General features: G+C 44.1%; 3 protein-coding genes and 26 non-coding genes across 32 annotated transcripts; 4 read left to right on the top strand and 25 right to left on the bottom strand.

The window, feature by feature from the left end:
- The first annotated feature begins 17929 nt into the window (after positions 1-17929).
- Positions 17930-53961, top strand: DNAJC5B (DnaJ heat shock protein family (Hsp40) member C5 beta). Its single transcript, XM_048939508.1, has 4 exons — positions 17930-18036; positions 44017-44230; positions 48184-48358; positions 53732-53961. The coding sequence occupies exons 1-4, from the start codon at positions 17930-17932 to the stop codon at positions 53824-53826; spliced, it is 591 nt and encodes a 196-aa protein (XP_048795465.1). The 3' UTR covers positions 53827-53961.
- Positions 22909-22981, bottom strand: TRNAA-AGC (transfer RNA alanine (anticodon AGC)). The gene has a single exon. It is a non-coding gene; the product is annotated as a tRNA-Ala (tRNA).
- On the bottom strand, positions 23319-23407 carry TRNAY-GUA (transfer RNA tyrosine (anticodon GUA)). The gene is given in 2 exon segments: positions 23319-23354; positions 23371-23407. It is a non-coding gene; the product is annotated as a tRNA-Tyr (tRNA).
- On the bottom strand, positions 24499-24571 carry TRNAA-AGC (transfer RNA alanine (anticodon AGC)). The gene has a single exon. It is a non-coding gene; the product is annotated as a tRNA-Ala (tRNA).
- On the bottom strand, positions 24909-24997 carry TRNAY-GUA (transfer RNA tyrosine (anticodon GUA)). Its single transcript is given in 2 exon segments — positions 24909-24944; positions 24961-24997. It is a non-coding gene; the product is annotated as a tRNA-Tyr (tRNA).
- Positions 26060-26132, bottom strand: TRNAA-AGC (transfer RNA alanine (anticodon AGC)). Its single transcript has one exon. It is a non-coding gene; the product is annotated as a tRNA-Ala (tRNA).
- TRNAY-GUA (transfer RNA tyrosine (anticodon GUA)) lies at positions 26470-26558 on the bottom strand. The gene is given in 2 exon segments: positions 26470-26505; positions 26522-26558. It is a non-coding gene; the product is annotated as a tRNA-Tyr (tRNA).
- Positions 27621-27693, bottom strand: TRNAA-AGC (transfer RNA alanine (anticodon AGC)). Its single transcript has one exon. It is a non-coding gene; the product is annotated as a tRNA-Ala (tRNA).
- TRNAA-AGC (transfer RNA alanine (anticodon AGC)) lies at positions 29136-29208 on the bottom strand. The gene has a single exon. It is a non-coding gene; the product is annotated as a tRNA-Ala (tRNA).
- On the bottom strand, positions 29542-29630 carry TRNAY-GUA (transfer RNA tyrosine (anticodon GUA)). Its single transcript is given in 2 exon segments — positions 29542-29577; positions 29594-29630. It is a non-coding gene; the product is annotated as a tRNA-Tyr (tRNA).
- TRNAA-AGC (transfer RNA alanine (anticodon AGC)) lies at positions 30725-30797 on the bottom strand. Its single transcript has one exon. It is a non-coding gene; the product is annotated as a tRNA-Ala (tRNA).
- On the bottom strand, positions 31664-31736 carry TRNAA-AGC (transfer RNA alanine (anticodon AGC)). The gene has a single exon. It is a non-coding gene; the product is annotated as a tRNA-Ala (tRNA).
- Positions 32075-32163, bottom strand: TRNAY-GUA (transfer RNA tyrosine (anticodon GUA)). Its single transcript is given in 2 exon segments — positions 32075-32110; positions 32127-32163. It is a non-coding gene; the product is annotated as a tRNA-Tyr (tRNA).
- TRNAA-AGC (transfer RNA alanine (anticodon AGC)) lies at positions 33230-33302 on the bottom strand. Its single transcript has one exon. It is a non-coding gene; the product is annotated as a tRNA-Ala (tRNA).
- Positions 33642-33730, bottom strand: TRNAY-GUA (transfer RNA tyrosine (anticodon GUA)). The gene is given in 2 exon segments: positions 33642-33677; positions 33694-33730. It is a non-coding gene; the product is annotated as a tRNA-Tyr (tRNA).
- On the bottom strand, positions 34826-34898 carry TRNAA-AGC (transfer RNA alanine (anticodon AGC)). Its single transcript has one exon. It is a non-coding gene; the product is annotated as a tRNA-Ala (tRNA).
- Positions 35765-35837, bottom strand: TRNAA-AGC (transfer RNA alanine (anticodon AGC)). The gene has a single exon. It is a non-coding gene; the product is annotated as a tRNA-Ala (tRNA).
- On the bottom strand, positions 36175-36263 carry TRNAY-GUA (transfer RNA tyrosine (anticodon GUA)). The gene is given in 2 exon segments: positions 36175-36210; positions 36227-36263. It is a non-coding gene; the product is annotated as a tRNA-Tyr (tRNA).
- On the bottom strand, positions 37330-37402 carry TRNAA-AGC (transfer RNA alanine (anticodon AGC)). Its single transcript has one exon. It is a non-coding gene; the product is annotated as a tRNA-Ala (tRNA).
- On the bottom strand, positions 37742-37830 carry TRNAY-GUA (transfer RNA tyrosine (anticodon GUA)). Its single transcript is given in 2 exon segments — positions 37742-37777; positions 37794-37830. It is a non-coding gene; the product is annotated as a tRNA-Tyr (tRNA).
- Positions 38926-38998, bottom strand: TRNAA-AGC (transfer RNA alanine (anticodon AGC)). The gene has a single exon. It is a non-coding gene; the product is annotated as a tRNA-Ala (tRNA).
- TRNAY-GUA (transfer RNA tyrosine (anticodon GUA)) lies at positions 40275-40363 on the bottom strand. Its single transcript is given in 2 exon segments — positions 40275-40310; positions 40327-40363. It is a non-coding gene; the product is annotated as a tRNA-Tyr (tRNA).
- A 4355-nt stretch (positions 53962-58316) lies between the features above and the next one.
- Positions 58317-58406, bottom strand: TRNAY-GUA (transfer RNA tyrosine (anticodon GUA)). The gene is given in 2 exon segments: positions 58317-58352; positions 58370-58406. It is a non-coding gene; the product is annotated as a tRNA-Tyr (tRNA).
- Positions 58407-58670: 264 nt separating this feature from the next.
- TRNAR-ACG (transfer RNA arginine (anticodon ACG)) lies at positions 58671-58743 on the top strand. The gene has a single exon. It is a non-coding gene; the product is annotated as a tRNA-Arg (tRNA).
- A 359-nt stretch (positions 58744-59102) lies between these two features.
- TRNAR-ACG (transfer RNA arginine (anticodon ACG)) lies at positions 59103-59175 on the bottom strand. The gene has a single exon. It is a non-coding gene; the product is annotated as a tRNA-Arg (tRNA).
- A 308-nt stretch (positions 59176-59483) lies between these two features.
- Positions 59484-59573, top strand: TRNAY-GUA (transfer RNA tyrosine (anticodon GUA)). The gene is given in 2 exon segments: positions 59484-59520; positions 59538-59573. It is a non-coding gene; the product is annotated as a tRNA-Tyr (tRNA).
- Positions 59574-61418: 1845 nt separating this feature from the next.
- Positions 61419-61491, bottom strand: TRNAR-ACG (transfer RNA arginine (anticodon ACG)). The gene has a single exon. It is a non-coding gene; the product is annotated as a tRNA-Arg (tRNA).
- Positions 61492-71072: 9581 nt separating this feature from the next.
- TRIM55 (tripartite motif containing 55) lies at positions 71073-107257 on the top strand. Of its 4 annotated transcripts, XM_048939359.1 has the most exons (11): positions 71074-71418; positions 71835-72007; positions 79207-79372; positions 81186-81281; positions 85186-85419; positions 86322-86344; positions 86445-86569; positions 88578-88804; positions 90821-91096; positions 93269-93356; positions 106887-107004. In XM_048939359.1, exons 1-11 carry the CDS (start codon positions 71230-71232, stop codon positions 106895-106897), a joined length of 1608 nt encoding a protein of 535 aa, XP_048795316.1. In that variant the 5' UTR covers positions 71074-71229; the 3' UTR covers positions 106898-107004. The 4 variants fall into 4 exon arrangements, with proteins under 4 accessions (XP_048795314.1, XP_048795316.1, XP_048795315.1 ...); XM_048939357.1 differs by lacking the exon at positions 106887-107004 and having other exon boundaries at positions 71073-71418; positions 93269-101259; XM_048939358.1 differs by lacking the exon at positions 93269-93356 and having other exon boundaries at positions 71076-71418; positions 106887-107257.
- Positions 107258-107560: 303 nt separating this feature from the next.
- Positions 107561-109388, bottom strand: CRH (corticotropin releasing hormone). Its single transcript, XM_048939489.1, has 2 exons — positions 109237-109388; positions 107561-109026 (listed from the first exon to the last, which is right to left on the bottom strand). The coding sequence occupies exon 2, from the start codon at positions 109010-109012 to the stop codon at positions 108509-108511; it is 504 nt and encodes a 167-aa protein (XP_048795446.1). The 5' UTR covers positions 109013-109026; positions 109237-109388; the 3' UTR covers positions 107561-108508.
- Between the last annotated feature and the right edge of the window lie 19630 nt (positions 109389-129018).

Below are 129018 nucleotides of genomic sequence, written 5' to 3'. Positions count from 1 at the left end.
TTGAAGCGCCTGTACCCACTTAAAAATCAAATTTTGTGAAATGATTCATATGACTTCATTTTACATAACACATTGTTCTCCCGAGCGCTCGCTTACTGGCAAAAAGGTTCAGATTTCACACGATAACAGTTATTTATAGGCAGTGACATGGCTTTGGAGGAGCCCATTTAGAAAGAATGCCTGGTTTGCTGGGGGGATTTTTGTCTGTTTGGTTGTAAGAACAAGAAGTTTCATAGGTGTGGGCTGATGACTTTTTCTCCGAGTTACAAATTTAACAAGTGCACCTCAATCTTTTGCAGAACTGCAATTCAGTGTTGTATCATGGGTAGCAACAAGGACATGGACACCAGAGATGACAGTGCATTGGCTGCTTCAATTTAAAAGCTTTTTTTCAGCTGTTCTCATCCTGTTTCTTCAAATAAAGGTGTAACAAACTTTTACACTGTATGATATTGTAATGTATGCAATTGTTCACAATTTATAATAAGCATACAATTTAAGGTAAAATATGTGCTTGGCTTTCTTAATTGAATTAAGGTACGGCAGGTTTTCCTCTGCATTCCTTGATTTTTTTGTTGTTATGTTTGCTTAGCTTGCATTAAATCATGGTTGCATTTAAAGTGATGGCAGAACTTAATTTTCACCCAAGTCAGTACTGCCCACCTCCACTCATTTTTCAGAATTACTTCTGGTTCTCTCCTACTAATAACAAATCTGTACTCAGGTAAGTTAGATTTTTACTCTAGCTCATCTAAAATTCATTTATCAGCAGTATGTGTTGCAGAAAAATGAAAGCACACTTTTACTGAACGTACAGAGTAGGTTTCAATCAAGGTCAAGCTGTAATTGATAGTGTGTTTTTATGGTTCCTAACAGTGGTGTGTTCTTTCCATCAGACGAGTTGAAACTCGTTCTTTAAGGTCATACACTAGTACATCTTTAAACAACATAATCAGCATTTTCTTTTATTCTCCCCCACTCGTAATCAAATTATCTTTGATCTCTAATTAACATTATATAAACACCTTTAAGGAATCTGAAATGTGTTCTTGTGAAGCAAGCATAGATTTTCCAGACAGTGGATGATTCCCTATGTATTTTGTTTTCAGGACACAAAGTACTATTTTTATATGTGCAGAAGTTACATTATCAGGACTATGGTTTCCTGTACAAATTTACTGAGAAGAATTTCACCTTGAATAAAAGAGGAAACCTTGGAATTATGGCTTAAGTATTTGCAGCCTAAATACATTACAAAGAATGCACATGCCATGTTTTGTACTTCACCTATTCTGCCTACTGTCTTGTGTAAGTCAAGAGTTTGCAGCACAAGACAGAGGTTTTTATTCATTTTCTTCGTTATACAGGTATGGCAACAACAAAGTGTTGATTCAGAGCATTTTGTTTGAGCTAAGTTGTGTTCTCTGTGCACAGCGCAGTTCCTGAAGCACCGCAGTGCTGCACTTCTTAACAGCAACATGTGATGTTATCAGGTGCTGTAGCTCATCTGCACAAGCCTTTCGTATGGACATCTGAATGTATTCAAATTCAGGATGCATTAATAAAGATTCAGTGATTCTCTTCAGATTCAGTTTTACACCTTATTACCATGTTGGGGTGCTGTCTAGTGGGGAAGATGCATTGCTGAGGGCCAGTTTTGTCACAAAGTGAGGAACCCTTACAGAGCCAGCAAAATGGAAGGTCACAGAAACATCATTAGTTCAGTTTCGCTGTTCCTGTGGGAAGAAGCTCAAATCACACAGGTACTTCAGGAAAACGTTGTGCCGGACCTGCTGTGCTGCAAAGAGCGCTGCTTTGGGGCACAGTCAGCTCACACTGGCAGAGCTGAACAGTCTGCATAGAAGAGGAGGCTTCAGTCAATTTTTTGTACGAAACAGAAAATAAGGATCCGCAAAAGCATACTGTGGTTGTGCTTGGGAAATACCTGACGAGCACTAAAAAGCTCTTTACAGATAAACAGTCAACATGCGTGACAGTTTGTAGCTTTTCTTCTGAGCTGAAGAAGTTACTTGGTACACACTGCATGGTTTATTTCTGTAGGCAGGGAAAAATGTCTTTTCAGTTGTGTTCTCAGTAGCTGTATTGTTATGTTTTGGTTTTGGCATGTGCCACTTCTCTGGCGTATACTCAGATACACCTTTTTTTTTTTCCTACTCAGAGTTATTTTCTGAATACTGTACGTTTCCATAGGACTTCCAAACACCATCAGCCCAGCTGCAGCACGCCTGTCCCTCCCTGTGTCCCTTTTCTGCTGTCATTTTTTTCCAGCTTTGCCCTGGATCTGTGTCACTCTTCTCTGAATTCTGTGGGGACAGGATATCCCAGGCTCCTGTTTGCTATCCATTGCACCCCCAGATCAGCCGCTGCACAACTGTTGCCCAGCCTGCCAGTGTGATGGTCCTTCCACAGTGCAGTCGTTTGTCCCAGCCTTCACTGGACAAATCATCAGTGGGGCTGGTCACAATCACTTTAATAACAGCCCTGTCATTCCTTGCTTTTACCTGCAGATTTACGGAACATGCTCTTAAAAACAGGGTAGCAGTGAAATTACCATGGATGATTAAATCCAAGATGTGGAAGAGGCGCCCTGAAGAATGTTGTCTAATCTAATCTATCAACCATTGCTAGCTACTGTGAGGATGATTTCCAATCATTTTGGCACTCACATTATAGCAGCTTTGTGTACTCTGTGGCCAAGGTTCATCTTTCCTAACTTGAGACACTTAACCCAGAGAGTAATTGCCTAAGGCTACTTTCGAAGTCAATAATTAAGAGAAAGCAGGTTGTGTCTGAAATGCCTTTTTCTTGGGAGGGAGGGAAAAAGGGAGAGAGGGAGGGATGAAAGAAGGGGAAGGAAGGAAAGGGAAGGAAAGAGAAGGAAGGGAGGGAGGAAAGAGGGAAGAAAAGAAGCAGGGAGGGAGGGAGGAAAGGAGGGAAGGGAGGGCCTCAATTTATTCAGTAACTGAAGTTGGCTAATGGACACGTACCCTTCCGCACCACACCAGCAGCTGAGGCAGAAATTGAAAAAGCCTGATCCCAGCAGATTTCCATTTCTCTTTGCTCATAGCACTAAGAACCACGCCCTCATCATCAGTTTAAGAATGGAGTTTTACTGACCAGTTACAGCCTCCAGAAACAGGGACTGACTGTGGAAACTGGTTAAGAAAAGTCAGTTATGAGCACAGCTGCAGTGTGACAAAAATGTAATTATAATTTCAAAGAAATCCTGTTGTAAATCCAGTGATGATATTATTGGCAATAGCAGTGTGGAAAGGTCTTCTTTTCTACAGTAACTAGTTCTTAAATGTATTTGTAGAAAATTTGCAGGAGTTGACACAGCACAAATGGTCTCAACCACTGAAGTCGTGATTTTCTCAGTGTTTATTGCTGTCCAGACTAAAATCCTTATGCTACAATAGCGTTAAAATGACCATGAGCATTTGTGTCAACAAAAGCCTCTGGAGAAAGTGTCATTTGTAGACATGTAACAGCTGATATGAAGAACATTTTTAATATCATCAGAGTGGGAGGTTATGAGAAGCCCAGGTGCAGCTTCAGAGGTGCAGCTTACAAGTTTGCCAGTGTGATCGACCAGAAGCTGAAAATTCATCGCTTTTGGTGTTGGTAATGGAAGGAAAATTGGAACCCTACAAATAGGTGTTGTGAATGTGCTGCACATTCAACAAGCCAAACAACCGAAGCATTTCTGAGGACACCCGTCATCATGCAGAATGTTAGCCTGTTAGCCTAACAAGCTGTAATGCACCAATCGCCCATTTTGTCTGCAGAACATGTAGTTGTTTATTTGGATTTGGTTTTGTGGCTTTAAAAAAAAATGCTTTATATGTTGTCCCAATACTTCATTAAAGTTGCCCATCCTTTCTGGGTTTCTGTACACAAAGGTGGAATGACTTTTTTAGCATGGTCTCAGCAAGGATTATTTAAAAGCAATTTTGACTCGTAAAAAAAAAATGTAAGCAGCTCCACAATTAGGGACTGCTAATTAGTTTGGTATTTGGATGTTGTATTTAGGTTCAAAAGATTCCTGGTGTCTCATCTGATTCTTTACTGGCCTATTGGCTGGTGTTAAAATGTCTTGCAATATTAAAACTGAGAATATCAAGTACTGCTAGAAGTGAAATAACGAGCTGAAGTTCCTGCATACCAACCTGACTAAAGGAACAGTGTCTTATTAATCTCACTATTTGGCACTGATGAAAACCAAAGGCAAGCAGCTCGTTTGTCATTTAAAGCTGAAAAGTGAGGTATTGCTTAGTAACACTGGATTTTTTCAAAGAACAGTTTAAGTCATATCATTTCTGATCATTTTGAAGATGAGTGCACTCCCTTATTGCAGAATCTAATTTGTATGAGAATTTGGAATGGTTGCTTTGTTATATGTGCTAAAGTTACTGGATAATTTCTGCCAAGAAAAACAATAGATTATGACATTATCCCTCTGGTGTATGAAGCAAATCAGAAAAGAGAGTTAAAACAATTTGCACCATTTGCACATCTGATAACTTGGATGACTGCACGCAGGAACATAGTAGTCTTCTTACACTCACCTTCCTCCAGCAGTTTGACTTTTTTACCATTCATTCTTATTTTCACATGCCATTTTGTGCTCTTAGTTCCTCATGAAAAGCGTTAGGTTGAGATAAATGTGATTAGAATTAACAAATACATTCAGAGGATCACATTATATGTAAAAAAAAGATTTATATTAATTAGTATTCTGATTAGTCGTCTTTCTATCTCAAGTAATTATTATTTTCTCTTTCTTCTCAAAAGATGGCCAAATGTACTGCTTTGGTTTCTCCATTAGTTTTGAGATTGCATTAAAAATTCATCAGGCATTCCATCTCATTATGCTTCCATTTCAGCTCTTTGATGGGACAGCGCTACCAAAACCCACAGAAGCAGAAGGTAACTCGATTCAGACGAGCAGAAGTCAGAGGATTCAGTATTTTCAGATTTTCCACTCGCAGCGTCCTGACATTGCCCTGAGAAGTAAAGAATGTGTCAGAGTTGGCTTCAGCCTGACTTCCCCTTGAAAGCCTGGAAAAACAGCTGTCATTCTTCTCGTCCCCCCATGGACTGCCTGAGTAAATGCAGCGAGCACATTTCATTACTTTCAGGAGACTAGTTCTGGTTTTATTTAGTTTTATTCTTTATTAGACCTTTTGTATTTAACAATAGCAGAAAGGTACCTGGAATCCTGTCTGATTTTCAACTCACTAAATTCCTATGTGCTTAATCCAATTTAAACTGGAAGGAATGTTGCCAATATGTCAACAAAATGCAACAAAGAGAGGGGAGGGTTAGTTTACAGAAACTCCTGAATTCCTTTGTCTTGACCAAATGAAAGAAAATTGTTCTGGTAAGACAAGTGCATACTAAAAGGATTAACTCCGATAAACTGACTTTTATGTTCAGATAAAAGCTACTCCAAGTGCTAGGAGTGCATTTTTCAATCAATTTCTTAAAAGCAGCTTTGCATTTAATTAGAATGTCTTGTTTAAAAGTGGGGGGGAGGGGTTTGGAACACTGAAACACAGAGGCTGGGCTTCCTGGTGGTGCAGAGTGTACTGAAGTGTGGGTTTAACATAAGGTGTGCAGTGCTCGGTGCTGATGTGAGGGCCAAAGTGCTGCATCCCACCTCTCCCATGCTGCTACATCACACACCTCCAGCTGTGTGCTCCTGCTGCTGCAGTGCAGAGTGCTATGCTGGCAGAAAGTGAACCTTCCCCCCTTAAATACATAAATAAACAAAGAGAGAGTGGGACCAGATGAGCAGCACAGTTGGAAAAGGTGCAGGTATGTAGCTAGGGACAGAGTGCACCTTTTGGTGTCAGCCCTCAGCTCCACCACATCTTCTGTGTCAGGGAAACCCACACAGACACTCTCAGCCAGGATTCCATAAGGGATTTCTCAGCTACTCAAAGAAGTAATTCATTTTAGAGAACCTAGCTTAAAACCCCACATACTCCTTGGGATGTGTGTATGATGTGTAATGGTAAAAAAAAGGCATAGCAGAATTTGCAGTGAAAATCTGAGTTGACTGGGATGAAGTACTAGTGGTAGAAAGTATATGCCTAATGCTATGCATGTTCTTACATGCTTTGCTGAGTTGGAATTATGGAGAACACCCTCTAGTCATGTGTCAGAACATGGGTTGAATCTACATAAATCAATACCACGTCAGCATTTTTCTAGGTTAAATTACACAACTAGAAGTCTGCACACTACTAAAGTACAGGCCTAAGAGAATAAGTGACTTTTATAATATTTAATCTCACCTCAGACTCTAAATATTTAATATAATTTTATTAAGCAATTTAATTCTAAAATATATTAACTGAGTAATTATACTAATCCAAGTGTAGCAGAGGAGTATGTTTCACAGAATAACCAAAAACAGGGAAAGCCATGGTGTCTGCTCAGGCATATGCAGGTTTTACTTAGATGAAGAATTCACGATTACACAAAATTAGTAGAAAAAAACATACTCTGAAATACCTGTAATTGTTCTAAAAGGAAAAATAGTGTCTCTAAAGAAAGATCCCAATGCTTCATTACAAAGCACAAAGACTTAAGAACCAATAGATCCGAATAGCTTTATTTGCTAAAGCACTGGTTGTGTTGGTGCTGACCTTGAACTGGATGATCTGTGGGCAAGCTGTATATCACTGCATCTGTAGCTGAGATAATCAATTCTCAGACAGTGAGAGAATTGTCTTTAAAGAAGTCATAAGCAATACTAATACACTGCAAGTCAATATTATTTGCATTAGAAGGGAATTGTTTATTGCAAGGTATGAGAACAATCCATGGAGCGTGAAGTGCTGCTCCTAAATGTGACTTGCTTTGTAAGTCAGTTTTCAGATATATTTTTATTTTCTTGTCACTTCATCATGTCCACATGCGTGAATGTCCATCTGAGGAAGTATTTTATGAAATACATCATTCTAAACACAACCAGGAAAAAAACCACGTTTGTCATGCAAACTTATTGATAATCGCCACTTATCAAATGTGGAAATAAGCATTGTCTTGTGTGCAGTGTGTAATGATACATTAATTTAAATTGCTTGTTACTTTAAAATACTGTGCAGATAGGAAAAGGAAGAGTTAGTGTAATCCATTATTGAAAGTTGTATGTTTTGAATTGTGAAGCAATTTATGAAGGAAAGCAACAAAGTTGGGTGTCTGGCACCAGCAGAGGAGATTGTGGCATGAAAAATCATGAAAAACAAAGACTGAGTATTATGACTATTAGCAATACTCTTTTCATACACCATACATACTCTGCTCATACTCTTTCCATGAAGTCCTGGGCACTTTTTGACATAATAAATGTCTTGTAATTACTTTGCCTGAACTAAGTAATATGAGTTACGCTAAGGCCTGTGAATATTTACTGCCCAGGTTTGTTTTCTGGTAAAGCGTAATACTTCATTTATGGATAGCAATTACCATGGAGTTCTGCAGCCTGAATTGTCTATTGCCATCCATAGCCAAGTCGTGACATTGCAAAGAGCAGGATGTTCTTGAGCAGGGAACAAATGCCAGCATTCTGTACCTGCCTGGTTATGCTGACATTATGACAAGTAAGCCACCAGGCTGGGAAAGAAGTAACTGTGGTTCTGGCACTATTTTCTTGTCCCATGGGAGAGATGGGGGTGCCATGTGACCTCGCTGCATGGCCCATAGTATGGTCCAGCAGTAGGATCCAGCAGTGAGACCCAGGTGTGCAACCTTACAGTAAGATCCAGCTGATTGATCCAATGGTGTGACCCAGCTGTGGGACACCAGCATCGCCTAGCTGTGCGACATGGTGGTGGGATTCAGCTTTGGGACCCAGCTGTGTGATCCAGTGGTGTAGACCATCAGTGGGATCTGTGCTCTTGTCCAGCTGTGGGGACCCAGCTTTGGGACCCAGCTGCGTGATGCACTGGTGTATCAGTGATGTGACACAGCTGTGGTCCTGCCAGCCCTATGCTCACAACTGCCCTGCAGCCGCAGCTGCTCGCCCCACTACACTCATCTTTTGTTTCTCAATCATAACCCAATTAAAACCAGCAGCTGCAAAATAATCGATGGGTTAATTTCATTAGCTTTTCTCTCTGTGAAATAAACAGGCAAATGAAACTCTCCTTGGTCTTAATTAGTTCGTATAAATGTTGGCAGGAAAACAAAGACACTTGTACACTCCTTTATTTTTATAGAGACTTGCCTGAAAGAAAAACCTCATAATTTCCATTTTTTTTTTTTTCCCTTGCCTGGCACTGTCAGTTGGAGGCCAACCCTGAACCTCCGAGGGCACAAAGGAAGGCGGTTTGGCAGCGCTGGGCACAGTGCTGCCCCACAGATCAGGGCACATCCCAGAGAGGCTCCGCAGAGCAATAGGCTGCAGCCAGCATACACCTCCCTCCTGTGCAAGGAATTCACCTGCCCCAGCAGCCCCAGCTGAACACTGCGGTTCCGCAATCATTACCGCTGGAGCTGTGCCATGCCACATCACCCAGCAGTACAAATTTGATCTGGATCAGGCGTGGGCACATGATTATGCTTTTGTCAAATTAGCAGAGCGCTCCGTGAAGGTTTCGAGCTGCCTGCGTGCTCTGCTGGCTGCAGAGGAAGCGGCAGTGCCTGCGCCATGACGGGTTAGAGCCACACGGGCAGAGGCATGTCCTCACAGCCATCCCTGTGCAGCCAAGGCACACAGCTGAAGCTTCTTCTGGGCCAACTGAACCGATAGAAGGTGGTGGCAACCTAAACTTGGCAGCCCTGAAAATATCTCATACACAGTCAAACTCTGTCTTACACTACAGCCACAAACACTGTCAAACATCTGCTATGGCCACAGGCTATAGTCAAATACTGACATATTTATAGCCACAAGAGTGTCCATCCTCTCAGCTTTTGCATGGCATCTACTTGTGCTTCATTCTTGTAAGGCATCCTGGCCTGTGTATAAGTTTTATGGTGGAGTTTTGGGGTGAGCTGGAGACAACATAAAGCTCGACTGCTTCCAAAAGGAGTGAAGTCACCCCTTTTGTTGCATCAGCTCTAGCAGTGATGCCAGCCACGGAATAAGCCAGATTAGAAAGAGAAGAAAATAATAATAATTTTAAAAAAAATCAGTGCAATTTTGGAACATTCCTTTGTTGGCAGCTCAGGTGCTGCCAGCTATAAGCCCACAGCGTCAAACTCTTGAGTTTTGGGTCAGACTATTTTCCAGCTGAAAGGTGTCATAATGAGGACAAAAACTGGAAGAACAGTTATGATAAACTATTGACAATTATATTCCTGATTTACTGAAATGTGAGTTTGTGGGCATATTGCTTTTATTCTTTGATTTTTTAACTCAACCACTGAAAAATCATTCTTTTCAGGATGCAGATAGCAGGATTTTAAGATAGTTACTCATCAGCACTTAAAAAAAATTTTTTTTTTTCCTCAGCCATGAGTTAAGTATTTCCATGACAGTGTAATAAATCCTCTGTGTGGATTATTGGAGCTTCAGAATGATGACTACTGATTGCCATCTCCCCCACTGGATCCCCTCCTCCTGGGAACTATTTAGATGAGGAGCTGGCGTGGGGAAACTTGGGAGAGAGCAGAGAGCAGAGGCAGGGACAGAGCCAAGAACTATGCTAGGGATTTCAGGAAAGAATTTGTGTAAACATACTACAGAAGGTGTCAAAAGATGGTTCATTAAGAGAATTGTGTTAAGGATTAAGAAGTGGAGAGAACATAATTTGCAGCTTGGAAGGCTGATGGTATCCTGAGCTCCATCAGAAGAGGGGTGGCTAGCAGGGACAGGGAGGTGATTGTCTCTCTCTGCCCTCATGAGGCCCCACGTGGAATACTGCATCCAAGCCTGGGGTCTGCAATACAGGAAAGATGTGGAGCTATTAGAGAGAATCTAGAGGAGAGCCATGAGGATGATCAGAGAGCTGGAGCCTACGAAGACAGGCTGAGGGAACTGGGCTTGTTCAGGCTGGAGAAGGCTGCGAGAAGACCTCATTGCAGCCTTCCAGTATAATTATATAAGGGAGGGGAGTCAACTTTTTACTCAGGTCGATAATGATAGGACAAAGGGGAATGGTTTTAAGCTCAAGGAAGGAATGTTTAGATTGGACGTCAGGGGGAAGTTCTTCACAGAAAGAATGTTGAGATGCTGGAACAGGCCGCCTAGAGAGGTTGTGAATGCCCCATCACTGGAGGTGTTTAAGGCCAGGTTGGATGGGGGCCTGGGCAGCCTGGTCTAGTACCATATCTGGAGATTGGTGGCCCTGCCTGTGGCAAGGAGTTGGGTATCAGTACAGAAAGGGTTGTTAAACACTGGAATAACATGCAATTATAACCACCCCAGGGAAGTGATTGAGTCACCATCCTTGGATGTGATGCTCAGGGACGTGATTTAGTGGAGGATTGTTAGAGTTAGGGTAGTATGGTTAGGTTGTGGTTGGACTCGATGATCTTTAAGGTCTTTTCCAATCTGAGTGATTCTATGATTCTGTTGGAGGTCCCTTCCAACACAGGCCATTCTATGATTCTATGATTGGGTACTGGAGAAAGGTTGTGCTTAGTGGAGAGGACTGAGTGCAGCTGTGGATTCTTAAGGAACAGGTACTGAGTTGTGTTCCTCGAGCTTCCTAATCAGTTCCTGGTAAAATAAGCTCAAAAGTAGGTCAAAGCACTCACTCACGCTGCTCAAGTTAATCTTCCTGATTCCTAGCTGTAGCTAATTAGGCTGTGCTAAAATGCATTCGTTTTCCTTGTTACCAAACTGTGGGGTTGTAAATTTACAGTACATAGTGATAGAATAATGCCTTGAATTGCTACAGTGAAGAAAAATAAATAAATTACTGAGACTCTGCCTAAAGACAGCAGTAGAAGACTCGTTTCACTTTTGCTTCAAGTCACAGATAAATCACCTCTGAGTTACCAAAGTTGTATAAACTAGGAACTTCCTGTCTTTGTTTTTGAGAAAGAAATTTAACTTCATGTTACACGGGTTTATATGACTTATATCTTATTTACTCATTTTTTTAGCAAAAAACGATAATGACTTTGATGGTTATGGCTACCAAGCTTTAAATGGGTTCAAATTTAGTCTCCCAAACTGCAGATAAAAATACAATTTCTGGTGCTCCACTGAATATCTTATTGAAAAACTTAAATGTATTATCATTACTTAAAGCTTAATTGCCTATAATTTTATAAAAGAAGTGTTTATATATATGTCACTTAGGTAGTCCACCAAGCCTTCAAACTGGTTTTATTTGCATGAGCTAGGAAGTTACGGTTCTGGATTACTTCTCTGGGTCAAACTGACCAGGTAAAGGCATGAGCAATTTGCATATGCAACAGACTGTTCATTTGAGGTTTGTATTTCTTCGGTTTGCTACTTTTTCAAATAGTACAGTTGTTGAGAGATATTAAAAACCCAAAATACATTTAAATTGAGATACTCTATGTGAATAGTAACAGAAGGTCACAATATGTTCAGAGAATTCAAATATATGGTTGTTCTCTTATGAATACTCCTTGAATAGATGGAGTTACAGATGGCTAACCAGATGGAATACCTTACTTCCAATATAGCTATATGTATTTAAAAATGGGTGCAATGCAATCATATTATTTAAATCTGTTCTGTATTTCTTTTGAAACCATAATGACAGTGACTATTCAGTAACACAGGAATGTGACAAGAATGTAATTTATTGCCACAGAATTGTTGGGCTTGTCTGAGATCTTACAAGACTCACTCCTAAGAAAGGCACTTTAAACAATTCTCTCTTTTTTAGAAGATTTTTTGAATACCTATCAGGTAGAGCATGTGATTCAGAACTAACTGAGAAGAAACGATAAGAAGAACATTGGAGGAGGTAGCTGCCTCAGAAGCACTCTTTTCTTGCTAACAAAAATCAATCCTTAGTCCTGAACCAGAGACCCAGCACATCTTGGCAGAAGCATCCTCTTCCACTTGCTCAATCTGTTGCCCTTTGATTTGGTTGTTCAGTTGGGTACTATAAAAATTGATATCAACACAGCAAAATATTCAAATACAGAATGAAAGATAGATCATGCTCAACAACTGAAAAAATGGTACACATTAGCACTGTAAATGCCCATTATTGGGATACATACTCTCCCTCATCTTATTAACATATCATACTTCACTCACATCTTCATGCTTTACTTGTTCAGGGTCGTTTTTTCTAGTTTCCATTCATTTACCTGAGAAAAGTCATCAGCTAGCAAGAGTTCTTGTTTCAGACTCCTCATCTTCCTTCTTTATCTTCTCACTTCTTGTCAGTTTCCAATATAAATGCCAGTATCATGTTAGTGTTCTTACCATTCTTTTGGCAGAGTAAGTCAGAGAAATGAGTTATAAAAGTAATCAGATTAGGAAAGTTTTGGGGAAAGGAAGCATTTACATGCTTGCATCAGGGCTGGAAACTAAGTAAGTGAAATCATTCTAGAAATTACTGATGACATAAAACAGGACTTTTATTGAATGCAATAAAACACCCAAATTAACATAATGGTTGAGAAAGGGTGGGAACTCTGTGTCCATCTGGTCCAAACCCTTGGACCCAAGTGGTCCAAGTAGGGACACCAGAGCAGAGTATCCAGGTCTTTGTCCAGATGGCTTCTGAAGAACTTGGAGGAGACTCCACAGCCTCTGGGCAGCCTGTGCCAGTGGCTCCATCACCCACACAGCACAGAACTGCTTCCTGGTGTTCAGAGTGAACCACCATAGGGAATCATAGACTCATAGAAAGGCGTGGATTGAAAAGGTCCTTAAAGATCATTTAGTTTCAATCCCCCTGCTGTGGGCAGGGTTGCCAACCACTAAACCAGGGAAACTCCAGTTTGTGCCTGCTGCCTCTTGTCCTGGCACTGGTCACCACTGAACAGAGCCTGGCTCCATTCTCTTTTCACTCTCCTTTTATACATGCTGATGAGATCCCCACTGAACCTCCCATCTTCTAGGCTCAGTGCTCCCAACTCTCTCATCTTTTCTTCATAGGAATGGTGCTTCATTTTCTTGGCCCTCTCATCAGTATTCCAAGGTGTCTCTTGTTCCATGCAGCCCAGAACTGGACACAACACTCCAGGTGTGGCTTCACCAGTGCTCAGCAGGTAGGAAGGAGCACCTTCTTTAACCCACTGACTATACTAAAGCAGATCAATAAGATAATATATTTCGCTTTCCAAATTTCTCTGAGTAAAATCAGAGGTTTTCTTTCCTTGCTCACATTAGAATCAAGAATCAGTAGGTTCTTCTAAGAGGTTGGGAGTGACCTATCTAATCACTTATATCTCTTACATGCTTTGGTGATGTCAATATTAACAACACCTGATTCAACAAACTAAAAAAAAAAAAAAAAAAAAAAAAATCAGCTTTCAAAAATCATCTTTCCTTATCTTGGAAGCTGAAAATTCACACCATTGTTGAGCAATGATGCCAGTCCTTTCATGCAGGTGTGTGTACCTACTTGTCTTTCAGCTCCAGGCTCTTAGCTTCTGAACTTACTGTGAGCCAGGAAAAGGAGGGAACGGTGGGGGGAAGGACTGGAGTGACTCAGAGTTCTTCAACCCCTACCTCTGTGCAGCTGCAAGCTTCTGAAGAAACTCTGGACCTCCTTCTCATTCTGGGCCAACTTTCAAACTTTTATAGGCTGATACACAGCTCCGTGTTTCCAGACATGTTGAGATTTGTTTGTTTTGAAATGCTTGTAGCATGCAAGTGGAACGTAAAACGTAAGTAAGACTTACTTAGGTATGAGGTCCTTTGGGATAAGGAATGTCTTGGTTTTGCATTGACTGCTAAGGTGGGGTCATGGTTTACTATTAGGTAACTACGTGTTATGATACAAAAAGCAAAAGTGAAAAAAGAGTGGATAAATATTAAACAATATGTTTTGTTCTTCTAATCATATAGATGATTTGAAGAAAGAGTTAGGACAACTCACGAAAGTTTGAATCCTTTAAAGATTCATTGGAATGTACCTAGACTATATGATTCCCAATGGAAAAAAAAAAACACCTAGGTGTGCAGATACAGCGTTCATTTTCTTCAAACAAACCAAGAATTCTTATGAAAAAACATTATAGGGTACAAAGCAATGTTAACACACCAGAGGGAGCTGTATTCACACAGAACGGCCCATGAGACAAGAATGCAGAATGCTAGTTTCTTTTTGCTAATAGGATGTACGTAAGTACAGAGAATTTGGGTAAAAGGTCATTTTATTTTCTTCCTTTTTTTTTTTTTTTTTTTTTTCCTTTTTTAATAATGATGAAGTTATCTCAAAGTTTGAGGTCAGGCATGATGACTGAACAATCTGTTTTACAGTGTTCATTCAACATAATAAAATTAGCTGAACTTACTCCATTTTTGATGTCCTGGAAACAAGCCCATCAACTATGCTGGTGGTACTGTGGGAAAAATGTTAAAGAAATAGTAAAACACTGTAAGTCAACGAGGAGTGGGAGGGGAAAAAAAGTGAAAAACAGCCCTACAAACTCAGACTTCAGACAAAGCAGAGCAAGAGCCAGAGCAGGTGTTTTCCTGCAACCCATGGTGGACACCACAGTAGAAAAGAGATTCTCTCTCCTGCAGTACCCTTTGAGTATCACAGTGAAGAAGGCTTTTCCATTCAGCCTGTGGAGGGGACTGCACACAAGCAAATATCCACACTGTGGCCCATGGAAAGTCCCATTCCTGAGAAGGTGTATATTTCCTGAAGGAACTATGCCTTATGGAAAGGAACCTACAAAGAAGTATGTTCTTCTGATAGAAACTGTGCACTAAGGAGGACTTACAATGCAGCCCACAGGAAGAATCCATGCTGGAGCAGGGGAGAAGTGTGAGGAGGAAGCAGAGAGGAGCTGTTACGAACTCATAACGTCCTTCCCCATCCCTTCTGCACTACTTAGGAGTAAATGAACTGGTTTAGTTTCAAGGATGAACTTGTTTGGTTGCAGAGATGTCATCCCAAGAGCTATCCTGTTAAGTCTCTGGCATTAACAGTCTTCTCAATTTCAAATGGAAAGAAATGGCTCTCTAGACTTTTCAGTGATATGTCAGAGGAAAAGCTATATTAGAATAAAAGAAGGCACCCCATAACTGCTTTGATATAAATATTACAAGAATTTAGGAGTCTAAAGGATCTTCTTCACTTAGTCTTACTCCTGAAGAGACTGCGTAGTAAACTGAAGCCATTGCTGGTCTCAAAGAAGTGAAATTTAGAGCTGTCGTATCATTAAAAAAACACATTCACACTAAAAAAGAAAAAAAAAAAATGATAAATTCAAGATTCCATCAAGAGTAAAGCACAAATAAAGAACAGCTACCTAAATATATGTATGTGCTATACTTTTTTGTGTCAATAACTCTAAGATATACCAGCCTCTAGGTTCATGAATGTTTTATTCATTCTTTTATAGGTCTTCCTGAGAGATAACCAATCGGATACTGGACAAACGAACAAAAAGAGTAATCAGACTCCACTGACCTGTTTAACCTTGAATGTGAAGGATGAAAAGCAGCAGCTGTTTTCAGTGGAACGGGGCTTCTGCTGGCACTTACTTCTTTCCCTTTGGATTATATTTGCCTAGAGACACAAAGATAGCAAATTGATGATGTTGTGACTTTATACACCCCAGACTGTTCCATCACTATTTGAAGCAGGTATGTTATTTGAATCACCTTGCCTTATTTTTCATTGCAAATCCAGACGAGTTAGGGTTGTGGTTAAAAAAAGAAAAGGGTTGTTATTAGAACCCTCATGTAAGATACTTAATCCTGGATAGTATAAGATTTGCACAGAAAAAGTTTATGTTAGCTAATGTTACCATTCTCCCAGGGGATGTGGGATTGTTATTGGAATTTTATTTATTGTCAGTCAAGGAAGTAAACAGTATCTTCTTGTCACTTTTCTATTGGAACAAAAATACATAGCCTGAAGATAGGATTCCAACATAATTTTAGCTATCAGGAATCCAGTACTAAAATTGTAACCATTTTATCTTCCTTAATTTACAGAGCATAACTTTTTCTAGAAAACTGTCATCTCCTCGTTCTTTTAGTATTTTATAGCACTGCTTTAAATAAGTAAGCAATAACTTTGAGTAGCTAGACCTTCAAGGCTATTAATCAGTAGAAGCCTGATTAAGCTAGTGAGTTTAAATTTCCATAGCTGACTGGCCATTAAAATTATTTTATGAGAAAGTACAAATTACAGTGTTCTTCAGAATAAAATCCATCATGACTTCAATTTTGTTTTATGTTCTGGGATTGCCATATAGATAATCATAATTATGTAATGGAATTTTTAAATAATCTTGTATAGCTGCGACTTTACATGGTTGCCAAGCATTGCCTTTTGCATTATCAGGTTCAGTGTGCTTTGCAAGATTCCTGTGTGATCAGGGTAGATCCCAAGTTTATGTCAAATATGTTACGGACATACTATCAACAAGTAGCATTGTAACTACTGCAGTTGATCAAGCAGTGTTTATAAGCTTGAACATAATTTCATAATTAATTTAAAAATTTTAAAATTAAAATTTTGTCTATTCAGTTGGTAGCTTACGTATGACACTTGAACATGGGAAGGGTTTTTTCTCAGCTGCTCACAAGACCCTGAGTTGTATTAGATTAGTAGTAAAAGAAAACTTCCTTCAAAGTGAATACTACTTAGTGTAAGTTGCTTAGTAAATCATATGCTGTGTACCAGTATTACTGGCTATATTATACATCTCTGTGTATTTACATGGTATTTGCTTTTCTTTTTAGTACTGAACAAAGCTGAGGAGCTTAAAAGTGTTACATGACTGATTCTGAACCAAAATGTGGACTAGTAAATAATATATGAATAACAGCAAGATAGTATTTCTAGCTCAGCAGTGAGAGGGGTGAAAGATCAGAGTGGGTAGTCTTACTGAACAGAGCAGGTTCTTAGAAGTTCTTCTTATATCTGGAGTTATAGCTCACCTTTAGACTTTTTCTGTCATCACTTGTCAACGTTTAGAGAAAGGTGCAACATCCAAAGAAATGAAGAGGTCGCAGTGAGAGTTTTGCTGTAGCAAGTCTGCCAACAGAGAGTTGTAGCTTTCTCTTTATGAACCATAGTTTTCTACATCTGGTGTTTTAAATTATGTTATACATAATTTACATACATATTCAAGTTTCTTCATGTCATTACCTAGCATTAGCTGGGTTTGCTTTAAGAAATTTGGTTCCTCAAATCCAGAAGGATAAATTATGAACGGCAAGCAGGTAGCAGAGCCTATTTGGTGCAGAATCATTTGTTTGTCTGCTTTACCTCTGAGACACCTGAAGAAAGAAATGATAGATCTGAAGAGGACTAAATCTGTTGGCTTGTGCTAAACTTTCACTTGCAATGTACGTTAAGGTTACCATGGTAGATATATAAGCAGCTCATGAATTCTGACCAAATTCTTGTATTGTAAACCATGCTTCAAATAGGATTGGATTCTAGTTGACTTCAGTATTTCCCATACGTAAGATTGCAATAAATAAAACAATATACTCGGTAAAACTGAGATCACTCTCCTATGTGTCTAAATCCAGATTCATTTCACCTATCCTCAGGCACATAAGTTGGCACTGCAGTTATTCTGAGCATCCTGTAGAGGTATTCCCACCTGGGGAGGTATTCCCCATATGGGGAATACTTTGAAATCTCTTAAGGAATGGAGAGCAATTTAAAGGGAGTTTCGTTTTAGTTTTACTATCCTGTAAATTGTATAAGTGATTTTAACTTTTTCTAAAAAATATTATCCACATATACTTGCAGTCCCTGCTATTTTAAATTCTGTTCCTTGTTAGCAGCTTTGGTAATGCACTGCTAATATGGCTGAACGAAGGCAACGTGCTTTGTCAACATCAGGGGAAGCATTATATGGAATCCTGGCCCTAGAGAAGGGAGCAACACATGATGAGATTAAGAAGTCCTACAGGTATGCAAGATGTGTTTTGAAATGTGTCTAAAACACAAGCAACTTTTTTTGTTATGGCAATTGAGGCAGTGTTCTGCACACACTGGGACTATCCTCCCATAGAAATTACAGAGCTAAAACACTGAATGTTTTTGCTAACATTTTTATATTTAGCATCTTGTAGTGGAAAACAAAATTATTCTTAAGATGATGCTTTATTTCTTTTCTTACTGCTTATTTTACTTTGGATGTATACGTGTGTGTGCTCATGCTTCTTCCTGAAATTTTTCCTTTTTGAACTTAGCTTCTGCTTTTGTGGGATTTAATGCTTGCCATCCTTCAAAATGCTGAAATTATCAGCAGTTGAAAAGCTAATGTTGATTTTAATATGTCATCATTAAGTTGAGACTGAAGTTGCCAACCAATTAAAGCAATGGCAAACAGAAGTGCTTGCTTCTGAGTCATTGTCTAAAACTGCAAAATAAGAAATTATCCACACTCAGCAAAGTTCCTTCTTAAATTAATCCAGCATACTCTTCAACACTGTATTGTTATACAAGTTATTACCATGGAGTAGTTCATTTTTACGAAGGAAGAAAAAAAAATACTGATGGTAGGAACCAGTATAACAATTTACATTTATTTGCCACAACGCTTGGCAAAGAAAGTTTATGCATCTGACACAGGTATAATTGTAAACCCTTTTGAGTAACTTGCACTTCAGAATTTGTTGTTACAAGTTCCTTCTCCTCTGTGAGATTGAAAAGATTCAGAGCTGATTCTCTTTAAAGCCACCGATTTCATCCCAAAATCAACCTGTGCACTTTATCTTAATTGCTTGAATCCAGACAAATGAGAGGTCAGACTGTTACTGTTGAAGAAAGCAAACCATATTTGTAAAGCACAACCCTAGAATAGCACATCCAGTTCTTGTGTTAACACCTTTTCCCGAAGTATGTTGAAAACTGAAGCCTATGTGTGTGATGATTCAAGGACAACACTAAGAGACAGAACAAGTACAATCAGTTTATCTCATCAGTAAGCAACAAATAAAAAAAAAAGCTGGTAACATATTTGATTACAGTAAAGACTTTGAAAAGGAATAATGTTAGGTGCAAGGGGCTTCTTTAGTTTAGAAGAGAGACATAACCAAAACCAGCTGGATGGACTCTAAAACCAATTAAGCAATAAACCAAAATGAGGTATTTGATTAAGTGAGCGTAACCAGCAGCCGAAAGAAACTGGCAAAAGAATTTCTCTTTTGAAAAAGAAGGGAGGACTTTAAATAAGTTTCACTCAAGCAGAAGTTATTGATATGATGAAATGTATTTTATTGCTGAAATTTAACAAGGCTTAGAAGTAAGTCCAGAAGATTTTATGGGTCTTTTTGCTCTTAAATCTGCCCTGCTGCTACTAAAAGAGAAAGAACATTGTCATCAGTGAAATAGATGTTCTTGACATCAAAATATGCCAGACCTGTATTTAGAGGCTTAATAAATATAGTAAAATGTCTATTATACCATTGTAAAGGACATTATTCGTTGCAGTGTATTAGTGACCCAGCTTCAACACACTGTCAAATGTAAGAATACATTTGAACTGAAAAAGAGGTTATGATATAGATCTTTTTGCTTTATTGTTTAGCTTGAATTTTGCTAGGACTCTTTTTGAACAAATTGTATCTCTGTGTTTCCTAAAAAGCACGTGTTCAACAGAAGCAGGAACAGTAATGAACAGCCAAACTATGTGTACAGCGGAAACAAAACTATATCATGGTTCTGTTGTCTTGCTTAACTATACCACTAGGGGATAAACTTACTACAGTATCAAATTCACTCATGACTTGCACCTCCTGTGTCCCAGTAGTACAGCCTAGCTGCAGAAACCATCTTCTGTATCAAGCTTTGTGCTTTCTCGTTGCTTTTCTCATTTAATATTCTGGAAAGGAGGCCTTCTTTAGTCCCCAAAGAAGAGAGTTGTCATGGAAGAATGTAGAATGAAATTAACTTTGTTTCATGCTGAACATGAATACGAATGATTTACACAACAATGTGTGGTAAAACTGACAGTAGTGCTTTATCCATCTTTATTAGTAATTATAGCAAAAAAAGGACTGCTTCTCACTAAAGTGGAAATGTCAAAGGGATTCACTTTTAATGAAGTAGCTGTAAATATTTGCAAGATAAAATGATGAGTCAGTCTCACAGATTTGCTTTAATTATAGATTAATTTATGCTAATCCAAAAATCTGCTGCTGAACTGGTATTCTTTAGTATAAGGTATGAAACCAGCAATACCTGATTTTGAGTTTCTTGCCATTATTAATTAAGTCAGTATTAATCATACTACCACAGCCCAGGGCAAAATTTACTTTTTAATAAACATGACAGAATTACCTCTCTGTGCTTTTATTTGGAGTTTGGCACAATCTAATTTCTCAAGCAGATAATGCTAACGGGCTTTTAATCAGCAGAATTTTAAAGGAGATCTGTTTAACTTCAGTTCTCTACCAAAAAAAAATTAAAAAAAAACTCTAGAAAAAAAAAGGCATAATAACTTAAACTGTCCATTGACTTCTGCTTTCCAGTCTGACAGTGAAGCAGTATGCAGAAAGATGGTATTTCCTGTTTTCTTCAGAAGCTTGAAAAGACTCAGTTTTGAAAAGTGAAAGCATAAACTGATCACAAGTTCCACTCAAACAATAGGCACAGTACATATTGTTGAAGTAAAACTTTAGATATCACAGGTTTTTCTATTTTTAATAATCTTCAGGCAGTTTCCAAAGTGACAAAAATTCTGCATTTGCAGGGAAGAAATGCAGAAATCCTAGACCTTTCTTACATAGCCAGAGTATTGAGAAAAATACATTCTCTGATACTAAAGCACTCAAGATTTTTGTAGTGTATGAAAAATTATAAAGTAATTTTTTTCCTACAAGATTAATATATCCATGTATAATACTATTAGAATAAATTAAAAAGGGAAGGATAAAATGAACACAATGCAAACTGAACTGCACTGAATATCACAAGAGCTTTAAGACATAAAAAACTAAGCCTACAGAGTAGCTTAAAGATAGAAATATTCAAAATGTTGACAAAGAAAAATAAAATATATACTATTAGTAAACAAAGCAAAAACTATTCAGAAATTAAATTAATTTCAATATTTCCAAGATAAGGACTTCTTGGATGAAGTAGTAATAGGAAAGAAAAAGGCCAAAAAAAAAATAAAATAGTGTGATTCACGTGCTATGACCACATAGCAAAAGGTTTTATTATTTTTGCTGCTACTAAACTCCAAAATAAAAACCACATAAAAAGCTCCTTCTACTGTTAAACCACAAAAAATAGAATAACTATATCCCTTCAGTAATAATCATGCCTCATTCTATTTCATCTTCCTGCCAATCAGAACTGAATAGACTTGGAAATATCCTTTCTATAACCACCGTAAAATTAGAAGGGACCAGCACAAGGTAAGTCCTCAGACAACCGTCTCTTCAGACTGGACACGCCCCTGATGAGATAAGAAGTACAAATTCATCTTTCAAGCAAATATTATTACAAATTAATTATCTCTCACAAATAGATTCCATCATCAGGAAAGGTCAAGTCAAAGACTAGTATCACAGAACGCATACAATACAAAATCAAGAAAAAAGGGAGGTGCTTTTGGGAGCACCTCCCCTACATCACTGAGGTGTACCACTCTTCCTACAACTAACAGACTAACAGTAATTTCATAACGGATAGAGAATGTTCCAATAAGTGGACTCAGGCAGGGATTCTCCTTTGCTTCACGCAAAGCCTTTATATCCCCACATTCAGAAAATCTCTGCAGCCATTGAGGTTGTCTCTCAGGGGAAGGGCTACTACCCGCATAAACATCATTCTGGCATGCTCCTCATCTTACTGCCCATCCTCATTGTCACTGTACAATAATGCCAGAAAGTAGGCATAGTTGTCTTCCCACCATTGCACAAGTGATGAGGAATTGCAGCGAAACAATTGCTTTGTTCCAGACCCCATTAGGAACTTCAACAAGATCCTTCCTCCATCTCTCTTGTTCTTCTGTAATCTAGACACGAAGAAGTCTCCCAGAAGAAAACCAGAGGCCAGCACGTCCCATTATTATATGAGTACAGGCATATAGCTGAACAACTGGAAACACCCTGCACAGTATCCCCATCCCCTTTTTTTCAGGCTCCGTGCTACAGGCTGTGCTGAGATCATTCTAAGGCAGCCTCCTCTTGTAAGAAGACTTGGCTATTACTTAGTGGTTTTCCAGGGCTTTTTCTGCTAAAGCTCAAGTCAGCCTGCAGACAGCCCTTCTAGACACAATTGCACTGGTCTATTCTCCTGAAACAAGGAAGCCAGTTTCTCCACAGATTTTTAGCAGCTCACTGCTTTAGTGAGGTTCATTGTTCCTTATTCTTCTCAGAAATTCAAGGGGAAAATGCAGAATCCTATTGGTCAGGAACAATTCCAGTCTGTGCTCGCAATAAGAGGATGATTTACTCCAGAGAAAAATCTCATGTTGCCATGCTGTGGATAAGCCCATACTGATGGATCCTTTCTTGCATGTGAGTGCTATTACCTGATAAAAATCCTGCTAGCATGCTAGCGTTCTCCATTTTCAGAGCTACCAAGTTGGTTTTGAACACAAAGGCTCCAAATGGGCATGGTATTCCTGCCACCATTGCAGAAGCGATGAGGAACTGCAGGGAAACAATTGCTTTGCTCCAGACCCCACTACATCCTTCAACAAGTTGCTTTCCGGAGCTCTATCCATCCATCCTCTGTAGCCCAGCACAGAGAGGTCTCCCGATACAGCTCCAGAGGCCAGCGTGTGCCCTCATGATAAGAGCGCAGGCAAGGGGATGAAAAGCATTGGAGAATGCGGGCATCGATCCCGCTGCCTCTCACATGCTAAGCGAGCGCTCTACCACTTGAGCTAATTCCCCAGCACACAGCCTGCACATCACCTCCCCTCAGCTCTCAGGTAGCAACCTCGCAGCCACATGGCCCTGCACAAAACTCTTGACCACCCAGCGCCCTTCTTCACAAACACAACCACCATTCCCAATTTCCAGGTGCTGGTGCAGCTCCCTCCAAACACACAGGTGCTCAAGGCCAACACCACCTGCCCTGTCTTCTACAGAATCCACCACAGAGCAACGTCCTCTTCCCCACGGCCTGCCGGAGCTCCAGCTTCCGATCCCATCAAAAGCAAGATGCGTGGCCAGCGTTCCAAATGCACCAGTGCTGCAGACTCAGTCGGGGCAAGAGCCAAAAGAGCACTCCTTCGAGCCGGAGTTGAACCAGCGACCTAAGGATGGCCGTGCAAGGGAGCCTACAGTCCTCCGCTCTACCAGCTGAGCTATCGAAGGAATCACAGGGACCTGCCCTGCAACACACCCTTCATGCTCCCATCCGCATTATTCCTATGGCCATAACGCAGCACAACCACGCCTCTGCTCTCACTCCACACCCAGACACACTCACCTCCGACAGCACTGCACCTTCAACGGGACTTCATGTACTCACTTCTCTAGTAGCACCACCCAAAAAACAGCACAGCCTTCCATTTCACTCTTCCTGTTGCCAGAACCTAAGGAAACTCAGCCCCAAGAAACTATTCTCCACCCAATCACACTCCAATCACTTTTGACCTCTGCTCAGCCACCTCATCATCATTCATCCACTCACCTGCCTCCTCTGCGGTCGCAGAACAACTGGAACAATCCTGCACAAAATCCCCTCTTTTGCACGCTCCACACTCCATGCTGTGCTGCGATCCTTCTATAGACAAACTCCACCTGTAAGAAGGTTTGGGTATCCAGGAGAGGGCTTCAGCTGCATTTGTAGCCAAAGTTGAAGCCAGCCAGAAAACAGAGCCTGCTCAGCCCCCTTGGACACATTTCTCCCACTTTGTTCTCTCAGTGATAGAATCTTAATATCACCATTGCTTGTTAACAGCTCTACGCTTCAGCGAGGTTTGCAGTGCTTTCTTCCTCACACAAATTCCAGAGTAAAATCCAAAATACTGTTTGCAGGAAACAGTCCAGTCTGTCCGCACAATAACGAGTTCTGGTTCTTTCTCAAAAAAAAAAAACAAAAGAAAACAACTCATATTTCCATGTCGTGGATAAGCCCACAGTGATAGATCTGTCCTTGCACGTAAGTGCTACTGCCCCAAAAACACCCTGCTGTCATGCTTCCTCAACTTTCAAATCTAACAAGTCGTCTTTGTAAATGGAAGCCCCAAAGCGGGCATGGTGCTCTTGCTGACATTGCTCAAGTGATGAGATCATGCTGAGAAGCACTTTCTCTGCTCCAGACCCCATTCTGTACTTCCACAAGTTGCATTCAGGAGCTCTATCGATCCTCTGTAGCCCAGCACAGAGAGGTCTCCCGATACAGCTCCGGAGGCCAGCGTGTCCCCTCATGATAAGAGCGCAGGCAAGAGGATGAAAAGCATTGGAGAATGCGGGCATCGATCCCGCTGCCTCTCACATGCTAAGCGAGCGCTCTACCACTTGAGCTAATTCCCCAGCACACAGCCTGCACATCACCTCCCCTCAGCTCTCAGGTAGCAACCTCGCAGCCACATGGCCCTGCACACAACTCTTGACCACCCAGCACCCTTCTTCACAAACACAACAACCACTCCCAATTTCCAGGTGCTGGTGCAGCTCCCTCCAAACACACAGGTGCTCAAGGCCAACACCACCTGCCCTGTCTTCTACAGAATCCACCACAGAGCAACGTCCTCTTCTCCACGGCCTGCCAGAGCTCCAGCTTCCGATCCCATCAAAAGCAAGATGCGTGGCCAGCGTTCCAAATGCACCAGTGCTGCAGACTCAGTCGGGGCAAGAGCCAAAAGAGCACTCCTTCGAGCCGGAGTTGAACCAGCGACCTAAGGATGGCCGTGCAAGGGAGCCTACAGTCCTCCGCTCTACCAGCTGAGCTATCGAAGGAATCACAGGGACCTGCCCTGCACCACACCCTTCATGCTCCCATCCGCATTATTCCTATGGCCATAACACAGCACAACGCCTCTGCTTCTTTTGCACACCCAGACACGCTCACCTCCGACAGCGCTGCACCTTTCTGAGTACTTCATGCACTCCCCTCACTAGCAGCACTTCCTGAAAATCAACACAGCTTTCCATTTCACTCTCCTCGTTGCCAGAAACACAGGACGCACATCCCTGAGATACCTCGCCCTGTTACACTCCACTCACTTTTGTCATCAGCTCAGGCACCTCATCATCATTCATCCACTCATCCGACTCCTCTACACTCTCAGAACAACTGGAAACACCCTGCACAGTATCCCCATCCCCTTTTTTTCAGGCTCCGTGCTACAGGCTGTGCTGAGATCATTCTAAGGTAGCCTCCTCTTGTAAGAAGACTTGGCTATTACTTAGTGGTTTTCCAGGGCTTTTTCTGCTAAAGCTCAAGTCAGCCTGCAGACAGCCCTTCTAGACACAATTGCACTGGTCTATTCTCCTGAAAGAAGGAAGCCAGTTTCTCCACAAAGTTTTAGCAGCTCACTGCTTTAGTGAGGTCCACTGTTCCTTATTCTTCTCAGAAATTCAAGGGAAAATGCAGAATCCTATTGGTCAGGAACAATTCCAGTCTGTGCTCGCAATAAGAGGCTGCTTTACTCCAGAGAAAAATCTCATGTTGCCATGCTGTGGATAAGCCCATACTGATGGATCCTTTCTTGCATGTGAGTGCTATTACCTGATAAAAATCCTGCTAGCATGCTAGCGTTCTCCATTTTCAGAGCTACCAAGTTGGTTTTGAACACAAAGGCTCCAAATGGGCATGGTATTCCTGCCACCATTGCAGAAGCGATGAGGAACTGCAGGGAGACAATTGCTTTGCTCCAGACCCCACTACGTCCTTCAACAAGTTGCTTTCAGGAGCTCTATCAATCCTCTGTAGCCCAGCACACAGAGGTCTCCCAATACAGCTCCAGAGGCCAGTGTGTCCCCTCATGATAAGAGCGTGGGCAAGAGGATGAAAAGCGTTGGAGAATGCGGGCATCGATCCCGCTGCCTCTCACATGCTAAGCGAGCGCTCTACCACTTGAGCTAATTCCCCAGCACACAGCCTGCACATCACCTCCCCTCAGCTCTCAGGTAGCAACCTCGCAGCCACATGGCCCTGCACACAACTCTTGACCACCCAGCACCCTTCTTCACAAACACAACAACCACTCCCAATTTCCAGGTGCTGGTGCAGCTCCCTCCAAACACACAGGTGCTCAAGGCCAACACCACCTGCCCTGTCTTCTACAGAATCCACCACAGAGCAACGTCCTCTTCTCCACGGCCTGCCAGAGCTCCAGCTTCCGATCCCATCAAAAGCAAGATGCGTGGCCAGCGTTCCAAATGCACCAGTGCTGCAGACTCAGTCGGGGCAAGAGCCAAAAGAGCACTCCTTCGAGCCGGAGTTGAACCAGCGACCTAAGGATGGCCGTGCAAGGGAGCCTACAGTCCTCCGCTCTACCAGCTGAGCTATCGAAGGAATCACAGGGACCTGCCCTGCACCACACCCTTCATGCTCCCATCCGCATTATTCCTATGGCCATAACACAGCACAACGCCTCTGCTTCTTTTGCACACCCAGACACGCTCACCTCCGACAGCGCTGCACCTTTCTGAGTACTTCATGCACTCCCCTCACTAGCAGCACTTCCTGAAAATCAACACAGCTTTCCATTTCACTCTCCTCGTTGCCAGAAACACAGGACGCACATCCCTGAGATACCTCGCCCTGTTACACTCCACTCACTTTTGTCATCAGCTCAGGCACCTCATCATCATTCATCCACTCATCCGACTCCTCTACACTCTCAGAACAACTGGAAACACCCTGCACAGTATCCCCATCCCCTTTTTTTCAGGCTCCGTGCTACAGGCTGTGCTGAGATCATTCTAAGGTAGCCTCCTCTTGTAAGAAGACTTGGCTATTACTTAGTGGTTTTCCAGGGCTTTTTCTGCTAAAGCTCAAGTCAGCCTGCAGACAGCCCTTCTAGACACAATTGCACTGGTCTATTCTCCTGAAAGAAGGAAGCCAGTTTCTCCACAAAGTTTTAGCAGCTCACTGCTTTAGTGAGGTCCACTGTTCCTTATTCTTCTCAGAAATTCAAGGGAAAATGCAGAATCCTATTGGTCAGGAACAATTCCAGTCTGTGCTCGCAATAAGAGGCTGCTTTACTCCAGAGAAAAATCTCATGTTGCCATGCTGTGGATAAGCCCATACTGATGGATCCTTTCTTGCATGTGAGTGCTATTACCTGATAAAAATCCTGCTAGCATGCTAGCGTTCTCCATTTTCAGAGCTACCAAGTTGGTTTTGAACACAAAGGCTCCAAATGGGCATGGTATTCCTGCCACCATTGCAGAAGCGATGAGGAACTGCAGGGAGACAATTGCTTTGCTCCAGACCCCACTACGTCCTTCAACAAGTTGCTTTCAGGAGCTCTATCAATCCTCTGTAGCCCAGCACACAGAGGTCTCCCAATACAGCTCCAGAGGCCAGTGTGTCCCCTCATGATAAGAGCGTGGGCAAGAGGATGAAAAGCGTTGGAGAATGCGGGCATCGATCCCGCTGCCTCTCACATGCTAAGCGAGCGCTCTACCACTTGAGCTAATTCCCCAGCACACAGCCTGCACATCACCTCCCCTCAGCTCTCAGGTAGCAACCTCGCAGCCACATGGCCCTGCACACAACTCTTGACCACCCAGCACCCTTCTTCACAAACACAACCACCATTCCCAATTTCCAGGTGCTGGTGCAGCTCCCTCCACAAACACACAGGTGCTCAAGGCCAACACCACCTGCCCTGTCTTCTACAGAATCCACCACAGAGCAACGTCCTCTTCTCCACGGCCTGCCAGAGCTCCAGCTTCCGATCCCATCAAAAGCAAGATGCGTGGCCAGCGTTCCAAATGCACCAGTGCTGCAGACACAGTCGGGGCAAGAGCCAAAAGAGCACTCCTTCGAGCCGGAGTTGAACCACCGACCTGACCTGCCCTGCACCACACCCTTCACGCTCCCATCCGCATTATTCCTATGGCCATAACACAGCACAACCACGCCTCTGCTCCCACTCCACTCCCAGACACACTCACCTCCGACAGCACTGCACCTTCAACGGGACTTCATGTACTCACTTCTCTAGTAGCACCACCCGAAAAACAGCACAGCCTTCCATTTCACTCTTCCTGTTGCCAGAACCTCAGGAAATTCAGCCCCAAGAAACTGTTCTCCACCCAATCACACTCCAATCACTTTTGACCTCTGCTCAGCCACCTCATCATCATTCATCCACTCACCTGCCTCCTCTGCGGTCGCAGAACAACTGGAACAATCCTGCACAAAATCCCCTTTTTTGCACGCTCCGCACTCCATGCTGTGCTGCGATCCTTGTATAGACAAACTCCACCTGTAAGAAGGTTTGGGTATCCAGGAGAGGGCTTTTGCTGCATTTGTAGCCAAAGTTGAAGCCAGCCAGCAGACAGAGCCTGCTCAGCCCCCATGGACACATTTCTCCCACTTTGTTCTCTCAATGATAGAATCTTAATATCACCATTGGTTGTTAACAGCTCTACGCTCCAGCGAGGTTCGCAGTGCTTTCTTCCTCACACAAATTCCAGAGTAAAATCCAAAATACTGTTTGCAGGAAACATTCCAGTCTGTGCTCACAATAAGGAGTTCTGGTTCTTTCTCAAAAAAAAAAAAAAAAGAAAACAACTGATATTTCCATGTCGTGGATAAGCCCATATTGATAGATCTGTCCTTGCACGTAAGTGCTACTGCCCCAAAAACACCCTGCTGTCATGCTTCCTCAACTTTCAAATCTAACAAGTCGTCTTTGCAAACGGAAGCCCCAAAGCGGGCATGGTGCTCTCGCTGACATTGCTCAAGTGATGAGATCATGCTGAGAAGCACTTTCTCTGCTCCAGACCCCATTCTGTACTTCCACAAGTTGCCTCCTGGACCTCTCTTCGTCTTCTGTAATCCAGGCACACAGGACAGAACCGCAGAGGCCAGCGTGTCCCCTCATGATAAGAGAGCAGGCACGAGGATGAAAAGCATTGGAGAATGCGGGCATCGATCCCGCTGCCTCTCACATGCTAAGCGAGCGCTCTACCACTTGAGCTAATTCCCCAGCACACAGCCTGCACATCACCTCCCCTCAGCTCTCAGGTAGCAACCTCGCAGCCACATGGCCCTGCACAAAACTCTTGACCACCCAGCACCCTTCTTCACAAACCCACCACTCCCAATTTCCAGGTGCTGGTGCAGCTCCCTCTAAACACACAGGTGCTCAAGGCCAACACCACCTGCCCTGTCTTCTACAGAATCCACCACAGAGCAACGTCCTCTTCTCCACGGCCTGCCAGAGCTCCAGCTTCCGATCCCATCAAAAGCAAGATGCGTGGCCAGCGTTCCAAATGCACCAGTGCTGCAGACTCAGTCGGGGCAAGAGCCAAAAGAGCACTCCTTCGAGCCGGAGTTGAACCAGCGACCTAAGGATGGCCGTGCAAGGGAGCCTACAGTCCTCCGCTCTACCAGCTGAGCTATCGAAGGAATCACAGGGACCTGCCCTGCACCACACCCTTCACGCTCCCATCCGCATTATTCCTATGGCCATAACACAGCACAACCACGCCTCTGCTCCCACTCCACACCCAGACACACTCACCTCCGACAGCACTGCACCTTCAACGGGACTTCATGTACTCACTTCTCTAGTAGCACCACCCGAAAAACAGCACAGCCTTCCATTTCACTCGTCCTGTTGCCAGAACCTCAGGAAATTCAGCCCCAAGAAACTGTTCTCCACCCAATCACACTCCAATCACTTTTGACCTCTGCTCAGCCACCTCATCATCATTCATCCACTCACCTGCCTCCTCGGCGGTCACAGAACAACTGGAACAATCCTGCACAAAATCCCCTTTTTTGCACGCTCCGCACTCCATGCTGTGCTGCGATCCTTCTATAGACAAACTCCACCTGTAAGAAGGTTTGGGTATCCAGGAGAGGGCTTCAGCTGCATTTGTAGCCAAAGTTGAAGCCAGCCAGAAAACAGAGCCTGCTCAGCCCCCTTGGACACATTTCTCCCACTTTGTTCTCTCAGTGATAGAATCTTAATATCACCATTGCTTGTTAACAGCTCTACGCTTCAGCGAGGTTTGCAGTGCTTTCTTCCTCACACAAATCCCAGAGTAAAATCCAAAATACTGTTTGCAGGAAACAGTCCAGTCTGTCCGCACAATAACGAGTTCTGGTTCTTTCTCAAAAAAAAAAACAAAAGAAAACAACTCATATTTCCATGTCGTGGATAAGCCCACAGTGATAGATCTGTCCTTGCACGTAAGTGCTACTGCCCCAAAAACATCCTGCTGGCATGCTTCCTCAACTTTCAAATCTAACAAGTCGTCTTTGTAAACGGAAGCCCCAAAGCGGGCATGGTGTTCTTGCTGACATTGCTCAAGTGATGAGATCATGCTGAGAAGCACTTTCTCTACTCCAGACCCCATTCTGTACTTCAACAAGTTGCTTTCAGGAGCTTTATCCATCCATCCTCTGTAGCCCAGCACACAGAGGTCTCCCGATACAGCTCCAGAGGCCAGCGTGTCCTCTTATGATAAGAGCACAGGCAAGAGGATGAAAAGCATTGGAGAATGCGGGCATCGATCCCGCTGCCTCTCACATGCTAAGCGAGCGCTCTACCACTTGAGCTAATTCCCCAGCACACAGCCTGCACATCACCTCCCCTCAGCTCTCAGGTAGCAACCTCGCAGCCACATGGCCCTGCACACAACTCTTGACCACCCAGCACCCTTCTTCACAAACACAACAACCACTCCCAATTTCCAGGTGCTGGTGCAGCTCCCTCCAAACACACAGGTGCTCAAGGCCAACACCACCTGCCCTGTCTTCTACAGAATCCACCACAGAGCAACGTCCTCTTCTCCACGGCCTGCCAGAGCTCCAGCCTCCGATCCCATCACATACAAGATGGTGGTTCAAGCCAGCCAGTAAATACAGAGGACACAGCACCTGTGCACACAATTCCACTGCTTTGTTACCCTAATGAGACAAAGTCAGTTTCTGCATATCTTTTTAACAGCTCAACGATTTGGTGACATCCACCATTCTTTCTTCTTCTCACAAATTCCAGAGTAAAGTGCAGACTCCTGTTTGCCAGGAAACATGCTAGTGTGTCTTCGCAATAAGGGATTCTGCTTCTCCCCAGAAAAAAAGAACCCCTTTTGCCATGTCGTGAATAGTCCAATATTGAATGATATTTCTTCCAGGGAAAGTGCGAGAGCCCCATAAACAGCCTGCTGGCCAGTTACACTTCTCAGCTGTCTGACCTAACTAATTTTAATTGCACACTATGGCTCCAAATGGGCATGGTACCCTGGACAACACTGCCCAAGTAATGAGATGATGCTGAGAAGCAATTTCTTTGCTAAAAATCCCATTCTATACTTTGTCAAGTTGCTTTCAGGAGCTCTTCCCTGCAGCGCAGCAGACAGGTCTCCCGATACAGCTCCAGAGGCCAGCGTGTCCCCTCATGATAAGAGCACGGGCAAGGGGATGAAAAGCATTGGAGAATGCGGGCATCGATCCCGCTGCCTCTCACATGCTAAGCGAGCGCTCTACCACTTGAGCTAATTCCCCAGCACACAGCCTGCACATCACCTCCCCTCAGCTCTCAGGTAGCAACCTCGCAGCCACATGGCCCTGCACACAACTCTTGACCACCCAGCACCCTTCTTCACAAACACAACAACCATTCATAAATTTCCAGGTGCTGGTGCAGCTCCCTCCAAACACACAGGAGCTCAAGGCCAACACCACCTGCCCTGTCTTCTACAGAATCCACCACAGAGCAACGTCCTCTTCCCCACGGCCTGCCAGAGCTCCAGCTTCCGATCCCATCAAATACAAGATGCGTGGCCAGCGTTCCAAATGTACCAGTGCTGCAGACTCAGTCGGGGCAAGAGCCAAAAGAGCACTCCTTCGAGCCGGAGTTGAACCAGCGACCTAAGGATGGCCGTGCAAGGGAGCCTACAGTCCTCCGCTCTACCAGCTGAGCTATCGAAGGAATCACAGGGACCTGTCCTGCAACACACCCTTCACGCTCCTATCCGCATTATTCCTATGGCCATTACACAGCACAACAACGCCTCTGCTTCTTTTGCACACCCAGACACGCTCACCTCTGACAGCACTGCACCTTTCTGAGTACTTCATGCATTCCCCTCACTAGCAGCACTTCCTGAAAATCAACACAGCCTTCCATTTCACTCTCCTCGTTGCCAGAAACACAGGACGCACATCCCTGAAATACTCCGCCCTGTTACACTCCACTCACTTTTGTCATCTGCTCAGCCACCTCATCATCATTCATCCACTCATCCGACTCCTCTACACTCTCAGAACAACTGGAAACACCCTGCACAGTATCCCCATCCCCTTTTTTTCAGGCTCCTTGCTACAGGCTGTGCTGAGATCATTCTAAGGTAGCCTCCTCTTGTAAGAAGACTTGGCTATTACTTAGTGGTTTTCCAGGGCTTTTTCTGCTAAAGCTCAAGTCAGCCTGCAGACAGCCCTTCTAGACACAATTGCACTGGTCTATTCTCCTGAAAGAAGGAAGCCAGTTTCTCCACAAATTTTTAGCAGCTCACTGCTTTAGTGAGGTCCACTGTTCCTTATTCTTCTCAGAAATTCAAGGGGAAAATGCAGAATCCTATTGGTCAGGAACAATTCCAGTCTGTGCTCGCAATAAGAGGCTGCTTTACTCCAGAGAAAAATCTCATGTTGCCGTGCTGTGGATAAGCCCATACTGATGGATCCTTTCTTGCATGTGAGTGCTATTACCTGATAAAAATCCTGCTAGCATGCTAGCATTCTCCATTTTCAGAGCTACCAAGTTGGTTTTGAACACAAAGGCTCCAAATGGGCATGGTGTTCCTGCCACCATTGCAGAAAAGATGAGGAACTGCAGGGAAACAATTGCTTTGCTCCAGACCCCACTACGTCCTTCAACAAGTTGCTTTCTGGAGCTCTATCGATCCTCTGTAGCCCAGCACACAGAGGTCTCGCGATACAGCTCCGGAGGCCAGTGTGTCCCCTCATGATAAGAGCGTGGGCAAGAGGATGAAAAGCATTGGAGAATGCGGGCATCGATCCCGCTGCCTCTCACATGCTAAGCGAGCGCTCTACCACTTGAGCTAATTCCCCAGCACACAGCCTGCACATCACCTCCCCTCAGCTCTCAGGTAGCAACCTCGCAGCCACATGGCCCTGCACACAACTCTTGACCACCCAGCACCCTTCTTCACAAACACAACCACCATTCCCAATTTCCAGGTGCTGGTGCAGCTCCCTCCACAAACACACAGGTGCTCAAGGCCAACACCACCTGCCCTGTCTTCTACAGAATCCACCACAGAGCAACGTCCTCTTCCCCACGGCCTGCCGGAGCTCCAGCTTCCGATCCCATCAAAAGCAAGATGCGTGGCCAGCGTTCCAAATGCACCAGTGCTGCAGACTCAGTCGGGGCAAGAGCCAAAAGAGCACTCCTTCGAGCCGGAGTTGAACCAGCGACCTAAGGATGGCCGTGCAAGGGAGCCTACAGTCCTCCGCTCTACCAGCTGAGCTATCGAAGGAATCACAGGGACCTGCCCTGCACCACACCCTTCACGCTCCCATCCGCATTATTCCTATGGCCATAACACAGCACAACCACGCTTCTGCTCCCACTCCACACCCAGACACACTCACCTCCAACAGCACTGCACCTTCAACGGGACTTCATGTACTCACTTCTCTAGTAGCACCACCCGAAAAACAGCACAGCCTTCCATTTCACTCTTCCTGTTGCCAGAACATCAGGAAATTCAGCCCCAAGAAACTATTCTCCACCCAATCACACTCCAATCACTTTTGACTTCTGCTCAGCCACCTCATCATCATTCATCCACTCACCTGCCTCCTCTGCGGTCGCAGAACAACTGGAACAATCCTGCACAAAATCCCCTCTTTTGCACGCTCCACACTCCATGCTGTGCTGCGATCCTTCTATAGACAAACTCCACCTGTAAGAAGGTTTGGGTATCCAGGAGAGGGCTTCAGCTGCATTTGTAGCCAAAGTTGAAGCCAGCCAGCAGACAGAGCCTGCTCAGCCCCCATGGACACATTTCTCCCACTTTGTTCTCTCAGTGATAGAATCTTAATATCACCATTGCTTGTTAACAGCTCTACGCTCCAGCGAGGTTTGCAGTGCTTTCTTCCTCACACAAATCCCAGAGTAAAATCCAAAATACTGTTTGCAGGAAACATTCCACTCTATGCTCACAATAACGAGTTCTGGTTCTTTCTCAAAAAAAAAAGAAAACAGAAGAAAACAACTGATATTTCCATGTTGTGGATAAGCCCACAGTGATAGATCTGTCCTTGCACGTAAGTGCTACTGCCCCAAAAACATCCTGCTGGCATGCTTCCTCAACTTTCAAATCTAACAAGTCGTCTTTGTAAACGGAAGCCCCAAAGCGGGCATGGTGCTCTTGCTGACATTGCTCAAGTGATGAGATCATGCTGAGAAGCACTTTTTCTGCTCCAGACCCCATTCTGTACTTCCACAAGTTGCCTCCTGGACCTCTCTTCGTCTTCTGAAGAACGGGCACACAGATGTCTCAGGACAGAACCGCAGAGGCCAGCGTGTCCCCTCATGATAAGAGCGCGGGCAAGAGGATGAAAAGCATTGGAGAATGCGGGCATCGATCCCGCTGCCTCTCACATGCTAAGCGAGCGCTCTACCACTTGAGCTAATTCCCCAGCACACAGCCTGCACATCACCTCCCCTCAGCTCTCAGGTAGCAACCTCGCAGCCACATGGCCCTGCACACAACTCTTGACCACCCAGCACCCTTCTTCACAAACACAACAACCACTCCCAATTTCCAGGTGCTGGTGCAGCTCCCTCCAAACACACAGGTGCTCAAGGCCAACACCACCTGCCCTGTCTTCTACAGAATCCACCACAGAGCAACGTCCTCTTCCCCACGGCCTGCCAGAGCTCCAGCCTCCGATCCCATCACATACAAGATGCCGGTTCAAGCCAGCCAGTAAATACAGAAGACACAGCACCCGTGCACACAATTCCACTGCTTTGTTACCCTAATGAGACAAAGTCCGTTTCTGCATATCTTTTTAACAGCTCAACGATTCGGTGACATCCACCATTCTTTCTTCTTCTCACAAATTCCAGAGTAAAGTGCAGACTCCTGTTTGCCAGGAAACATGCTAGTGTGTCTTCGCAATAAGGGATTCTGCTTCTCCCCAGAAAAAAAGAACCCCTTTTGCCATGTCGTGAATAGTCCAATATTGAATGATATTTCTTCCAGGGAAAGTGCGAGAGCCCCATAAACAGCCTGCTGGCCAGTTACACTTCTCAGCTGTCTGACCTAACTAATTTTAATTGCACACTATGGCTCCAAATGGGCATGGTACCCTGGACAACACTGCCCAAGTAATGAGATGATGCTGAGAAGCACTTTCTTTGCTAAAGATCCCATTCTATACTTTGTCAAGTTGCTTTCAGGAGCTCTTCTCTGCAGCGCAGCAGACAGGTCTCCCGATACAGCTCCAGAGGCCAGCGTGTCCCCTCATGATAAGAGCACGGGCAAGAGGATGAAAAGCATTGGAGAATGCGGGCATCGATCCCGCTGCCTCTCACATGCTAAGCGAGCGCTCTACCACTTGAGCTAATTCCCCAGCACACAGCCTGCACATCACCTCCCCTCAGCTCTCAGGTAGCAACCTCGCAGCCACATGGCCCTGCACACAACTCTTGACCACCCAGCACCCTTCTTCACAAACACAACAACCACTCCCAATTTCCAGGTGCTGGTGCAGCTCCCTCCAAACACACAGGAGCTCAAGGCCAACACCACCTGCCCTGTCTTCTACAGAATCCACCACAGAGCAACGTCCTCTTCCCCACGGCCTGCCAGAGCTCCAGCTTCCGATCCCATCAAATACAAGATGCGTGGCCAGCGTTCCAAATGTACCAGTGCTGCAGACTCAGTCGGGGCAAGAGCCAAAAGAGCACTCCTTCGAGCCGGAGTTGAACCAGCGACCTAAGGATGGCCGTGCAAGGGAGCCTACAGTCCTCCGCTCTACCAGCTGAGCTATCGAAGGAATCACAGGGACCTGTCCTGCACCACACCCTTCACGCTCCTATCCGCATTATTCCTATGGCCATTACACAGCACAACAACGCCTCTGCTTCTTTTGCACACCCAGACACGCTCACCTCTGACAGCACTGCACCTTTCTGAGTACTTCATGCATTCCCCTCACTAGCAGCACTTCCTGAAAATCAACACAGCCTTCCATTTCACTCTCCTCGTTGCCAGAAACACAGGACGCACATCCCTGAAATACTCCGCCCTGTTACACTCCACTCACTTTTGTCATCTGCTCAGCCACCTCATCATCATTCATCCACTCATCCGACTCCTCTACACTCTCAGAACAACTGGAAACACCCTGCACAGTATCCCCATCCCCTTTTTTTCAGGCTCCGTGCTACAGGCTGTGCTGAGATCATTCTAAGGTAGCCTCCTCTTGTAAGAAGACTTGGCTATTACTTAGTGGTTTTCCAGGGCTTTTTCTGCTAAAGCTCAAGTCAGCCTGCAGACAGCCCTTCTAGACACAATTGCACTGGTCTATTCTCCTGAAAGAAGGAAGCCAGTTTCTCCACAAAGTTTTAGCAGCTCACTGCTTTAGTGAGGTCCACTGTTCCTTATTCTTCTCAGAAATTCAAGGGGAAAATGCAGAATCCTATTGGTCAGGAACAATTCCAGTCTGTGCTCGCAATAAGAGGCTGCTTTACTCCAGAGAAAAATCTCATGTTGCCGTGCTGTGGATAAGCCCATACTGATGGATCCTTTCTTGCATGTGAGTGCTATTACCTGATAAAAATCCTGCTAGCATGCTAGCATTCTCCATTTTCAGAGCTACCAAGTTGGTTTTGAACACAAAGGCTCCAAATGGGCATGGTATTCCTGCCACCATTGCAGAAAAGATGAGGAACTGCGGGGAAACAATTGCTTTGCTCCAGACCCCACTACGTCCTTCAACAAGTTGCTTTCTGGAGCTCTATCGATCCTCTGTAGCCCAGCACACAGAGGTCTCGCGATACAGCTCCGGAGGCCAGTGTGTCCCCTCATGATAAGAGCGTGGGCAAGAGGATGAAAAGCATTGGAGAATGCGGGCATCGATCCCGCTGCCTCTCACATGCTAAGCGAGCGCTCTACCACTTGAGCTAATTCCCCAGCACACAGCCTGCACATCACCTCCCCTCAGCTCTCAGGTAGCAACCTCGCAGCCACATGGCCCTGCACACAACTCTTGACCACCCAGCACCCTTCTTCACAAACACAACCACCATTCCCAATTTCCAGGTGCTGGTGCAGCTCCCTCCACAAACACACAGGTGCTCAAGGCCAACACCACCTGCCCTGTCTTCTACAGAATCCACCACAGAGCAACGTCCTCTTCCCCACGGCCTGCCGGAGCTCCAGCTTCCGATCCCATCAAAAGCAAGATGCGTGGCCAGCGTTCCAAATGCACCAGTGCTGCAGACTCAGTCGGGGCAAGAGCCAAAAGAGCACTCCTTCGAGCCGGAGTTGAACCAGCGACCTAAGGATGGCCGTGCAAGGGAGCCTACAGTCCTCCGCTCTACCAGCTGAGCTATCGAAGGAATCACAGGGACCTGCCCTGCACCACACCCTTCACGCTCCCATCCGCATTATTCCTATGGCCATAACACAGCACAACCACGCTTCTGCTCCCACTCCACACCCAGACACACTCACCTCCAACAGCACTGCACCTTCAACGGGACTTCATGTACTCACTTCTCTAGTAGCACCACCCGAAAAACAGCACAGCCTTCCATTTCACTCTTCCTGTTGCCAGAACATCAGGAAATTCAGCCCCAAGAAACTATTCTCCACCCAATCACACTCCAATCACTTTTGACTTCTGCTCAGCCACCTCATCATCATTCATCCACTCACCTGCCTCCTCTGCGGTCGCAGAACAACTGGAACAATCCTGCACAAAATCCCCTCTTTTGCACGCTCCACACTCCATGCTGTGCTGCGATCCTTCTATAGACAAACTCCACCTGTAAGAAGGTTTGGGTATCCAGGAGAGGGCTTCAGCTGCATTTGTAGCCAAAGTTGAAGCCAGCCAGCAGACAGAGCCTGCTCAGCCCCCATGGACACATTTCTCCCACTTTGTTCTCTCAGTGATAGAATCTTAATATCACCATTGCTTGTTAACAGCTCTACGCTCCAGCGAGGTTGGCAGTGCTTTCTTCCTCACACAAATCCCAGAGTAAAATCCAAAATACTGTTTGCAGGAAACATTCCACTCTATGCTCACAATAACGAGTTCTGGTTCTTTCTCAAAAAAAAAAGAAAACAGAAGAAAACAACTGATATTTCCATGTTGTGGATAAGCCCACAGTGATAGATCTGTCCTTGCACGTAAGTGCTACTGCCCCAAAAACATCCTGCTGGCATGCTTCCTCAACTTTCAAATCTAACAAGTCGTCTTTGTAAACGGAAGCCCCAAAGCGGGCATGGTGCTCTTGCTGACATTGCTCAAGTGATGAGATCATGCTGAGAAGCACTTTTTCTGCTCCAGACCCCATTCTGTACTTCCACAAGTTGCCTCCTGGACCTCTCTTCGTCTTCTGAAGAACGGGCACACAGATGTCTCAGGACAGAACCGCAGAGGCCAGCGTGTCCCCTCATGATAAGAGCGCGGGCAAGAGGATGAAAAGCATTGGAGAATGCGGGCATCGATCCCGCTGCCTCTCACATGCTAAGCGAGCGCTCTACCACTTGAGCTAATTCCCCAGCACACAGCCTGCACATCACCTCCCCTCAGCTCTCAGGTAGCAACCTCGCAGCCACATGGCCCTGCACACAACTCTTGACCACCCAGCACCCTTCTTCACAAACACAACAACCACTCCCAATTTCCAGGTGCTGGTGCAGCTCCCTCCAAACACACAGGTGCTCAAGGCCAACACCACCTGCCCTGTCTTCTACAGAATCCACCACAGAGCAACGTCCTCTTCCCCACGGCCTGCCAGAGCTCCAGCCTCCGATCCCATCACATACAAGATGCCGGTTCAAGCCAGCCAGTAAATACAGAAGACACAGCACCCGTGCACACAATTCCACTGCTTTGTTACCCTAATGAGACAAAGTCCGTTTCTGCATATCTTTTTAACAGCTCAACGATTCGGTGACATCCACCATTCTTTCTTCTTCTCACAAATTCCAGAGTAAAGTGCAGACTCCTGTTTGCCAGGAAACATGCTAGTGTGTCTTCGCAATAAGGGATTCTGCTTCTCCCCAGAAAAAAAGAACCCCTTTTGCCATGTCGTGAATAGTCCAATATTGAATGATATTTCTTCCAGGGAAAGTGCGAGAGCCCCATAAACAGCCTGCTGGCCAGTTACACTTCTCAGCTGTCTGACCTAACTAATTTTAATTGCACACTATGGCTCCAAATGGGCATGGTACCCTGGACAACACTGCCCAAGTAATGAGATGATGCTGAGAAGCACTTTCTTTGCTAAAGATCCCATTCTATACTTTGTCAAGTTGCTTTCAGGAGCTCTTCTCTGCAGCGCAGCAGACAGGTCTCCCGATACAGCTCCAGAGGCCAGCGTGTCCCCTCATGATAAGAGCACGGGCAAGAGGATGAAAAGCATTGGAGAATGCGGGCATCGATCCCGCTGCCTCTCACATGCTAAGCGAGCGCTCTACCACTTGAGCTAATTCCCCAGCACACAGCCTGCACATCACCTCCCCTCAGCTCTCAGATTGCAACCTCGCAGCCACATGGCCCTGCACACAACTCTTGACCACCCAGCACCCTTCTTCACAAACACAACAACCACTCCCAATTTCCAGGTGCTGGTGCAGCTCCCTCCAAACACACAGGTGCTCAAGGCCAACACCACCTGCCCTGTCTTCTACAGAATCCACCACAGAGCAACGTCCTCTTCCCCACGGCCTGCCAGAGCTCCAGCTTCCGATCCCATCAAAAGCAAGATGCGTGGCCAGCGTTCCAAATGCACCAGTGCTGCAGACTCAGTCGGGGCAAGAGCCAAAAGAGCACTCCTTCGAGCCGGAGTTGAACCAGCGACCTAAGGATGGCCGTGCAAGGGAGCCTACAGTCCTCCGCTCTACCAGCTGAGCTATCGAAGGAATCACAGGGACCTGTCCTGCAACAAACCCTTCATGCTCCCATCCGCCTTATTCCCATGGCCATAACACAGCACAATGCCTCTGCTCTCACTCCACACCCAGACACGCTCACCTCCGACAGCACTGCACCTTTCTGAGTACTTCATGCACTCCCCTCACTAGCAGCACTTCCTGAAAACCAACACAGCTTTCCATTTCACTCTCCTCATTGCCAGAAACACAGGACGCACATCCCTGAAATACTCCGCCCTGTTACACTCCACTCACTTTTGTCATCTGCTCAGCCACCTCATCATCATTCATCCACTCACCTGACTCCTCTACAGTCTCAGAACAACAGGAAACACCCTGCACAGTATCCCCATCCCCTTTTTTTCAGGCTCCTTGCTACAGGCTGTGCTGAGATCATTCTAAGGCAGCCTCCTCTTGTAAGAAGACTTGGCTATTACTTAGTGGTTTTCCAGGGCTTTTGCTGCTAAAGCTCAAGTCAGCCTGCAGACAGCCCTTCTAGACACAATTGCACTGGTCTATTCTCCTGAAAGAAGGGAGCCAGTTTCTCCACAAAGTTTTAGCAGCTCACTGCTTTAGTGAGGTTCATTGTTCCTTATTCTTCTCAGAAATTCAAGGGGAAAATGCAGAATCCTATTGGTCAGGAACAATTCCAGTCTGTGCTCGCAATAAGAGGCTGCTTTACTCCAGAGAAAAATCTCATGTTGCCGTGCTGTGGATAAGCCCATACTGATGGATCCTTTCTTGCATGTGAGTGCTATTACCGGATAAAAATCCTGCTAGCATGCTAGCATTCTCCATTTTCAGAGCTACCAAGTTGGTTTTGAACACAAAGGCTCCAAATGGGCATGGTATTCCTTCCACCATTGCAGAAGCAATGAGATGATGCTGAGAAGCACTTTCTTTGCTAAAGATCCCATTCAATACTTCATCAAATTGCTTTCAGGAGTTCTCTCCATTCTCTGTAGCCAGAGTTGTAGCTCACGCAACATCACTTTTTTTTTCCAAGCTCTACACTCCTTGCTGTACTGTGATCATTTTAAGAGAACCTCCACCTGTATGAAGACCTGAGTATTACTTAGAAATTTTCCATGGCTTTTGCAGCTATTGTTCAAGTCCGCCTGCACACAGGCCCTGTGGACACAATTCCACTTCTTTGTTCTCTTGAGAGAAAGTGAGGCTCTCCATATTCTATGCTTTTCTGACAATCACTATTCTTTCTTCTTCTCACAAATTCCCGTGTAAGATGCAGAATTCCATTTGTCGGGAAACATTCCATTGTGTTCGCAATAAGGGATTCTGCTTCTCTCCAGTAAAAAATAACTCATTTTGCCATTCCATGGACAGTCTCATTTTGATCAGTCTTTGATCCTTGCTGTCCAACCAATTCCTTTTCCAGAAAATGGTCTTTCCATCAAATTTTGTTTCTCTGATTTGGAGGCTTAGATGTGGTGTGGGACACTGTCAGATGTTTTTCACAAGTCCAAGTAGATGATGTGAGTTTCTCCTCCCACATCCATCAGCACTGTAACCCTGTCATAGAAGACAATTCTGTCTTGTAGTTCTTGTCCTCACTCTTTTTGTTTTTTTGGGCTGAACTTAATGGAGTTCTTTCTCTCATTCATAAGAATTAACACGTGCAGCATATAGATCTCTGTCCCACTACTAAATTATCACTGATTATTTTATGTTATCTTCATGTGTGGAGAGTTGTTTCATTATTGTAATATTTTTAGTGAGTTTTCCCAAAACTGAAGAATATGTCTCCTGTTTTATTAACAGTACTTTGTTGAATGCTGTTAACATTATAAAGCAGTCCTAAGCTATAGCAGCATGCAACTAGCATATTTTTCACTCTTTGAAATTACATAGAGTTCAAATTATTATTTTTATGAGATCTGAGGGGATATGAAGAGGGCAGAAGAGGTCTTTGGGTCTGTTAGTTTTTTGGAGAATGGCCAGAGATTGATTGTCTGATCCTTCTAGCCAATCATGAGTTTTGAGAGCAATGCCTCTCCTATTTTTCATTATAATTGCTAGGTTTTGTTTTCAGCTAAGAAAAGGAATAGATTGCATAAGCTACTCAAATACTTGGATGGCACAATTATGTCATTAGTCATGCAAGAATTAACTTGTTTCTCCAGTTTTCCTATTTCATTTTTTATTACGTTTAAGGTACTGTATGCACAGTATATTAAATCTGGCTGAACATGAACTTATTTATTTTATTAGAGATATGTTTAAGGCGTTGTTATGATCTATGAGAAGATTATTTGAGTTCAGTGTACAGAACTGGAGAGACTGTTGGCAGAGGCTAATCCCAGGTTTATATCAGTCCTGATATCGCCAAAATGTCTCCAAGACATGAACTGGCATCAAGAGCAAAGCAGTAGCATTTTACCAGGTGAATAATGTGTACTGAGACTTCAGTAGAAAGTCAAGCAGTACCCCTCTCAGAGGATAGATTTATTAAAGTAAATGTGGGCACACAGCCTTCATATCACAATTTATGTACTTATTTACTTTCTCATTAATTCGTTGATTTGTTTGTTTGTTTTGGCATAATGGGCAGGAAGCACTCAGAAAGGACGTTCACAAAATATCCCGTAACTGGGCTTAGGGGAGGATGGCGGAAGGGAACACACTACTCAATCGCTTTTAATGCCACTAGAGGTCAGCACTAGTCATTAAATAAAGGTCCTGGGAAAATCTTATTGCCACTGCTTCAAAGGGAGCGGAGATTTTCGACGAGATACACGTCTGTGCTTGTTCTGCAGGTACATGTGAGCTCACACTGCTCCAGCGTGCTTGGAAGCCAACCTTCCTTTCTCCAAAGCTGCATGTCCCCAGTGTTATTTGTGAACCTATGGTCCTGTGCTGCTGCTTACAAGTTGAAGCTGTACTTAGATGCCATAGCAATGAGAGCAGTCAGAGAAAAGTGACAGCACTGAGCTCTGTCCCAGCAAAGACCTAAGCAGCACAGACAGCCCAAAGCAGTCAGCAATCAGCTTCTGCTGTACTAAGACTGTTTCTGAAATGGGGCACTGGCAAATTAGGCCCAAAGGCAGGCATCAGAAATTGGGGCTAATTCACTATGCCTTTCCATCATGTACTTCAGAAAGATGCTCTTTCAATTCCTTCATTTGTTCTTCCTCATCACTGTCTAAGCTCCTGCAAACACAGATGTTGTTTACAAAATTTTAATATAGTTACTGTTGATAAACTTTTACAAAATATTTACCTTTTTGAAACCTGCTAATGGATGCAAATCACCTGATAAATGTAGTGCAATGTAGCACAACAAATGGTTGTGATTTATTATTATGCTAAAATCTATGCTTTCAGCATCTCTTCCTCAATGACCTTGGGAGCTGACTAAGTATCAAGGCACAACTGTCATGCTTAGTGTAACCAGAACAACTCTTAAACAAATAAACAAAAAAACACCTTTCATTTGCAGTGGTGCTTTCCTTTCACTGAATGCTCTGCATGCATTAGATCTGGAAATAAGAAGGCCCAGTGTGAACACCGTGTTCAAAATAATTGAGTCTATTTGCAATGCTTTATTTGTATCTTTGTAAATAAACATATATGTACACACTACAGATTTTTTTTCCTTGTGTTTTTTTTTTCCCCTGTTTAAGAAAATTGGCCCTGAAATATCATCCTGACAAGAACCCTGACAATCCAGAGGCTGCCGAAAAATTTAAAGAGATTAACAATGCTCATGCAACACTGACTGATCTCTCCAAGAGAAACATATATGACAAGTATGGATCCTTGGGGCTCTACGTGGCAGAACAGTTCGGGGAGGAAAATGTTAACACGTATTTCATGCTCTCTAGCTGGTGGGCAAAGGTAAGCTGCTATTTTCTGTTGAAAAGTACTGCTATGTACACAGGTGCTTACATGTACAAGGAACCCTTTGAAAAACATGGTATTTGATAGAGTAGGATCAGGATTTAAAATGCTAATAAATGTGTAATTAAGCAATAATAAATATTGGAAAATAAAGAGTGGCAGATATACCATCAGCTCAGAAGAGAGCTAATATAAAATATCTTTTTCTTTCTAACTTGGTAAATAGTTGAATGCACATTTTGTAACACTTTCAGACATTAATTAGATTTGAATCTGGTGCTTCAGGTTAACTTTGACTTTCTTTTCTGTAATGACTAAATGAAAGTGACTCATTGTTCAAAAATGAGAAGGCCCACTTATGTGACAACCAGTTAATAAGTTATTACAGTACAAATATAGCTGTGTTCTTTGCTATATATAGCAGTCGGCATAAGTAAGCAATAATAATACATAACACTGTGGGATTATGGTGCCATATATGTGCCCTGTCAGTCTGTGGTGAGGGGGTGAGAGAAGGGATGTGGAAGAAGTGAGAACTGGGGAGTGGAGTAAGATATCAGGAAAAGAAGAGCATGATGCATCAAATGCTGATATATTGTTCAAGGGAAAACACATCACGGAGTGCTCTAGTGATAAGAGTTGCATTTGTGTGCTCTACTATGTCACTGTTGTCCCCCAGTGTTTCTGTATGTCAAATTCTGGTGTTTCAGCAGAAATGAGATGTTACAGAAATGTAACAAACCAGCATGCAAAATTCATGCTCTCCCTACCAGTTCCCAGAAACAAAATGACCAGAAAGCAAGGGCTCTGCTGGAACAAATGAAAAATGGTCTGAACTGCACGAAGCAAGCATGCTATGACAGCTCTGATCTGAGATCGGTGGAACACGCATTGTGTTCATGATGGATCAGGCCAGTGCTTCACCACTCTTTGCAACAGGGAGATCACTTTGCACAGTTCTGTGGGTCTGGGAAGCCATAATTTGTACGTTGGATCATATGGAAATGCTTCAAATGCAGAAAATTCCCAACGTTGAAATGACAGCCATACAGCTGGAGTGGCCTCCTCAGAAGCTGCCTGGAGGCTGCCTACCTGCAGTTGCTGCAGCTAAATCCTTCTGCAGGCTGGACTCCCTCACTGCTGCTTTCTGTCACTGATGGATCCTTCCCTCTTCCCTTTGCTGTCCTTTCATACTCTTCTTCAACCTCTTTGTCACGGCTCTGGTGCCAGGAAGCATTCCCTCAGAGCTGAGAGAACAGCTGTATTGACTCCTCAAGCAGTCTTGATAAACAAGTTTTTCTTCACATCTAGATTTTATTTCCTCTTCTGCTTGCTGACTGTTAACAGATTTTATGAAGTGCAAGATCCTCTGTGGTTACCATATCAGGAACAGAAATGACTGCTTTGGCTTTGATTCATAAGAAGAGCAACAGAAACTGGAGAGAAACTAGTAAATCTCTAAGAGCTAAAGGAGTGTGTGGATAGATTGAAGGGAGCTATATCCTACAGATGAGAAGAAATACACTGAATATTCCAGAAAAATTTGTCACTGCTTCCTGGGTTTTAAGAATTCTGTGCAGAATACCCAGGAGAAATCCAAAATATGCAACACCTGAGAATTGTTACCAGCAGTCTCTCTGTCCCTCCTCCATCCCAAAAACTTGCCACCTCTAAAGCACAGACAGGTCACCAAATGTTTTTTTTTCTTTTTTTTCCAAACGGAGGTCACTATTCCTCATCCCTTTTTTCTCATGTACAAATGCTGGGTCAGTTTCAGATTTTTGTAAGATCTATCAGAATATTATTGAAATCTGACTGTAGATGATTTCTGTACTTCTAATTTCTTCCATTCTGGTCTGAAGAAGGTAGAGGCAACATCTTTTGCTCCTTATCTTCTTCAACTACTAAAATTCCTGGTAAATCCTCTTCCCTATCACACTCACACTCAGAAAATCAGACAGTCACAAGGAGGTGCATCATTAGAAGTAAAAAAAAATCAAATGAAAAGAGAAATGCAAAGTGAAAATTACTTTTTTGGAAGTGTCAGTCTTCTTAGCAGTCATATTAATCTTGGAACATACTAACATGAATAATGGGTACTTGAACTGCTCATCCACTGGCAGGCAAAGGAGTTGTTCATTCAACTATTATAGCAAAAAGCAATTTTCCCTCTTCTGTGAAGACAGCTTATTGATCACATTAGAGTTCCTGATTTACCAACTATGATATTTTAAATTAAAAAAAAAAAAAAATTAAACATTTAAAATACTGTTAATAAATTCAAGTATATATTTGGCTTTATACACATTCATTCTTTTTTTCATTCTGTCAGTTGTGCTGATTTTTTTCTCCGTTATGCCATAAATGATAAACAGGTGTTTAACTTCTGTCAGGGATTTTGAGATTTCTAACAGTTTCAGATGTCAGATGGAAGGAAAACATTTTAAAACAGTATGTCTGAGTCCTTCTTGTCTTTTAAAGACATCTTGACCACTCTTCATATATCTGTGAATGGAATGGATTATCATTGGCCTTGAGCCTGCAAACATATTAATAGTAAATATTATGCATGTAATGATCTTATTACCTTCAAAGCCCAAGTTAACGCTGCCTGAGACATAACTGTTATTTACACAGCTTCATTGTCAAAGTTTGACAATACTCTGGAATCTGGGCTTTATTTTTTCTTCACCGGCATATTTATTTATGAACATAACTGCAAGAGCATGTAAGTCAAACTGTATGTAGTAAAGGACAGCCTGGATACCTGTAACACTAAAGCTCGGATATATCTTCAAGCTAACTCATGCATATCTGGTGTCCACAAAGGTGTTCTGTCTTGATACGAGCATATTCCACGTATCAGCTGTAATTCCCCTTTCAGGAATGTCACTGGCTCTGCTTTTCTCTTATAATATTATGTCCATGAAGACATGTGGAGGCTTCCTCTTAACCACAAACACCTTGCTTAGGTCTGGGCACATGCCTCGGAAAACCAGAAGTCAGTGCCATCCTACAGACTCCCCTCCTGCAGCCCCTGTCCCACCATGTGGCACTCAGTGGAGTTGTGGAGCACAAGTATTTGTGGAATTGTGCTGGAAACCCAGACAGTGACCTGATCTGCAGGAAGAAAACTGGCTGAGAGATCTGGCTGAGATCACTGCTCTCGGCTCTAGGAGCCATGCTGGCTCTGCTAAAGCCTTCACACTTCACACTTCACACTTCACACCAGTGACGACAGTGATCCAGTCGATGCTGGTGAGAGCTTCTTGTTACCAAAGTTCCCAGATCAAGAACCCACAGCCCAAAAAGTCTAATTTAGGAGCTGTCACCTCTGCTCCTGCGCAGGCTAAATAGAAGAAAGAAATACCTCCAATGGGCAACTCAAGTCCTTCCAGGGCTGAATCACCCTCTGGAAGAGCTTTTAACTTTCCATCACCTAGGTGGGAAGCTCATGGAGACTACAGTCCTAATTTAGATGCCTTAGTTTAGTGCCTAAAGTTATGTGGGATGCATCTGGGTCTTTGCTTCTTTTTCTCTTGGCTTTGTTATTGACAAGAACCTGCCAGTAAATAAGCATTTGAGAAAAAGAGCTTGGGCAAATGAGTCATTTCTAAGATGGAAATGAGTCATTTTAAGGTGGGTGCGGTTTTGCATACTGCCTGGAGGTGTTTTCCGAGGGCCGCCAGCTGAAGACAGACTTTGAGGAGTTGGGCGTGCAGGGACCTGTTGGTTGGTGGCAGATGTGATCCTGAGCATCATATAGGAGCTGGTGGGTGAGGAGGGCTCTGGAAGGTCTGGTCCTTACTTAGGCCCCTGTCCAGCTTGGACTCCTAGAAGTGCCAAGCATGTGGGAGCCTGAGTTCCTTCGATGAGCCTCTTTGCAGAGGCTGCCACAAGTTTCAGGAAGGTCATTGCTCATGGAGTTTTCCTCTCTGTCCTTAACCCAGGGTCTGTTTGCAGTCTGTGGCCTCCTGACGGGCTGCTACCTCTGCTGCTGCCTCTGCTGCTGCTTCAACTGCTGCTGTGGAAAGTGCAAACCCAAAGCACCCGAAGGGGAAGAACAGGAGTTCTTCGTGTCTCCAGAAGACTTGGAAGAGCAAATTAAGAACGACATGGAAAGAGGTGTGTGGCTTACTGTGCAGCAAAGCTGTTCAGAACCTGTAGGCCAGATGTTCTGCTTGTGATGTTCAGGCTGGCTCCAGACCTGGATGGAGATATATGCCAGTTCTCTCCAGCTAACACCATGACCAGATGAACTTCTCAAGTTGCGCGTTAATGGAAACCTAAATGTGGCACCAATAACTAAATATCTCCTCTAACTCCCATTAGACACAAACATTAGAAGTCTCAGGGCTCATCTGAAGAGTTGTTCACCCTCTAACCCACATACCCCTGTTGTTTCATATCCTAGATCCTGCATGTATGCATCAGGCTCTGCCTGGGCGAGTGCTTGCCACATCTCACCTGCCTGAATTAGCACATCCACTTTTCATTCAGGTAAAATCCACTGCTTACTGACATGGGCCAACCCATTCAAGAAAAGGCTAAAGAAAAGAAGCAGAGCTTCCAACAGTGAGGTTGTGCAGCAACCTAAGAATGGCTGAATGGGAACTGCCCCCTCTACCCCAAGCTGCTCTCTGTTTTCTGCACTGGTAGTAGCAATTATGCTGTCATTCACCAAGAGCCAAATCTTGGATACAATCCAGATAAAAACTAATCCTCTCTAAGAAGTGTGTTGCTCTCACCAATTTAACTCCCTGCTATGCCTTACACTAACAAAAACTCAAAGCACGGGCTTGAGGCAGCAGGACCCCTTCACCGCTTGTTGCTCTCTTTGCTTGGCTTCGATGCACACCCCAATCTACACCTGCAGGTTTTGGCTTTACCAAAAAATGCTGATGGTGATTTCCTATTTGGATGGATATCATGGAGTCATGGATTTTGATCCAAGAGCCCTATTCTCATCTGTTGAAACAAGACAGAGTTTTGTCTGGCCAGTTTTGCCTTTGCTCAGTTGCAAATTTATATTAAGTATGATTAATGTTTTGTTTTGTTTTGTTTTGTTTTGTTTTGTTTTGTTTTGTTTTGTTTTGTTTTGTTTTGTTTTGTTTTGTTTTGTTTTGTTTTGTGGAAAGACCTAAGCAGTCAGCTCATCCTTGTTTGCTTCCATTGTTGTGGAAGGCCTTATGCTGTTATATCCTTACGTTTATTATGCTTAAATTAGCACAGTGCAACTGCAAATGTCGCATTTCCTTAACAGGAAGAGTTTTTTCCTCCCTTTTCACACTAATTTAGCCTTCTATAAATATGTCACAAAACCCTTATTGAAACAAATGCTATTTATATAGCCAATATGACAGTGAATATTGTTTTTAGATTGGTTTTGCCTACAGGCATATCACAATAAATATAGTCAGCTCAAAAATTGATCATACTTGGCCACTCACTGCAAAGGCCCCCTAAAAAATGAGTGGAACATTTATAAACACAATGCATTACTTTAAATAAATGTAATGTACTGTAAGACATTAAGAGAGACACATTCAAAGCCAGGCTGGATGGGGCTCTGAGCAACCTTATTTAGCTGTAGATGCCCCTGTTCATTGCATGGAAGTTGGTCTAGATGACCATTAAAGATCTCTTCTAACCCAAACAATTCTATGATTTTGTGATCTCACCTGAGAACTGCAAACATAAACTTAGTCTTGATATTTGTGAATCTGTTATGAATCTATGACACCATAATCAAGTCTGAAATAAGAAGGTAAAACTTGTAAGGATAACATTTTTTAGTTCTGCATGCCTCTCTCTTTTTTATTTTTATTTTTTTTTAAATTTGCAGGCATTTTGATGGCCCCCAAAAATCCAAAAATCCAGGACCAATTTCCCCAGAGTCAGGAAAAAATGTTGTCTCTCCTTTTGGTACTGGTGATGTCGATTGACACAAGTTCTGCCATCTTAGGCCATCATCCTATCCCTTTACTCCCACCAAGTCTCATCAAAATAGCCATTTTAAAAAAAAAAAGAGTGTATGTTTAGCAAAGTGCCAGTATGTATTAAGTACTTTGAAGACAGTATTAAGTGTATAGGTGGGGCCTGAAGAAATTGAGTTATTTCTGTCTTTCCTAGACTTCTCTTCAGTCTTGCTGTATTTTCTTGCCCATCAAAACCAGCTTGCTTAATTAGAGTAGAATTCTACACATTTTAGAGTTAGATAAAAAATAAAACAACAAATCAAGAATAAAAGTTAAAACTTCATGACAGAGGATGATGTGAGCATCTTTTCTGCAACCGATAGGAAAATAGATGGGGAGAACTCATTGTGGCCTTCTAATATTTGAAAGGAGCATATAAACAGCAGGGGGTACATCTGTTTACTAGTGTGTATAGTGATAGGACAAGGGGGAGTGGTTTTAAAACTGAGACAGGGGAGGTTTAGGTTAGATATTAGAAGGAAGTTTTTCACTCAGAGGGTGATGACACACTGGAACAGGTTGCCCAAGGAGGTTGTGATGCCCCATCCCTGGAGGCATTCAAGGCCAGGCTGGATGTGGCTCTGGGCAGCCTGGTCTGGTGGTTGGTGACCCTGCACATAGCAGGGGGTTGAAACTTGATGATCATTGTGGTCCTTTTCAACTCAGGCCAATCTATGATAATATGATTCTATGATCTAGAAAGATGAAGGATCATCAGTTTTAACTGGCTTTAACTGCACTTCCTTTCTCTCTTCCCCCAGTCAGAACTTAGGGATTCTGGTCAAAAGGATTCAGGTGACTTAGAATGGTGCACATTGGGCTTTTTCAGTAGACATCTTCAAATTTAGAGCCAGAGAAATGAATACATCTTTTATGTAATGATTAGAAATGTTCCCATAGGTAATTGAGAAGCAAATGTAATCAGTCCTGCAGCAGATTTTATTTTGGAGGAGGAAATGATACAAGAATCCAAATTCTTCACATGCCCTCTGCCCACAGACTGAACACTCTGGCTAGTGATTAATTTGCTTCCTGCTGTACCCAGTGTATATATTATCACTAGCCAGAACTTTTCTTACTGAGGTCAAAATGCGGATTCTGAAACTAAGGCTGTACTTTGTTACATCCAAATATTTGATAGTCATTCTTTGCTTTTCTGAGGAAGGCAACAGAAGTAAGACATCACAATTCCTGATTCTAAAATCCTCTGAGAGCAACTCCACCAGTTCTTGTTGTGCTCAGTGGGAGCTGCTTGGAGCTGGCTATTCTGCTCAGAAAAAGCAGTATGCATGTTCTGGGAGTGGAGGTTTAGACATGACATTAAAAAAGCATTAAATGCAGTAATCTGTATCACACCACAGTTTTACAGATGACCCGAGACCCTCTGACACTGGCACGGGGAAGCATCATGCACATGTCTGCAGTGTGGGTGTGTGATGTTTATTTATTTTCAGATGCACGCACGCACTGCAGGTTGCCAGATTTTGCTCCTGTTGAAAGCAACCCTTTTGCTGATTTTTGTGGCCCCAGGTGAGAGGATGTTTGAATTTGGATTGCCTTGATGCTTCAATGATGCACTCAAACAGTTTGTCAGCTTTGCCATCTTCTCTTGTTTTGTTATCACCACACAACATTTCTAGACCAACTTTCACTTTACAGAAAATGAAATCCAAGAGAAAAGAAGAAAAAAGGAAAAAGAACTTGAGCAACAAAATAATTTCACAACTCAGAAGCAATCAGTTTTTAGCACTTCATTGTCTCCTCCGCACTCCATATGATACCAATGTAGGCGAACAGTGAGCAAGAGCTATCTATAGAAAGCAGTTTAAACTGTGAATTCTGTTGCACCTCCACTCTGCAGCTCTCCATTAACAAGCTATATTTGTTCAGTTTATTATGCCAGAGGTCCCTGCTCTGATAAAAAGCACCATACATCTTAGAAAGGTACTGGCAGCAAAATATTTATGGAAGGTGTCAGCTCAGAACTGTCCATGGAGCAGCTGGAAGCAACACAACATATTTGCAGAGGGTTCTGTTCCCTTGTTGCACATCTGGGTATTACAGCAACATTAACTGCTGGTCCCAGCCCTCCATAAATGATCTTCCAAGAAATGAACAACTTGGAGGCAGCGGAGGGTGGGAGTGAATGCTGCTCAGAAGACTGGAAAATACATAGCAACTTAAAAATGGATTGGAACTGCCAAACTAACGATAACCCGCACTGAGCTCTAAGAATTAATTACTCATGTACTTTTAGAAGTTATGAAACATGTCTGTCTTTGTCCTTGTGTCTAAATTAGGAATTGCCCATACAGAGAAGCTGCTCAGCATTTAATCATCCTTGCCTTTCACATTGTAGGAGTCAAAGCAGTTCTGCCCGCACTGAGGGGAAGCCGTATGGCATGCCATTAGGTTCCTGCTCGGGGTTAAGTTACTTCTGTACGTTACATCTTCTGCCCATGATTCATCCCATCAACTGCCATGTAAACAAGAGGAAATGTCAGATTACGATTTTTTTCCTAAGCACTCCATCATATGGGGAAAAAAGGTCATAATGTGTATTCAATTACTCTAAATGCTGTGTTAATTTCAAGAGAGAGATAGCTCAAAGATTTTCATATGAAAGCACCGTCATCAAAATTGCTGAATCCTTAAGAGGCACTCTCTGAGACCCAAGCACCCTCCGTCCCACAAAAAAGGTGGCTTGGAAAGAAGCCCAACAGAAAGGCATATAAATCTTATTCATCATCAGAGTGAACAAACAGCCATTGGGGAACTTTGCAAGGGTTGAGCTTCTCTCCACTCTGCAACAAATGTATTTTTTTACAGATATATTGGGAAACCAAGTGCATAACTGAATAGAATGAGAAAGCAAAATACTAAGTCATATAGTGATCATATGAGTTTTTGGCAGTTCCAGACTCATCAAAACAATAGTTCTCAAAATCTTATTGAAAATATATTACATAGGACTTCAGAATGCAATTTAACATTTTTATATAGCTTGATGGCTTTCAGGATGTCTGATTTCTTCACTCTCAAGCACATTACTGCTCACACTTTTTTTTCCTTTTAACTCTCTTTTTACTTCACTTTTAACTTGGTCTTCCTCCAGACTCATTCCTGGCCCACTCCTGCACACGCTGCCAAGGTCAGTGCTTGCTGAGTCACAGCAGCACTGTGTGTTCCGACATTTGCAGGAACAAGCACTTGTGACTGGAACAGGCAGAGACCCTTACCTGCCAACCTCCATAAAGCACCACGTAAAACATTGCCCAGTTTAATAACAATAGCAATAGCCACTCTGAAATCTGCTGTTATGCCTGGACAAGGTGTAAGAGCATCTGTGGACACGGTGTGAACATCACTGTCTCTTCAGCAGGCACACAGCAGTCTCTGAAGCCAAGATTAAGCCGTAAACCAGGACAGCAGATGAAATGTTGTGGTGCCAAACAGAAGTCTGACTTTGACAGCAAGTGAAGGATTCTTCAAGTAATTTTTGTCTCCTTCCTCTGTTTAGATGGAGAAACTCCTATTGTGCTTCAGCCGACAAATGCAACTGAAAAGACGCAGCTCATAGGGGACAGCCATCGGAGCTACCGCACAGACTCCTAGAGCCGGCACACACAGCCTGGTGGTGCTTCCCAGAGAGTGTCACAGCAAGGAAAAACGTGTGACAAGCTCTGCAGCCTGTTCCTGTAACTAACCAAGAGTAACCTCAGAGTAATTTCCTGTCAAGGCAGAATCTCCCTCTAGGCCACTGCAAGTAGTTTCTGGTCTGCTCTCTGCAAAGAGATGCCTACAGCCAGTGCAGAGATCTCACTGGTTCAGACTGCCCTTTTGGCACCATCTTCCCTCTGCAATGCTCACTACGGTGCAACTGCTTTTCTCCCCAGCCCTCAGCTGGTGTTTCACCTCCCAGACATGGTCTGGAGCCCTCTCCAGACACACCAGTCCCATCTCTCTATGCCCTGGGGAAGATTTCCCTCAAAGGAAAATCAGTGGCAAGGCTGGTGGGGCTTCTGCAAAGTGGAAGCACTCTCTGGAAAGCAGGCAACACCTTAGTGATATCAGCCCAATTCTGGCAACTGGAAATCTGAGCCAAGGTGATGTGCTCCAGGGTCATTTAGGTGGTGGTAACACAGCAGATGATTCCAAACCCAGAAGCATCAACCAGAATGATACACATGTAGGCTCCGTGTTCTCCTGCACACGTGCAGACCATGCCTGTACAAGCTGCAAACACCCCAGGGAGAGAGTTGCTGGCCCTGGGCTCTCATATCCCCACCACCATCACAAAGCTTTCCCATTCCTGCATGGATAGGTCTGCTGCTCATGCCATGCAGCCTCAGCTTTTCCATTTGCAGCTGCAGTGTGCTGGAAGTTGATACTCAGCCAAGAGCTTTTTGCGGCCTTGCTCACTGCACGGTGCCCTGGCCACTGTCCACACCACCCTGCTGGCATTGGGATGGCATCCATGCCACGTGTGCTGCCTTGTGGGACAGTGAGGACTTGGAAGGGCAGAGGAGCAAGCACCCTCCTCGCAGTGCTTGTCCTTAGGTGAGCCTGGGTCCTCCTCTCCGCCCCAGCACAGGGGATTTAAGAACATATTGCATGGCTTTAAATAAAGAAGTAGGGATGAGAAGCACACTGACAGTGATATCCTTGAGTACACAAAACACTCATTTTTGAGCAAAAATGTGATGCCTGTGCTTTTCTGAAGAATGAATCAGGTGTATACCACTATGCAAATCAGTGGAGTTACATGTGGGTACAGCTAAAGCAAGCATAGAGAAATGAGACCCCTAATTTGTAAGAGATAAAGAAGAAACTCTGAGATCTTAAACTTAGAACTTCACTCATTTAACACAGTAGTTTAAGGCTTAGACAGATGAATTTCATTTTATTGATCATGTTACATCAATCACTGTCAGTTCTCTACATTTGCTATTTTTGTTCCTCTAATCACAGTGCTGTGGCCCAAAGGGGGAAGTAATGTACCACTAAATATAGAGACCAGTCAACGTACAGCTAGTCAAAAATCTTATTCTCTTCTTTAAAATTGGATTCTGTGCTTGTGAAACATTATTGTCTTCCTTCTATTCTCACCTTTCACATCAAATGTCATTTAGTGGCAGCTAAATTTATGAGAAAAGAGCGTGTTTCATAGCACTAGCAATCACTCCAAGTCAAGAAGCACTACTTTCAACATTTCTTTAAAATTCCCACAATGCATGGATATTTAAAAATCCATCAACTCTAGTTCAGAGTACATGTCTGTTCTCCAGGCACGGGCACTGGGGCCACCTGATGCTCACATTGTCCTCAAGGAAATCTTCTACCTGTGAAGTCCCTCGTCCTGCTCCCATGGAAGCAGCCTTGGTTTCACCAACAGCCACAGATCAGGCCTGAAGCCAAGAAAAGAGGGGTAAATCCCAGATTAGTAAAAGCATTTTGACAATTTTATTCACACACAACACCCTTGATGACCCTCAGGACCCCAGTGTATGTGCCAGATCCCAAGTTTACTGAAATCAAGGAAATGATTTCCATGGGCTGGAGAAGTACCGTAAGTCATGTGATTCTCATTCACTCTTTCTATGTAAGAGATTTTGCTTGGGAAAGATTTATGACTCTAACTTGCAGAGTGATGCAAATACAAGCGAGCTGCTGCATGTTTGCAAAGCCCTTTTACTGACATGAGGATCTGAACAGAAGAACCACAAAATGTATTTTCTAAGACAGCCAAAAACCCCAAACAAACTATTGGCTGAGCCTCTGAGTTGGTTCCTCTGGATTTATAGCTGGAAAACCTGAACCCACTGTTTGACTTCAAAAAGACAAGGTGGATTTCAGGGTAGCAGAGCGTTTGCCACTCTCCCTGCTGTCAGGATCGGCCGTTTTGAGGACATGTGGAGAAAGGATGAATAAGGATTTCAGGATTCAGCTGTTCCATGTGGATTCACTTGTTTTGCTTTTCAAAAAAGCTGCTAAAGGGAACACAGCTGTGCTTACATGACCTGTTTCTATGTAAAATTCAGTCACACACCTGTTAATTTTCTCAAAATGTACAGTTCCTCAATTTTTTTGTTCTATTGTGCTGCTTTGCTTTGGATGTAAAGTGCAATGTATTCCAACCTACCTTTCCTGTCAAAGCCTCTGACTAATAAAGCTTGCACATACAAATTGCAGCACTCCTTTACTTTTCCAAACCATCAACCGCTTCACTGCAGTAACTGATGAAGCAACCTTTGAGTCTGCTGTCCGAAAGGAAGGCCTTGCAACCTGACAAGCTGCAGCTCAGGATTTCCCTGAAAAGGAACAGGGTCTTGAGTCTTGGATTGCAGCAAATCTATGTAAAGCAGCCAGGGGTGTAGCCACACACTGCAAAAGCATCCTTTACACAATGCAGGATGCTTGTCTAAAAGTTCAGCAGGGGGTTGAAGTGATGCAATGCAACAGCTGTGCTGGCATAAGGGCCCATCTGGAAAGATTACCACCAGCACAGGGTCCATGCTGCTGCTTGAGACTGTGGCAGAGCTCCTGTAGCTCCCTGGGGCTGGGAGCTCAACTGGGGATTCTGCATCTGTCCAAGAACCAGCACAGAGTGACAGATAACCTGGGCCTGGAACAGGACAGGAGCGCTTCCCACTAATATGGTATACAGCCTCTGTGACCACAGAAGCTCAAGCATTTGAAAAATAGATGAGGAGCAGCAGCTTTGTTTGGAGGTATTCTATAAGATCTCATCCTTTTGAGTGCTTGAGTATTAACGCATACCCAGATTCACTCAAAATGCAGAATGGAAGAAATCTTAGCAGGTTTAGGACTAACATCAACAAAATGTAATAGAATAATGGCAGGAAGGTTAAACTTCTACTGCCTGAACACAAACATCCGCCTCTAATGTTGTGGGCCATTTCTTTCAGAGCAGTCCTTGTGCAGTAAACCCCTCTGCTTAATCCAAGACACATCAAACATAAGTGCATTCCATTTCATTTCATCGCTTTCGTTGCTTTTTTTTTTCCTTCCCTAAGGATTAATACCTACAATATGGGGATGATTTCAGGTTTTTTTTTTTTTTTTAATTGCATTTTTGCTTTTTTTTTTTTAATAAATAAAATCATTTTTAAAAATATATGGAGATGTGCAGAACTTAGGAAATGCTGTCCCTGGTCAGGCACCATGTGCAGCCACACCAGTGGCTGTTTGGAGGACATGTCCAGAGAGGGGCACTGAAGGTATCTGCAGCACAAGTTTTATGGGGAACAGTTAAGGGAGCTGGGATTGTTCATTCTGGAGCAGGGGAGGCTTAGAGGAGACCTCATTGCTCTCTACAAGTGCCTGAAAGGAGACTGGGGAGATGGCAGTTCAGCCTCTTCTTCCAAATAACAGCATTAGGATGAGAGGTAACGGCCTTCAGTTGCATCTGGGGAGGTTCAGGTTGGATATTAGTAACAAATCATTCTCAGAAAATGGCAGTGCATTGGCACAGGCTGCCCATGGGACTCGTGGCATCACTGTCCCTGGAGGTGCTCAAGAGACACATAGACGTGGCACTGAGGGACATGCTTAGAGGGTATGGTGGGGATGGGCTGATGGTTGGACTAGATGATCTTAAGGTCTTTTCCAACTTTAACGGTTCTGAGAGGTGGGTAGGGTGTCACCATGCACTGGGGGGCACCTGACTGAATATGGAACCAATGTCTTATTGCATGGAAACACCAAGGTTCTACACAGTCAGAATGTTTGGGGCAGAGGAGGTTCTGAGAAAACTTCCACTTCAGCGTCCACTTCAACATCCTGATTAACTGGGACAATGCCAACAGGTGTTCTCAGAGCAAGCCATTACTTGCCTTGGGAGTGTTTGTGGTCAACTGGAGCAAGCACACCTCTTGTTTCCCACTGCTGCCAGAGCGTCACAGCAAGCCTTTGGGAGGCTGGGTTTACAGTGCAGGAGGGTCTGTCAGAGAAAAACAAAGAACCGGCAGTAGCTTAAAGAGTAATTAGTTAGAAGCACTTTTTCGGGTGAGCCGACAACCGTGGTGTAGGAGGAACAGCGCCCGGCCTCACATATTGTGAAGGAAGAAAAAAATTTCACCGTCTCCTTCGAGCCGGAATCGAACCAGCGACCTAAGGATTTCCGCAGGGAACGCCACTACAGTCCTCCGCTCTACCAGCTGAGCTATCGAAGGGACTTGGTGCCTGGCGCTCCAGCACAATGTATCAACGTACTTAGCAGCGGCCCAGTGGCGCATGCGTAGTGTCCCAAGATTCTGTTGAGGGAACTAGCTGCACCCTGCGCTCGTGGTGCGGTGGGGCAGGAGCTGGCGGGAGCGCGAGGAGATGCGGCGCGTGCCGAGGCTACACAGAAAAGATCGTGAAGAAGGAAGGTGGCGGCCCAAGCGTCCGGGGTTGGTAGGCTCTAGGATGCGGTGGGGAAGCTCTGTAAACATGCCGGGCCAGTGGCGCAATGGATAACGCGTCTGACTACGGATCAGAAGATTGTAGGTTCGACTCCTGCCTGGCTCGTTGTTTTTTTTTTTCCCCTCCCTGACTTGTGCACATAGTGGAGCTGGTTTCTTTTATCACGAACTCTTTTCTTAGTACCGGTGCGCGCCCAGCGGAGAACTGTCTCCCGGACCCTCTAGCGCAGCCACCGGCAGCCGCGTTCTGGTACTTCCCAATTTGGGAGTTGTGTCTTTAAGTGGAAAAAAATAGGTTCTTTTTTCTGTCTTGTTTATTGTGTCAAACGGCGCTGTGCTCCAACACCACACAAGCAAGGAAGGTTTTGCTGCCAATTCGGAGGAGACTGCCGAAGGCTCAGCATCTGTTCCGCGGACACCTGGTCACAAAGCAGCTGCAAGGCAAGACGCAGCGGCAAAACGAAGCGAGCCAGGCAGGAGTCGAACCTACAATCTTCTGATCCGTAGTCAGACGCGTTATCCATTGCGCCACTGGCCCCGCACAAGAGACCGTGTCGAGCCGCCACACCCTCAGCGAGCTGTTGGGTTAGCCCCAGCATTACGGCGGTACGCAGCGGCACCAGGTCGTACTCTGCGCCCCGCGCAGTGCCGCGGAACGACAACAGAGGCGTGAGAACCGCGTGGCACCGTCAACCCGCCCCTCTGGCACGCGCACATCTGCCAGCAATGAGAGGCACCCCCGCCGTGCGCATGCGCCGGCCCGCTGCCTGCAGAATGCGCATGGTCAGCACGACGCGCAGGGAGGGGCGGGACCTTGGGCGGCCGCAGGGCAGCGTTACGTAGGTCCCTTCGATAGCTCAGCTGGTAGAGCGGAGGACTGTAGTGGCTCTCCCTGCGGGAATCCTTAGGTCGCTGGTTCGATTCCGGCTCGAAGGAGACGATAATGTTTTTTCTCCTACTTTTTGGGGAGAGTTTGAGAGTTTTGTGATTCTTGCATTCCCACAGCTGTTACCCGCCAGAAGCTGACTGCAGTTTAAAAGGGCCTTGCTCCAGGCCAGCCGAGTGCTTGCTCCCTGCCAGGGATCAATCATACACGTGGTAGTGTGCTTGCTTGGCATGTGCTGAATAATAAAGCATTCATATTCTGCTTTTTTTTTTCTTCCTGTCTTATGTTCTATTATATTGCTGTCCTTTACCCTCTTTTCCTTCATGTCTTCTCATTACAGGTGTTACAAGTGTGCAGAAGAATACACTTGACAAGCCACTTCCTGGCTGAGAAAGCGGACGTCTGTCTCGAGGCAACCGAGTGTCTGCATTGTAGGGGAAGAAAGGCAGTTTTCTCCTTCAAAAGAACCTGGAATGAATGTTCTCCACGTGAGAGAGTGCTTTTCAGATACAAGTGCAAAGAAGGCCTGCTACCTGTGGAAATAAGAAAGGCAGGAAAATTGTCAGTCAGCAGACAAACAGATCAAGCTCAGCCAGAGTCAAACCTCCAGGCTTGTAGTATGAAGTTAAACACTGTATGCGTTGAACCACTGGCCCGAGATGAGGACTCTGTTAATTAGTACATTTTTAGGTACTCATATTTTTAGGTGTACTTTTTTATGTACACACATCTCCTTTTCCTTACAGCATGATGCAAGTACACACCTCTTAAGAAGAACCTAGGAGGAAAGTAGAGCAATAGGGGCATCTGGAAAGCAGAGAATGAGGGGAGACATCCATTTCCTTCAGTGTCCATCATCTTACACACCAGCACACACCAACAGTCAAATCTGAATTTACAATCCAAAACATTCCTTTGCTACTCTCCAGTGTGTGACAGGGCACCAGTTCCACCTTGGCCCACAAGAGCAGGTTTTCATGATTAAGATTCACCTTTTTTTGTACATAAATATCTTTGCCCCTTATTTCCTTCAGAAGTTCATACAAACTCTTGCATTCCTTTTTACTCATTTGGCACTTCCTCTTGTTCCTGTTTCTAAGGTGTAGTGCACAAAATAAAAGCACACTCAGAATCTCATCTCTTCTACATCTTGCAAGCTGGCCAGTTTGAGGCCAGACGCTTTTTCTCTCCTACCCAAGAAGTATAGATACAAATGCTTTTCTGTGTAACTGTATGTTACCTGTAATGAAGTGCAAGATGGGGGAAGATAAATAAATAAATGTTCATTGGTATGAAAGCCAGGACAGAAAAACAAAGAGGAAATGAGCACCCCCACACCTCAAAAAAAAAAAAAAAAACAAAAACAAAAAACCAGAAAAGAAGTATGCATTGAATGTATTGACCTCAGGACTTGCAAAAGAAAGAGGTTGAGGAACTGGCACAGGCTGTCCAGGGTGGTGGTGGAGTCACTGTCGCTGGAGGTGCTAAGAAACATGTAGATGTGGCGTTCACAAACATGGTTAGTGGGCACGGTGGGGATGGGTTGATGGTTGGACTCAATGCTTTAAGAGGCCTTTTCCAACCTTAAGGATTCTGTGATGATTTTAGCCTCTCGAGCTATGTCCCTATTAAATTAATGTATTAATATAACTGTTTGGCTCAGCTTTCCAGATGTCTAGGATGTGCTTGTGTTTAAATAACTGCATATCTAGTGTTGGGATAGTAGAGAAGTTTGGTAAGCATGTCATTTAGGTATCTGAGTGGGAAAGGACCAGTGGCAGAAGGCAGCTTGCAGGACCAGCCAGTACTGGGCTGGATGCTCCTCTTGGTCTGGCAGAGAAAAAATAATAATAATAAATAAAATATATTAAAAAAAAAAAAATAAAAAATTCCAACGAGCCAGGCAGGAGTCGAACCTACAATCTTCTGATCCGTAGTCAGACGCGTTATCCATTGCGCCACTGGCCCCGGGCGCCGGCGGCGGCACGGGCGGTGTTGGGTCGCAGGGCGGGGCGAGGCGCTGCAATAACTGGTCCCGGGGTCTCCGTGTCCCCATCACTAAGGGGAAAGTGATGTTCGCCAGTTCGGGGTGGAGAGAGCCCAGGGAGAGAGATAGGGATCCCCTCGGAGTTTAATAACATTTTGGACTTCTAGGAGCTAGAAGAACTGAAAGACTTCTAGAACTTCTAGGGGACACTTTCTGCCTGCAGCAGTAGCAGACTGGGTGTGGGTGAGCTGCTGGCAGCCCTCCTGTGACAGCTTCTGGGTGCTCTTTGGTTACTTTCTCTACAGCTGTCCAAGGCTGACATAAACAGGCCTGTTCTGGAGAGAGCCCAGCTGCTGAAAGCAGGCTCTGTGTGGTGTTTAGCTTTAGCTTAATTAGGCAAAGAGTTAGCAAGCACTGGACATTTTGGAACATGGTAAGACATGAATGGCTCTTCTTTCCATTCCGTAGGAGAAGGGTGAGATTCACACCATCTACTGCCAGGGAAAGTGCCAGTAGCTGCTGGAGACAGACATTAGTCAGCACAGCCCTCTGTGAACACACATGGCTGCTGTCCCTCCCTCAGCAGTGGTGGTTTTGTCAGGTTGCTGCCATGAGCAGAGAGCCCTGAGCATTGTGTTGCTGTGCTTTGCATGGTGCCACAGCAAAGTTAGAGCTGTCCCTAGCCTAGCTGATAAGAACAAGCTGGTTTAGTTTCATCCTTCACTTTGGATAGTTCCTGAACAGGCTCCGGTGTAGGGACGTGGTTTTGGGTGCAAACATTGCTCTGGACTGTGAGTGAACATGGATGTAGGCCCTCTGCTCAGCCACAAGTCCTGTCGTTATGTTGGACACACAAACAGATGGTGAGAAGATCTAGTTTCTCTGAAGAAAAGGCTTGACTTGCTTATGAATGCTCCTTCAAGTTATGGACCATCTTGTGTGATACCAAACATACTATGTTCTGGCTAGCAAAGAGGGCAGGCCACTCTAGCACTTTCTTGATTCAGAGTAGAAGATATTGCTTCACCTCCACTGCACAAAGCCTCACAACTCAGCTTGTCCCCGCTCTAGTTGTCTGTGGACACTTCCAGCATCTGAGTCAATTTGATAATTTAGCAAAGTGCATAATTTCCCACAGGCAAGAGAGGTGAATCAGCTCATTTGGTGCAAACAGGAGGACCACACCTTGCAGCCAGTGGTGGTGCAAAGAAGGAGAGAGAGGCAGGGGCTCCCCAATCCCAGTGACTAGAGCAGCTCAGCTGCTTGCAGTTGCTTGTGAAACAGGAGGTCATGCTGAGATGACAAAGCAGAAGACAGATACTGGGAGGAGGGTAGCTGGGCAGCCCGGGGAATAAAGCACAAAAAGTGGAGAAGGTATCCAGTAGGTGAGCCACTGTGTGCCTCCACAGACACCTTACTTTCAATCTGTTATCTCTGTCTTCTTTCTGTTTTCCTTCTTGCTCTCCTTATGTTTTGCAGGTGTTAGTAAGGTGGGCGGAGAAGATGAGGACAGATTCCTCATAATTTGCCTCAGGCCATTGCAGGGAGGTGGGTGCTGAGTAGCCCCTTCATAAGCAGAGACTTGCAAATAGCTCTTCTTCTGCAGATGGGTTTAACTTTTATTCCCCTGGGTTAATCATGGAAAACCACAAAGTGAATGAAAGGGTGTGAACATGTCTAAATTGCTGCTAGGCATTTAATAACAGGAAAAATGTAATTGCAAACAGAAGTTTGTAAAGGTAGGAGTAGCGCCTTTTCCCAGCTGGGTAGCTTGGACTCACAGTTATTCTCCCACTTGGCAGTCAGACATGTCCTCCACCACCCGCCTAGGCCAGGCAGAATGTCTGGATCCCACCTATTTGCTCAGAGCCCAGACAGGGCTACAGCCAAAAATAATGGCCTCAGGCAAAATCTTGGTCATGCCTGGAGAAAGCTGGAGTCAGAAAAAGGAACACAGGCTAGTGGCCAGGGGAAGGAATTAAGAAATGAAAAGGGGGGTGCAGGCAGGGAAGGACATGTGCCTGACAGCATACTGCTAAACACTTTGGTGGCTGCTCCTAAACTTCCTATTGTAGCTTCTTTTCTCACTGAAGGGAGTTTTCATCTTTCTTCTTGCTCAGCCCATAAAGCAAGAACCACGCTCTCTCACCGCCCCATAAATCCTCCAGCAGCTCCCTAGAAGCTCCCGAGTTTTGCATCTGAACCCATTCTCATTGACAGCCTTTCTTTCTCCCATCTCTAGAAGAGACCTTCTGGCTATTGCTTGAGCCTGGGGGTCTTGCAGCTGAAAGAGGGCACATGCAGTAATACTTTGGATGTTGTGGAGAACAAACTGGCAACTGAGAGACTTGTAAGGTGCCCCAAACTCTATGTGGAGATTTACCACATCCTTTGGCAAGGAACAAGTCATTTGTATCCAATTACACTGAAATCATGCTTAATTCAAGACAGGTTAAGACAAAATGCAAATAAAAACATTTGCTTACAGCTGTCAAGACAGATAAACCTTTTAAAAAGGTAGGTGGAGAAATGAGAGAAAACCAGACTTCAGTTACTTGCTTTGAAGATTAAATCAGCAAGGCCATTCCCTCCTATCCTGGCATTTTGCTGCAGGCTGTCTTGACACGCTGAGCAGAGAGCAGGGAGCCTATTTTCCTCCCATTTTCCTCCACACCTTATACTTCAGGCTATGTTGACCAAGAAGTGTTTCTTCATAGGGGAATGAAGTGCCTCTCATATCTAATTTCCTTGTAAAAAAAAAAATAAAATTCATTCCAGGGAGGTCCCCTGATTTAACATGGAGCTCATCCTATTTGGACAGGACACGCTGACCCTTTTTCTCAGCAAAAATATGAATGACTTCATTCCTTTAGCATTACCTGGCCAGCCAACAATACCTTGACTGAAAGGCTAAGGGAGAGTGCTGTGATGGGAAAGACACTGGCTTGAAGCTGAAAAGCCACAATTTTCCTTTTTCCTTCCGTTCCCTTTCCATTGTTGTTCTGTAAAAAATGTAACAATCTCTCCTTTCCTCTGCCTGCTGTCACTACTCCTACGGGCCTGTGGCAAAATGTGTGTGCCTCACAAGCCTTGTTCTGAAGGGAATGTCTTGATTCAAGTTAGTTCTGGGGTCAGGATAGAGCAGAGCTGTTTCTGCCTGAGCAGCAGACTGCTCTTTTGTTCACAGGACGTGTATTTTCAATCTATTATGTTAGTGGAAGTGGATAAAGGAGCTGTAAGTGTGGAAGCAAGTTGCTGTGACGCTGCAAAGTGGAAGAGGTAGGAGAGTTATGCAGGGCTTTGGGGTATCAGTAGTGTAAGAGCTTATTCAGTGTATAAGAGCAGTGCTGACTCAGTGTATAAGACATCCTGGGGCTTATAGCTGTGCCTACATGCATTCTTGTTCCTCACCATGTTGCTTTTCATATCTTCATATCTATGTTTTCCTCTGCCAGCTTTCTCTCTCCAGTTTTACAGAGACATCTGTAGGGACCATGCATCACAGGGACCATGCAGAGATACCCATCCGTCAGCTTGTGGCAGTTTCCTTGCTAAGCTGAAAGTAAATGCACCCCTGCAGCATGTGAGGCTTGGGAAGGAATGGAGATAACAGCAGCCCAAGCTGGAGAACAGAAACAGACATATTTCCCCCAGAAATGATTCCCAGCTATAAAGTAAGGAAAAGGATTAAAGCAGGATCACTAGAAGAAGGTGTTCCCTGCTCTGTATTTTGGCCCATTCAATTGCTTTATTTCTCCATTTCCAGTCTGGTGTAACCTGTGAGGGTCAGTGTAAAGAAAATTTCATGAGTCACCAGAGGGAGTGTGGGAGAATTGTCACCTTCTTCAAGATTAGTTGATAATTGAGTGGGTGACACCTGACTTGATAAAGGGACATTTGTACTTCCCTGGAGTGATTGAAAGGTCAGCGATAGCCATGCCTCTTGCAGCCATGTTGGCTGCAGGAGCAAGGTGAGTACCTGGAGAATAAGAGTGGCTGAGGTATGATGACAGAGGTAACTGGGAATGCTCTTTGGCATGGAATAGGACTTCAGCCCCTGGGCTTGATTCCTGACATTCCTCAAAAAGTTGGTCTGGAGGGTCTGATAAAAAACCCAGTGATGGGCAAGATATCCACCCAAAACTCTCTCTCTTGTGAGCTGGAATTGAGCCAATGACTGAGGATTATTCCAAAAGCACCATGGCTCTCCTTTGATAGCAAGGTCAAAGCCTTTGAAGAGGTACCAGAAGTTTAATTTGTTCTGTGGCCGAATGACTCACTGTTTTCCATTTCCTTTTCTGCTTTCTCTCAGCCAGAATTGAAAAGGCTGGCTCCTGGAAAGCGAAACAACTGCAGTATGGTGGGAGATGGGGACTCAACACTGCACATACAGATGCAGGCTGATGTGCTTGAGATGGTTCTTGAAGTAACAATCTAAAAGAATATTAACCTAATATACTGCTGCTTGGTACAGTGAACACAATGTCACAATGGATGGCATCTCTGATCATAGCTTAAATTGTTTTCGTTCAGTTCCTGGCTGGTTTGAAGGCATTTCTGCCAGCTGCTGTCATTGTGTTCTTCCATGCTCACATGAAACACATGTGAGGGAGCAAGGGAAAGAATTTGGTTGGTAAATGTCCAAAAGAGGAACTTGCTCTTCTAAGCTGATTTTCAAAGAAAAAAGGCATCAGCATTCAGAAATGAATAGTCATGCTGGTTTTGCTGTACATCTAAAGAGCATTTGCAGGGCAGAGGAAGACATGAAAGGAAAACAGAGATAAAATTGAAATACAGCAGAAAAAAAAGACTAACGGACAGAGGTACTACCTCTCTCACAGTCCATGTGCTAAGCAGGTGCTCCACTATGTCTGGTGATGCCTTGCTGTCTGAAAACCTTCCTGCTTCCACACCACATATTTCTGTTTAACTGTAATAGCATAAACCTCGATCCTTTATCTCCCAGCTTTACTCTGTCCTGGAGGAATGACCCTCAGGACGAGGAGGGATGAAAACATGTAAACAAGTCAAAGGACCTGGGACAGAGTCTAAGCAGGTCTTTGACATGATGTGAAGTCATATGCTGAGAATAACCTTAAAAACAGCCTTTCCTTTGAATTGCAGACTTAAGGATTGTCCTGGAGAAAAAAACACTCGTATTCCTCTGCTCTGCCAGATGAACTTGGAGGCAGCAGACTGAAATAGCCTGTGAGAGGCTGATGTTGAGTGGACGAGGGCTGGGGAGAAATGTGACTCTGGCCAGGGTTGTATCTGTGTGAAGTGATGAGCTGACGCCAGCTGGGAAGCCGGAGCTGGATCTGTGCTGCAAAACACAAATCACTTCCCCATTGACCATTGCTGTCGTTTCCTAACAACAGAGCTATGGGCTGTTATGGACAAAGTAGAAATGAAATCTGTCCTCTGGTCAAAATTCCTAATGCTGAAACTCTGCAATTATTTTTCCTTACATTGTGGCAGGCTTGGGAGGTCCCCAACTACTGTTGTGTCTGGGCTACCCCAGATGGGTTACCCCACTATCACTGCACTAGCTCATCCTTCATTAACCCAGTGCTCAATTCCTATGTTATTCCATGAAATGCAAGAACAACCTGGGGAGGAGCCAGTCATGCCTTCCCCTCTGGTAATAGGGGAGATATTTAGTGATGATCTACAGACTCCTATGGGATGCAGTGCTGTTATAGCCAAGGAGAGGGGAAAGGGCTGTAAAAGTGCTAAAAATCTAAAGCATTTGGTCACTGCGTCTCGAAGAGGAAGCAGGATTGCATTCTCCCATATCCTAACTGGTTTCATTTTATTTATAGCCTTTTCATTCGTGTCTCTGGGCATGTTTCTGCAGCACATATTTCAGCGTGTGGAAAACCAAGTTTGTTATCTGTGAAACTTGTCCATAGCCCTGGAGAGAGCCTATTTTTAGATGGATGGTCATGTAGGGCACTTTCTGCCCCGCACAGTAGTTTGAACATGATTTTATGCCTTGCATGTGAAGTTTAGACCTCTTTGTAGCAGTAGTGTGTCGAGGGTCTGAGGTACACAAAAGAGGATGAGGATTGGGGACCTTTGGGCTTGCAAAGTTATGTATGAGTGAGAGAGCAGCTGAACAGTAATGTTGTATTTGTTACTCCACTGCATAGGCAGCTGTCTTTTCAGACTCACTCATTTTGAGAGCTTTGAGAATACAGAAAATTACAGAGAAGATGATTCCCTGTGTGCAGAGGGTTGTTTTGGAAGGTGTCATTACCTCCTGTGGTAGTCCCCTGGAGGTGTGCAACTATCACCCAGTTGTTTCTAGAAAATCATATTGCACATGGGCACATTGCCTATCGTCGTGAAAAATGAATGTGTAAGCTGTATGCTAAGATGTATGGTAAGATATCAGAAGGTAACTGCTTTTGAAATGTCTTGTCTCTGTTGCAGAAGCTTTCTTTTGAGGCATCAGGTCAGGTATATCAAAGTGTAGGTTTGGTATTTGTTATGGGATGTTCAATGATAGCAATAAAATCATGAAAGACAAGATACCATTTGCAGTTGGTGCTTCTATGGGTAGGAGGTGGGGTGGATGGAGGGGAGATAGGACATTCCTCTACCCCCTTAGAATATCTGGCTAAAAATACAAATATTTGTAGTCAAAACAGGCAGTTAGTATGACTGGGGAGGAAGGGGCATTGCATTGTCATTTTAGTCTAAATCTTATGTTCAGGTGGCAGAGATGGAGACAGCCACCTCATCACTTTTTGTTAGGACATTACATTGTGGGGGCAACCAGGAGTTCTCAAGTGGCTGTTTTGCGGGGGACACAGGGAGGTGGGTCTGGGGTTCTCCCCATGCAGCAGTTGGTGGGGCCGGAGATGCAGTCTTGTCCTTGCCTGGGCAAGGAGTCGGATGCTTGCAGCGCGAGCCTTGTCCTTGCTGAGCTTTATGGCAAGATAAGCCATGCAAGAGATGCCTTCTGGTGAAAATACACTTTTCCCTTTGTTTTCTGGGCACATAAGAGACAGAGGACAGATTTTCTATGACTGACAGATGAGAACTTGATGACGCTGGTACAGGATAAGAGGTCTCAAAGGGAAATTCTATGAATGTAAAACCCAGGGATGTCATTACGGCATTGAAACTTGAATCTGGACATCACTCAACCTCTCCTTCCTCCTTCAAATTCCTCTCCTAACCCCTCTACTTTGCAGTCAGCCTTCCAGGCTCTCTTGGCCTTCAGTCCACAGCCCACAAGCTGTGATACACTACAAAAATAGAGGAGTTGGAAACAATGCCTAGAAAAGCAAGCATAACTCTAGGAGCTAGTTTCTGGTTGTGTCAGCAAGGCCAGGAGACACTCCCAGGCAAGCTATGCTGCAAAAAGATACGACAGAAGAAATATCCTGGCAACCTTCTTGGTGGTGGCTGGCAGACATCCAGGGTCTTTGTGCATGAGTGGAGCTAAGGCAAATCCTCTAGTCCCGTTTCGTTCCACTGAGAAATAGATTGGCTTGGTGCAGAGAGCCATGAGGGCTGGTGGGTGCAGATGCCAGCAGACATACTCCACAGATGCATCAGACAACCAGTTAACAGAACCAGTTATCAGAAGATGTTAGTGAGTTATCACAGGTTAGCATAATTTTCTCAGAATTACATCCCAGGCACACAGTGCACCTTAAGAAGTGCCTTTGTTCACTGACCCACGTGTCCATGGGTTTTCCTGCATCGCTGTATGCTGTATGCAACTATCTCTACACAGCGGCATATCTAGCCCTCAGCTTTTCTTTGCAGAGTTTTGCTGTTTCTGCCTGTGCCGCAGGCTGGAAGCATCTGCCTCACCATGCAGAGAAAGCTTTCCTCACCCAACACAAAGCTCCTTATTTATGCGGGTTTTGATGTGCAAGGGGCAGCTGATGCAGGGACAGGAGGATCAGCATGAGGCCTTCAGATTCCTCCAGACACCAGTCACCTCTGACCTGACCACGGGAGAACTATCCTCTTGTTGTTGCCAAGAATGACCCTGCCAATCCTGCCAAAAGCCCCAGCTGTCTGCTGCTCAGCTGCTGGAACAGCTTTCCCCTTTCAGCTCCTGAGATCTTGCCTGCACTGGGGAGCTGGAGCAAAGGTGTGACTTCAGACCAGGGTAACTAAACTTACAAATTTCTCATCAAAGCAGGACTTCAGAAAAAGTTAGTTGTTTTTATGGGGCTGCTGACAAATTTATAGGTGTAGGTGAAATTCTGGCTTGGTGGGCTGCAAGTGGGCACAGAATTTAACCCAAATGCTTACAGCGTGCAAGGCGCTGAAGATAAAAGCTAGTCAGTAATACACTGATTTTAATGTGATCTGTTGTCACTGCATGCAGAGAATATTACTCATTTTTCACGTGGAAATCAATGAAAACCTTCACTTTTATATCTCCCTGAACTGCACAGTGTGCAGACTGGTGTTGCATACAGATAGAGAGAAATGAGGTCTGCCCAGGACACACAGGAGATTCATTCAGCCACTGTATAAGGCATGTCATAGCCGAGCACTTCTAGGTTAAAAGTTTACATAAACACAAGAGCTTTCTGGAAGACCCTTAGTGAAGAAGTTATTGATTAAGATAGCAGACAATATACTGATTGCATGTGCAGTACAGTGGCAAAGTGATTTTATACAGTACATGCGGGGACTCTGGCTTAAACTGAGGATGAGATATTTATTACTCGTACAGTTGTGCGATAAAATTATTGGCAAGTGGAAGCACAGATGGCTTTCCCTTAAGATCAGGCATCACATGCCACAGATTATCTGGGAAATTGTCATTTTAAAAATAACTCTAGAACAAATGCCAAGCTGAGAGGGATACTGGTGTCTAATAAACAGACACAAACAGCAGTGCCCAAAACCAAAATGCATTTGAATTACACTAGGCAGAGAGAGAGAGTGTGTACAATTAGTACTTATTCTCTAGCAGTACAAATTAAAGCTTTTCATACTGTAATTCTTCTGTCTCTTTCTCATTAGAAAATTCAGATAGTGTTTTTGGGGCATATTTAAGCTACTAGATTGAACAGTCACGTTAAATTCTTGGTTCCTAAAAAAATCATACTGGAAGAAAGTTAAGTGCAGTTATTGATAGGCAGTGCTTTCAGCTGGTTTGTAAGGCAGTGACATGCTTACACCTTGAAGGATCTGAGCCTGAGAGCAGCCATCTCTCCTCTTGTATTCTCCAGAAACTTCACGTGCTCCATGCCTTGGAAGGGCCAACTGCTGGAGCCTGCTGAAACAGGAGCAGCGCAGCAGATTGCTCACTGCAGCCTCAGCTCTGTGCTCAGAACGATGACTATATAACGCAGGAGTAGTGGCTATCAGTCTGGGCAGCAAGCATGCTTTGGTCCTGTGAAGATAAGGGCTGCTCAGATGGGCTTATCACTCGGCTGCTCCCAGGGGTGAAGGCCACCATGTGTGAGTGAGGAGAGCCAGGGCTCTGCCACTGCCCCCCCAGCCCCTGGAGCTGTCACCTGTCCCAGCCTATCCTCCTCTCATAGCTTATATGGGCACGGCAGAATGGCATCCCGTGACGCCGTGCTGCTAAAAACAGCCCCGGCTCCCTCCGGCCCCTTCAAACAATGTCCTCCAGTGAGCGAAGCCCAGAGTGCCTCTGATCGCACCGGAGCCTTGGATTTATTTCAAGGAAAATTCACACGGAAACTGAGCAGGGACGCCGTGATCCTGAGCATATGCCCCTGGAAAAGCTAGGGATGAGCACCTCTCTGGGCTACAAGTCCTTCTCCAAAGAGCAACAGACCATGGATAACCTGGAGAAGCAGCTGATCTGCCCCATCTGTTTGGAGATGTTCACCAAGCCGGTGGTCATCCTGCCCTGCCAGCACAACCTGTGCAGGAAATGTGCCAGTGATATTTTCCAGGTAGGTCCATTCCCATGGAAAGCTCTGAAGATTTGGGCAGCACTCAGTTGAATGAATGGAAAAGCCGAGTATTGCCCAGCTCAGTTGATTGCTTTTTGTAGATGTTGAGGCTGGGGGGGCTGCCCTGGTGCTTTTGAAGGAGCTGCATTATTTCTAGCACAGATCACTGCAGTACTGTGAGCCTCATCCAAATGGCTTCAGCAGTTTCTCCCAGTAGACCTTTAGATATTTGCTTTGAATGGTTTGACTCAGAGTTCCTAGGGCTGGTAGGGCAGAAGAGGGAAGAGAGATGTGCCCTGATTTCATCAGATTTTGGTCTGTCATGCGCCAAAAACGATGCCTTGTTGTCAAAATACATTTTGGTAAAGCTGCACGTGGCCTTACTCACCTCTTCTTGTGCTGCTTGGCAAGAACAGGCCTCGAACCCCTACCTGCCCACCAGGGGAGGCACGACTGTGGCTTCGGGAGGCCGGTTTCGCTGTCCTTCCTGCAGGCATGAAGTGGTCCTTGACCGCCACGGTGTGTACGGGCTGCAGAGGAACCTGCTGGTGGAGAACATCATTGATATATACAAGCAGGAGTCCACAAGGTAACAAGGGAACTTGTACTCTTCATGGGAGATCTGCCACAAAAGCAGACACCACTGGGGTTGCTTGGTGTCCTTCTGGTCTTTCTGTTTGTCAGACAGGAGGTTTATTTGTTAATTTCTCTCTTAGAAATACAGAAGGGGGTTGTGTTGCTGTGCATGCCTGCTTGCTTGCTGTGCAGTGAAGTCAGCTCTGAAAGCAGTATCCAGATAGATGCTGGATTTCCCTGTTTCCACTTACAGAAGACAACTGTCATTTTCATTCCCTTGAGCAGTACTTACCCGTAGTCAACAAAGGTATTCTCATGAATGAGGGAAAAGTAGCTAGATTCATGTTGTTTATTTTATAAGCTATTCAAACAAACATATTTCTCTTTAACCCGTGTGTTCACATGCTAAAGGAATTGGATTTCAAACCTTATTAGAAAATCCTAAGGAATACACAAGGAGATAGCTGAATTGCACCCAGAAAATACTCTGGATCATAACATTACATTAAAACACAATAAAAAATTTCAACTTCTGTCAGCTAGGAACAGGAACACATGAAATCGAGTCTTATTTAGGATTCCGTAGAAGTGAAAGAACAGCTAGAAATACTATGTATCAGAGCTATGGTTATGTATTAGAATCCCAGGGCAGAGGAACAGGTTAATCCTAAAAATTCTCCAAATGCTAAGTGCCTCTAATGGATACGTTAGGAATCCAGCAGTAGAACAACATCTCATCTGTCTTTCCCTATGCTGGATTGGGCACAGGCTACCACACTGGGGAACATAATAGGAAGAAAGTGAAGGCTGGTCCCAGGCCACTAAGCAAGCAGCTCTCACCCAGTGATACAGGCTGTTGTCACCAGTATGCACTTGTAGGGCCAGGTTTGTAAGGCAGGGTATTTGTACACCTGAAGGAAGGTACAATCCTGGCCTCCTCCCACAAGCAGCTGGGCTTTGCAGGGATAGCAGAGGTGATATCACTGAAGCAGGTAGACTCAAGCACTGGACCCAGCTCCTTGGGTGGCTTAGGGCACTTCTACCTTCCTCCAGCACAGAGGTGGTTTTGAAGCACAGCAGTGGCTTTGGCTATTCCTGGCTGTTTGAGTCCTCGCAGAACAGTTGTAGCTGCACATGGATTTGAGCTCCAAAACACTGGAGAGCATGAAGTTGGCTTAAAATTTTTCTTTATGCTGCCGTTAGCACTCCATGGCCAGGGAAGGTCATCTATGCTCATGTGTGTCATTGATATCCAAGTATTATTTGAGTCAGGAAAATATCTGAGGAAATGAATCAGCAGAGTGGTGTGTTTTGCACTCAACCAAATAAGCTGGACACTTATGGCCTCGTGTCTTATATTTCTTTTTCCAACTCAAGGGTTGTATTAAACTTAAAAAAAAATATGAAAACTTCAGCTCAGTGTTCCTACGTATTTCATGGGCAAACGGAACCAATTTCAGTTAAATGGAAATATAAGGGATTTAGTAGATTTTTTAAAATTCTTCTAAAACAAAATCAGAGAATGACCACTAAGATCACCTGGTCCAACCATCAAACCATAACAACCGTGACCACTAAACCATGTCACTTAATGACATATCTACACATTTCTTGAACACCTCCTGGGACAGTGACTCCACCGCCTCTCCAGGCAGCCTGTTCCAGTGCCTCATCACACTCTGAGAGGAATTTTGTCCTAATACCCAACCTGAACCTACCCTGGCATAACTGAAGGCCATTACCTCTTGTCTTATTGCTGTTACATGGAAAAAGAAGCTAACCCCCACCTTGCCACAACCTCCTTTCAAGCAATTGAAGAGAACAAAAATACAACGTCATGAATAAGAGGGGAGAATAGGAAAAAATATAATCACGAATGATGTATTTGCATAGATACCTGTCTGGTGCCCCTGTTTGCTTAATCTTTTCAGGTGTTTATTTAACCTTCATGAATGTCCTCAGAATTAAAATAATTATCAGGGTTACATAGCAGCAACAATGCATAACAGCATTATCTAAACTATTTAGCACTTTGTAGGCTTCAGCTGCTTATCTCCCTCTGCCTAAAATTCCTCAGGCTCCCATTGGTTGTGTGAGCAAGATCTGCCACTGCTTTACCCTGTGTTGTCCCAGTAAAACAAAAAAGTTAAAGGAAATTGGATCTTCTCTTCCTTTTGTATCAGTTCCTCTCAGTCTGATGGCTGGTTCTGGCAGAGGTACATAGGAAGGAAGAGGTGTCACCTTTGTTTCTGTCCAAGACAGCCCTTCAGACTGGCAGCTCCTGTAACTTCCAGAAAAGGACCTTCTTCCCCAAGATATTCCTGCTGGTATAATTCACCATAACAACTGTACATGCCAGAACAGTGCCAGTTCCCAGCTTTTGCGTGAGCTGAGGAGAAGGGTTGAAATCCAAATAAGGAGCAAGCTTTGTCTCCTGCTTAGGCAAAAATAATTTATCTCAAAAAATATATATATATTTTTTGTCCTAATCTTAGTTTCTGTATGAATTAAGACATTTTTCTTCCAAAAATAAAAGCTGAGGGAGGAGTTGTGCCATCAGATGGGGAGGCTCTACCAAAGCTCTCTCAGGAAGCCGCTCTTATTACAAAAAGTTACATCACTTTTTTGTCTTTTATCATACTGCACATCAGACTCCAGCTGATGACAGCATAACCTGTTGCCCGATTTAGTATCTATTAGCAAGACAAGGGGAAAAATATTCAAGCAGGATGTGACTCCAGCAAAGCTTTAAAGGAGAGCAAAGTGCTGAACCCAACAGAAATAAAGTTAACTAAAATATTACTCCAGTGTTTGAAAGTCTTTAGGCCACTGATCACCTGAACTTTCTGAGGAGCTTCAGGGGGCCTGCTGCTGCCAGGAAAGGGTAGCTGCAGGAGGCTGCAGCTCCTCACAGTCTCTAATGAGCTCAGCCAGCTATTCCTAAACAAAGGGTGCTGGGGTCTCTATGTCCGCTGGATCCAGCTCCAGGGTTTGTAGCGTGCTCCTCCCTTGCACCTACAAGGGACAGTACTAGGTGAAGGCTGGCCCTGCTGTGCACAGGTGGAGCAGCAGATGCAGCACAGCAGGGGCCAGGAGCCATGGAGAGAACAGAGTGTGTGGGCTCTGTAGCACTGAGGATCCACAGCAAGGCACTGTGTCCAGCACCACCAGGAGCTGATACCTCAGAGGCCTCATCTCAAGCTCCCAGCGGAGGCTGTGGCTGTCCAGTATGGGCTGTGGGAACACATGGGCTTTCAGGTAGGCTGGACCTGGGAGATGGACAGGTTTGTGCACTAGGGAGGGTCAGTCACAATGCAAGGATGCTACAGGAGAAGCCCCACAGATTGCATAGCAAAAGAGATTAGTATAGAGATCACCTGGATCTTCTCCAAGCCCCCATGGGAAGAGCTCCTCCTCAACTTCACCAGTGCTTTGCTTGGGTAGGAATTCACAGTAGTGGTGCGTATGTATGTCACTCCAATCTTCAAGAAGTGTGGGGAGCAGAATCCAGGGAGCTACAGTCTGATCAGCTGTACACCAACGTCTGGAAAGATGTTGGAGCAATCTCTCCTGGAATGCATTTTCAGAATCTAAAAGATAAGAAGGTGATCAGAAGTAGTCAGTGTGGATTTGCAAAGTGCAATTCATGCCTGACCAACCCAACATCCGTTTGCAAAGAGATGACAAACTCAGTGAACAAGAGAACAGTGGGTGTGGTTTATTTAGATTTTCAACACTGTCTCTCATAATGTCCTTATTGACAAATTGATGAAATAATGTCTAGAGTGGACAGCGGACAGTGAGGTGGACTGAAAACTGGCTGAATTGCCAAACCAGCAGGTTATGAGGAGCAGCACAAAGTCAGGTGGAGACCAGGTGTAGCTAGAGGTTGATACTGGAGCCAGTGCAGTTTAATACTGTCATTAATGACCTGGACAATTGGGCAGGAGATTACCACTAGCAAATCTGCAGGTGATACAGAACTGGGAGGAGTGGCTGGCACACTAAGTGGCTGCTCTTCCTATCAGAAGGATAAATAGTTAGGGACATGGACAGCAGGAGTTTCATTTAGTTCAACAAAGGGAAGTGCCCAGGATGCTAGGGGATGTATGCAATGGGAGTGGAATTGTTTTAAGTCTGTGCCATTTAGGCCTGACTTGGTGAATAGGTTAATAAATACAATAGCATTTTTTATACAAGATAGGCAGCTTCGCTGTCAAGCTCAGCTGAATTTACTTTTAAGTGAGAAAGGAATTCGAGTATGAGATCATAAATGTCACTCTAGATGTAAATCTGCATAAATCCACTTCTACATATCAATTTATTAATGTCAGTTTTGCTGAGGTCTTACTATATCTTTAATTAGAATACACTCCTTTGTGACCCTAGTAGCTTTGAAATTCTTCACCAAATTATAGAATCACAGAATGATTGAGATTGGAGGGCACCTCTGGCTCCATCCGGCCTAACCACTGCTAAAGCAGGGACACCCAGAACAGGTTACCCAGGCCCACATCCAGGGTATCACTGCACAGAGCCTGTCTCCATCCTCTTTGCATTCTCCCTTCAGGTATCTGTAGATACTGATGAGATCCTTATCTCCAGCCTGAGCAATCCCAGATGTCTCAGCTTCTCCTTACAAGAGAGGTGCTCCAGTCCCTTCCTCATCTTCATGGCCCTTTGTTGGACTCTCTTGTAGTGTGTAGCCCGAAACTGGACACTGCTCCAAGTGTGGCTTCTCCAGTGCTGAGAACCCTCCTCTCCATAGAAAATGCACAACACCTGCCCATTAAGGTTCAAATCCAGTTTTAATGGGAAAGAATAAGTCTGTGTTACTCAAACGCAGACTTAGCATCTCAAAGAGCAGAGCCAGAGAGCAAGAACATAAAGCTATTAGGCTGTTACAGCTACCTGCTAATTGTGGTCACAACCACATCTATGATGAATCTATTCTTCAAGAAAAGCTATGTGTCATTTTCCTACTGTCTACTTTTTAATCTTCCATTTCATAAGCAGCCGCTGTTTTACACTTAGGAGCTGCATTTCAGCTGTTGCTACACTGACATATACTATACATAGCAGATCTCTGAAAACATCCCTCCTTTTGCAAAGCCTCAGAAGCAGGCTGTAAATGTGTTTACTTCTAGGCTTCTGTCACTGCCTTCAGGGCCTGGTGGGTTCAGAGAGTTCTGCCAGGTTTCTTCCAGCTCCTCGCGGTACCTTTGAAGGCTGGCTACTTCTGGCCAGACTTGCTTGACACCATTGCCCTGTGCTATGTGTCTGTCTTTCGTGCAACTGGTAGGACTCCAGTGTCAAATAACATTCTAGTCATTTCTGGCCTTGTAAACATTTTCAGGAAGAACAGCTATTTCAGGCTTAATTAATCGCACTGATATTGTCTTTTATTACTCTAACATGTGGGCCCTCGCACTGGTGCACAGCAACCTGGATATTTTATGGGGCTTTTGCAGTCATTTGCAAACAACCTAAAGCATACTTTACAGCAGAGACACACCTTTTTTGACTAGTGTTGAAATGGTGCTTGATTTGACACACTGAGGGCCTTATGTAAACGTGCTGAAAATCTGTCCCAAATAATGCAAACTTCCTTTGGAAAGTTCCTTCTCATTTTATTTTTGTAAATTGTATTATACTGAAGATCAAAGGTTCTTCCTAGAAATCCCTTCAATCCCAGTGCCCTCTTGAAATTAAAAAAAAAACAAAGGTATGAGACACTTTCTTTATTGCTTGATTTTTTTTTACACTCATTTAATTGATCACATTCCATTCAATTTTTTCTTAAGAAGAGAAAACCTGTACTTTGTTATTAAAAAATAAGTTCCATGTCCTCTCTACCAAGTTGTATGAAAAACTCTAATATATCATAATCTAAATAACTTCAGTAGAATGAATGACAGGTTGCCTCCTTGCAAAAATGGTCTAAAAAACACAGGAAAAAGCTTCAATTTAGAATGCCATTAAATTCTGTAGTTTCTGGAAGTATTTCTGACCATGGATGATGACATATTTCTATGTTGTCATTGCTCCACTTGCTACAGGTGAGTCATAGTTCTCCATCCAGGCATTAGGTTATAGTGAATAATACTGGAAAGATTTCTGCCACAGTAGAAGCTGCAACCTTTGGAGGTTTGAACCCCCAGGCACACTCCCTCCATCATTCTGCTACTCCCATCCAGTACCACACTGCCACACACTTACATGCACAGGCTTAGAAAAGCATCAGCCTGCCCATACAGACTGGGACAGAGCTTTCTCTTACACTGTGCATGTCAGTTAAGTAGCTTATTAAAGGAAGTTGCAATTAAGTTGGTTCCTGTAATGGCAGGGATTGACTAGTTGTACATGGCTGCATCATTTTGGTGAAGAGAAGATCGGAACTGAGGCAGTGAGTCTAGTGATGGCTCTTGGCTTAGCATAGGTGAGGGTCACACACTCTTTGCGTAACCCATAACCATGGTGGCTGGTACAATCAAAATAGCTACTGCTAAAAAGCTCAACAGTATACAGGATATAGAGTCACAGAATCTTCTGAGCTGGAAAAGACCTTGGGGATCACCAAGTCCAAACAGCTAGACGCATGCTGCACAGCTAAAATTAGTTTGTGTGAGACCTTATTTTGATTGCTGGCATGGTGTAAAGGCTGCAGGGACTCTGTCCCATTTGATATTGGCAGACCTGATGTGGACTTCAGAAGGATTGTTAGCAGAAATCATAGATGGTACACAAAGGCCCATTGACACCTACTTCAATTTAGCTCCCCACATAGCAGCTTCACTGTTTCAAGGCCAAGTACCCAATATTTTGCATGATGAATCCTAAAGGAATTATGTATGTTTACTATTTCAGGCAAATGATGGGCAACATACTGACTAAAGTACATAGGTAGTCTAAGACCAATCTTTGTGAGGTTATTTACTTCTTTAAATATGAGTGAGAACTCAGTCACACTCCCAGTTCAGATCGCAATATGAAGTCACATTACTATATTCTTCTCACATCCTATCATGTCAGAATCTTAAACGGTACCTCTGTCTATTTAGTCATCCTTTGTGACAGGTTTAAATATACCACAAGTATTCAGCTCAGCCTCAGACTGCTGTGTGATTGTACCCTACGTCATGTTGATACCCTCAGTATTATCATCAGAAACTTATGAGACCAAGTTTGTTTTAAACTTACTCTCTTTTGCAGGCCTGAAAAAAAGTGTGACCTGCCAATGTGTGAAGAGCATGAAGATGAGAGAATCAATATCTATTGTTTGAACTGTGAAATACCCACCTGCTCCTTGTGCAAAGTCTTTGGTGCCCACAAAGACTGTCAGGTTGCTCCTCTCACAAACGTTTACCAGCAACAGAAGGTAAGTATCTTTTTGTTTCTTACTATCTCCAGCAACTGAAGGGATCAACAGGAAGGTATTCCCATGAGCTTCCTGTAAGTTTCCAAAGTGGCCTGAGGGTGCCTTTTTTATTCGTGTTTGAGAGTAAAGGGCTCACACAAATCTGTTGAAACTATTTAAGAGTACGGAGAAATAAACCTATGAGAAATCACACAGACGACTCATTTTTTCTTAGTACAGTGACTACACATTTTACACCAAGATTTAACATGAAGCTGAGGATCTCCCTTTGGGGGTTCCTAATCTCTTTTTGTCACTGCTCTTAGAACAATAAGTATGATTGCCAGCACAGGATGGAAAGAGAACAGACCATTACAAATCAAACTGCTATCTATCATGCACTTTTGCCTTTAAGCATCTGTTATAAAAAAGAAAAAAAAATAAGTGAAAAACCTCTGTCTGCAACTGAATGCAGGAATATTCAATAGTTGGTAGCACAGGAAGTACTGAACATCCTCTGCCCCTGCTGTCACCAGTAAAAGACTTGTTTATTTTTAATACAGTATTAATTTAAAACCTGACTCACTGGGTTATCCTCATGAGATAAGCAGCTCATTTTTCTGGAGGGCCCTAGTGGGCCAAGCAATCAGACAGGCCAAGTTTGCAGTCCCAGCCTCCAACTTTGTCGCATGATACTTGTGTGTGAAAACTACAAATGAGAAGTCGCTTTGGAAAAGTAGTTACAAGAATTGTTTTTGATCAAAAAAGGAGAGAAGGGAAGAATTTTCTTGGATAGAATCCATGCCCTCTTTCCATAGAAATTTGCAAGCAGTGGTTTCTTTCCCACTGTGCCTGTGGAATGCGGCTCTTGTGCTCAAGGCTGAATGTGTAATCCAGAGGCTGAGGGACATATGCTTCAAAGGACCCTTTACAAAGCCGCAGAGGCCACAGACATCGTTGTCTTTGCGGCTAGATTACTACATCAGTATGCCAAGGGCTCCTTGTCTTCCTCTGAACTCTCAGTAAGTTCTCTAGAGAGTAGCTTCCTCCTCTAAAGACATCTCAGAGTCATCCCCATCTCCACACTTAGGTAATTTCCTTCTGTCACTTGTGGCAGGTACTTTCCTTCTTCCTCCACACAGAAGTCTCTGTCTTACCATTTCCAGCTCCTTCCTCCCTCCACGTTTTTCCTTTCCATCACACCGCAGGGCCCTCTACCTTCCCACTGGTCTGGTCTCCGTGAGAGGGTTCCACTGTATGCCTTGTGCCAGTGACTCTGTCTCCCTTTTCTCCCCCTTTTCTCCCTTACTTTCTGAGCACAGCTGCCAGCTCCACTGCCCTCATGGCAGAACCTCCATGGTACCCGTGGTCCCTACAGGTCCATGGACCGCCTTTTCTCCAGGCCTGAGACCTACAGTCCTTAGGGAAATACCACAGTGGTGTGGCTGGATCCAGAAAATCAAATAAAACAAAAAAGAAAGAAATTATTCTCTGTCAACAAGCCCAAATGGAATGTTTGAGAGTTCTTGAAGCATAGTGCTTTAGATAAAAGCATCTAGAAGAACCTCCTAGAAGAAAGTGCTTCCTCCTCTCCAAATCACAGCTTCTCCACTTTCAAAATGTCAGTGTTTTGACTGTTTTTGACTGAGGAAACAAACATCAAAATGCTTTTCCACGGTTCTGGTGAAAAGTGCAGCTAACACTTTAGTATGGCTCATTCATCCCCTGCTCCCTATCTTACATGGGCCACTCCAAAATGGGATGGTGGAGGGCTGGCTTCCAGATCCCCCAGACTGTCTAACACCCTCTTTCCTGCTCTCTTCTCACTACCAAGTCCGAGCTGAGTGACGGCATTGCAGTCTTGGTGGGCAGCAATGACAGAGTGCAAGGAATAGTCACGCAGCTGGAGGAGACATGCAAGACAGTTGAGGTAAGTATCATTCCTTCTCATGCAGTTATGTTAGCATGGATTTGCAGCTTTTAAACTGGTGGTAATGATCACTCTACTTTTACTCATTTTACCCAGATGGGTTCCCATATCATTTTGAAAAACCTATGGCTTTATGTAGTACCAGTTGTAGTGCCTCATCTAAAGGATGTGTCTTGCTCAGCAACCTGCCCCTGGCACTGACCCTGTGACTGAAGACAAAGAGTAAAAGTAATCCACATCAGCATGTCTTGCTCAGCATTCTTAGTTGCATGGATTACAGTCCAAGTTAAAAACGGATCCAAAAAACACCGTGAGCTCTCAGTTCAGATGCTAAAGCTGTAGAAGAACAATATTAGTCTAAGACTTCACTGATTCTGAGAAGAACCTCATTCTCAGACAAATGGGTAGCCACAGCATAGCTCCCAGCTATGGTTTAGTGAACTCTCTATTTGGCTATTTTATTTCTAGTGTAGTAGTTTTTTAATATATGTGTGCAGTCCTTTAAGGAATCTTGTGTTGCTCATGGATGGAATGAGCTTGGGGTCTTACTGTGAATTTGTATTTTCTGGTAAAGGTCTTCCTCTGACAGAGCTGGACTTAGTTTTGTGTCACTCAGTAACAAAAGTGGCCTTAATTTCTTCCAAGATGTCTGTACCAATGAAGCAAATGTAAATTTCAGTTCTGACCAATTTGAGCATCACAGAGTAATAGGCTGAAAGCAGCTCATATGAATTGATTTAATGATCAGAGTTTGTGAAGCGTCTGGTGAAAGAGTTGTATCCCTCTCAGTCCAATTAGAATTCTATTGACACATCAGAGCTGGAGCAGAAATGGAAACTACAGTGAAATAGAAGTTAATCCAAGATGTATAGATTCTAAATGATAAGAAAAATTGATTCTATAATCTATGTACACAATTGCCGTAGGCTCCTATTTCCTCAGAGCACGAAAAGAAGAGGAAGTGTGCAAGCTTAGTTCAAAGAACATAAAACCATTAGCCCAAATAAATGAGAGAGTGTTAGCAGCGGAGTCAGAACTTTGTAGTCAGGAAGCTTTCACACTGTAAGGATGAAATTGGCTGCTATCAGGACTTTGCAGACAGAAACAAGCCTTTCAAGTGGGTTAACTGCAGAAATTTGAATGATTCAAAAGCAAGAGCTTATGCTCGTTTCAGTTGAACTAGCTGATACAGAAACAAAACTTCAATCATCATCTGAAGTATGGAGAAAACACTGTGCTAAAAATATTTTTAAAAATACAACAGTTTTGAAACTAGATTCTTCAGAATTATCCACTCAGCTTAAAGCCTAACCTTTAAACTCGAAGCCCAAAGAAAGTGCAGCCATTTTACCTTCAGATTTTCTAAAAGGCTTTTCACCTTTAAAGTCAGAGATGGAAGAAAATAGATCTTAGAGCTTACCTTGGCACTTCCATGTTATATTTCAAGCAAATCACATTTCCTACCACGCAACAGCTTTGTCTGAATTGACATCAGTTTGTCCTTGAAGTTGAAAAGCTACAGCTGGAGCTGAGAAATGCGCACACATTGAAGTAGCACTCATAATCCAGGATTGTCTCTTCCTTTACTTAAAGCTTTGCAGAGAACAATGTCTGCTCCAGCAGAAAATACATGATCATTTTTCTTTCAGCTGGAAAAAGCAATAGCCTACTGTTCTATGTTTAGCTATTACTCCTATCCAAACCTAAAAAAAAAAAAAAGCAAAACAATTTTAAAAAAAGTATCTGGTTAATAATTGTGTAGCTTTTAATTGATGGAAAAGTAGACCAAGTTCACATATTATACTGAAGAAAAAAAAAAAAAGCAGAAGGAAAATAGTGGAAAATGACAACAAAGAATTAAATAGTGCTTAGCTCTGTAAAAAATAAGAGTCAGATAAAAAAGGAAAAATTACATTGTTTCTTTTCAATGTTAATAGCAGTGACAAGTCAATACAGATAGTTCAGAACAAGCAGTGTTGTGCTCGTGCTCCCAGAACTCTGCACTGTTTGTGCTCAGTGACAAGGGCTCCTTCCTTTCTCCTGTAGCTGTGCTTTAAAAAGCAAAAAGGCTAAGATTTTTTCAGAATGGAAAGTCATGTCTTTATTAACCTTTCTGGTTACACAGAATCTGATTAGGATAATTCCGTCAAACAGAAACTTAATATGGAAACATTTTATACAGAAAGAGAAAAGCAGAAATATTTCAGCTTTTGCTGTTAGCTTTGCATTCTAACATACAAGGTTCACAACTCTGTAATGTTTGTTGGCAGAAAATAATACGTATTAAAGCTTAGAAATAGGGAAGGACTTCTCAGGGCACTCTCTCTTCTTCCCCAGGCACTTGTCCTGTACCAAATGTCAAAGACAGTACACACCTGTCCTTACATTAAGGTTGTTTTACAAGTGATCTGAGTGACATTTCAGAGGAGGACATTGTAGACTGAAACAGAGTCTGGAGCAAGAGGAAATGCAGGAAATAGTGGGAGAAAGAGAGAAAAGTAGTGAAAGAGGAGAGGAGGTCTGAACAATAGAACAACACCCGGCTTCCTTATCCCCACCCTACAATTCATCAGTCAGAGAAGTTTCTTGGACATGCCAAGGACTTCCACAAGGGCAGGACTTGGGCAGGACAACCGCATGAGTTTTAACTGTTTAGCCAAGTCTTCCTCATTGGAATCAGAAGTGGATATTAGGGGCAATGCAACAACATCTGTATTTGTTCCTTACCCTGCAGTGCAGACTGTGGTGTTTGGCCTCCCGTCCATCTTCAGAAGGCCTTCTCCTTTGAACAATACAGAGCAGATTGTTGCCAGCTCTTAGGAAAGAGTTCTCGTTGAAAGTTAAGAAAAAAGTGGGGCTCTCTGTGGCCAAGTGCTGCAAATAATCAGTCTTACCAGCTCCAAAAGCACTGTGGGGATGTTAATAACCCTGTGCTGCCAGGATCTCAGCTTTATGCCTCCAGGGATGAAGATGAGGAATTGATTCAGCCTCAGTTCCTAGGAAAGAGATTAGAGTAACCACCCCCATCCACAACCAGGTATAACCACAATAAGGACATGCCCATCTGTGTGCCCTGGGGCTCAGAGATGAATCAAGTACTTGGTAGACCTCAGACATTACAGATAACCTGTCCCTGCTTTCCTCCGCATAAATGCTCCCGTGCAAGTGCAGTGTGTTCTTGTTAGAGAGCGCCCAGTGAAGCAGTCATCAAACCCTTTCTAACTGAAATGTAGTGTGTTGTCTGAGTAGAAGGACAGGAAAAGTGTCTCAGAAAATGATGTGAAAATCAATGCCTGAAGGTAGGGTTGGAACCTGATTCCTCCTCCTTGTCTTTGTGCTTTTGTCACACAGCATTTTTTCGCACTACCTCTCCCTCATTCAGCGCACAGTAAGTGGGATATAATGGACACCTGCTGTCAAAACAGTGTCTGAAAGGGCTGATGTAAAAATCCGGCCTAAGCAAGAAAGTTCCAGGTAGAAAAAGAAAATTTTCCAGAACTGCTTTGAGATGGATGATATTTCCTTTAAAAAAAAAAAAAGCATTCTGTTCGTGCAAATGAACACAGCTGCTACTATGGTGATTTTTTTTACTTTTCCTGGAGGCTTTGAAGTATCACTACAGACATCATAAATACCTTTCACAGTTCTTTAGCGGGCTGACAAGTTATACAATAACCTGTTTGGGGGCTTTCAGTGGTTTGAAATCCAGAGTTTGAGAACAGTTTTAAAACTTTTGTTCCAATAGCTTGAACTTTGAAAATTATGAAAGTCTCTGGGGTCATTCAGAATCCTTTGCACTGCTCAAAAAGAGGAATTTCTTTGATGGAAATGCTTCCAAGTAACTGTAAAAATAGAAACTCTTTTAAGAACATAACATGTTTAACATAAACCAAATGATTCACAGGAATGCAGCAGACGACAGAAGGAGCAGCTGTGTGAAAAATTTGATTATCTCTATTCTGTACTGGAAGAAAGAAAAAATGAGATGACACAAATAATCACTAGAACCCAAGAGGAGAAACTGGAACATGTCCGCTCCCTGATGAAGAAGTATGCGGATCATTTGGAAGCTGTGTCTAAGCTGGTTGAGTCAGGAATCCAGTTCATGGAAGAACCAGAAATGGCCGTGTTTTTGCAGGTACAAAGTCTATAAGCAGAGGCAGAAGAAGAATGATGCTTACTGAAATACTGTGTAAGCATTTCTGAATTTTAGGCACATCCAGAATTTGGTCAACTTTGAATGAATTCTCATACAAACTCACTTTAAAACTTACATCAGTGCAGACTAGACTAGGCCTCTCACGAATAGTATACAAATCAAGGGTGAGTGTTTGCCATTTGCACCAAAGTATACTATCCTATGTAGTGTAAAGGCTTTGTGTTCCCAGGGGAATTTTATATTTTTCTATATGTTTTTATTTTCTCACCCCTCAAATACCAAGAGAGATTTCTGTGATTTAGAGATTTCAGTTGCACAGTAACAGTGATGAGCTTTCCAGGATTACATGTAGATACCCTAAGTCCAGTTTTTATGCCTTTACTTCAAAACTTCTAAATGTTTATAATACGACTTCAGAGCAGACGATTAGGAAACCATTGGTAGCCTGTTCCCTGGATTCATTGGTGTAGAATTTCTGTTGTGCAGTGTTCCTCTGTATTAAAGGCTGAAAAATTCTTTTCCAAAAGGAAAGCAAGAACAAAAAACTTATTTTAACAAATAATTGCTGTTGAAGAGCAGAATATTCTTTCAAGACAAATAAAGTTCTCAAATGCACATACCAAAAAAAAAAAAAGAGCAAAAATTTTCCTATTTCATTTTTGTAAATATTTTGTGTATTTGTTGTCAGATTTTAATTAAAGTCTTCAATGAAGTGAGATTACTCAAGTTTCAAGTCTCATCTCACTCACAGACTTCATGACTAATTTTTGAGATCCATATTAATGTGTTCAGAAGCAGCTAGTGTAAAAATGAGATCTCAATGTATATCTCAAAAAATTGGACTGTTTAATAAGTCAGTTGTTTCCTTTTTGTTTCTACAGAATGCAAAAACACTGCTCCAGAAGTAAGTATTCAAACTTGAGACACTTGATTTTTTATAATAAATTACAGATCGCAAATTTATCTGCAAATCCAAATGCAAATAACCAATCTCTCTGTTTTAGAATTACTGAAGCATCTAAAGGATTTCAGATGGAAAAAATAGAAGATGGGTATGAAAATATGAACCAATTCACAGTGAACCTCAGTAGAGAAGAAAAGATAATAAGAGAAATTGATTTTGACAGAGGTATGTCACTTATTTCACCTAAATAGTTTTCTTAAATTGCAGTTGTATGTAATCTACGTGATGATACAGATTAAGAAAACTTGAATCAGATATTTCTTTCCATCCCAAGGTGAAACTGGACCATTTTGTATCCATTATAATAAAAAAATAAAGCCTCATGGTTAAAAATCACATAATCTGTTTGCACCATGAATTTTACTTTTTATGTAGCCTCAAGACTTCCCTAAGAGCATGATCTTTACTGAATCCTCATGTGAAGGAATAAAAAAATTAAGCACTTTTCTCAGTCTATAAAGTACTTTTTCCCACCCAAAGGATGCCATTATTTTATGGCTTATCTTCTATCAAAAGTCATTAAAGAAATAGAATGTTTACTACTAAAAGAAATTAGAAAAGACGTACCATCGTAATTTGTAATAATGGAGAAATGTGATTGAAATTCAGGATTGCAGTTATAGAAGGAAGCAAAGATTGTCATAATATTTCGTAGATTTAACATGTTGCATGATTTGTTGTGACATCATGACTAAACATACATCATATGTCTATGAGCCAATGCAAAGTTGCAATTCTGCATTTATCGGTGTAGCCTGAAATCTATGCTCACCTATGCTTTAACTTACAGAGTAAGCCACAAGAAATTAATGGACACAAATGCTTCAAAAAAGCAGACCTCTCCTATTAAAAGGCCTCATCTCTTCTACTAATTATCATCTGGTTATCTCTAATTTTGTGGTTAGTGCTGGGTTCTGTTAATACATTTACATTTACCTCTGCTAGCCCAGTTAAATCCTGTACAGATTCCTGAGACTCACTGAAGTGGCACCCATCGCTTGCTCCCACGCCACAACTTACACTGACTTTAGTGTGTGTGGCTGGTCCCAATAAGAGCACCTGTATGGGATGGGGTGAGATCCATGAACTAACTTTACTTGGCACAGGAGACATAGCATAGCAGGACAGCAGCCATGGCACCAGTGAGCAGCACAGCAGGTGTCATCTCACAGAGCCATGAACCTCCAGGGATTTATGCTGTGAGGGACAACCCCTGAGTACAACCTCATGCCCTGTTTGTCCCTGTGATCAGCCACAGCTGCTATGTCCCTGCCATCCATGCGTGTCTGCCAAGATCATGACCTCGTGCTCTCTGCCATGTGATAGAGAATGTGACACCCACCTCTTGGGGACAAGGCTTTAGTAAGGCCCTTGGGAATCAGGACTTCAGTCCTGCTGCAGTCAATCAGGTTATCTGCATGCAAAGGATGTGGAAGTAGAGATTCAGGAGTGTTTGTTTGTAGTTGTATTTCTGCAGTACAAGAGTGTTATTTGATGCAGATCTACATTCCTTCTACAGGTTCAGGCAGAACTACAAGCTGTGCAAAATGCATAGCCAATTTGTGGGCTAATGCATCTATCTCAGATTAATTATACTCTGAAGCACCGGGATGTTTCTGAGCAGCACCCTATGTTTGTGAGGATGAATAACATGATTATGCAAAACCAAACACATTGTTAGAGAACTGCCTCTGGAAAGGAGCCCAACCACAAACGCTGACAGTAGGCTGTGTCGTAGAATGTAAAATCATGATTTGACAAAGTTTAACAGCCTGGTTTTAGGGAAGTTGGTACCCTAAACCTCCACAGTTTACAAAGCAATGGGTTGCTCTGGGTTTAAGACTTCAAAACGTGTGTGGAGTGTGCTTCCCGCTGCAAGGCTCTGCAGCAGTGCCCCATGCGGGCTCCTCACTTCTGCCAGGGAGGTGGATGAGCAGCAGCTTTGCTATGCAGCTGTAAATAGCTTTATCATTACACAGGGTAGTCAAGACACTGAAGGCCAAATTGGATGGGGCCCTGGGCATTCTGAACTAGTTGGTTGGCCCTGTCCATGGCGAGGGAATTGGAACTGAATGGTTTTTAAGGCCCTTTCTAAGCCAAGTCATTCTATGGTTCCTCGATTGCGTATCTTCATGTGTTGCTCAGCCCTCTCCTTCTACATTTGTCTCATTAGAGGAAGAGGCAGAAGAGGAAGAGGAGGAGACAGTAGAAGGGGAAGATCTGGATGAAGTCCACACAGAGTCATCAGGAGAGGAGGGGGAGGAGGAAGAGCAGCTGGAAGAGGAAGGAGCTGAGAGAGCAGCACAGCCACCTCAGCAGGACCCTGAACCGCAGAGTGCAGCGGGTGAGCCCCCAGCAGAACCTGTCCCAGTGCCGCTGCCCGCTACCCCAGCTGGCCAGGTAACTGCCCCCATGGCCCTGCTGCCCTGCCAGCTCTGCTGAGCGGCCTGGCAGAGCCAGAGCCCCGCTCCTGCAGCAGCACCAGGGAGTCCTCCCTGCACTGAAGAGCAAGGCTGCTTATTGCCCTTTCACACATACACGCAGCTGTACCCTGTCCTCTCAGCTTGCATGTATATCATGTGATGGGCAAAAAATTACCTTGCTATATAAACCAGAATATATGTGGGTTACATAATATATAAATAAAAGAGATTCAATTTGGGAGTTAAACGCATTATAATGGATGTTCTGCTTGCTGCCTCCTGTGTTTTAACTCAGACTAACTGTTATAAATGAAACAGTTGATAAAATATTTATGCTAAGAGAATTTGGCATTCCCTGTGGATTCAGTGAGCTTTCCACCATTGGCTTTCAAATCATGCTTCTAATCTCTTTACTGGGAATGACGTTTACCTTCTTTTCTGCTCTGGTTGTCCTCAGGCTATCATCTAGGAGGATGCAGGAGTATCATAGACCAAACCAAAGAGGAAGCTGCCTTTAACCTAGCAGAGATACAGCCTGGCAACAAACAGATTCAGGGTGTAAATAATTCAGGCCAACGCTTTTCCTTAAGGAATGCTATTAGAATGAGACCATAATTGCTGCGTATTCTAAAAGGCTACTTAAAAATATTTATATTTTGTATGCCACGTTATCTGCCCATAGATACAATTAGTTTAGCAAGTTCTGCTCGTATGCAGTTTTTCCGGTGAAGCTGCTGAGTGGTTAAAGGCTGCTCTGATGATATTTGAAGAGGTCAATGTGAAAAACAAGAGAGCAAGTGATGAATTGTTGACTATAGCAAGCTTCCCACAAAAAAACAAGGGGGGAAAAAAATTGCTGTAGATTCATTCTTACTTTGATTTAAAAGCACACATGAATTTGCACCAGTTGTGTGAAGGTGCTCTTAAATCAGGTTTTATTGATTTAACTGCAGTTTGTCTTCTGAGGATTTGCGCTGATATCACTAAACTTGTGTGGCATAACTGATATGCAAACAAGAAGTAGGTGTAAGCAAGTCTGCCCACTAATATCAAATCCCTCACTTCTAAGGCTAAAATGGAAAAGGTATGGCATGCTGCTGTAGCAATTGTAAATTCCATTATGACTTGGTCAGACATGGAGTCTGACATGGCATGTGGCACTGCAGTGCGCGGGATATGTGTATCTCAGCTTTTGCCTTCTGGTGTGAGAAAGGCACAGCAGAAAAGCAGTAGTTATAGCACTCTCAGTGAGCCCTGAGAGCTTGGTGCAAGCAGAACAGTGCAGCTCCTATAGCTGCTCCTCTTCCCAGCACAGTACAAGTGAGGTTGGCTATTGTATTGACACGATAGCAGTGGGAAAGTATTTCTCTCCAGTGTCTTTATATCCTCTTTATCTGACTGTTTGCTGCCAAATGCTTTGCTCCATCCAAAACCCAGCACCTACACCTGCTATTTGTGGCTGGTGCCAGCCAATGGGGCTCTTATACAGGATATCTTATGTTTTCAGAATCGGATTGGGTTTTTATCTGTGTATGGGATGAAATGTAGTAATTAATTAAGAACCTGTAATTTGCCAGGCAGCTGTATCCCTGTACTGGACAGTCACTGGACAGTGTATTTGAGATATGGTGCCTTCTCCTCTTGTGCCCATTGTTGTCGCCACGTGCCTCAGTTCACTTCCAGAAATTTATTCCTGGCATAGAAATGGATTTAAAATGAGGCTCAAGCATAGATTAAGGAACCACTTTGCCCTTCCCAGCTAATTTAGCCCTTCTATTTTAGCTTTTGGTAACTTACATTCTTTGCCATATCTGTGTTATTCAAACTCTGGTTGCTTTTGCTTCATTTGATTGCAATTCTTCGAGACCCTATATTAGGGCAAATGTTTTCCTTGCAGAAAGGTATAACAAACAGGGCATGCAGAGAAACCTTGGCCACGGCAGGAAGGTAACATGGTGCACTCTGCTTCTTCTTTTTATCTGTCCTGCTTAAGGATGAGGTTGTGACACCAAGTGGTTCTCAACAGACTGCAGAGTCTGACAGTCAAGTGCCACCTGCGGCAGAAACCAGCGATCCCTTGTTTTACCCTAGCTGGTATAAGGCTCAGCCACGGCCAGCAAGCAGCCCAAGCTCAGCCCCAGAGAGTGGGCTGGGGAAAGTTTCTCCGGAAACGAGTGCAAAGAAGGCAGAAGCCTCTGAAGTGCCAGCAGTGGAGGAGAGCGCACCAGGGAGTGGTAAGGAAAGTAATGCCACTGCGGAGACATCCAAGGTCAGTGCCACCGAGGTCAGCCCAGAGGGTTGTGATGCGCCGCAAGGCGGGAGCGGCAGCTGCTAAGGAAAACCTGACCTCATTTTCTTCTGCATGTTAAGAATAATCAGAGAAATATGGAAATGGCCCAAATGGTCATTTTGGCCAATCCCCTGGATTTACAGATGATTGGAAGATATGACAGGCTGTTTGTCAGCTGCAGAGCAGCATGCCAGCAGTTGTTTGTGCTTAGCTGCCAATGGACCTAATCGGAGTGGCTTATGCACGTGCTGCCAGAAGGGCCATGATGCCTCTGCCCATAGGTGCTTGCATGTGTTAGTAGCTGACAAATCTCATGCACAGGATTATTGTTGTCACCTGTTGGAAGCCTATGTACATCTTGTGTACACCAGTGGCTAAGCAGCTGTGGCTTGGCTTTGCCTTTTGCAGCTTGGTGGCTGCAGGTGGGGTGTACAGCTTTTCCCTGCAAACACGAAGCCATGCAAACACTCAGTGCCTTTTTGTGTGCTTGATTGGCTCTCAGTAGGCTGTATGATTTACTGTGTGCAGGTCTGTTGCAGGTTTCCCCTGTGAGTTCTTGTGACTTGATTAAAGGAGAGCATGATCGTAATATATACCAGTTCTGTGTTGGACTGCCAGCAGCATGATGAGATAACAGAGATTAATGTGTTGAGCTATGAGAGGTTGTTTCCCTTAAAAGAACAATATTAGAGTGGGGATAACCTGAATTTGAATATTATTTCTTCTGCATTTGTGTGTAAACTTCAAATGAGTCAAAGACTCAAGAACCAGAGCTGAGGGGGCTGCATGGGAAGCATTTGCATATCACACCTGCTCCTGCTCTAGTGAGATGACCAGCCCATCAGCAGCACGCTAAATCAGACCGTCCCAGTTTGCAGAAGTCAGACTCAAGCTGTATGGTTTAACAGAGACATTACCTGCACGTATGTGATGATAGGAGAGTATGTGTGTGCATGCAGAAAAGCACAAGCGGGCAGTGCATACTTCAGTGCTGTTTCATTAGATGTTAGAGTTGGCCACTCAGCATACATGAACAGCCCTAAGATAATAAACCATCATGAGGTGAGCAAAAAGTTAGGAGAACTCTGTTGGCTGAAAGCTTTCTGTGGTGACACTTGAATTTGGTGGAAGTATTGTCAGTGACTTTGGTTGTAGCAAGAGCAAAAACTGACCTACAAATTCCAGCTATTTTTCAAAGTCAGGTTTTGATATATAAAAAATATACATTTAAAAATTATCAAATCACAATGACCTTATCTTCTTAAGTATATTCCAAATGATCTGGCAAAGTTTGCTGGCGCTGTTTCTTATTATCAATTCCACAAATGAACAGGATCACAAGCTTCAGCAGAGGCAGGTGAAGTCTTTACTGGATAATTACCCAGAGGGTTGGCTGACTCTGGTATGCTTCTTTGGGTCCAGATTTACCAGCTGGAAGTAAAAGAACAAAACCAGTGCTTGGTGTGACCAGCCTTCAGGAAAAGGGCTGCTGTGGCTTTCGGTCACGTGCAGCAGCAGTGCAGTACCCAGCTCCACTCATGGCCAAGTACAGGGTGTGAAAACAGGCAGGTGGGAAAGTTGCCAGTGCCTGTGGCTGTGCAGATTTGTGGGTGCTGTCCCTTGATATTTTCTAGGATCGTGAGTGACACTGACATGTGGGGAGGAGAAGAATGCTGAGAAGAACAGTGCGTGGTTCTGGGAACAGTGGAAAAACAGAAGAGGGGATTGTCCCTGGGCTGGAGGCAGGGGAAGGAATGGGAAAGCAGAGGGAGCAGGAGGGTGCAGAGTGTTCTGAGGAATAGAAAGACTGAAGTGAGCAAGCTAAGCTGGTAGCAGGGTGATACCATGGCCAGTCATGAATCTGAGCTGGATTGTGCATCACAAGCAAAATGGCCACTGTCCCATGTCAGTCGTCATTTTCTAGTGAACATTCACTTTGTTTCCTTTCTGCATGTGACTTGCACAACCAACTCTCAAACTGTATTACTGAATAAGTATTATTTACTTATTTACTGCCCTGGTTGATGTTTCCTATGCCACTGTTTTTACCCCCTTACTCCAATTAAAGAGTGTTAAAGAAAAATGCTTAGTGGTAAAGACAAGTTCGTGTTATGACAACACTGGTGAAGCATTCTTCTTATTTTCTCACAGGAGTTAGCATTCTGCATATCACTTTTGGCATTTCTTATCATACTACACCATCTTTGGAATCTGATTCAATACATTTGTTCTTTAATGGGTAGGAAATATTTCATTTTACCATTAACTAACAGTTCAAATAGTGTCTCTGGTGATGTTCCTCTATGGACTTAAAGGAGGTTTTCCCCTTTTTTCCCCCATCTGAAAGCATCATGCTACTTCATAATTCAAACTGCCTAAAACATTTCTTCCTCGCACCTTCCAAATGCCACCCTTCAGCTTACTCCTGCATGGTTGAACATTGCATCTCCCTGGTTCACAACGGAAAGAGAAATGTACGTCCTCAGGTTTGTGGGCTTGTATTTCAATTGCTGTTCAGCTGACCAGCAGGATGGACACCCTGAAGTTTGACAGGAGATGTGCAGAGCCAAGCTCATTAAATCTAATAAATGGGGAAGTAAAACATCAGGAAAGAAAAAAAGCTGAATAATTCTGCTGCTGGTACTCGCACTGTGAGCAATCTGTCCCCTCCAGGCAGCAGAGCCCAGGCTGTCTCCTTGGAGCACTGCTGTGGGGACCTCATGCCACAGCCCACACAGTATACCTTGCAGGGAGGGACTCCTTGTCAGTTCTTTTTTTCTACCAAAAGGCATCCAAAGCCACCTCTCCCATGTTCCTAGGCACACAGGAGGCCTCACTCGAAGGAAGGGAAGACTTGGGCCTGCACTGCTGCATGGCAGCAGGCAACAGCACCACTCAGTCTCACCAGACACACTAGATGGGACTGCTGCCCTGCTGCACACCTATGGCTGTGTGTGTGCTTTTAAATATCTGTGCTTTAATAACTGATACCTTGGATAGGAGCTTAAGGGATAGAATTTGTACTCCCAGGTTTTCAGCCAACATGTCAAGGCTGGATGTTGCTCTGGGCAGCCTGGTTTAGCGGTTGGTGATCTTGCCTACGGCAGGGAGGTTAAAACTTGATGATCTTTGAGGTCCTTTTCAACCCAGACCATCCTATGATTCTGTCATTCTATCGTTCTGTGATTTATGTCATAAATAGAGGAGCTGATTCCAAAACACGGGCAGACTATGAATACTCTGACTCCTTTTCCTTTTTCTTTTTTTTTTTTTTCCCAAGAAGATCTAAACTAAGGAGTCCGTTATATATTGAGGCACAGCATGATTAGTACTTTTTTTTTTTTTCTTTCTGTAGGAAAAGCCTTTTTCCCTTAGATTGCAGTAATTAGAGATGAAATACCTACAACACCAAAGACTAGGAACTTCACCTGGCAGTGAAGTTGTCCTGAATACAACGAATATAAACTGAACCTTAACTATTCCATAACTTCTTCTGGAGTAACTCCTCTCTCGGAGACAGTGTCCATGGTTTAGTTTTTCCAGCTCCAAATTCACACCCTCCTTAGGTAAGCTGTGTATTTATATTCTATTTCTGAAGTGATACGACTGATCTGCAGAGAATTCTGAGTTGCCACACATGCATTCAATCTTATTTACTGAAGATGAAAGACATCTAACACAAAGCAATAGTAGTTAGCTTTGAGTGTTCATTCTAATGGCAGAAAAATGCAGTTTTGGTCTATTATTCAATACAAAAATGATGGTTTTCCATGCTCATTTTCTGTAATTCACTTTAAGCACTGTACAATATAACAATATGGTACGGTGCCTCTACGAGAAATGTTAGATTTCTGTTCAGATTCTACATGCAAAGATTCTGGCACTGTGACTGAAGTCCATCTCTTCTAAAAATAAAGAAAAAAAAAAAAGGAGGGGAAAAACAATCTATCATCTATGCTTTATCTGCATAAGTTATGTAAAAAGATACTCTGTCTGGTGGTAATTTGAATTTGAAAAGCATCGGACACTGTGAATCTCAATTAAATTTACGGAGCATCGTTTAATTTTCATTTATTTGTGTTTAGTTTTGAAAATTTGTTATATTATTACAAGAGGACACAGAGCTTGTTTGTACTCCCGGGGAATCAGGCATGCAAACAGCATTATGCTCTTTTTTTTTCCTTTCTCTTTCTTTTTTAATTCAAAATACCTTTTGAAATTAAAATAGACCAGTGTAGAAAGCTCTCATTTCTACCATTTGAGACCTCTTTCTGTGAGTCTCTGGTGACAGCTTTATGATTTATTTAATCATGAAATAGAAAGGAGGTGAGGGAGAAAGACATTTTGGTCTCAGACTCTATTTGCATCAAAATGATCTGCTTCCCCAAGTGCAGTGAGGTGGCTGTTCAGACGGGTTATGTGCCTTTATCTGTCGTGCAGAGTATCGGGTCCCTGCCCTTTTCGTTTTTGTGTGATAAGCCCCTGAAAGCCAAATAACAAAACTACTGGAAATAAAAATGCTAATGACTTTTTATGATGATGATAATAATAATAGTAATATAAATCTGCAGGACTATCCTAATAGCAACGTATACTTTATTTCCAGGCTATTTCAACAGAATGCCCTGATAGGGTTTTCCATGTTTTTCAACAGCAAGAAGCCAGATCCTCACAAATTTCTTTATTTAAGTACACTTTGCTGTGAGAGATGACATTGCTGACTGTTCCCCCATAGCACAGGAGGGCTTGGGACAGAGGAGCAGAGGGTGCAGCCCGCAGGTGGATGGCTTATTGGGTCTGAGGAGGGGCAGCATGAGGTGATTCAGGGTGAAAGATATAGAAACCTCAGCCTTACAGAGACACTTCCCACTCCAGGGAGTGAAAAGTTAGGGGCATAGTCACCGTGGGCTGCTCCTGCAGCTAATGGAGAAAGAGAGGTATTGCCAGTGAGAGGCATCTCGCTAAGAACAGCCGCTGCGCACTTGGCACCCTCTTCACATCCATCAGCTGAGACGGAGGTGACTCTGCTCCTAACCCAGGTGTCTCTGCTCAGCGTTTAATGTTAGGGGGATGTTTTGAAGCAAATCTGAGCCGCTGCAGTGACAGACGGGAGTGAAAGATTGGAAGACGGGGTGGGAACAGATCCATGCGCTGCCTTGCCTCTGTGGGGAGTCATGTGTTAGGGAGGATGACACAGGCATTAACAAGCAGCCCATTCGGTGCACAGGAGACTGAGATCTTAGAGTCCAAAACAAAAACAAGGAAGTTTAGAGATGGTGTGTGTGACAGGTAACAGAGGGAGGTGAAGCTAGCCTTTACTGAATCTTAAATCGTCTTCTTGTCTTCAGTCTGAGAAAACAGGCAGAGTGGAATAGGGAGAAAAGTGCATATGTTGTGCATTAGACTTAAGAAACTCCTTCAACAGCTTGACGTTTCCGGACTCAGATGTGTGCTTTGTGTTCATTATACCTGGAGGATGCTACCAGTGGCATGCAGTTGTGGAGAACTGTGTGTCTGTTTTATAAACACCTGTGGCACCTAGCTGCTGGACTGGTACACCAGGAGGGGATAGGGGCCTTCAGTCTCTCCAAAATCTGACTTTCAGATATGTATTGAGTCATCCTTAGCAGTTCCTTTGGTTTCTAGGAGCCCTCAGTAGCAGACTCTTCTACAAATGCAAATGCTCAATACAGTGATGTAAGCCCGTCTTGCTGCCTAGTTTTAGGCAACCAAACTTGAAAAGCTGGCCCTAAGTTCTGCCCTTCAGTTAATTTGTGCAGACCTCTGATAGCTGGAGAAAGCCTTGCACAGAAGAGCTCTTTCCAGGAATGTATAATCCTGAAATTGGCTTCACATTCAGAACCACTCTGTCCCTCAGTCTATAACAGAGGAATCCCAACATCAGCAATGGTGGGGTATTGTATAATAAAACCTTCTTGTGTTATCACTGAAAGAAGGCAGCTCAAATTATTTTGGTCTGGTTAAAATACAGAGGGTAATTGATAGAAAAATAAGGAAGAGTTTGTTCTTTTTTCCCTAATCATTTTCTTTTGTAGGCCACATCTCTGATGTAGTGACATCATGTAAATTTGTGAGAGTTTATAAAAGCCCTGTGTTCACCTGGGTCTGTGATTATCTGGTCTATTTCACCTCAGAGGAAGTACTGGACCCCATATTCTGTTGCTCAAAACCCCCATCAAGAGAAATGCCTATCTGTTGCACCGGAGGACTCAGGCACACACATCCAGTTTGAAAGGAAATGCAAGTTAATCATCCACAAACAATATTATAATCTAATTTCCCTTTGCTGCCAGTACAGTACAGTGCTTTAATTCCACGAGGATATAAAATATAATCAGGACTGAGCTGTTTGGGAGGAGAAATACTAATAGAGTGGCCTATGTTAATCTTGTTTTATTAGTTTTAAAATTTTCTATTACTTGCTTGCAACCTTCTGCCATCTGCCAAAATTACCACAGGGACAGTTCTCTCTGTATTCATGTATTGTAGCTCTCTTTGCCCTGCTGCTGAACGCTTCAATTTCAGCAGGTGATCCTTCGTATATTTTTCCAGAGACAGCTTCAAATCACATGTCAGAGGGTCAGTATTTAGCTAAGTTTTAGCCAATTGGTTGTCATGTCACTATGAAGACAATACGGACAAAATAAGATCATTTAAAATCAAAATGCACACTGTGTTCATTGCTCGCGTGCCTCTATTTCTCCATCACTCTATAAAAGGTACAGGTACCGATTTTAGTGGGGTGCTGCTCTGGGATGACTGCACAGATGCTGGTGATACACAAATAATTTTTTCATTTCTACAAATTCGATCTTGCTTATCTGCTCAGGTTAGCGAGCTGAGACACCTCTAAAGCCAACAGCTCCCACAGAGGGGATGGCTTTCTTGAGAGGCCAGATTTTGGAGGAACGATACTTCTCCAACACAGCCATCCCACAGTGTATCACAGAGCAGGATGAGGAGCGGGTGTCAGCAGCAGAGACTGCTCCAAGGATAATATGCTCCCTTGAACAATTGTACTGAGCGCTATTGAAAGGTCTGGAGATATAGAGAGCAAAATTTGATATGATATTTACCACCTAGCTCTGGGTATGCCTGAAGCATATCTTTCCTCAAGAAAAAAACTGGGTGGTTTTCTGCCATGTCTGTAGACTTAAAATATCTGCCAGATTTGACTGAAAGAAAAATGGGTCATCTATCCTCAGTGAAGCTGAGCCTTTTGCAGAAGACCCATGAACCAGTTAGCCTACAAGCCCCAGCTGAATTCTGTTTGAAGCTTCATCCTAAGTGCCTCTTAAATTTCACTTTGAGAAAAAAGTTTTCAGCCTGTGCTGAAATACAGGGCAGACACTATATGCAAAAACCACTGTTAACATTCCAAAAAAAAAATCCACCTCTGCTTCTCCGTAACTTGAAGTACTGAGATGGGACTCAGGTACAACGCTCAGGTCTGAGTCTGCTATTTAGTTGGTGGCACATTCTGCCTGTACATTTCCATTTTGCATCTTGATTTTGTGCTTAAGGTGAGGTGGTTTTTGTTTTTTTTTCCCTTTTGTTTAGTGGACACACACAGAGAAAATCAGGAAAGTCTTGATTGCTCTTCTTTTAACACCTCTTTCCCTCACTTCTGAGAATTATCTGAGTGATTCAGAGGCAGCGGTGATGAGTCGTGAGGGCGATGCATTAAGGCCAGCTTTCAGACAACAGTTTCTCATAATTAATATGAGTGGCAAATATTTCACCTGAAGTTTTACCTTGAAGAGTCCGGCCTGCAATTTGTCTGGTGAGTCATAGGTACCATCTGATTTATGTATATTTCATTTTTCACTCCATTACTAGCAATAGGATTCAACAATGACAGCACGGACAGAGTTATTTCTCCTGTTGAAATTAATACAAAGCCAGGCTCACCTAGATGTTGTCTTTCAGCAACTAGCTCATTTAAATACTGAATTCTGCCTCCATTAAGCCTCTTCCCCAAAGCATTGCTCACTCTGTTCATGAAGACATTTTGAAAAGAAAATAGAATGTGAACAAAAGGTATTTCTTAATCATCCTACATCGTATTATGGAAGATTTATGTCTCAACAACACAAGCCATCTGTTCGTACAGTGTTTGGTTAGTTGTCATCCCGTTACCCTGAGACACTTCAGACTTTCATTGCAGCTGTGAACTGAGCCACTTAAAGTAGTGGCTGTTGTTTCTGAACCCTTGGAGATGGACCAATATTTAAATAGCAATCTATCCAACTAGCCGTACTGAAAGTCCCACTAGCAGTAATTAGTAGTTAATTAGGGCTGGGCCCTTGTGTTTGAATATCCTGCCCTGCTACTTCCAGGCTTTTCTGGATGCAGGACAGGGAGGGACTGGAGCATTTGATGTGGAGATGCAGGTTGGATGGCTGTGTGTGCATCCAGAAGGAGACAGAAAAAAGGAAAGGGTCAGATCACACACAGCAGTGATTCAGTCTTAGATCCCTTTTCTGGTGGTTTATACTCCTGACACCTTTACAGTAATCTTCAGGTCGTTAGGTAAGAGGCCAGTGACTAATTCAGACAACCTGCTATCCCAGATTTCCGTCCAATGGAGGTAGATCGGTGCCGTGATATCCAAATCATGCTCCAGATGTCCCACATAGATGTAACACCCACTTCTCCTTTCACTGAACCGAGGATGAGGATCTCACAGCCCTGGAGAATAAGTGATCTGAGTTTCTTATTGTTCTGTTTCATTTAGAGAGCACCCTATAAAATCTGCCTGAACCTATCTCAGCTACCAAAGGTGGTGACTGATACATAGCCCATCTCTTCAAGCACTCCTGACTCAGCACTTCTGCACACAGAAGTGACTATTTTTCATGATGACACACTTGCTCTATTACAAAATGCCTTACTGAGGAAAGGTGGCTTTTGTTTCCTCCATCACTAGTGGGAACATTTTCAATGTCTGGCACCAGATTTGCTTTTTCAAATGCCCTCATTTTTACATTTGCATGCAATTTTATAACTTCATCTCATAAAATAAATAGACTTTTTTTTTTTTTTTTTTAATGAAATTGGTGCTCAGATGCAGGTCATTTTGAAGCTTGGCGCTGGTGACTGTTGTCTGTGGTCTGTACACCAATAATAACTGGGTCAATAACTGAGATAGAATCTGCTGTGCCGTAGGCTTTCTGTGTGTGTTGCACAGTGGCATCAGATGGTGGCAACCTCTTGCTTCAGCCGATGTTCTAGCTTTTCTTCCCGCATATCCATCAGTGTAATTCTCTCAGAGAATGTGTGCTGTGTCCACAGCTCACATATGCCACCACAACATGCTTACAACAACCCAACAGAGTCCATTGCTCATGATGCGAGCATAAGCAGTACTTAAATCTCCAGAGCCTGGTATGTGTCCACACCTCGCTGCCATTCTGGCTCTGTTATCTGATCCAGTGAATGGAGCTCTGGAGTGAGTCACTGTCTGAACTGGCACTGTGTCTCATCCATTGGCTTTACAAAAAATGCCATTTGCAGAGGAAGAAAAAGTTTTAATTTATAACACTCCATGGTACAAAGGAAAGATGGTATAACAGAGACAAATGGGACGTTAAACCACTGCTAGATTTGCTCCTTCTCACTGAAAGTTGAGTGAAGTTTCTCTAACATGGAATAATGGGTTACTATCATAGAGAAGCTGTTTAAAGGCCTTTAGTTCACATTTAATTTGTTGATCTGAAATCACATCTACTTACGGAATGAAGAAGAATTAGAAGGAAGAGGGGAGAGGTGGTAGCCATGAGCAGCTTTCTGGCAGTGATGTCCACTTATTCCTGCAGCCTCTCAGGATGGTTCTTCCTTTGCTAGACTTGTCCAGCAGGACTGGAAGTGCAGAAGAAATTAGAAATGATAGTTGGTTCACTGATCAGGAGATCCTCAAGGACTTCAATGTCAGAGGAGCAAAGAATGATGGGTGGATAAATCCAGAAAATACACATCTGATCATGTTCATATTCACGTTTGTAAGACTCCTCCCACCTTGAATTTCCTTCATTTTCCTTGATACTGCTGCAGCAATGGGTAAAACATAAGAAGTGTGTCTTATTTGTTGTTTTTTTTTTCTTTTTGAGTCATGAAAAAGATCTCTTACATAGAGAGCAAATTTGCTTGTCCCAAGTGCCAGCTAGAAGTCAAGCAGCCTCTTACTCATTCTCTAAAACTGCTTCCAGCACTGGTTCTGGAACTTGGTATTGCATGAGAGATGTGCATATCCTACACCAGAATAAGCTAAGTAGTCTGTTTCCCTCTGAACCACATCTAGTCCCTTTAAGGTCATTATGCAGGAGACCTTGTGGCAGGCAGTAGCCACACAATGTTAATTGCAATATAATGAAAATCTATTAAAGTAAGGCATTTGCCTTACTTCACTTTCACCCAATAAACTTTTAAAATTCATTGCCAACCACTATTATGAAAGTGACATAGCTAGTACTGTGATTGATGGAGTTTGTCTATGCTTATTATTTGGTCTGCCACCATGTGTGTTTTTGTGACAGATAATCGTAGCAATTATTTCACAGAATATTCCATTGGTTCCCACTAATAAAAAGAAAAGATCCATACAGAGGAAGCCACTCCTTAGCTTGAAAGAGAATTGCTGTGATATGTGTGACAGCTGCCAGGTGTTTTGCTGAAAGAGCTAGACTGCATAAAAATTTGAAAACAAAATGCTTGAACTAAAGTTTAAACTATTTAAAAATAACCTGTTGTGCTCCCTTTGTTTCCGCTGCCTGGAAGTGTTGAGTGCCAAAAGAGTAACACTTGACATTTGAGGCAGACAAACATAGCCTACAGATTCTGTGATGGCTTTGCGACCAGCTAGAATGTTTTAATCATGCCTGTTCTTGTCAACACTGGAAGCTGCTTCTAAACAAGCAAGCGAAAATAAGGGAATTAACTTTAATTTCTCACTCCTTTTCTGAGGTTAGAGGCTCCATAGAAGCAAAAAAAATCTTGTCGTTTCACTGTTTTTCTCTCCAAGACCCACATTTTCTTACAAATTCACATTCTTGCTATCATGCTGGGTCGAAATTAGGCAGCAAAGGCATTGCATAGCTCACATGCCTCTAAGGGTGAAGGTCTGTTTTTTTTCTGGCAGCAAAGGTAGTTGAGGAGTTTCTTGCCAAGTGGCCCTGCTTCTTATTCCTGCCTAGATGCCACCACTTGCATGGCAGCTGTGCTGATGCAGCTGGTTTTTTTGGGCTGTGTTGGAATTTAATCAAATGGTCCAGGTTAAATATATCACTCTTCACCTCAAAAACAACAAAAAAATTGATGTCATTCCAGTGACATTCCCATTCTTAGCACAGCCTTGCAAACAGCTGCAATGGTGCAAATGGACAGTGAGCCAGGGAGGGAAAGCCGGAAGAGGTGGATGGGGAGCCAAGGGGCATGACCTTCTTTAGTTATTGCTGTTGCTCCAGCAAATATTCATATAGCTGTCCAAGAGGACTATTTGTAACCAACTAGTGTATCCACCTACATAGCTGTAAGAAGAAATTAGAAATATCATACTCGCAAAGCCTTCAATCAGTACAAAATGAAGGACCATATTTGTTCAAAAATGCGAGAAGGTAATTTTGGCTTTGCAGAATTGTCTTTGCTATTCTCCTATGACCAGCACAAAGCCAGCAATTATTTTTTTGTTTTCTTACTAATTACACAGAATTCTGATCATTTAGCCACGTTCAAACTAGATGAAATGTAACTGTGGGGGATCTACAGCCCTGGAGGAGGAAACAGCTATTTCAGCCTTCATTTCTTTCACATCTTCTTGCAAGATGGTGTGACGCAACCTCCAAGAGGTTCATTATAAAATATACTTTATCAGAAGTCATCAAAAAATAAGTTAAAAAGATTGTTAAAACAAAAATAAAATTGAAAGAGACTATGAATACCTTTCACGTTTCCTCCCCACTTCCTACGTATAGGAAGTTGATCTTGTAGAAGGTAATGGTGCCATCAAATTTTGCAGCTCTTCTCTTAAGAGTTTTCTGATATACTGAGGTAATTATTACACCTTCCCTGTGTAATTATTTAAAAGCCAAATCTCATCTAATCTGGTCACCAAGAGCATCTCTAGAGCCAGGAGAGAAAAAGAGGCACCTTCAGAGGGCAATCCACCCTCTGAAGACACCTCTTTTAGGACAGCGCAAATCACCCTCCAGTGGTTCCTTTGCCACTGAGGGAAGGAATACAGTTTGCCTGACTGAGTATCCCACCGTTAGATGGCTAGAGTTCGCTAACATGGGTCCCACCTACACCTAAAGGCTACGGAGATTAGTAGTGGCAGAGCAGAAAACAGCATGTGGGCTTCATTCCATTTTGAATTTTGGGAAGGCCTGGACTGCCTGTTTTTCCCCAGCAAAAACAGGATAACTGCTACAAGATAAACATGATGAATGAAAAGGTTGTGCAAAGCCAGCCCACTTGCCCTTCTTCCTTCCATGCCCTTTGCTAGAACCCTACAAAGATTTAGCTCGTGCTTGTGCTTAAGGAAGCAAATGCTGAAAGGTGCTGAATACCTGCAAGTTCGATACGACTCATCTGTTAAAACCCTGAGATCTTGTGCTGTTTGTTCAGGCACATCCCGGCCTGCCAGCTACTGAGGGGTGCTAAACGGATTTTCAGTGGGAGTTGCGGTTGCTCAGCACCTCCATAGAGCTGGCATGTAAGTCCTGCCTGGACTTCTCTGATGGGAAAAGCAGATCCAGCCATCAGTCATATAGGGTGTGCTTCCCTCTGCTCTGTGAGCTGGCCTGGTGAAAATTCCTGGTGCTCATTAAAAGCATCATCTGATGTCACTCAACACCACGGGGGAAAATATACATCAAGGAGTAAGTATTCAGCACTCTCTCAGCGTTGGCCTAATGCGGTTCATGTCATCTGAGGGAAAGACTTCAGTTATTCCTTTTTACTGTTAGAGGCCCAAATCAAGGGCTGGGACTTGTAATTCTAGGTAGTGTGGAAAACAAGTGCTACCCATGAGATCGTCACAACTCAGATCAAGTTCCAGTTCCTCACAGCCCTGAGGACACACTACCAAGCATTAAGTCCAAAACCCCAGGAAGACAAGTGGGCAGGGCTGGGACCTGTGTGACTCAGTGCACAAACAACACCAAAGTGTCACAGGTGTGAAAACACAAACCTAAAAGCCAGGGAATGGCCCCGCTGCCAGCTCTGTGCTGGCCTCACACCTGACCAGGCCTGCTGTTGGGTTGTTGCTCTTGGAAGGGCAGATGGAGGTGTTGCAGGCTGGCAGCCTGCTGAGCCCACTGAGGTGTGGGGAGAAGGCGTTCTTCATCCAGCCAGATCCGATGGGAACGTGCTGGGCTCTGGCGGTGTTGTGCTGACACAGGGAGATGTCATCTCCGTAGCATATGAAGGAGTTAACGCATGATGAAACATGGCCTTGTCAGTGGTGTAGACAAAGATTGTTTTGTTTGAAATGCAGCACCAGCAATGCTGGTTAGCGAGGTAATGCGGTCACCTTTCCCATCCAAGTCGTTATCTCTTCTGATGTGCTAGGTGCCATGCCTACCTAACATGAAGCTCATAGATTGTTCTTTGCTTCAACGTCGAGCTTGGTTTGGTGGGTATTTCTGGATAATGGCTTAGCAGAATAGCAAGTGAAGGTGGTAAGGAAAGCGCGTCCTGCACAAGAGGACAAATGCCAAGATACTGGGATGGTTTTAAGTTTAAGAAGTTTGGAAGAAATATATAAAATTGCAGAAGATGACTTGTTAGATTCCTGCCAGCCTTTGTGAGGTGAAAGCAATGAGGGGTCTGCCCCGTGCTTGCTCACATACACTGCTGAGGCTCAGTGTGCACAACTGCACAAGCAGTTTCAAAACCACTTTTAGCCAGTCCAGGCACTCCAGTTGTCCTTCCAAAAATAAAAGGCAAAATTTTCAACACCACGGAGGACTAATAAACCACCCACGCTCCTGCATCTGCTGAGATGTAGGGAGCACAGAATCCCTTACGTCTCTGAAAGTCTTGCCACGTATTCACTTCTGATATCTGGCTCTGTAATCTGGGCTGGAACGCTTCAGTTGAAAGGTTTGCACTCAGCACTTCCCGGTCTGAGAGTCACATCGGCACTCAGTCAGCTCTGGCCTTTCCAGCTGAGCATTGGCCCCACAGGCCCTACTCTGCACAATGCTTTGGCACGAGCCTGGGAAAACCCTTCTCACGACACTGCTGAACTCATTTCTGAGCCCTGTGTGTTGCTGTGAGTAGGAGAGTTGCCTTGCTTTGCAGATACAAATGTAAGCCAAAGATGAGTGAGTATTTAAAATATTAAAGCAAATTCTCAGATAGTATTTCACTGGAACAAATAGGGCAATGCCAGCCTAGAGCACCTGAGGATCCAGGTCTAAAAAGGGAACTCAGAAATCTAATGAGACACAAATGAAGAAATAGGGAGCTGCATGTTCATCCCTCCATTCTGCTTTGTCTATTGGTGTCATGGCACTCAAGCAGGGAGTAACTGAATGAAGCTCAGCAGCCCACTGGCACATAACCACCGTCCCCTCACCGATTCCTGTGGCACACTTTAACATGAAGTACTTAAAAAATGCTATGATAAACCATCATTCCATGCTTCAGTTCCTCATAAGCACCCCTGCTTCCCTGTTTGTTCCTGGATATGTATCTTAGCATCGCTGCTTTGGTAACTTTTCCATTTTAGGATGGTATTATAGAAGATAACGTGTTAAAGGACACAGCGCTGCCATTTTCCCTCTCCTGAGTGATAACAAGCAGTTCTCAGAGATCAGCCTGAACTTCCCAGAGCAAGGAGAAACCCTGCACAGAGATTTGGGCAGTATTGACCCAAAGACCGTAGCACTATTTGAATTTTAAGGATGTGCAACAATGTGCATCTACAGAAAGAGAGCTAAGAAATCCTATGTATTTTGTGCTAAATCATGGTTTTTGATGAAGACAGAAGGCATCCCTTAGCTGCCCAATCATCCATTTTTGTGTGTTTTACCTTTAATAGGATTTCTGGTTCTTCTCACAAAGCCAGTGTTCATTCTCTGCCAAAGAAATGTTTCTATATATTATAGTGACCTGTTAAAGATCCACCTACCTACCTTTAAAACATAATGACAATTCCTATGGTCAGCAGGCACAGCATATCATGTCCAGATTCCTTTTTTTTCTTTTTTTTTCTTTTTTTTTCTTTTTCTTTTTTTTTTTTTTCAGAAATGGGCTCCTTGGGCAAATAATGAGCAAAATTTGTTTTGAGATCGTAGAATGGATTGTAGAACCAGAAGCTTACATTTTCTTTTCTTGGTCTGAGTGAAATTAAAGCGAATTAAATATTAAAAGACTTTAAAGAGAAACAAAAATCGAAGCAAACTGAAGGCAGATTTCTGAACACTGATAGTGCCAAGTGGCAGTGCCCTGTGGTGATTTCTGGCTTAGCTCCAGGGATCACTGGGTCACAGGCAGTTGTCACCTTCATGCAGTGATATCCCAGAGGCCCAAATCTGGACGCAGCCCTTTGCATGGGCTCTGCTCACACAGTGTGGTCCTTCTTGGCATGATCTCCTCTGGCTTGTCAGCCTGCCCTCCTGAGGTTTCCACACTCCCTGCCTTTCTCCCCTTTCCCATTCCACTCTATCTTCCTGCGTGGTGTGAAATCGAGAGGGTTTTAACCCAATTTCTCTTGCTCACCTGCCAACCTCTCCTTCTTTTGCAGACTGCTTCTGAGCCATCCCCTGCGGGGCGAGCGGAAGCCGCTGTCGGGAGCAGCGAGCAGAGCACCGAGCCAACCCGACACATCTTCTCCTTCTCCTGGCTGAATTCCCTGACCGAATGAGGATCTGGAGGGGCCACCCGGGGTCAGCGCAGGAGCAGGCCCAGGAGGGGACACCTGAGCAGCGCATGCTCCCAGGAGCCCAAAACCTCCATCCACATCATACCCAGCCATGGAGACAGCAGTGTCCTGGAAGGGACGGGAGCGTGGGGACAAATGGCTGTACTTCTCTATGTAGTCAGAGTGTTTTCCAATAATTTCTTGTTTCTGAGGGAAAAATGGCATCGCTACAGATGCAGGACAAATACTCTTCACGTTTTGTCATTCGTCTGCTTTTTGATGTGTCCCTGTGTGAGTGTAGCTGCTCCCCAGTCCCTCTGGCAGATGCTGCTGCAGTGCTCACCAGCAGCTCCCTGTGCCCAGCAACACTGGAGATACCTCTGCGGCACCCCCAAGAGAGGGGTGATGTTTGTCACCTGCGGTCCCCAGGGCTTCCCATACTGGGGGAGGGAGAGGGAAACTGCCCCTTATTCTTTCTCCCTTTGCATCTACTTTCCCGAAGGGCCTTGCTCACCGGGGCGGGGGGCGGGAGGGGGGGCACGGCAGGAGGGGTGGGGACAGGCAAACCCCCATCAGCATGGGGCAGATGTTGGGGTTACAGCAGAAGTTGAACCGTTGAGGTGATTCTTCTGACAAAATTCCTGTCTTAAAAGGAGTGCTCCTAGCGCGCTGAAGGGAGCAGAGTGCTTGAGAGAGACTGGAGGAGCGCTCGGTACCAGAGCCGAGCCCTGAGCTGGGACTGTGGGCACGGGGCTGTGCGGGAGCGACCTCAGTGCGGGGCTCAGCTCCGATCGGTGCTTATTGCCTCCAGAAAACGCTCCTGCAGGGGAACTTCCGGGGGGATGAGGGCTGCGCAGAGCTTTGGGGCTGACAGAGAGCGGAGCGCTGCTGCCACTCGTATCGCCGTGTCCGTCCAGGAGGAGGATCGGCTCCGGGATGGTGGTCCCGGTCGTGTCTCCGCGACCCTGGCAACCCGCAGCGAGCGGCGGAGAGGAGCGCAGTGCTGTGCCACCCCCGAGCGGGGCGGGCGGCCCACGGTGCCAGGCAAGAAAGCGTGTCCAGCCATCGTTCCTTTGCAGCTTTTATTAAAAATATAAATATTAAACATTCTCTTACACAACAAAATCGACCGAGCGCTGAAAAGATGTTTTATTGTGAAAATGTTGTACAGGGTAAAAGTGGACTCGAAGTAGCGGACAGAGGTTCCCCTCCCGCCTCCCTCCCCGGCACGGCGCTCCCCGTGCTCCCCGCCGCCCCCGGCCGTCCCTGCGGAGCCCTCTCGCTATGGGAAATGGAGAAATAAATAAGGGTCGGGGGGGGGGGCCCGGTGGCACCGCGCGTCCGCGCATGCTGAGGGGGGGCGGCGGCTCGGAGCGCGCCCTTCGGGGTTCGAAGCTCTATAAAAATAAAGAGATGACATCAGAGCAGCACTATGGTACGTCGGGCGGTGTGATGGCTCTGGTGCTGACCGCGGGGTCCCTTTGGCAAGGCGCGGGGGGGCCGCCTCACTTCCCGATGATTTCCATCAGTTTCCTGTTGCTGTGGGCTTGCTGCGCCAGCTGCTCGGCGCGGGCCATCTCCAGCACTTCCCGCAGCAGGTGGAAAGTCAGGTCCAGGGAGATGGGCGGCTCCTCGGAGCGCTTCTCTCTCTCCACCGCCTCCCCCGCTCCTTCGTCCCCCTCGGGGCTCCCCGACCGCTGCAGTTGCGCCGCGGCCGCCCGCAACAACTCGGCGGATGCTTCGGGCCGGAGGTGGCCGCCGGAGGAGGCGGAGAAAGGGCCGGCGGGGCGCTTGGTGAGGTGGCCCAGGCGCAGGAAGTACTCCTCTCCCATGCGGAGCAGGACGGGCAGAGTTTGCTGCTGCTGCTGCTGCTGCTGCTGCGGGAAGAAATCGGGCTGCTGCAGAGCCCCGCGGGCGGCTCCCGGGCTCTTGCTGAGCGCTCGGCACTCGTGGCAGGGCAGCAGGGCGAGCAGCAGGATCCCCGCGCACACCAGCGGCTGGAGCTTCATGGTCGGGGCCGGACCTGCAGCGGGGCGAACGGGTGGGGGACACGCGCGGGTCACACGGCCGGGCTCGGGCGGGGGGCGCGCAGCGCGGCCGCTGTCCCGGTGCTGAAACGCGGCCCCGGCGCACCCCGAGCCCCTCCGCGCCGCTCCGCGCCCCTCCGCGCCCGCCCGCGGCCACCCGGCCCGCCCGGCCCCCGCCGTCGGGGCGAGCGCGGCCCCGCTCCTACCTGGGGCGGCGGCGGCGGCAGGCGGCGGGGCTCGGCGGGTGCCCGGCGGTGCCCGGCGGTGCCCGGCGGTGCCCGGCGTCCTTCCTCTGGCTCTGCCTCGGAGCCTCCTCCCGGAGAACTTGTGATCAGATTTGGTCCTAATCAGAGCCGGGGCGCGGGATTTTTATAGCTTAGACCCTCTCCTGGAATCACGCAGAACTTGCCTAATAAGCTGACGCTCTCCTGACAGCCCGATTGCGTGCCCCGATCCACTGCTGAATAAATCATGGGGGCCCGTCGGAGCGGCGATGGGCCGAGTTTCGCTATCGCAACCCCAAATCTCACGTCCAATTATATCAACAGATATTTATCGCCTCTGCGGTGACGTCAGCGGGGCCGGGGGCCGGGGAGCCGCGGCCCCCCCCCCCCCCCCCCCCCCCCCCTTCCCATTGACAAAAACACTTGAATGAGATCTCCTAGCGGGCGCGTACGCGGAGAGGTCACTCCGGGAAACTTTCCGCTCTCGGGAAGGCTCCCTCCGCCCGACCCTCCACTCCCTCCTCCGCCTTCTCCGGGCCCCACCGACGGGGCGCGATGGCACGGGGCTTGGGAGGCTCCGCAGGGCGATGGGGGGCCGATAGGCGCGGACAACCCCCGCCGTTTCCTGGACGGCTCCCCACTCCCAGCTCCGGGCGTTGCTCCTCTCCCTCGGCTGTCCCCGGCCGCCACTGCCCGCAATCTTCCCCTACTCCTCACCCTCGAGGCGATGCGCTTCCCCGCCTGCCCCCCTCACAGAACTCCCTACCTCCGGGGGGCGTCTCCCGTCAGGGGGTCCCTCTGAGGTCCGTTTGGGTTCTCTCCCACCAGCACGGTGCCCACACATTCCACCCCCCGCCTCCAGCCGGGCTGCTCGGCATCTCCCCAGGAGGGTGCACCATTCAGCGCAGTGACTTCTGCCCAACTCCCATCCTGCATGCAATCTGCCTCCTTCAGGTTGCACATCCCGACAGCTTTGCGTCTCAGTCCTGCTTCCCCACCGCCTTACTTGCGACGTTCATCATATTCCTCCCTTTAAGCTGAGAAATTGCACTGAAATCCTCCCGGCTTTGTACTGCCCCAAACGCGGGTGCTTGGGGTCACACACCTGTGTGCGTCCCAAGGCAGCCAGGAGATGAACACAGCACGGAAGGTGGCTGCACATTATGGATGCTGAATCGATGACAAACCTAAAATCCATTTTCTTAATGAAATAACAAAGTTCAAAGCACTGAGTGTATGAGGTTGGCTGCAGCCCAGCTCTGAGCATCCCCTGAGGGACGCCGCACACTCGGGATGCTGTCACACCTACCTCCGGCCTCAGATGTTGCTGAAGTGCCAAAGAATCAGATCTTATGCATCATAAGCAAACAAATGGAAAAACAGGTTGTAATGTTGGGGATTTGTCTCGGCATTACCTCCGTTAGCTCAGGCATTTGTGAACCAAAATGCGTATTACAACAAAACAGAGCAGGATATGTCGAAGAGCTCGTCACAGCAGAAGCTATTTGTATGCTTTTAAAGCATGTTAGTGCCGCTTCCTGCGAGAACAACAAGAGGTTCAAAGAAGCAGGAGCTGCGTTCAGTCAGGTGATGGAAAATGTAAGAGGCACTCATTAAAACAGAGCCCTCTGGATGTTATCACAGTGTCTCAATTTTTAAGTTTAATATGCCCTTAAAGAACACAAAGCCTCTTCAAATACTGAGGCCGTAAACACAGAGAAAGAAAAATTCTGATCCAAATACATACTTCCTAGTTCTGTGGGTACAATCTGAATAAGATAGAGAGCTGCGTCTCTCCTAAAGACTGATGCCAGTTAGAATTGGCTCTGATTATTTTATGTTTCTCATTACTTACAGTAGTATTCAGGTCCTTTTTGGCAGTTTTGTTCCTTGAAGTGGTAGCAAATAGAGCAAAGGAGTGGGCTCAGAGATCTGTGATGTCAGATCACCATGCAACACGCTGGGTCTTTCCCACCTGAGCCCTAAGCAGGGTCTGTATTCTCTCACAATCTCGTCATTCTGTCTGTTCCCAGTCACACTTGTCCATGTTCTCCACATAGACCCAGAGCAATGTGCCAGGAGGCTCACAGCAATGTGGGAAAGGCTGCGAGGAATTGGGATTCATTGATCACCAGGTTCATAGAACCTCACAGGTACATGAAATAAAAAGTGCTCCCCTCAGTACTTCAGAGACAGAATTGGCTCCCTGTGACCACAGAACTCCTTTTTCCAATGAGGAACCAGTTCCTGGGTGAATGTTCCTAGGGCGTCAGGCTCTGGAGCAGGCTCCTCAGGTCAGTGGCCATGGCATGGAGCTGCTGGAGTTCAAGAGGTGTCTGAACAGTGCCCTCAGACATATGGCATAGTTGATGCTGTGTGGGGCCAAGAGCTGGACTCGATGGTCCTTATGGGTCCCATCCAGCGGAGGGTATTCTATGATTCTATGAAATGGCAGCTGTTAATCCTTGCAACAGAAGAAATATATCATGGATTCTCACTGGAGGCATGAAGAAGGGAAATGGGCAGATATCGAGTAGATCTGGATTACAGCTAGTGGCACGGTTTGAGATTAACGTACTCCTCACAAGAAAAGTATTTGTATTTGACTCATTCTGCAAACATCACAGGCAGACACAATTTTTGCAGTGAATCACGCAATAACATTGTCTAGAAATACGAAGTGCTATAGCAAAGTCCATCTTCTCTGTGCTGATTTGGGTTGGGCAGCACCAGCCCTTGAGCCTCAGCAAACTCAGGCATCTACTGGAAGGCAATTTATAGACTCCCACTGTAGCTAGGGTAAAGAGAAGGCATACCCAGTGCATGATACAATCCTCTGCAATATAACATCTTAGGGCTTCTGGACAAGCTCACCTCACTCCCTTGTCTATAAAGGGAGTGCCCCTGCATTAAGGGGCATACCTTAGCCCAGTCACTGAATGCTTAAACAGCCAGTATTAGGTGAGAGGAATCCCCTCCATGCTGATTGACCATGGCAGTGAGCTCACACAATTCTAAAAATAACGGCATAGAAGTGACGGTGTTAAACCCAGGGTATGGCTCTTACCCCAGGTATGTCTGAAGATGTCTGTCTACAAACATGGAAGACGACACACCAGATGTAGATCAGCTTTCCACCACAGTGTAGTATTTTGTTCCCTTCTTGTTTCTGTCACAAGGCAGAGCGGCCTTCTGGCACTGTCACATTCAGCAGAACTTCCATAACCACTCACATAACCACTCGGTGTGATCACCAGTGTTACTTGGTGCCTGCCATCAGCTCTCCAAAGCACCATCTTAGATTGCGTGGCAATTTCAGATGAACCTGGCACATCTTGCCCACTCTGAAGTGCCAGCAATCACGCAGCAGCCTGCGTGTAAGTGACATTTTCATTTGACCCATTGATGCTCTCAATACTGAGAAATCTAAATCCAGTGGTCGTAAGTGTTATGTGTTCTGGGACAATCTAGAAAAAAATATATCAACAAAATACCAAAAAAAAAGTATGTTCTCTTCCAGGATTAGGAAAAATAATAAGAACCTCAGCTATTGGTCAGTACTTCTCAGCCCAGATGTCTCCAAAACTCTCTCAATTCCATTTTAATTTCTCCTTCAGACAATTTTTTCATGATTTCACTCTGGGAAGGAGAACACACTCTCATATCACAGGGAGTTTCTTGGCACAGCCCACTGACATATCAGCACTCCACTCATAACTTCTTAAAGTTACAGTGTTTGTTTCCTACAGTTGAAAGATGGAGAGAAAAATTCCTCAGTTTTCCACATTTTGCATTAGGAAGCAATGTGAGAGCAAGTCATGCCATGAGCATTCCTCACAGGTCAGCATATGAGACAGCACTGCATCCTCCATTTTCCAAGACCAAATTCCTGATCTCGACCAGAGGACTCTTCATTCATGGGTTAATGACACACTTTTGACTGAATGTATGGGCTGGAGGTCTCAACGGAAGGAAAGTGTCTTCAGAAGCATCCTCTGGGTCACTCCCGTGTCCAAAGGGAATGCAACCATGCTGTGCTTTCTTGGATCTCTGGGGGTCATTTTCCTCTTGAGGCCAGCAAACACCGCTGCCTGAGCAAGAGCCCACCCTGTCTTAGTGCCTCATGCACCCAGGAGGGCTTATCAACCAGCACTAACAGGAGCTGTGCATGTACCTCCCTGGACATCTCCCAGAAGTCTGTGTCCGCAATCGCTGCCAGTGGAAGGACTTGTGTTGCAGGAGCAGGATGGGAGGATTGTGCATGCTAAGGCTGTGCCCCTCTACTCCCAGCAGCCCTCCTCTGGGGAGGCAACAGCTGACCTTCATACTTACCTCACAAGACTTGTCAGCTGTTATTTCTGTATTTAGATAACGGATGAAGAAGACTGTGCAGGTACATATGCGAGCTCTCAACACTGTTGATGATAATTCTGCAGAAACTGATCTTACAATTATTGGTAGCATCAAGGAAATCCATCAAACGAGCACCCTGTTAAAGCACCCAGCAATTTGTATTCCAAATTGTCTCAGTGTCTGCGTGCATCTCACTATGAAAGAAAGTTTTTTGTGTGCTTGTTAGCTGGCTGTCCCCTCCCCCATCTGCCTGTGTCTGGCAGGGGGCAAGGATGGGTCTGGAACCTCAGGCATGTCTCAGCCATCTGCTGAAATTATTCACAGGTATGTGGGTGAGGGCACCCATGGGCTGGGGAGGACATGATGGGCAGATGACACAACAGAGAAGGGCAAAATAAAACCAAATACAATGGAAGAAGTTTTATTGGCTTGCATCCTACAGGAATAGTTACAGAAAGGGCATAGGATTAATCTGTTAAAGAAAACACGGAATAGCTACACTCTCACTAAAAGCAACAACCACAGATTGAATGGTTCATGATGGTTTCAGTCATGTGTTGCCACCTCACCTGGCACTGAGGACCATGCCTTGGCACCATCCCATGGCACCTGGCCTCCATCAGCCACGAGCACCAGCAGCAGTGTTGGGTTGGTTCAGATCCAAAGCTCCAAGTGTGAAAACCATCCTGCTGGGGTGATGGCACAGCATCTTCCAGCATCCAGGCAGAAGAAATTTGACCAAACTGATGAGAATGTGATGTTCAGTGGCCAACCTGTCGCTCTCCCTCCAGAACAGAAGAGAACAGGAGAAATGGTCCAGTTTGTGTAGAAAGTGAAACCCTCAGTCACTGGCATAACTTCCACTGTGTTTGCTTACTGGGAACCTGGATTTCCTTCATAGCATAAGACACACAAGGCGTCTATATGTAAGAGCATCTACTGTGTGAGAAGATAAAGAAATGAAAACAGTATAGAGGAAAAAACTCAGTGCGATTTAAAGGAGATTTGAGATAATAAGAGCAACTCTTGCTCCTCGAATCTTGTTACAACCTCAAGAATTGCTAAAAGAAGAAAACGTTAACCTTCATGCTTAAAAACATGATTCAACCACACTATTAAGGCTGAAAATCCCCAAATAAATGCAGGAAGAGATCAGAATGTCACCTCCTTAAAAAATCTCACGAATCTGAAAACAATCTTGATATTTGGGGGAGGAAGAGATGGGAGCAGCACAGTTTTGGAATACTTGAGAATGGAGATGTAGCAAATGCCTTCTCACTTCTTTCAAGTGAGGAGGTATGGGAAGAAATACAAATACACTATCTATCTTGAACGGCTGGGCATTGGACTATATATAGAATCCGCTCTGTCCTACTTAAGTTATGACTAATGCTAAACAATTAGAAATTCAGATGTTCTGCATATTTGAAGGAGCAAACATCTCTAATCTCATTTGTTGTTCATTAAAAAATGGAAGAATCAAAGTCTGTCTTAGCTCCAACTAGGCTGCGCTTATCAACAGGTGCGTATGGCTGGAAGTGGAACCCCATGAGACTAATTGCAAGGATAATGAACAAGATGAGGCGTTTCTTGGAAAAAAAGATTTGTTGTCTTTGTAATGACCATACTCATGCCGAAGACTGCAAATTCTTTAGGGAAAGGACTTTCTTTTTTGTTCCATGAGTGCCTAGTGTCTAGCACAGCGCTGCCCCAGTCTGTGACTAGGAATTCTAAGTGCTACTGCAACTCAAGCAGTACATCATAGTAAACAGTAGTATTAAATTAGCTGGGAACATGAAGGTAGCTTTCATCAGCATCTCTGATGTACAGGATCAACAAACATTTCTCTAAGCCAGTGGCTAGCAAAGTTTTATTTGACAAGACATTATTTTTATGAGAAGACAATGCTAATACCAAAATAAAGTCTATTGTTGGGAATTTGGCAGGACTTTTTGTCTGGTTCCTTTAATTTAGGGCTGCAGTGTCTGGAAGCACTGGACTGGGTTCTGATACGGCCAAGATGAAAGACTGGTGAAGGAATCAAAGCGCAGAATGGAACCACAAATCATGCCATCTGATAAATGAAGGAAATCATGAGTCTCCACTGAACAAAGTCTACAGATTCTTTGATTATTCCATTATCACTATGGCTTACTTTTATTGCAAAGTATTTATTTAATGAATTTACTCACTGAATGGCTTCCTTCATCTCTCTTTTGCTTTGTCATCACTGCAGATGTAAACTCAGGAGCCAAAGTGGGCACAGCCACACACATTATCATAGACTATTATAGAAAACAGAAATATTTTAGTCTGGAAGAAAATACTGGCTTTACTGCTCATTTTTGATGCCAAGAGATTAAGGTGAACAGCAATGGAGGTACTATAGCTGCTTCCTTACAACTGTGAGGTTCCAGGAAATTAAGAAGTAGATACATCTTTGGCCTGGGGTCCCTGAATGGTAGGATGGCATTATAAATTCCTCCATTTGAGGTTAGTGGATGTTAAAATCAAGTAAGATGGACAATGTGCATTCTTAGACACTACATACCTGTATCTGTTGGAGCGCATCCAGAGAAGAGCTACAAAAATAATTCACAGAATGGAACACCTCTCCTATAAGAACAGGTTGAGAAAGCTGGGGTTGTTAGCCTGGAGAAGAGAAGGCTCAGAGATGACCTGGTGGCCTTTAGGTGTCTAAAGGGGAGCTACAGGAAAGAAGGAGAGAGATTCTTTAGCAGGGTCTATGGTGACAGAACAATGGGAAAAGGTTTCAAGATCAGGGAGGGTAGATTAAAAGGGTGGTGAAGCACTAGAAGAAGTTAACCAGCGTCGTGGTTAATGTCCCATCCTTGGAAACTTTCAAGGTGAAGCTGGATCAGGCCCTGGGCAACCTGGTCTGGCTGCTATGTTCCCTGTTCATTGCAGGGAGTTGGACTAGATGGCCCTCAGAAGGCCTTCCAACTCTACAGATTCTATGATTCTATGATTCTATATGTTTTTATTTCTCCATCACCAGGAAGACAGTGGCATCAGTGGTGTCACCAGCGCAAGTCCCTCAACTTCTGCCAAGTTCTCCTCCACTCCCCAGTGAACTGAGACAGTCCTGCACCACCCAGAACCAAGCCCCACAGCAAATGTGCATGGATATGGCTACAGGACTGGGTCTTACAGACAGGCCACCTCCTGCACTGGATGTGAAGGTGCTTGGACTACCCCGGCCTGCATCATGCTGCTCTGGCAATGCAGTGCTGTGTTTCCTCTAAGAGTCTTGCTGAGAGCTTGTTGCTCCTCGTTTTTCTGTGCAAGAGCAGGCACGTGGGTTTGGAGCAGTTCCGTGTGCTCTCATTTTGCTCTGCTGTACATGTCCCTCGATCAACAATTAAACTGAACCTTGGCTATAGACATTTAGCTAAATGCCAAGAGCTCATCAGCACCCATCTATGACATAACCTGGCTCGTCCCAGTGAAGTGACAGAGGAAAGCTGAGGTTTTAGGAGAGAAGAAATAAAAGCCAAAGGGTGGCATCACAGACATTAGGAGCTACACGTTCACAGTTTCTCCAAGGATGCTTTCAAATGGGAGAAGACGGCTGCTAGCAGAGCAGCCAAAGCTTTTTATAAACTTAGAAAATAATGTCAGAAAAGTAATCAGTGCCTCTATTTTAATAACGTCTAATTTTAAGTAACGCTTGCATTGAAATAATCTCTTTTGAGGCAGTCACATTTATGGGCATACAAAGGTTGGGAATGTCCCGACAGTTCCCTTAGTGAAGGCTGTGAAAAATAATTTTAGAGCAGCCAAATTTAAGGTGTTAACATTGAGTGTCACTGACCTTTGTGTCTTGCTGTAAAACAGCCATGTGAAGTGCTGGCAAAGACACTCGCTGGGGTGGTCTCTCTTCAGTTTTCTGTGTCTTGTGCTCAAGGAAGCTTTTGAAAATCTTTGGCTCAATAGGCAGATCCTCAGAATATCCAAGGGTAGCACCCCAGGCCATCTGCTCAGAAATACCTCTACCATGAGACACATCCAGTAAAAGCTGTGACACAAAAGCGCTTACGGCTTAGTCAGAATTGCTCTTAGGCTTGAAACTGAGAAAGGTCTCTTCCTCTGCTAGTAAGAAAAGGAAGAGGGTCCCTGGTTGTAATGTGGGGAGTACATCCCAGTTCCTCCCTTATTCTATCTGTATTAATGCTCCTGAAGAGGAGAAGGTACTGTTTTCAACTCTATGGTGATAAAAATTGTGCATCCTGAAATCTAGGGTTCTGACATTGACTGCAATTAAACTTGTTTTGGCCCACAACTGAAAAGCACACACATTCCTCTTATTTGTCTTGGCAGAGCTTTTGGCAGAGCTGTGTGATGGAGGCTGGCTGACTGTTGCAGAACAGGAATGGAAGGGGAGATGCCAATAGCAGGCAACTGATAAGTGAATTGGCACATGGCAATAGGTGATTGAACTGCACTATAGCACCCTATTATGTCAAAAAGAGCCATGACAATAGGTGAATACATGTGAGTCTAGATACTTTCTAATTTCAGTACTAGAGATTGTGCTGAAGGGCTGGAATTGCTCTCTGCATTCGTTATTCCTGTTAAGGAACAAACCCCAGATTAAAGAAATGAGCAAGAAGCAGTATTATACATTTTACAACCGACCAACACTTCCACCACAGCTCTATTTAAACACTCATATAGCTTCTGCAGGAAGAAAGGGAATGATATTAAGGTATTAAGGTATTAATCCATCTTGAGATTGAAAGAAACATGGCAAAAATTTTTTGTTGAAGCTGGGAACCGAGCCTCTTGCCTCAGATATGTGACTGTCCTCACTACTTCATCTGCTTAGCCACATGTGAGGATAAACCTACAATAAACTCTGTTACCTAGATAACAGAGAGATTAAGATCCTAGTTCTGGTCTCTTAAAACAGGGCTTCATTAAAAAAAAAAAAGAGCTATGTAATGATCCCTCTATAAAATCCAAAAGAGTCAACACAAAGCAGAGTTAAAATCTGCTGACAGAAAATGTTATTCAACTCCTCCTTTGTAGAGAATAAAATCCCGGTTTTGCATCAAGTCAGATTTCAAATACCAAACACCATCCTGAAGTGTAACCTTGTAGCTCTGCTTGGTTGTTCATGAGCTTCCACTTGGACCTTGAGGCAGAGCTACCTCATGCTCCGAAGAATGAATGCCAGAACTTAAATATCTTTTCATGCTACCCTTCATCATTGCTGAAGCCACAAGCAACAAGTTTTCCATTTATACTTCCATCACTGAAGTCCTATTCAGTTTGATCCTTGTATTCTAAGAACCAGGTTTGAAAGATCCCAACTTTCTACTTGGGTCTGGTGAATCTCTTCATACTCTGACACCTTCTCCAAGCTCTGTTTAGCTACCAAGGTCTGTTCATTACCAAAGTCCAAATAGTCTACTTCTTCAGCCTTCAGCTATGAGTAGGACATAGCTCAGACAGACTAAGGTGTTTTCAAGAATGGAAACTGAGGTAAATCTTCTAGTGGCTTGTCTTGCCTGAGGATGACTGAACTGAGTTGTTGAGAACTCAAAGCATGTGTAAGTCATGGTGCTTTTGAAGAAAGAAAGTGGTATTTTGTTACCTTGACAGCAGGATTTCAGTTAGGTCACTCAGATTTTATACTCTAAATAATCTGGCTTTTCTCCATTTGCCAAACACAACATCAATGTCATATCTCTGTTCAAGGTCACCAGTCCATGACTCCTCATCCAGGCTGCACCCATCCCAAGTTCTTATTCACCCAGAAACTCACAGATTCTTCACTTGCTACCCATAAAACTACCTATGTCTTCAACTGTGCTACTTGGCTGAATGCTGAAGAAGCAACAAACATCACTATTTTTACTATACTTCAAAAATATGTTATCTGTTTGACTAAGCTCTCTGGTGCTCTCTGCCCTTGTGCCCAGCTGCGTGGCTCAGAGGAAGCAATCTGTGGCTCGGGGACTTTGTGATCAAGTGACAGGCTTTGTGTTTGACAGAACGGAATTTTAATAGAATAATATAGATTTTTCTTTCATTAATCTGTCTGAACAAAGATTGATTGAGAAGCGCTTTGTCTGTAAATGACATCTACAGTAAAAATAAACAAGCCCCATAACATATCAAAGCATGTAACGTGACTGTGATAAGATAAGCTATATAGCCCATCCAGAAAACTGGCAAGATCCTTCTTTTCCTGGAAAAGATGTCTTTGCATCTGACATTGCTGCTTTTACGTTGGAAAAGGAAGGACAGTGTTTTGTAAATGTTGTAGAATTCTGATTTTCCACAGTATAAACAAAGCAGATGATCAGTCACAGCTCAGATTTCCAGTGGAAATACCAGAAAGCCCAGCAGTACTTTGTGAGGCAATATATTGCTTGCTGTGGGTGTCTAGATGGGGAAACAATATCTCTGAAAGAAGAAGAGAAGAACGGAACGATGTTTAATGAAAAAGGGAAGATTCCTGGCTCCCCATTATTCATTTCTGTAGCTTGAATCATCCCTTCCCTACAGGTGGGAGCCAAGAGGTAGTGCTCACAGCACTCAGCTCACATCAGCAAAAGTCTATTCCATCTGGGTTTCACATGGAAAGATACAAAAGATGTCTGCACTCACCATGCTCTATAATGTTTCCAGCCCACGTCATCTAGTGCCTCTCAGCTGTCTGTGCCGTTAGGACTATAACCTGTCTTTTAGTTTTGGAGATTAACTGTTCTGGAAAGTAATCATCCTCAATTCTAACTGCTCACTTCCTAGAGTTCTTGAAACTGTTCACTCATGGCTACAGCCAGAAGCAATCATTATCAATATAATGAGCATAACTACCTCAGATGCAAATATTCATGAGTTAATCTTGTCTCATTGTTCCTAAATTGAGCACTAGAGCAACACACTACAAAATGCTCAAGAATCAAATCCTGCTTAAAACTAACACCAGGCCTTTCATCACTGACAGCAGTCCTGCTTTGAGAGTGAATTTCCAGATCTTCTGCCCCAGTGAAATGTGCTGCACTTCAGATAGGAACTCACATCACATTTCTGATGGATCAGGTGCCTTGGATGAGAAGGAGCACTGGAGAAACTCATGTACATCATCACTGATGGAGCATCTACAGTACCTAGGTTTTTTTCTTTTTTACCTCATGTGTGACCAAGCTAGGAAATCTGTGGAAACTGTGCTCTCAATGCTGCCATCTTCAGAAGGAAATTCCTGTGCTAGCATTGCAACGTGCTGCAGTGTTAGACAAAGTGGGCAAGTCTCTGCTGACAGAACCACACAGTGAGGTTTCGGGGGCAGTTTTGCAGTGCAGACGTTTTCAAATCAAACTGAGCAGACTTCAACAAGAGCAGTGAATAACCGGTTTTCTTATCACCCAACGGCATGTATGAGTTGCTACCTGCACCACCCTTTAGCAACTGATTTCAAAGTCACACAGATGAACCCTCTTACAGCTTCCAACATGTTTTCCATTAAAATCTGGACCTTTAGCCTCCTTCATTAACTTTATTTATTCTATGAGAACAAGCCACTGAAGACTTTTACTTCAGAATCAATGAGATGAAGCTAATAAATTGTAGTGCCATGATCAACAGTTTGGAAATTTCTTGAAGAACTCCTACGCAATTAGCTGACAGAGCAAATTAAGTGAAATCTTCCTAAGCTGCTCAGGAATAAACCTGTTTTTCTTCATCATAAAAAAAACAGCACACTGAGGTAAGAAACTCAAACTCTAGGGTAGTACGTAGTTTAAATTTGTCATTGTTGTATTCGTATATAATCTGTATTGTTATGCAGTTTTGTAACACCGTCTTGTTATGCATTCGACCAATTTGCCTGGAAACAAATCAGTGTAACAGCCATCTTCTATTTTGGGATAGATGTAAGTATCAATCGTCGGACTCTAGGGAATCAGACAATCCTCTTCTTTGTCCCCAAAATATACACACATCACCAATAAAGCCGTACGTCAGCATCATTAGCAGGGGAAGTTCATTGGACATTGTTTTGAGAAGGTTATACATCTGAACAAGGCTGAGAAGACTAAAGCTGCTGAGAAAGAAAAGCAGAAAAGCTCATGACATGATCAGAGCAAGCTCTGGGCACACAGCTCTGAGTACTCAACACTGAAAATCTGACCGGGCGCCTGCCAGTATTGGATCAAAAGTGCTGCAGCCACCTGGTGCAAAGAGCTGCTGGGTAGGAATTCTTCAAAAGCAAGTTAATTTTGTACCAGCAGGGTTTGTGCTGTTCTGGGTATATCATCTGTCCCCCCCTAGAGCTGGCACAGAAAATGGAGGCAGCAAAAATACCACAGCACGTGATCCAAGTAATTTGACAGAAATGGGAGCGTATATTTGTGCTCCAGCTGGATCAGTGAGAGATCTGGTGGTGAGCAGCTCTACCAGCTATGAATGTGGCACCACCACCAGAAAAAGAGAGAGGACTTTCAGGCTAAGAACGGACTGAAAAAGGGAGTCCAAACTATAAGCAATTATCCTTTGTTGTTTGAATCTTTCACCAAGGTTTTGACAAAGAAATGCCATTTTGTGAGCTTTTATGTTTCAGTGGCTACAGACGTATGTCCAAATGGGGAACAATAGTACATTTATACTACAACAGAATATTTTGCTTAAAATATCCCATTTGGCAACACATTTCCTAGTTTCATAATAAAACAGCAATAGTGTAGTTATTTAGTATTTCTAATGAACTGAGAAGACCAATGCATTTCAAATAAGACACAAAACACAAGACAATGTTTTGAACTCTCATGTTCCATCTCTGCCAAAAAACACATGAATAAAATATAGTCTTAAGGTCAGATTATTTCTTTCCTTTAAAAAAAAAATACTACTTTATTTCTTTTACTGAGCTATATCCTAAAGGCCATATCCAGATATTATTTACTTCAGTAGAATATTCTCTGGCTTACGGTTTGCTCATGTCTTCAATGTGACCAGCAAATGTGTTTGTACCATGGGAAATAGCTGGAGCCAGCATTTCCAGATGTGTTGTTGCATCAGTAATTTAAGAACACATGCTAAAGCAATATCACAAGGATTCACACAACCAGAAAGAGCATTCGTGGTACCCTACAAACGGAGCTGTAGCTCCTGATCTTTCCATGATTGCTCATTGCTACTACCATTACATAAGAGCTAGAGTTCTTTGCATCTGTCATCCCAGATGACTTTAGGTGAGTCCCATACTGTTCCATTGCCTGACTTCCTTACCCATGAGGTGTTCTTTCTGAAGATTCTTACAGTACAGAATGCAGAGTACACAGGTGTTACTGTCCTGGAAGCCCAATAACCCTACAGGAGATCTGCACAGCCAAATAGCTTCCTACGCCATCCCAACTGTGCAGCCCCTGTGCTGCGCTCTCTCCTCAGCTCCCACTGGGTTTATTTCAGGCTCACAGATGGATTTCTCTGTAGAATGCCTCTAATCAGGCACAATATTTTGCATTTAGTTAATCATTCATATGGGACTCTACATTTCAAACAGTTCAGATTTTCTTAATTAATGTTTTGCATCATGATCGTATTTACAGTAATTGGGACTGATATTTGAAGTACAGTAAAATCTGTCATCTCATTGCCTCCTAAAGAGCCCAATTACCTTCATTTGTTAGTAAATTCATGCTAACATTTGGGTTTATTACACTTGACAACATAAATCCAGCTCTTCCAGTGACATGGTTCAGCAGGGTGCTGTCAGGGCCTAGGCCAAGAAGATGCTGTAGACCTAAATTTGGAGGCTGGAGTACCTTCCTGACTTACATCCCAACAGTGACATCAACCAGAGGGTGTCTCAAGACCAAGAATTTGCCTTGTGACTGAGCTAGACTTCAGCACACGATTCCTGAGGAAGATGACAGCCTTTGTAATCAGCCATTTCTCCAAAGTTCACATGCCACAGAAGGAAGCTTGAGCCTGGGTTCACTCAGCCCAACTTCCACCTAATTCCTCGTACCTGGTGTTTTCAATTAGCACCTCTGAAAGCCTACAGCCAGCCAGGAGGAAAAATTAAGCACAGAAACTGGGGCAAAAGTCAAAGCACGTGAATCAAAGCTTTAGTCTTTCGGGGCATCCACATCTCTGCCTTACAGCCCTGAAGGATGGTTGCACTGTAGAGCATACTACTCATGTCATTACAAATGATCACTGTCACGGCATCCAAAAGTCAATTGCATGACCAGATGTTAATAAGCATCTGTGTGTATGACCACACACATCTCAGAGAGGTGTTTACAAGCATGCCATACACACACCTCAAAGCAAGTCAGTTACTTGTAGGGTGGGAAAGAGGGTGGAAAAGTGCCAGACTTCTTTTCATTCTGAGAAGTCCTATTTCAGCTACTGATTATTACCTAATAACCTAATCAGCATACTAGCAATATTTGGCACTTCAAAGCACTCTATATTCAAGGAGCTACACAAGCAGATTAGGTAGAAAATTAATCCCTAACTAATTAACAAAGGAAGCAAACAAAAACTATTTTTTAGGATCAGAAAATGGAGCTACAGAAGCCAGGTCAGATAGTTAGAGTATAGTCATCTTGTTGTGGCTTTCTGTAGGGAAACAGAACAGGCAAATAAGGTGAACTGTGGTTTTAAATGATGTTAGTGGGTACAAGACTAGTGGGATGCTTGGAGTTGCCTAATTAATAAACATCTAAACACTAAGAAAAGAAAAAACATTTCAATCACAGTCATTCCAGCTACAGCAGAGGTTCAAAATGGGCTTGTTAAATTGTGCTGGTGAGTAGTTAAAGAGAAGCAGAAATCCGGAGGTCCCACCCTCTACACCTACCTCTGAGAAAAACAGATTTGCCTCAGCATGAAATCCCAGCACAAAGTTTTCTGACTGAAATCTGAAATCCATGATTCAACAGCTCAATAAGCGGATACCTCTCTCCCTTCTTGGTAATTTTCCCAAGAGTTTCCTCCAACTATTTTAGCTCTTAATTTATCTCTCACTCTCTCCCTCTCTTTCTGCTACAAGCAACTTCTTCCCCAAGCACCTATCTACAATTGAATCCTATTCTGAATTCATGTCAAGATCAACTTATGTATTCATTGCTGAATGAATTTCAACTATGCGCTCCTTGTGTTCCTTTCCCAACAGGATAGAGAGGCCTCTTGAGTTGCTTTAAATGTCTCATTACAAATGCTTCATTAGAAACTACGTCACAGATTGTGTCAATCTGGTCTGCACTTTCATGCCAAAAAGTAAAGATTTTCAAGCTGTGCCTTTCTTACCATTAAGTTTCCAATCTGTTTTTAGAATCTCAATCAGTTCTTTAAGGAATGCAAATGTTACTTCTCCCTTCAGTGCAGAAACTAGCCATTGGGAAATGCACATGCATAATGCTTTCCTGTTCCTGCATGTATTGAAACAATAATCAATGCTGGAGGGGTAGGCTATCTTCTATATATTTTCTGAAGGACACATAGACCTTCTATACTCGTAGGGACAGACTGCCTCCTTCGCATTGTGTGAATAGAAATAATTTAGTAGAAATCAATTTTACATGTGACAAGAGTTTAATCAAAATCAATGTGGGAAGCTTGTCTATTGAGGCTGAAGCTGATCTTATGATAATATATCATGAGTCAAGTTTCTTAGAGCCTGTTTTTCTACTCAGCTAGACCCGGTTTGCACCACCATAACTGTACTTACTCTTAGCTGCTACTTTCTGCATAGAGCAACTTAGTTCATTAATGTTTCTTACGTACTCAAGAGCTCTGCATTGTGAAACTGTTTTGACAGTAATTCTTACTGTACTCTCTATTATATGCAAGGTAGAGGCTCTCTGCTTCCATGGCTTCTGACCTACAGAAATACAGATTATTTTGTTTCTTACTAATTCAGTATTGGAAGGTAACTCATTAAAAGCTCCTATTTGCTGTGAAGCAAGAAAGGACTAGTACAGAGAAGCACTCTCATGCAGATGATCAGCACTAAAAATAGATAGAACCAGTGAAAAGGTGAGATGGAATATCCGGCACCTGGGATATGGGAAGTTCAACACAAGTGAAAATAGGAGATGGAACACATGAAATACACCACAAATTACTCCTGCTTGACTGTGACAGAGCAGAAGGTAGATAGGACATCCATGCTGCTGACAGCTGTGCACCCAGACAGCCTAACTTGTCTGGTGGCTCTGGCTGAGATGTACCAAACCAATGTCTCACCTCAAAGTAGGATCACAGAGACTCCACATCCTCTCCTGTCAATCCTTCCTGACCATTAGCAAGGTCTCCTAAAACCTAACATCAATATCCACATAGCCCATGAGTTTTCAACCTAACAAACCCAACGTTATTTGAAGACTGTGACTCTTTCAGTATCCTCTGTAATAACCCCTCCCCACTGATTTCCTCGATCCACATACACTTTGTTTCTGGAGAATGCATCACCCTCCTCTGGACTCAACATCTTTCTTGCAAGATGATGCCCAAAAGTGGGCACAGTGTTAAAGTGAAGCCTTATCTGCAGTGAGTAAAGCAAACAGTATTCTTCTTCACACATCCTCATGGATTGTTTTATCCCAACAATGTGACATGGTTGATGTACATTCAGGCTGTAATTCCTAGATTCTTTTCAGCAAACCCATGTCCACTGAAAACCCTCATTTTAGGTTTGTGCATTTTTCTTCCAAGAATAGAATTCTGCTTATTGGGCTGCAGCTTTTTAGCCCTGTGTTTCTTTTTCAGTTTGTCAAGATTTTTTAATTCCTTTACCATTCATTCTGCCCCTCCCAGCTGGGTGTCATATGCAGGTCTAACAGGTATAGTCTCTACTCCATCATCCCTACCATTAATGAAACACTGAATATCAAGTCCATGTTATAACTTTTTGGATATATGTCCTCAGTTGGAAAGGTAATCTTTCAGAATAAGACTTCTTTCTGATTTTCAGAAATAAACTTCTTAAAACCAGTTCTGCAGTAGATGTGCTTTATTTTCATCTAGAGCAATCTTCTTCAACTTCATTCAACAAGAACCTTGTTCCTTCAGGAAAAATAAATTCATGAACCATCTTGAGCAATGCCAGTATTCGAGAATTAAGTGTTGTGAAAACTAGATGAAAGTTTATTTCTCCTCCCTCCTTGTTTTGCCTTCCCAATATGCATAGGAGTGTGCATACGCTTCTACTAAGTTAGTATAACTACCTTGAACCACACCTCTGATATCATACAAAAAAATAGAAGTAAATCCACAGACTACCAGAAAGATACAAGATCTACACCAGGTTCCCCTAGACTGCTTAAGACAAATCTCCTAGACTGTCTCAAAAGCCAATTGGACTGAAGTTTTATCTGTTGCTTCCTGACTAACTGCCTCTCCAGGTTCTGGAGAAAAGGGAGGGTTTCATAGGTTTTGTGTCACATTGTCACAGTACTTTGTCTAAACTCAGGACAACTGTATGCTTTCTTATGTTTACATGATTGCAGGGACCTTAGGAAAAAATATAAAGAGCTCAAAGAGTGGTGTTAGGGAATGCCAAGTGCTGGAAACTGTAGAAAGGTGTTGCTCCCAAACACAGGAATGCTATCCTATATCACTTTGAAGGGCAGTCTCCTATAACATCTAACGCTGTGGCATGCTTTGCATTACAATTGCACCAGCTGTACAAACCCATCTCACTTTCTGAGATTAAGTCTATCAAAAATGCTCAGAGCCTCAGACCTTGTGCAGTCTTATCTGCAGTGTGATCACCTTCTTTGGCTGGAAGTTAGCCCTAAAGTTGTGACCACAGATTACATATTATGTCATGCACCATGCTGTCACAGATGTTTTAACACTTTGTGTGTCTGACATGAGTAGGAGGATTCTCAAGGGAAGCTGTAACCACAGATATATTACATTTAATCTGGAGGAGAGACCATGCAATATCTAATTAAATTTTCCTCATTTCTTCCTCGCATTTGACCACTTGGAATGATGAAGTTTCATAACGTCTTAACTGACGGCAAGGACTGTTTTCTGTTGGTGTTGTTTTCTTCCTAGCTGACTAAATGTCTGTTGGGTAGTGGAAGAAATTTATTTAAGTTTTGCTGAGCTCCCCAGTGACTAACCAGTCTGCTCCTGAGCTATGGAAGAAAACATTAAATCACCTGTGACGTGTGTCATCCCAAAGATGAAGCAGTGGAGCTGAAGGATCACTGAAAGATGTACAGCTGGATTTCTTCCTCTGCAGGTGTGGCCTGGACACTGTAGTTTAGGTCTGCACAGACTTAAAGAGAACAAGGTAGCAAAGGCTGCATTAGGATTTCAGCACAGAAACTAGAGACTACAAACATTCACTAGTCCAAAAGTGTGAGAAGAGCATCCTGGACATATCGTCTCAAATGCTTTGCTGAAGCTATGTAGGCCTCTGGATTGGTGTTTACTGAGTTCATTTAGGAACCAGCCCCCTGCATGGGCAATGCCTTACACCTGTATCTTCTAACCTTGCTGAAAGGTGGGACTTTGCTGTTATACAAAGGACCCAAGCTGGCACTTCCTCACAAGACTGTCCTGTTCACTGTTCAGGTTACTAGTCAGATCTAGAATAGCATAGATGCAGCCTCTAAAATTTTTGCTTGTACTGAGGTGAAAGATGTGTCACTGAGGGACAGGGTTTAGCAGGCATGGTAGTGATAGGCTGACAGTTGAATAAGATGATCTTGGCAGTCTTTTCCAACCTTAATCATTCTATGATTCTATGATCTCAATGTGGTCTCCTCTTACTATTCACTGTAAGGTACCTCTGCATTGACACAGGAGCACTGAAGAGCCTCCATGTTACTGAAAAGGAGTGCTCTGACTGTACAGTGCAGGCCTATCCACATCTTACACTTGCCATTAAGCTGTGGCTGAATCCTGCCCTCAGCAGCAAGAAGGAGCAGCCAGTAGTCAGTGGACGTCTGTGGACAGCATGAGAGCACACTGTTCTCCCGGAGGTAGTGGATGTTAAGAGTCTTGTACCTTTGTACAATTTCAGTTTTACAGCTGTGTAGAATAATTAATATGGGCTTCCAGGAACAGAAGGCAAGGCTGAGGCTACAGCAGGTGGAGGAATTTCAAAGTTCCTTTCCAGGAATATAGCTGACGAAGTAATTAAGACATCTGACTGACTGAAAAGTGGTTGTCTGCTGCTCTGCTCCATTGAGCTCTCTAATTCAGTGAGGAGAGGCATAAGAAGATGTGAGCACTGGAGCAAAACATGGGTTACGCGGATTCAAATCAGACAAGGGATACACCATTTTTATTGTGAAACTGGGTAACTGTTGTTACAACCTGCCTAGTCAAGAACTAGGCTTTCCTGTTCTTAGTGTTTTCAAAACAGGACCAAGTGTCTTTCTGAGAGGTCTTTCATCAGACATTACTGAA

Source organism: Lagopus muta, chromosome 3 (genome assembly GCF_023343835.1).
Source record: "Lagopus muta isolate bLagMut1 chromosome 3, bLagMut1 primary, whole genome shotgun sequence".
Lineage (NCBI taxonomy): Eukaryota > Metazoa > Chordata > Aves > Galliformes > Phasianidae > Lagopus > Lagopus muta.
This window is presented reverse-complemented; position numbering and strand designations above follow the sequence as displayed.

What these genes read in the sequence shown, in the direction of transcription:
- DNAJC5B (XM_048939508.1), top strand. Translation starts at nt 17,930, where the DNA reads ATGGCTGAACGAAGGCAACGTGCTTTGTCAACATCAGGGGAAGCATTA. An exon ending in GAGATTAAGAAGTCCTACAG is followed by an intron (nt 18,037 to 44,016) that starts GTATGCAAGATG and finishes CCCCTGTTTAAG; the next exon opens with AAAATTGGCCCTGAAATATC. An exon ending in TCTCTAGCTGGTGGGCAAAG is followed by an intron (nt 44,231 to 48,183) that starts GTAAGCTGCTAT and finishes TCCTTAACCCAG; the next exon opens with GGTCTGTTTGCAGTCTGTGG.
- TRIM55 (XM_048939357.1), top strand. Translation starts at nt 71,230, where the DNA reads ATGCCCCTGGAAAAGCTAGGGATGAGCACCTCTCTGGGCTACAAGTCC. An exon ending in GTGCCAGTGATATTTTCCAG is followed by an intron (nt 71,419 to 71,834) that starts GTAGGTCCATTC and finishes TGGCAAGAACAG; the next exon opens with GCCTCGAACCCCTACCTGCC. An exon ending in TACAAGCAGGAGTCCACAAG is followed by an intron (nt 72,008 to 79,206) that starts GTAACAAGGGAA and finishes TCTCTTTTGCAG; the next exon opens with GCCTGAAAAAAAGTGTGACC.
- CRH (XM_048939489.1), bottom strand. Translation starts at nt 109,012, where the DNA reads ATGAAGCTCCAGCCGCTGGTGTGCGCGGGGATCCTGCTGCTCGCCCTG.